Below are 126,488 nucleotides of genomic sequence, written 5' to 3'. Positions count from 1 at the left end.
TGGATTGCATATCTGGATTTTGCATCTCCCAGTCGCATGTTAACATGCAGCACATTGCATGCATATCTTTAGACTGGAGTTTGCATCTCCCAGTCACATGTTAACATGCAGCACATTGCATGCATATCTTTAGACTGGAGTTTGCATCTCCCAGTCGCATGTTAACATGCAGCACATTGCATGCATATCTTTAGACTGGAGTTTGCATCTCCCAGTCGCATGTTAACATGCAGCACATTGCATGCATATCTTTAGACTGGAGTTTGCATCTCCCAGTCGCATGTTAACATGCGGCACATTGCATGCATATCTTTGGACTGGAGTTTGCATCTCCCAGTCGCATGTTAACATGCGGCACATTGCATGCATATCTTTGGACTGGAGTTTGCATCTCCCAGTCGCATGTTAACATGCGGCACATTGCATGCATATATTTGGACTGGAGTTTGCATCTCCCAGTCGGATGTTAACATGCGGCACATTGCATGCATATCTTTGGACTGGAGTTTGCATCTCCCAGTCGCATGTTAACATGCGGCACATTGCATGCATATCTTTGGTCTGGAGTTTGCATCTCCCAGTCGCATGTTAACATGCGGCACATTGCATGCATATCTTTGGACTGGAGTTTGCATCTCCCAGTCGCATGTTAACATACGGCACATTCCATGAATATCTTTAGACTGGAGTTTGCGTCTTCAGATTTTGTCTTAAGGGTAATTACTTTACTGTAGATCACAGTTAATTAAATTGCTTTGCACTTGAATAATGGATCATTATTGGATGAAACACTTTAGCTATCATGCTGCTGGGTATCCGCGCTGTTAATCTAGTGCTTCAGCACATTGTGTCACCCTTCCTGTGGCTGTAGCTATGCCACCTCCACGGCCTCCCTTCCAGGACCATGCCAAGCACTCAGCCCCCGTGTCCGGGTCACTAGGCGGTTTTCCATCTCAGATGTTGCTCCTTCAGCCCCTCCCCAAGTCCTGGCACCGTCAGTCCCTCTCTAGAAGAAGTCAGCCAGGATACTGTCGTGGAGGACAATGTACCCAGCGCTAAATGGAATGTGAGTTAAACCAATCATATGGCAGCACCCAAATAAATCCCACCCACTCTTGGATTCAAAGCCTCTCTTCTTCCAGGAACAGCTGATTCATTTTGTTTGCTCACTATGTCTCCCACAACCCTTAACAGGATAAGCTTTTACAGAAACTGGATGGATGGAGGAATGGATGAACTATGATGTCTATCAGTTTTAATTTCACTTCCATTGTTTTCACTTCCTCCATCTCTGTAGATTTATCTCTTCATTACTTCCATTCATTTAGCTCCCTGTTTATCCCTGTCCCATAGCTAAAGCCCCCTGTCCTGCCTACTGTCCCCTCCCTGCTGTCCCCTGCCTGCGGCCTCCTGTCGTTTGTAAATTTCTTATGTTCTTATGAATCCTTGGGGGGTTTCCACTAAGCAAAATGTGCTGTATGTTTGACACTGTCCCATCTACACAATGGCATTGAAACAGAGCGGCCCTTAAATATCAATGTAAACTGTATATTGCATAAGCTGCAAGTCTTTTTAAATCACATGGCTTACGCTGCCATGCTGCTAAATGTTCTCGTTATCTCAAGATAATGTCATTAAAATAATTGCAAGCATGGCCATTCTCTGAGAGAGGGTACAGTTGTATTTCTGAAAAATACAGTATCATTGTGGTAGCCCATAATACAGTTAGTTTCATAACATTGAACATTAGGTAATCCATGTACAGCTGTACAATGCCGTCATACAATTATTACTCAGCAGTTACACAAATTAAGCTTTATGGTTTTGGGGGACATCTCCTATAAGCTACAACCAACGATTGCCGAAGCAGTCGATGTAAACACTGCGCGTCAGGATTTGCGACACCGGAAGCAGGAAGTGCGTGTAGTCGAAGCATGGCGGCGCGCGCCCTATAGCTCGCACGAGAGCTTTCCATGTTCACCTCTGAGCTTCGCACCTTCTGCTGAAGTCTATTTCTGCGTTTTAAAAGCATTTCACTTGCTCAGGTAATACTACTGTATTATACTTTAAAATGAACTCTTTAAAAATCGCCAGTACACTAAGTCGCGTTAAGTTAGTAGCTCCGTGCCTGTTACAGGAAAGGATTCCTTTTCGATGTATTATATGCTGAATAACTGCGTGTCATATCTTTTTTTCCTGACTAACCCACTGTAATATGTTCTTTTACTATATTTACAATAAGTATATTTGTGTTTGTACCAAAACAATTAATGGTATGTTCTGATAGGAAGCAAATATGTAGAATATTAGGACTTTGTCTAGTCATTTATGTAAAAGGTTGTTTTCGTGTGTAGTTCTGGGAATGTTTTTAAATTAAGTATCTTATCCAGTCCTCAAGGTAAGTATGCATATAATGCCATGCATTTCAGTACTTAGTATCGCAGTATCGCAGGTGCCAAAATCCGGGGATGGAGTATTTGTGAATGTCACTGTCTATTACGACGCATTAAACACTTTTTACTTTTGAACAATGTTTTACTTATTTAATAGCCAGGTGGGCTTGCTCCTAAAATTAAATATGTTGTTGGTTGCTGTTGGACAGCTAAATAGTTTGTGGAAAATATTGCAAATCACTCTGCTTAAAAAGCAGGAGAGAAAGTTGACTGTCAAATAAATGTAAATGTCGCTTGCAGTCTACAAAGCAGTTTTCCATGGATCTGCAACCATTTCATTGGTTTTGGTGCACCATCAGTGAATTGGCTGATTTGATACCTGCCGCCCAAATCTGTGAAATCTTTGAAAGTTGGAAGACAGCACATTTCTTTTGGAAAGGCAGTTTAATAGTTTAATACTGTTTGTCAACAGACACAAGCTCGAATGTTGCTGCTTTCAGTGGTCGTTGTCGGATGGAGGTTAGGGGTGTGGGGGTGTATGAATATGAGTCTTAGCACATGCGTCTGGAGGGTGGTGGCATGCGAAAGAGGGTCTGTTAGAGGCTGTTCAGCATAAATCACATCGTCATTCCTGTGACTCTGCTTTGACCTGCATGTCCCTGGTTGCGCAGCAGGGTGGGGGGACGGCAGCGGTGACCATGCCGGTGGTGTGCAGCTGCTGTGCACAGGCTCGCGCCATGCTGAAGCGGCCAAAGACGGGTCACTCGCTCTGCAGGGAGTGCTTCTTCTGGGCATTCGAGGAAGAGGTGCATGAGACCATCGTGTCGGCGAGCCTGTTCACACGCGGTGAGACGGTGGCCATCGGGGCCTCAGGCGGCAAAGACTCCACCGTGCTGGCGCATGTCCTGAAAGTGCTCAATGATCGCCACCACTATGGTCTGAAGCTGCTTCTGCTGTCAGTGGATGAGGGCATCACTGGCTATCGCGACGACTCCCTGGAGACGGTGCGGAGGAACCAGAGGCAGTATGAGCTGCCACTGAAGATCGTGTCCTATGAGGAACTGTATGGCTGGACCATGGATGCCATCGTCAAGCAGGTGGGCCTGAAGAACAACTGCACCTTCTGCGGGGTGTTTCGCCGCCAGGCCCTGGATCGTGGCGCCATGATGCTGAAGGTGGACAAGATCTGCACAGGTAAGCTTCTCTGCCCATCGGGTGGTTCTTGTTATAGGAGTATTGTGAGTAAAATGTTGGTCTAAAACCCTTCGGAAATTGTCTTTTAGTCAATAATATCTGGCATATTATTGAGCCAAAAGTCATACTAGACGACATTCGGCTAGAACCTGCTCAGTTGACCTTGCCCAATTCCACTCCCACTAGGTCATAATGCAGACGACATCGCTGAGACCGTGTTGATGAACGTTTTGCGCGGCGACATTGCAAGACTACGCCGTTGCACAGCAATCTGTACATCGGGTGAGGGTGAGGGTGCCGTGCCTCGCTGCAAGCCCCTCAAGTATGCCTACGAGAAGGAGATTGTGCTCTACGCCTATTTCAAGAGACTGGACTACTTCTCCACGGAGTGCATCTACTCCCCGAACGCGTACCGGGGCCACGCCCGCGCCTTTCTCAAGGACCTGGAGGCTGTGCGGCCTAGCGCCATAATGGATGTCATCCACTCAGGGGAGAACCTGTCTGTGCGCGAGGGTGTGCGCATGCCGGTGCAGGGGACCTGCAACCGCTGCGGCTACATTTCCAGCCAGGCGCTCTGCAAGTCCTGCATGCTGCTGGAGGGCCTGAACCGTGGCCTTCCGCGCCTGGGCATTGGAAAACACCACCGTCTTCACGGCAAGATCCTAGCCCAGCAGCCACTCACCCTGGATGAGGAGCGCAAGCTCAAGGCGGTGGATTTCTGATTGGTTGCTGCTGGTGTATCTAAAGAACTGCCCCCCCAGCATCTTTCTGACTGGCTGCAGTCATGTTACTTTTAGTTTAAGGGCTTTAATGTGTATACTGAGGTCTCTGGCTGGGATGGAAATAATACCTGAAAAATTACCTAAAATCATAAACAAAGGAATAATGTGGTTCACATTTGGACAGTGAAACATTAAATATTCAGCATTTTAACAAAAATTTTTACAAATTATTTTAAATAGCATGTCTCACAGACAGCGTGGTCCTTCTGTTATTAGGATTTTGACAGTTAATTTTGTTATTGCAAATAATTTTCAAAGTGCTTTGAATGTCCACTGAAGTTTTAATTGAGCATCTATGGTTGGGACAAATTTCTCTGACACAGCCTGATCCTGGTGTGCCTGCATGGGTAAAAGCTGTCGGTGCAGAATGTACCCACGTTAATAAAGTGTCGTTTGTTTTTAAAGGAAGGTGTAGTTATTTTTTTTTATATATTTTGTTCTTGTGGCAGGACAAGTATGGAAGCAGCTTCCACCTCATTATTAATAGCCTTTCATGTTGTTTGAATTTCCTTCATGACAAAGTGGCAAGCTCAATTTGTGTTCAGCACAGGGCTTTCAGGTAGCCAGCATCGCCTTGGGTGGGTCTGCAACATCTATCTTCCTGTGGTGGGGGTAGTCGTGCCATGAATATCCTGCCACCCACGCACTGCGGTTCCAGGGCTCTTGGTCCGAGGGGCCGCCCTGGGTCACTGCCTCCTGACACGCTTTTTTCACCAGCCCTGTTAGCAAAGGCTCGGCTTACAGCAGTTTGTAACTAAACCCAGGAGCCTCACTGTCTAACCACTGCTCATACCCCCCCCCCCCATATTCCTCATGCCATGACTGAACGGTACAGTTTTTGAGCAGTGGGTCTTTTTAAAAATATATAAGATGTCAGCAATCTGTCCAAACACATTTCCATGTTTCTTAACTGGCAAACCAGGACAATGGACCCACATTTAAGATGAATCGTTTTATTTGTCGGATCAAAAACGCTCCCGGTAGTCCCACTAGAGGTCATCATTCACCAACCCCGCGCTGGGAGTTCAGCCGGGGGCGCGCCGCGGGATCGCGCGCGCGCACACGGGACTTGTATGAAACTTCTACGTTGCCCTAGGCGAAGATCATAAGGGTTTGATAGCACTGGGTTTACGTGGAGGCAAAGGATAGAGAGGCAGCAGCGAGCAGCACCGCCGGCCCGGTTCCTTTTACCGAACTACAATGGATGATCTCGGTAAGACTGCATGCCGCGGGGGCTCTTCTTTTAAAATGTCCTTTGGATGGTTGGATAGCGGAAAATAAGAGGGGGTGTGGATCTGCGAATAATATGAGTTCAACTCCCAGTCACATTATTTTTATTCCGATAAATAAGCATAAGCAGGGATGCTTGTGCAGTATTAGTTTAGGAACGCGATGGAGATGCGGGTGAGCAGTTAACCCAGCCGGGCTGGTTGGACCGCGCTTCGCAAGTTTAGCAGGAATCCCACATTTCTGCACAACTGCTGACTGCGGGTTTCTGGCTGATCGGGGGCTACAGTCCGCCCTCCCCGATCCGACCCACCCGATCGTGTTCCCGCCGGTTCTGCCGGACCGGGGCACGGCCAGCGTCGTGGCCGGACGTGGGCGCGCTCCCTTCGGCACCGCTGCCTTGTTTTGTCGGACTGTGGCCGGTCCCAAAAATGCAGAATGTGCCACAGAGATGTGTGGGAAGGGGGGATGCACCGTACAGCTCACTAGCCTAACTTATACAAAGTAAGTTACCCGGACAGTCCACATCCCGTTTCTAATTATGTCCCCGAACCGGCGAGCCTCGGACGCTTCTTAGCGGCCGTAATGGGAGGCGGACCCATGCGGCGTTTCACCATAAAAACGGCGCCCCCTTAGCGCGATGCGCTGCCCCGAGCTCGTCCTCATGCTCTTCATCGCCGTGGGAATAAATGCCCTGTTGATTAAACATTTTTACGTTGCATGGCTGTTGATTAAACGTCTCAGGGGTTTCTTACCGCGTTAACCCCTAAACCACAGTATTTTAGGCTGGCGACGTCCCACACCCTAACTGCGACAACGCATTAGGATAATATATGAATATTGAAATACTAATTATTCAAAATATATGTTCACTGATGTTTCTGCAAGTATGAAATCGACTGGATTTGCTGGAACTAAAAATTAATAATACTCTTTTTTTGTCCAGAGGTTTTTTTCCTTTAAGATTAAGATCACTGAGATCACCGAAACGATTATAGGAGGTTTGTGTGTGCGAGTGTGTACGAGTATGTGTTCGTGCCTTATACATTTCTTTTCAAATACATTCAGGCAAAGACAAACTTAGTCTTTTTGTTGTATGTCTGTAATTTAAAAGGGGCATTAATTGCCCTGTTTTACTTGCTAGTTCTCTCTATCGTAAAAAGTGCATGATCCAGTTGTGTAAGTCTGTAGCACAGAGACACACGCGCACACACGCAGACACACACGCACACACTGCTTTGGGATCCTTCTCTCCTTTGCTGTATTAGTACTCGGAGCAGCATAATAGCTGCTTATCCTCAGTGTGCTCTTAGCCTTTCTGTTAGATGAGTTCCAGATCGATTGTGAAGCTGCTGGGCTTGGAGAGAGGAAGGTGTACATTTCATATGTGCACAGCGGCCCCTTTCAATGGTGACACCCACAGACCTTGCATTTGAACACATGTCATCTAGGATTAGTGTCTTAACCTGGCCTGTTTGTGGTCACTTTGACTGGTAAAAACCTCCAGAATTGTGCCCTTTTGGTGTAAATGCACCTCTAGTCTGTGTACCGGCTGCAGTCCTTCAGTTGATCTGCACGCTTGGCCTCTCTGAGTTGTCGTCTTAATGGTGATGTTACTGGTCTTCTTAAAGGAAGCCCTACTGGGTTTTTGCAGACTCCTCTGAGAACTAGCCTGTGATGAGCTCCTCCCTCTTGTCGTGCTGCTGGTTCTGCCACGAGCTCCGTCAGACCAGGATGGCCTGGGCGGAAACACTAATGCAGGTCCACTGAAGTGAGAGGCTGCATTCCTGGTTCTGGTGAGGTTAAAGCCCACACAGGTGACCGACCCACCTGGGAAACGTTGGTGGCGTTAAGCCGCACCTGCGGGCAGCAGCTGTCTGTCACGTCGTCCTGTGAAGCTCATGTGGGAGCAGATCCCTGCTGCTGGCCATATTGTCCCCCTCGCTCTGCACTGCTCCCATGCAGTGACCTGTCTAGCGCCCCCCACAGGTGAACGTCCTGCCCGAGGTGTTCATGCAAGGCCTCATAAGCATTCTGCCCTCCCAGTCATTTTAGTCGGAGAGTCTCCTTGGTACTGTGACCCCTGGAGCGGACTGACTCCAGCTGACCAGTCTGCCTCGGCCCTAGATGCTCGTTCCTCGTGCAGCAAGAGAAAAAAAAGTGCTGCTTTCTGTGAGACATCACGGGTCGCTTGTCATTAATGTAGCGGAGCTGCGCTGTGTCTGTGTCCAGACTGGGAAAATTTTTGCCGGTGTCTTTCCTAGACGGAGGACTTGGTGGTGTGACTGTAGGTTTGTAGTGGTCTGCTTAGGGCTGAATATTTAGTATCTTTACACCAGAGGAAGTGACTTTGATACAGAAGCAGTGAAGGATGGCGAGTCCCGAGCAGAGCAGGCTGCAGCCACAACCTTGTGGTTTAGGTACCTGGTGGAACAGAAGTGTTTATGAGTTATTGAATGACTCATGAATGAGTTATTTTGGGGGAAGAGCAGGGAACTAATAAAAAGTGGACCAGAATGGGTGGGAAGCTGGAAATTAATTTTAAAAACTCAGTTTCCAACTTGACACTTTCTGACTTGTTTACTACCTGGTTTACATATGCCCAGTAGCTGTTTTAAAAGGTAAGGCATCTTGGGTAAATACAATACTGCTCTTTAAATAACCGTTCTCCAGTGGTAAAAAACAAGCTCATGAAATTTCATATGCCCGCTATACTTAAAGCTATTTCTTACCTATAAAATTGTCAGTGTCTTTCCTCTAATTTATAAAATCCATTCTGGGAAGCTGGTATCAAGCTTCACTGGGTTATATTTAGGTTGAGCCTGAGGTTGGCTGGTCGCTAAAATGATTGCGAGGGCTCTGGTGTCTCAGCCACCCGACTCTCCCTGTCACTGACCAGAAGCCTGAGCCCCGTTTCCATTGAAAAAGAGACGATGTTTTCATTCATAACGATGGCCGTTCTGCTTTTCCTGGGGGAGCCGCATTCTGCTTTTAATTTGTCGTTGCATGAACGGTGGATCTGGCTATACCCCATGCTGCGCCTCCCATGCTGCGCCTCCCATGCGGCGCCTCCCATGCGGCGCCTCCCATGCGGCGCCTCCCATGAGGCGCCTCCCATGCGGCGCCCTTGTCCCGCACAGGCCCTCCGTATGCGGCTCCAGTCCAAAAGTGTGTAGATTGACCACATGCCCATTGTCTGCCCAGAATGCGAAGCATAAGAAAACCATTCAGCGCGTCTGGCCGACCGGGCGGTTTGAACCCGTTGCTGGTGACAAGCTTCTGAAATGTGAAGGTGTGGTTTTGCAGTGGAGGGGTAGATGAAGCTGAAGAGTTCTGCACCCTGACCAGCACCCCCTGGTTACTCGTTTCCAGAACACTGACAGGACCCATGATGTCCAGCAGGTGGCAGAGTGGTTAAGGGTCTGGCACTGCCTGCCTTCCCTCTCTTACCGTCCCCAGCAGCTCTTTGCTCTGCCCCTGCCTTGCTGCTTTTAAATGTTTAATTTGAAATTTTCATGCCGTGGATGCAAATTGTATTTTTTAGGGGCAGCACTGCTGCTTTACTTCGGGAATTTGTTCCCCTGAGTGCCTGTAAGTGTCCGCTAGTGTGGCTGCTGATGTGGGTAGTGGCTGCTTTCCTGTTCAGTGCAGAAGCTTGTGTCTTTATTCTTCATTTCCTGTTCTTCATGAGCAGCATAAAAAGCATTTCGCCTTGTTCATTAGGCAGCAGAAGGTGACCCTTGACCCCTAAGCTGCACAATTTCCTTGTAGTCTTGAGTAAAGTGAAATTTTCAGTGGACCTCATGATCCCCGGGTTAACCATGTTGTCATTGTACCAGAGAAAAGGTGTCCTAGTGAGTTCAGGTCTCTTCAAATGCTGATGTCCTGGGGGGGTATGAGGGGGCATGAGGGTAACAGAGATGGCGCGGGGGCGCGGAAACAGCCTTCAGTAAATGAGTCATCTTGGAATCCCCCTCCAGAAAAAACAGGAAAATGGCCCCTAGGGCTGTGAGAGGGCGTTTCTCAGCTCTGCGTCCTAGGAAAACGGTGGAGGAATCGGCCCTTGGAAATTCAGCAGTGAATGTATAGAACATCCACAGCATGCAATTTATAATCAATTTGTTTACACGTCTTCTAAGGCTATGTGCCGTTGTTAGGCGTTACGTTAGATGAAAAACAGGAAGTGTGTCATTAGCATGAGGCGACTGCTGCTAACTCTAACCCTTTCCACAGCCCCCCCCCACACGGCACGCCCCCTCTGTCATTGGCCGGGGTCCCTGGCTCTGGAACAGTGCTGATTGTGTCAGTGATAGCGGAGCAATACACTGCTTTCAAAGTCTCTGCCCACCCCCCCAAACACACACATTGTCCTGGGGGGGTACCCTATTCTTCACCGTAACCAGTCTAGGCTTCTGGCTCTGATGACTTAAGGAGCTGCCGCCCAGCAGAGACTTTGATACAGTGCAGCGATAGATAGCTTTAGAGCTGGAGCCACCTGTGATTATGTGTGTGTCTGTGCCTATGTGCGTGTGGAGGTCTGAGTGTCTGTGTGCGTGTGGAGGTCTGAGTGTCTGTGTGCGTGTGGAGGTCTGAGTGTCTGTGTGCGTGTGGAGGTCTGAGTGTCTGTGTGCGTGTGGAGGTCTGAGTGTCTGTGGGGGGGGTCTGTGTGTCTGTGCCTATGTGCGTGTGGAGGTCTGAGTGTCTGTGTGCGTGTGGAGGTCTGAGTGTCTGTGTGCGTGTGGAGGTCTGAGTGTCTGTGTGCGTGTGGAGGTCTGAGTGTCTGTGTGCGTGTGGAGGTCTGAGTGTCTGTGTGCGTGTGGAGGTCTGAGTGTCTGTGTGCGTGTGGAGGTCTGAGTGTCTGTGTGCGTGTGGAGGTCTGAGTGTCTGTGTGCGTGTGGAGGTCTAAGTGTCTGTGTGCGTGTGGAGGTCTGAGTGTCTGTGTGCGTGTGGAGGTCTGAGTGTCTGTGGGGGGGGTCTGTGTGTGTGTGACTATGTGGGGGTCTGTGTGTGTGACTGTGTGTGTGAAGGTCTGAGTGTCTGTGGGGGGGGTCTGTGTGTGTGTGACTATGTGGGGGTCTGTGTGTGTGACTGTGTGTGTGAAGGTCTGAGTGTCTGTATGGGGGTCTGTGTGTGACTGTGTGGGGGGTCTGTATGTGTGGGCTCTGTGTGGGGTCTCTCTGCGTGTGACTTTGTATGTGGGGGGTCTGTGTGTGTGTAGAGGTCTGAGTGTCTGTGGGATGGTCTGTGTGTGTGTGACTATGTGGGGGTCTGTGTGGGGTGTGTGTGTGGAGGTCTGAGTGTCTGTGGGGGGATCTGTGTGTGTGGAGGTCTGAGTGTGTGTGTGTGTGACTGTGTGGAGGTCTGAGTGTCTGTATGGGGGTCTGTGTGTGACTGTGTGGGGGGTCTGTATGTGTGTGACTGTGTGTGGGTGGAGTCTCTCTGTGTGTGACTTTGTATGTGGGGGGTCTATGTGCGTGTGGAGGTCTGAGTGTCTGTGTGTGGGGGGTCTGTGTGTGTGACTGCATATGTGGGGGGTCTGTGTGTGTGTGTGTCTGCGTGTGGAGGTATCTGAGTGTCTATGTGAGTATATCTGTGTATGTGTAGGTCTGAGTGTGTGTGGTGGAGGTCTGAGTGTGTGTGGAGGTCTGAATGAGGAGGTCTATGTGGGTTTATATGTCCAGGGTGTATTTCAGCCTTGTCCCTCAGACAGTGAGCGGGGTGCAAGGTGACTGCGTGCACAGCTGGTTTTGTGTGTCACCTGTGATCTATCCCGTCTTTCCACAAGTACACACAGCCAGTGTATGAGTATGAGCAGAATCGGAATCAGTCAGCGTTGATTGCGATGAGCACAGTGGATCATCTGCGTCTCTCATGCTCTGGTGACCGCGGGTCACTCTCAGGGACCTTTAACACTCAACCATGTGTATCGACATGGGAATTCAGGGGGGCTGTTAGCCTGCTCTGTGGCCTGTAGGGGGTGCTGCGGGATGCATGCTGCGTTTAGCTTCACTTTCTGACACTGAAATTGCAGAAACGGAGCAGGAGAGGCTCCTCAGATGGAAATCATTCCTGGGAACCTCACGTCTGCACAGACAGCTCGTATATATGCTATCTGAGCCGTTCGCTTCATTCCGAATCCCAGAGTGAACATGCCCTAATGGCAGTATGACCAGTGGCAGACTCAGCCTGTTTGGAGGGCAGTGGCAAAGAAATAAAAAGGGTGCCTATTGCATGATATCCCCCCCCCCCCCCAAACATGTGTAGTATGGTGTCCTATGTCTGGTGACGTAGTCCCTGATTAAGATTGTTCAACTAATGCTTTATGGACTACAGAGGCAACCTAGATATCGCATTTTTCTGTGCTTAGGAGGGTACATTATTCATCTACTGTACTTTTATTGCATGTACGGGAAACTGAATCTCATAGTGGGGCACCATATCTCATTTTCTTCACTGGAAGGTCACCCATCAGAGAGATTTTTCTCTCCATTACAAGGCACTTCATAACAGCAGCCTTTTCCATTAGATGGGTATCCATAGGAGCTGCTTAGACTGTTGCAAAGGCACTTTGTAGGGCACTGTGTCCCATCCTCTCCATGAGAAGGGCACTGTGTCCCATCCTCTCCATGAGAAGGGCACTGTGTCATATTGTCTTGCTCTATAGGGCACATCTCCGCACATGAAGGCTAAATCATGTGAAGGGCAGCCGATAGCAGCGATTTTGCTGCTTTAGGGGCACTGGGGGGCACTTGCTCCCCCCTCCTCCTGCCCTGAGTCCACCAGTGAACATGACTGAAAATTTGGGGGGAAAATGTGAATCCTGTTGATTTATTTATTTAGGAACGTCATTGGGTGCAGGTGCTGTCATTCCCGGCCAATGGCCTGTCATCCTGTGTGGCATAACAGTTTGTTTTTTCATTGTTCCTCGATCCTTTGAGTGGTATAAAAGGGACATTAAGGCAGCTGCCTGTCTGGCTCCTCCTCGTGCTCACGCCCCTCACCCACCATTAAATCTCTCCCTTCAGTTCTGAGTGCTTCCCTCTCTCTTTTTTAACTTGCTTCTTGGCTCTGCTCCTTTTCACAGCCTCCCATCTCTCTTTGCCCCCGACCATATAAATAAGCCCCCTGGCTGTGGACAGATCAGGTTTCCCCCTGTGGAGTGACAGTCAGCATTTCACCACTGCTCTGCCACCTGTAAAGTTGACTTTTTGAGACTTGTGTCACAGGAGGGGGGGCGTGGACGCCCTTCCTCTACTGTTGCCTAGATACCAGTAACTGCGGCGATACAGCTACACACTAACAGTAGAGTTTATTCATTCTCTTCTTCGTTGCGTTTCTTTAGTTTCTTGTGAATTTAAACCTGCTTCACTTGGTACTTGGTGTTCCTGGGGGGGGGTTTGTACCCCAGTGAACTTGGCAAGTCTTGCAGTCTTGTTTTTGGAGATGGCATTTCTGAAAAGCTGGGCCTGTCAGCTCGGGTGTGTGCTGGCAGCAGGACTGAGGCAGGCTGCCTCATAGTATTGGCATATGGGGTCACTTTCAGCCCGGGTCATGGCGGCGCTCCAGCGGTCCTAACTAAAACCAGATGACAAAAGCAGTGAAAAAATGGAAAAGGGTCATTTTGGACACCATCTTCTCAGTGAGACGCTTTGTGGCTGAACATGCTTGCATTCATTTGGAGCAACTGCATGATGACTCCTTGCAGAATGCGTCTGCATTCGTTTGGAGTAACTGCATGATGACTCCTTGCAGAATGCGTCTGCATTCGTTTGGAGTAGCTGCATGATGACTCCTTGCAGAATGCGTCTGCATTCGTTTGGAGTAACTGCATGATGACTCCTTGCAGAATGCGTCTGCATTCGTTTGGATCAGCCGCATGATGACTCCATGGCCAAAGACGCTTGTGTTTGTTTGGATCAGTTGAATGATGACTCCATTCTGAAGGTGCTTGTGTTTGTTTGGATCAGTTGAATGATGACTCCATTCTGAAGGTGCTTGTGTTTGTTTGGATCAGCCACATGATAACGCCGTGGCTGAAGGCACTTGTGTTTGGTCGGAGCAGTTGCATGATGACTCCCTGCAGAATGCTCTTGCTTTCGTTTGTAGCAGCTGCATGATGACTCCATGCTGAAGGTGCTTGCGTTCCTTTGGAGTAAGTCGCATGATGACTGCCTGAGGGTGCTTGGACAACATAACACGTGAAGGCTGTGCTCTCTAGCTGATATCTGAGTGCTGGGGGGGGGGGGGGGGGCAAGCCAGGGCCCTCCAGCGGGGGTGGTGGTGGCGATGACCCCCTATAAATAACCCGGCCAGAAGATGAAACATTTTCCTGTTGAAAAGCCATGACTCACAGTGTGACAGCTGGTCGCATGATGATGAGCATTAGAGACGGCCACCTGAGAGAAGAAACCCTTAAGCCCTGTTTTCCTGCATGCCCTGTAGACCCCCCCCCCCCCCCCCCGTGTCCCAGGTCCTGCCTCTGTTTCCATGGCTGTGGTGCCCATCTGTAGTTTTAAGGGGGAAATAATTAGGGTCACGGTGAAAGATGCCCAGGTTGGTGTTAGTTCATTAATGTGCATATATATGTGGCAGGTCAGAGCAGCTCTCCCCAGTGTTTCCTCAGCTGCTCTCCCATCCCCCGCAGAGGATGCTGGGACATCTCTGGGACCCGGTGTGGAGTGATGCATGCGGCTCCCTGATTTAACAGGAATCCAGATGCATTTGGCCTGTTTGCTGTTGGGAAAACTGTTCCATTTATGTCTATCTGGTCCGAAATGAGGCCATGGACAGTACTCCCCCCCCCTCCAAACACAGTGAAACCTTATTGGCTGAAACCCCATCACCCTATTGGCTTTCCTTTTTAGACAGATGCTGTTAAGAGTCTGTAGTATTATGTAGCAGCAGAATCCTGTCCCACAGCACTATAGTATACTCTGCTGAAAGTACATCACACAAAAATACTGGACTATCCTGCACAAAGTGCATGCGGTGGCATTTTATTCTTTCAGGAAACCCTTCAAAAGGAAGGCAATGGGCTTCATTCATTCACATCCTGCTACGTTGAAGGTCACTTTTTTGATGTGGATTTGGTCAGTCTCTGCAAAGGCCTGGTGACCTTCGGTTATTCTACCCTGGATCGTTGGCCAGGACCGTGTTCAAAATGTTAGTGTCCCTGCTCTTCTGCCAGGGCCTGTCGTCTCTCAGGTTTGATACAGTAGAAATAAAGTAGTGGGGTTATAATTGCACACTTTGCTGACTGGATATATCAGTGCTGTGCAAAGGGGTAGAGGTGCATGAGAGTAAATTTTGCAGACAAGGAGGGTAAATTTTGCCGGCTGGTGCATCAGTTTCTAAGGGGCATTTAGAAGCTCGAAAGGGGGGGCTCTTTCAATTGATCAGGCAAAAGAGGCAGGTGCTCAGACGCCCTCAGCTCCCTGCCCCCCCTGCATGTGCCTGGGATACAACCCCAAGGCCGCATCACGCACTGTGCGGTGCCGTGTCTCACGTGGCACAGGTGCAGACCCACTGGTACTGCACTGACACTGACACTGACACTGTATGTACTGCAGCAGTAGTGATGTAGTGCTTTGCCTCTCTGGATTGTAGCTGCTACTGTGAAGCGGCTTGGATTTGGCTGAACTCCTTGGCCTGTAGCCCTCACTGGCGTTCTGTGCACTAGGACACAGTCGCCCACAGCGGATTGCTTTTCACCAGGCAGAGACGCTCTTCATCTTGGTCATTCTCTCTGCTGCTGTCTTGCTCTTTCAGCTCCATCGGCATCCTTCGCTCCAGTGCTCCTGAATGCACTGGTACCAAGTGTGCTTTGAGTGTTTATTGAGTCGGAGCTTGTGATTTATGTACGTTCTCTTCCTCTTTTAGGCATTTGCACCTGCAGTATGGCATGTTAGTCAAGCGCCTTATGGCTGTATTGAGTGATAGTGCTTCCTGAAAGAGGACATGCTGTAGTTTATGCTGCAGGAAGGCGGGTTTGTCTGTAAAGTTTGCTCAGCTAATCTGCAATGTGTGTGAAAATGGATAGTGTTCATAGATTGCAGTAATGTGTTCAGAAAGTACAAATCCAGACCAAGAGTTTGTTACAGCCAACCAGTCGAGTATAAAGAGTCACAGTCACATAATACTCTATGACTGTGACTCTTTATATTCAGCTGGTTGGTTGAAACATAACCTGGGTCTGGAACTTTCCACTTGGATAATATAATTGCGTAATAATGCAAGTACACCCTTTCAAACAGCAATGAACTTTTAATTCTTAGGAATATCCAGACATTTGAATTGGAATGTCAAAAAATGTCTTAAATAAATAAAACATAAATGAAACCCCCATAACCAAATAACTAGATATATAGAGTCAGGCAATATACTGGCAACCCAGGTTTGCGGAGGCTCTACTGGGTGACACAAACCAGTAGCAGGAAGTCAGAACTTAGTTGGATCAAAGATTGTATATAAGCACCTTTTCGATCTTCTACAATCATACTGATAACATAAATGGCTAGCAGATGGTTGACTGATAAAGTCCGAAAATACTGCCTACAGGATTATAAAGACTCCCAGATAGCTCCAAACTGAAATTAAATACATTTGTAAAGCAACTTGTGTATGTTTTTGCATTCTTGTTTTAATTTTTTTAATTTAGTTTTTATATTATTTTTTTTCATTTGAAATATGGTTTAGTTGTAGGTGTAGTTTCATTAGTGTTTAATTTAAAGATGTAAATCTATGTAGTTGTTACATATTTTACTTTACGTTTTAGTAATTTAATTCGTAGGGATGGACTGAGAGTGATAGGAATTTGCTGACTGCTACAAAATGTCACAATGTTGTGCCATCAATTTTTTTTCTGGTTTAAGTGGATTGCACAAGAGGCCCAAAGATAAACAAATCATTACTTTAGCTAAGTAGTATTTAAAATGATAATTGGAAGTATTTGACAATTGTGTTAAATTTATTTCAGTTGGTTTCAGAAGCAATTTTCATAGTTATCATTTAGACTAAGTTTCCCTCGGAATTAATAAAGCTATCTATCTATCTGTTTATCTATCTGTCTGCCTGTCTGTCTGTTTTATTTTACTTTCACATCTTATTTCATGACCCTGCTTTGCACGCTTTAGTTTTAATAAAATTCATTGTTATTCTTATAACATCCATACCACCCTCCCACCTGGCTGAGCCCCAAAATGTTCTTGCAACCTTGGTGCTCTTCACAAATTGGCTGCCACCTTCAGCAGGCATGGAGCAGTGCAGGTTCCAGTAATGATCAGCACATGCTGGGGTTGTGAGTTTGAGGTAGCCTCAATGTCTTATAATCCTGCCTGGTTATAAGGGGAATTAATTCAGTTACAGGTTTATAGATTCCTTTTAACTGTAAATGAGGTGATGTTAGTAATGTATGTTTTTTTCAGATCATGTAGTTTCAAAGTGGCCCCAAAAATTACTCTCTTTTCCTGTAAATATCCCTGTGCTTGTGTGTGTGTCTATGTATGTGTGTGTGGGGGGGTGTGGGTGTTACTGATGAAGGCCACGGGAAATGAGGCAGGCTATACAAACAAGAAGAGCATTTTTTTTTGTAGGCAGGATGTCCTGTCTAGAGTAATGGGTGTTTTCTGCACTCCCCCCCCACCATGAGATAATTTGAGGAAGGCCCGGGTTTGTCCCCAGGGCCACTCTGTACGTTCCCCTCAGGTCGTCCAGCTGAATGGGAACACGGAGCTTAAGGGGACCGTTCAGGAGAGTTTTGGACCCTGTTGGTCCCACTGTTATTTAGAGAAGCCGCTGGCGTGATTGATGAGTTCCAGGGAAGATGTTTGTTGCATGAATAGTATCAAAGGTCTGTGTTGAGGAGGGCGCTCCAATTTTAGGTATGAAAACACTGGGCCTGATTCAGAGAATTGTAACCCCCCCCTTCACCCATGCTCTGAGTTCCAGTTGTGGACAGTCATTCAGTTGGAGGTCTATTCTTCAAACCCCACACCCCCCCATTGTTCCCTCCTCCTGATTAAAGGTCCTCCTGGTAATTGGGTTGGGACACTGACTCTGCAGGACATGCGGTGGCGCCAGCCATGATTCAGGGGCTTCTGGGATAAACGTGTCGTCATTGGATCATGACATTCTGTGGGTCGCTTCTGATGACAGAAGATCATGCGGGGGGGTGGGGGGTGGGTTTACATTCTGTGCAGGAGGTGCCAAAACACCACTACATCCATCCGTTGACCAGAGGTGGACATTTCAGGTCCAGAAAGTAAAAATCCAAACCAGCATTTTGTTTCAACCAACTAGTTGAGCATAAAGATAGATAGATAGATGCTTTATTGTCATTGTAAGTACAATGAGATTAGTTTGGAACACGCCAGCAGATGCACAGTATATTTACAATTAAATAGATTCGAGGCATAAATAGAATGGCAGAGTATGTACAGTCACTATATATATGCAAGATATATATACAATAAGGTGCTTGTATGTAACTTCGTAGAGGTAGAGTTTCAAGTGGACTAATGCACATACGTAAATAAGGAAATTGCACATGTGGGGTCTTGCTTCAAAATGTTCGAGATCAGTGCTGCGAGTTCACAAGTGTGATGGGTTCTGTACGCACAAGCTAACAAACCTCAGAAGGCCTTTTTCTTCAGGTTGACATCTTCCTTTACCTCTGGTGTCCACAACCAAGGGTTACCGCCATAACAGGCACCAACAACCTTACAGCCACAGCTCTACTCAGCCGCCTCAGTGATGGTGGCACAAATCATGAAGAGAATGGCTCGTTCGGGTTGTGCTTGGCTGGGCCTCATGGGTGCAGGCCCGATTGCCAGGTGCCTGTCCAGGAGTTCCCTTTCTGGCCAGGCTCCAGGGAAAGGCCCCAGTGTCCCTGTTCCAGGCAAATATCTGGATTCTTGATTTTGTCCATTATAAGGATCATTTGAATCATTTTAGTCTGGCCCCTCAAGTAGGACCTGTTTGCCATGGGAGATCCTACCAGGGGCAGAAGCCCCAACAACATGGCTCCTAAGATCATTGGGACGCATAAACCCCTCTACCATGATAAAGTGTTGATTCATGGAAGGGAAAACCGCTACAAATGACTATACATTACTATAAAACCCTGTCCTGTTTACTTAAATCTGCAGTTTTTTGAGGATTCGCCTTTTAAGGCAAAGCTCTGTTCTGGTGAAAACGGTCTGTGCTGCAAGAAACAGGAAGTCTCTCGGTTTCACAGTGAAGACCTCACTGTCGTGATGAAAGCAATATTTCCGAGGGTGCGGCAGCAATCTCAGCCTGAAGAGGATAGCGTCTGCTGGGGAGCTGGCCGAGGAACTCGCCGCAGTAGTGCTCTTGGGCAAGAGCCTGCGACAAGCAGAGTTTACATAATCGTGGTCCTGGAAGGAGGGGTGCCACATTCTGTGATGGATATCAGCTTCCTACTCCTCCCCTCCAGGGAGGCATTTGCTGAGCTGCCAGTGGGGGAGCTACACCTTGGGATGACCCCTCCCTGCTGATTGTGCAGGGTGGGGGGCTGCCCTTCAGGTCACAGTGAAGTGTCTGACATGTAACTGGCAAACTATGTTTGAACAGGAATGGGTGATAAAGTCTGCAGGTCATGGTGTCACATGGATTGACACCAGGGTGGTCTGAGACCAGAGATGGGTAGTTCAAGCCCAGAAAGTAAAAATCCAGACCAAGATTTTGTTTCAACCAACCAGTTGAGTACTCTCTGAATGTGACTGTTTATGTTCAACTGGTTGGTTGAGACACAGTCTTGGTCTTGACTTCCACTCTCCAGACCTGCACAACCCACCTCTGTCTGAGACCCTCCCCCACCCTGGAAACCCTGCCAATGGCAGAAGTAACTGTGTGGTGCTTTTCTGGGTCTGCTGCAGACATCCAGGCTTTCCCGAATCACCAGACGCAAGCTGTCATGTCACTATCTCATCCATAAGCTTCTAGCTTAGCCTCCCTACAGCTCCATCCCTAGTCTCCTCTGCTTCCTGCCACCACATCCACAGAATGGAATTAATGTTCCTCGAGTCACTCTGACCGGACTAATTAGTTGTATCTTGAGAAGAGACTTTTCCGTAGAGGAGAACACAGACATCTGTGTGTTCCTGGCCGGGACGGGAGTGCAGCAGCTGGTGAACGTGAGTTCCCTATTGTGTGTAATGCAGGAAATAACAGAAAATGTGAGTTTTGCAGTTGATTCAAGACTTTTTGAGCTGGGCAGTATTATAATATAATGACTCCCTGAGAGTGGGTGGTGTGGGCTGGGTGATCACATTTACATTTAGTTATATAGCAGACACTTTTGTCTGAAACAAGGTACAGTCGAGGTAGATAATAAATTATGAGCATGCAGCTTTCCAGGAGCACATAGCTTAGGCTGTACTTCCAATGAGGGACCAGTAACAAGTGCAGTTTAAAATGAACAGGAGCTGTTAGAAACACAGCAGGGAGCTAATGCGAGAGCTGTTCAAATTAAAAGACAAAGTGCAACATAAGGGCGTTTGGGGTATCAAAGAGAGCAGCTGAGGGATCTGCGAGCGTGAACGAGGCGTCGACCAGCACCTGTGGACCTTCAGGTGTTTCTTGTTCAGGGAAAAGATACCCCCAATAATTTGAAAATGGACCCCCGCAAACTGCACAAGCTCTTGGTCCCACCATGTGTAGGGTGCCCGCACAGCGCTGCTCCCGGGTGGGGGAGGACATGCTTAACTAGACTGCCCTGGTCAGGTGTGAGTTATTTTTAGATGGTGGTTGATAGTCCACCATGGGTGTCAGCGTGGCTCTGTGCGGTGTCTCGCCCGTAAATAGGCAGGGGGGATGGGGGGGGGGGCACATGCATGCGTCAGACGCAGGGAGCAAAGTCATCCGGCGCCATCGTGTGCTGAAGGTGGGGCTTTGGGTCTGCCTGTCGGATCTGCCCTTAGGAACATTGGTCTTTACATAGCAACCATTTGCCTTTTTCACTGGAGAACTGGGGGTTAACTGGCCCTCCTTTCCTTTCACTGGTCCTCACTGGAATTTTGAGCCATCCCTCTAGGTGCTGCCCAGCCCATCTTGGTTTTACTCAGCCCCTGTAATTTCATCTCTGGTGGAGCTGTGACCCGGTTGCTGGGAACTAGTTCCAGCCGTGACAGAAGCTCCATGCAGATGTGTGCAAGGTGGGCAGGCCATAAGGTGGGCAGGCCTTGGCAGGCCATAAGGTGAGCAGGTCTTGGTTGGTCTTTAGGTGGGTGGACCTTGGCAGGCCATAAGGTGAGCAGGTCTTGGTTGGTCTTTAGGTGGGCGGACCTTGGCAGGCCATAAGGTGAGCAGGTCTTGGTTGGTCTTTAGGTGGGCGGACCTTGGCAGGCCATTAGGGCCGTGAGGTGGGCAGACCTTGGGAGTCTGTGAGGTGGGTGGACCTCGGCTGGTCTTAAGGTGGGTGAAGTGGGTGGCTATGTCTTAGTGGGCCATGAGGTGAGTGTACCTTGGCTGGCCGTGAAGTGGGTCACGTGAGGTGGGCCTTGAGGTTGACTGGCCTTGGGAGGCCATGAAGTGGGCAGGAATTGGCTACCCATGAAGTTTGCGGGCCTTGGTGGGCCATGAGGTGGGTGGACCTTGGCTGACTTTGGAGTGGGCGGGCCGTGAGGTGGGCGAGCCTCAACGGGCCATGAGGTGGCCAGGTTGTGCATTGGGCAGACCTTGGCTGGCCATGAGGTGAGTGGTCCTTGGTTGTCTGTGAACTCGGTGGGCCTTAGTGGGCCATGACATGGACAGGCCTTGGCATCTCTTTTGCAGAGGCCGATTGGGTCTCTGTGGACCCAGCTCGCATTTCAGGTGCCTGGAGTGAGGGGTTATCGAAGGCCTCTTCAGAAGCAGCTGTTCTAGGATCCTTTAAGAGCAGGTGATCAGTATGGCAACCTCGGTGAGAGAGCCCCCCCTCGGGCCGGCAACTGTAAAGTGAGACACGGCCTAGGGAGAAAGGCGGGGGGGCGGGAGCAGATAAGCAGCCTTTCTGCCCCTCCCCCCATGCTTCCTGGGAAGCCGCCACTACCCTCTCCCAAAAACTCTCCCTGTCTCCCCGGTGCTGGACGCTCTGCTGACGGACGTGAGTACTGCCCCTGCTGGTCCCTTTGTGGAGGGTGGGGGGACAAGCTGCTCTGACCCGTTGATTTTATTCAGATGCTTTCCATTCCCTCGTGACGGGATTTTGGGTTATTCCTGAGGATGGGAGGGTATTTCCAAGCCTCATTTCAGGACATGGCAGTAAAATGTGCTTCCTGGCTTTTTTTTTTTTGGGACGGTTATAGTAGCGATAACCAGGCCGGTTAGTCCCTAGGAGCTGGCAAGTTCACGGCCCATCAGGAAGCTTCACCTGGACGCTCGGTTCTGTCCGGGCCCTGTGGTTCTGACCCAGAGTTCTTGTCGTGTGCTGCCCTTATCTGTGGGACTTTAATGGCTGCTGTTAAGAGGGGCTTTGTGGCCCTGGCAGTCTGTCACCCCCCCCCCCACCCCCACCCCTGACCTCGCCTTTGCAGTGACGCCTGCCACATGAGTCTCTCTGTCTGTGGGGGTTTACTTACCATGCAGGGACCACCCCTAAACCATCCGAAAAGGGGCATGTTATGTGGTAAGGGATAACCCCCCCACAGACACCCAAACACACACACACACACACACACACACATGCAAGCCAGCTGGAGGTCTCTGCAAACAGAACTGTTCATGTGTGTATGTGTGTGTGTGTGTGTGTGTGTGTGTGTGTGTGTGTGGGGCGTGACCCATGCAATGGTCACTGTAGTGATGGCACACTGGGCACCAGGGACGGTGAGGCTTTGTTTGGTGTGAGGGAGGAACAGCAGCTGCTTGGAGTGAGAGACACAGACACACACACAGATAGACACAGACACACATACAGACACACACAGACACACACACAGATAGACACAGACACACATACAGACACAGATAGACACAGATAGACACACACACAGATAGACACATGCCATATCTTTCCCTCTCACATACAGCACACAACTGGCCTTTTTTCTGTAAACCTGTCTTCATGTAGGGCCCATCCCAGAATAGGAGAGTCGGTGTCTGTAGCTTGTGCTGTTTCCTGCTCCAGGCAGCTGTGTTTACATGCCGTGCAACATGAGATATCTGGCTCTCTGCTCAAGTGTTCATGTTGTCAGCGCTCGGCTCTAGCGTTGGAGGGTTTTCTCCAAGTACTTGGGGTTCCCTGGCCGACCCAGAGTCACACTGTCTGGGTGTGTGAGTGTGTCTGAGTGAACTTTTGATCAAATTTACAGACCCCACCAAGAACAGCACGGCACACTGTTTGCGAATCGGGATGGACTACGTATCTCAGTGACCTCACTGGGGTCAGCTGATGCTGAAATCAGGTATCAAAGATGGGATTGGGCCACTGAGCTGTCAATCATTGTGCATTTGTCTCCCACCGCATAGATGCCCTGCTGGCGGACCTGGAGTCCACCACATCTCACATCTCCAAGCGGCCTACGCTGCTGACTGAGGAAACACCATACTCTTTTCTGCCAAGAGGCCAGCTGGAGCAGGAGGATCTCTCCCTGACCCCAGAGCCCCTGCTGCCCTCCGCCGCCTCCCTGAACGGCGACTCACTCGACCCTCCCAACTCACAACACTCCTCTCAGCAGGTGGGTCAAAAATGCCGCCCCCCCCCAACAGATAACTGATGAGTGATGTGTAAATGATGAAGGACCATACGAATATAAGTATGACAACATCAGTAACAGCCCTCAAGATGGTCATTAATATGCGACAATTCTGAAAATATTTCAATAGATCATGGTTAACAGAAGAGAATTGTTAACATGTCAATATTACTAGATGATAGCTAACCAGTTTAATATACAGTGGTTATTTATATAATGTAAATATATAGTACCTGCAAATTCCATAATGATTCTCGGAAATTTAGTGGATATGAATACAAGGTGGGTAATCCTTGAAAGGTGAATATGATGGCGTTAGCGCTTCGAGTGAATGAGATGAATACGATGACGTTAGCGCATTGTGTGAATGAGGTTAATATGATGACGTTAGCGCTTTGTGTGAATGAGGTTAATATGATGACGTTAGCGCTTTGTGTGAATGAGGTAAATTCGATAGCGTTAGCGCTTTTTGAATGAGATGAATATGATGACAGTGCTTTGTATAAATGAAGTGAATACGATGATGTTAGCACTTTGTGTGAATGAGGTAAATACGATGACGTTAGCGCTTTGTGTGAATGAGGTAAATACGATGACATTAGCGCTTTGTGTGAATGAGGTAAATACGATGACGTTAGCGTTTTGTCTGAATGAGGTAAATATGATGACGTTAGCGCTTTGTGTGAATGAGGTTAATACGATGACAGTGCATTATGTGAATGATGTGAATATGATGATGTTAGCATTTTGTGTGAATGGGGAAAGCGATTGATAGTATAATAGCATGGTAGAGTCTGTTGGTGATTGTGTTTCATAATGTGCTTCTCATGCTCTGGGTTAGTACCCTGCTTCAGCCCAGAAAAGGTCCCAGGACAGTAGCAGCTCGCCTCCCTGTCATACTGAAGAGGATCACGTCTACAGGTGTGTAGATTTACAGGCCGACCACATGTAATTGTGTCTTTGCACCGTTTGTGTGATTGTGTGGGGCTGTTGGTATGTGTCTGAATGTGTGTATGAGTATGCGTGTGTAGCTATGACTGTGTCTGGGCGTGTATATGTATTCAGGCATGTATATGTGAATGAGTCTGTGGTGTATATGTGTGACCCCTCTGCCCCTCTATATGTTTGTGTGACTGTCTGTCTGTCTCCTCGCTGTTCCCTCTATATGTTTGTGTGACTATCTGTCTGTCTCCTCGCTGTTCCCTCCATATGTTTGTGTGACTGTCTGTCTGTCTCCTCGCTGTTCCCTCTAAATGTTTGTGTGACTGTCTGTCTGTCTCCTCGCTGTTCCCTCCATATGTTTGTGTGACTCTCTGTCTGTCTCCTCGCTGTTCCCTCTAAATGTTTGTGTGACTGTCTGTCTGTCTCCTCGCTGTTCCCTCCATATGTTTGTGTGACTGTCTGTCTGTCTCCTCGCTGTTCCCTCTATATGTTTGTGTGACTGTCTGTCTGTCTGTCTGTCTGTCTACCTCCAGCTTTCCCAACAAGCAGAAGAGCCACGAGGCCCCATCAGCCATGAACTCCAACGCGGGCAGCAACCTGACGGAGCTCGACCGACTGCTGCTAGAGCTGAACGCTGTGCAGCAGAGCACGCCCTGCTTCCCCACCACAGGTATGGCTGCGGGTGCCAGGGGCCCAGAGAATCTTACTGGGATGCTGTGTTTCCATGTCATCATAGTAACATTGCCATTGCCTTTATTGTGATTGTTCATGATAGTATCAGAAAAATAGCATAGTAGTTTTGCCAGTAATCCCTGTTTTTCCATCACACTCAGCTGAATTTTTAGTGAAGAATAGCAATAACGGTAAAGATATATTTGCGAGAATGCATACATTTTTCAATGATTTTACAGCAGACAGAAGCCAGGTAATACTATGGGTTGGAAGGACCAGGACCGGCAGACTCTGTCGTATTTATCTTAATGTCTCTGTGGTCTCTGCCCTTAGAAGAGGCCCCACCCCCTTTGCCATCCATCAGCACCACCTACTACATTCAGGAGAACGGAGGCTCCACCCCTGTCAAGTCAGCTCCGCCCACCACAGAGAAACCCAGGCGCAACGGGGCCCGCAGCGTCGATGAAGTACGGCCCAGTGTGGAGAGCCTCCTGGATGAGCTGGAAAGCTCCGTGCCCAGTCCCACGTAAGCACTGTGACCTTTGACCCTTGCCCAGCATGCCCTGCACAGCAGGCCCACTGAGGATTGTTTGGCTATGACTCATCCAGCCTCTGAAGCCACACTCGTTTAAATATGGGATAAGTTTGGCACAGAATAGGAATTTTGGTAGTATGACCAATGGAACTGTTTTAGACAATGAGTCCGCAGGGACACCTGCCTGCCTGTCAGTACTGAAAAGCTGCAGTCTTCAGCTGGCTAGCCGTTGTCACCATAGGCTTGTGGGCTCCCTGCTCTGTCACTTGACCTGGGCAGTTAGCAGTCGGCTGAGCGGTTGCAGAGTTTCTGATGTCCTGGCTCTCTGGGCCATTCTGTAGGCCCGGAATCCTGGAGGTGCGGGGCGAGCCCCCAGACGACGGCCAGGAGACCCCTGCCCAGCAGCAAGCCCGGATCTCCGCCTCATCCGCCACGAGGGAGCTGGATGAGCTCATGGCCTGTCTTTCCGACTTCAAGGTGCCGAGCAGCGTGTGTGTGAATGGGGAGCCGGGGTGTGTGTGTGTGTGTGTGTGTGTGTGTGTGTGTGTGTGTCTGCGGTTTGGCCTACAGCCACGTTTGCCTGTTTCTTGTCTGCTTCTCTGGGATTCCAGAAGGTTTTCCCTTATCAACATTCAGCTCAGGGAATTTCCTGGAAATACCACCGGTACTGGCAATTTATTGGTGACTGAATGTAGGGGGTGTTGGTCAGAAGGCTCCAGAAAGTCCTGGGAACACAGCATCTGGCATTTCAGGGAAGGCCAAGGGCCGGTGCATGTTAGTGCTGCAGCTGGCTGTGGGATCGAAGGCACTTTTTTTTTTGCCTTCCTTGAGGAGCCTGACAGGAGGCGCCTGGTGATTGGTCAGGCCTTTGAGGTGACATCGTCTCCCCATCCAGCTTTGGGTTTGACCACCATCCTTATTAGGTTAATTTTTCAGATTTGTTCTGTGGTTTCCAGTAGGAGTAACTGAGCTATGTTTGAGGTATATTACATGTATTAAATAATACTCTATTTATCCTGCGTTTTCAACCAAGGTAGAAGTATCCACATGCTAATAATTCACAGTATTTGGATTAGGAGATGAGATAAGGTTTTGTAATTGAATGAGCCCCCTGTCTAACCCTAACCCTCCTCTCCATGACATACATGCAACACCTAACTGTACATAAATCATGTGAACAATTTAGGATTGGTGGACACATTATTTTTGGAATATAATTGCTTTCAGTTCCTCTTCAGTTGCTTTAGAGAAAAGTGCAGGTTTGATGCTCGTTGGACTGTGAGTCACCGTTGTTGTCCTTTTACCTGTGGAAGTGGTAGATCTTCCCCTAACAAAGCTGTCGGTCAGCCTGATTTCTAAAGTTAAATTGTCACATTCGATACATTTGGTGCAAGCAGGAGAAAATCCATTTTCTTTTCTTGTTTTATTTGCTCCTGTTTCTGTCCCCATGTTTCCTTTTTAATGTATTTTCTCCTCTTTTCCTTTCCCTTCATTTCTCCATTTCTTTTCTCCCTCTCCTTCCTGCTCATCCTTCAGCCCACTTCACTGGCGTCTCTTGGCATGGATTCCATGCCTGAACAGGCCTTTACCCCCCCTAGTGCCCTTTCTGCCCCCTCGTCTGCCAGCCTAGTCCGTCAGCCTGCCCGCGATTTGCCCCTCCGTCCCCACCCAGGGTCCCTGGAATTCTTGCACATTGAAGAGGAGGGGGTGGTGGATGTGGAGGGCCCAGCTCTGGCCCCCGCCTCGGCCGCCTCCCGGGGTTCACCACTCTCACGCTCCCCCATCCCTAGAAGCAAAGAGCCCGAGAGCGATGCCATTATTGACGTTTCGGCCTCCATGCTGCTCTCCCGCCTGGAGTCGTTGGTGGTTCTTTCAGACTCCGTGGCCCCTGCTCGCACTGTCGCAGGTCCCAGCAACCTGCCCGGTGACGCCGCTCTCTCTAAAAGCCCCGTTGACTCCACAGTTCCCCTTGTTACTAAAGCTTTTAGTGTTCCAGTCTATCCAGCTGCTATGAGCCCCATTTCCCAGCTTGAGTCCTCGCTTCCCGTCGCTTCTCTGAAGTCTCCAGTCCCGCCGGTCTCTTCGAGCGCCGCATCCCGCACTCCCCCCCCCGTCCCGACTTTTAAGTCTGAGCCCTCACCTGCCCCTGGTGTCTCTGACGCACCAGCAGTCGGCAAGCAGCCAGCGTGTGCAGTGGAGCCCAGGGTAACGCACCCTGCCGCCCAAGAACCCTGGTTGGATGAGGCCCTGGATAAGCTGCTGTCTGTGAGCTTTGCAGCCTCGGAGATGCCGGTGGAGCCGTTGCAGGAGATACATGAGGCACCCATGCTGGCTATGGACCGGAGGGACGTACTGCCTGATATGTACACTGGGACGGAGGGTTTAGAAGCAACCGCGGCGACAGAGTACGGGAGAGAGCTGCTGGACTGGGTGGAGCTGGAGCTAAGGGATGAGATGGATGCGATGGACACCAGCTGGATGGACACCTACCCTCCTTCCACGCCGGAAGACCAACTCGAGCTGCCCCTGCTGCAGCCGTCAGCCGTGGAGAGGGTGTCTGCTTCTGGCCACGTATGGTGCCGCCCGGATGCCCGTTTCGTGCCTGCAGTCTGACATGAACTCACAGCCGCTTGCGTGGTGAGGCTGCGTTTGCCATTATATAATAATAACACGCCGGGTCAGGTCCTCTCCAAAATTATCCCCGGTCACTTGGATCCACTTTCCTAAGTATGACACGTCTGTCCCAGCAGATGCCATGGTCTATATTTGCGTGTGGATTATATCCTGGCAGATAGGAAGCATGCCCTGCACTGTCACACAGCACTACCCCCCCTTGCCCCCCCGCAATCTCCCCCGACATGGGCATGTGTGCCTTTGTTGGTTTCCTTGAGCTGGGAAGGTCTTATTCTGTTTAGTTTGGGGTTTCTTATGCCTTTATGCACATTCACAGTGTATGGCATCTGCCCGGAACAGGATCCCCACTACTGCAAATGCTCAGAGATCTCGCCAGTCTTCCATGGTGACATCATCAACACATGGTGTCTGGAGCCACTAATAGGCTAATCCCCAGAGGCCACCTCTGTTGAGTTCATGGTGTCACACACACCGTGTTTGTCCTAGCACTGCTCATCTCCATTGATTCGAGGCAGAATCACGCCCGTTTTTTACATGGCTAATGTGGGCTCCGAATGGGTTTGAAATGGAGGAATTACCGCATGATTTTGGATGACCTGTGTTTTTTTTTTCCCGCCCCACTAACTTGTCAGGTTTGAATTTCCGTATATTTCAGCCACAACCCCCACCCACATTTCCCTGCGCTTTACTGTACTGGTTTGGAGGAGGCTGTCAGTATGATGGGGGGGGGGCTGAAGCTCCAGCACGTGAGCACTGCATGGCTGCCGTGTAGGACGCACCTTAAGCTGTGTTCCAGCTGTGTTTCCTAACTGTGTCGGTACGCTGCTACGACAAGTGCCACAGATCGATCTGGAAAGGAGTCTGTTTGACACAAGCACCTGATGGCACTCTGACAACCTAGATCAAGTCTGTGATCTGCCGTACCAAAGAGACGTCCAACGTGCACCCCATGTTCCGCGAGGGCCACCCTCGGCGCAAGATGGGTCCCATCATCTTCCACAAGAACAGCTCCCAGGACAAGCTGATCGAGGAGCTCCAGGGAAAGCTGGGAATTGGGCGCAAGGAGCGTCGACCGAGGCTGCAGGATGACTGGCTCACCGAAGGCGTTGTCGTCATGTCCAGACCTCACCGCACTCGCGAGGAAAGCTCAAGCATGGAGGTGGATAAGGTAGCAGCTGCTGTAGGATGATGGAAGCTCTAACTAGTGCAGGTTTGATCATGGTTAGCCTATGGTGCTAAGGATACAGTCAGCCACATTTCCGTAGCCATCAATGTTCTTAGTCGGTCTGCTATCTTCCCTCTTATTTCTGCTATCTTTGCTTTTCTTCATGTGATCTTTCTGTTGTTTCCCCCAGATTATTATCCCACCAGAATCTCCTGTTCCACAGAGGAAAGTCCTCCCCCCTCCACAATCCCCACCACCCCCTCTACACCAACCTCCTATCGCAGAGCCAAAAAGGCCTCCTCCTGTGAAACAGGCTCAGCTTCCTGTGCCTCCACCTCCACCTCCTCCCCCGTCATCGGTCCCTCAGCCTCTCCCCCCCAAGCCACCAGCACCGGCTTTGCCCCAGAACTCCCCCAATCCTTCTAGCCCACCCAGCCCCCCAAAACAGCCCCTGCCACCCCCTTATGTCCCCAGACCAGCAGAGCCCCCAGTCCCTGTCTCCACAGCCCAGCCTCCTCATCACCCATTGGTTCAACCTACTCCTGCTGCCCCCAGGGTCCTGGTGTCCACTGCGGTCCAGACTGAGGAGGACGCTCTGTTTCCTCCAATGCAGGCATGGGACTCTGCCTTCCTCTACCCTGTCCTGATGGGCTGCACGTTTGAGTGTCAGCGAAGCCAATAAGTGCTGACAAGCATGTGTAGACTTTTGATCACTGGCAGTACTTATTTTCTGTGTGGAGCCCTCTACTGGTTGGGGATATAATATGTATCTCATAAAAAAACATTTAGAAGTCTGTGTGAGAAACCACTTTTTGCTGTGAAGGCAAGACGAAATGCAGCAGATCAGCAGCTGAACTGAAAAACCCCCTGATATTTAAGCTGCACATGGAATGTGATTCAAAGTGACCATGTGACTCTGTGCTGTCACTAGGAAGGAGCGTGGAAGTGAGACAAAGCTGGTGGGGTATTTTTAGGGGAATGGAACCCAGTGTGGGCGCATGAGTCAGGCCGGGGGGCTAGGGCCGGGGGGCTAGGGCCGGGGGGCTAGGGCCGGAGGTGTCCGTGAGGTGGCAGAGCATCTACCCAGGCAGCTCCCCACTTCGTGTTCGGCTCTATGATATCTATCGATTCTCTTCTTCCTCTTATTATTTTTATTACTACTACTGTTATTAAATAGCATTTCATTTCACTGCCAAGTCAACTTAAATTCACCACCATCAAACAAGCGGATTGTAGCTACACTGCTCCCTGCAATCGGTGGGCGGGGGGGCTTTGTAATGCTGACCCAGACCCCCGAGCGCCAAAGGAAACTCATACGTACAAAGTAGCTCGGCATTCCTGCTGAAACGGCATGTCCTGCTATTCCTGCAGTAAAGATGCATATTCTGGTAAATCAGACATCCGCTGTGTGTCCATTCATTATTTATCAGGCGGTTTGACTTCTCTGTGTGTGGTTTATGAATGTAGTGTGTCTGAACTTGTCTACAGTGACTATTTATAGGATTTCACATCTGAAACAAATGCCATTACTGTAGGTGGCACATTCCCGATGGAGCAAGCACAGTATCTGTGGTGAAGGTCTGATCCGTTTATGCGTTCGGAGTCCTGCTGAGTGTGTTCAGCCTGCGGGGCGTGAGCCGTGTGTGAGAAGCACACCTCTGTTGTGTAACTCACCAGGCAACTCACCCCAACCCTCCCGCCCACAGATCATGGCCCAGGGGAAAAGTGCAGGATCCCCAACCGGCAGCAGCGGCGCCCCCCCCAAAGAGGTCAACAAGCTGGACAACATGCTGGGTAGCCTGCAATCAGACCTGAACCGGCTGGGAGTGCGGACTCTAGCCAAGGGCGTGTGTGGGGCCTGCAGCAAACCCATCGCCGGCCAGGTGAGGGCGCCGCTTTGAGCCTACACAGACTGACAGACATACAGACAGACGGAGAGACAGACACGCAGACAGACACGCAGACACACAGACAGACACGCAGACACACAGACAGACACGCAGACACACAGACTGACAGACATACAGACAGACGGAGAGACAGACACGCAGGCAGACACACAGACAGACACGCAGACAGACAGACAGAAACACGCAGACACACAGACAGACAGAAACACGCAGACACACAGACAGACACGCAGACACACATACAGACAGAAACACGCAGACACACAGACGGACACGCAGACACACAGACGGACACACAGACAGACACGCAGACACACAGACAGACAGAAACACGCAGACACACAGACAGACAGAAACACGCAGACACACAGACAGACACGCAGACAGACACGCAGACACACACACAGAACACACATACAGACAGACACGCAGACAGACACGCAGACACACACACAGAACACACATACAGACAGACACGCAGACAGACACGCAGACACACACACAGAACACACATACAGACAGACACGCAGACACACATACAGACAGAAACACGCAGACACACAGACAGACACGCAGACACACACACAGAACACACATACAGACAGACACGCAGACACACACACAGAACACACATACAGACAGACACGCAGACAGACAGACAGAAACACGCAGACACACAGACAGACAGAAACACGCAGACACACACACACACGCAGACACACATACAGACAGAAACACGCAGACACACAGACAGACACGCAGACACACATACAGACAGAAACACGCAGACACACAGACAGACACGCAGACACACAGACAGACACACAGACAGACACGCAGACAGACACGCAGACACACAGACAGACACACAGACAGACACGCAGACACACAGACAGACAGAAACACGCAGACACACAGACAGACACACAGACAGACACGCAGACACACAGACAGACAGAAACACGCAGACACACACGCAGACACACAGACAGACAGAAACACGCAGACAGACACGCAGACACACACACAGAACACACATACAGACAGACACGCAGACAGACACGCAGACACACACACAGAACACACATACAGACAGACACGCAGACAGACACGCAGACAGACAGAAACACGCAGACACACAGACAGACATGCAGACACACATACAGACAGAAACACGCAGACACACACGCAGACACACAGACACACACGCAGACACACAGACAGACACGCAGACACACAGACAGACACGCAGACACACAGACAGACAAAAACACGCAGACACACAGACACACACGCAGACACACAGACAGACAGAAACACGCAGACAGACACGCAGACACACACACAGAACACACATACAGACAGACACGCAGACAGACACGCAGACACACACACAGAACACACATACAGACAGACACGCAGACAGACACGCAGACACACACACAGAACATACAGACAGACACGCAGACAGACACGCAGACACACAGACAGACAGAAACACGCAGACACACAGACAGACACGCAGACACACATACAGACAGAAACACGCAGACACAGACAGACACGCAGACACACAGACACACACACAGAACACACATACAGACAGACACGCAGACAGACACGCAGACAGACAGAAACACGCAGACACACAGACAGACATGCAGACACACATACAGACAGAAACACGCAGACACACAGACAGACACACAGACAGACACGCAGACACACAGACAGACACACAGACAGACACGCAGACACACATACAGACACGCAGACACACATACAGACAGAAACACGCAGACACACAGACAGACACACAGACAGACACGCAGACACACAGACAGACACACAGACAGACACGCAGACACACATACAGACAGAAACACGCAGACAGACAGAAACACGCAGACACACAGACAGACACACAGACAGACACGCAGACACACAGACAGACACACAGCGCATCCTCTGCCTCCACCAGAGACACATGGTACTTATAGTCCCTCCATTCAGCTGTATGCATGAGACACTCTGACACCCACAGCCTTCTCACCCCAGAGCTGTTGTCCTTTTCCCTCTTTTCCTCTCCCTCCTTTGTCCTGCCTGACCTCCTCCCCACCCTCGCAGGTTGTCACGGCGATGGGCAGGACATGGCACCCAGAGCACTTTGTGTGCACGCACTGCCAGGAAGAGATTGGCTCTCGCAATTTCTTTGAGCGTGAGGGGCAGCCATACTGCGAGAGGGACTACCACTCCCTGTTCTCGCCCCGCTGCTACTACTGCAACGGCCCCATCCTGGATGTAAGTCTGCCCCGTGCATTAAGTAGCACTGTGTATCAGTCAGGATTAATCTGCCCGTGTTCCTTCCCCGAGAGCGCAGCCCTGCGACTGGCTGGCTGTGATGGTGTGCAGCTAGGGGTTCCTGCAGACAAGATCCCCACTCCAGCCCGGTGCAGTTTTATCAGCATGTGTCATTGAGTAAATATATCCAGATTGCAGAGCCCCCAGTGCTGTTTAGGTCCCCAGACAGCCATTGCGATTGTGATTCATGCATTCATGGGCAGTGATGACATATGCATGCACACGCACATACACACAGACCTGTACTCATATCTTTTGTGAGCACTGTTCATTCATTTCTATGGGCAAAACCCTAATCCCATCAATGACAACTTTAACCCCTAACCTTGACCATAAGTAACCAAACAATATAGAAGACTTTTGGCATTTTTAGTTTTTTTTTTTTTTTTCCTTCTTTTAATAAAATTGAATTTCCCCTTGTGGGAATTGGAAAAAATGTCCCCACAGTGTAAACAGAACAGGTTTTTATCATATTGTGGGGACATTTGACCACACACACAGACGTGTACAACACAGCGCTTCCTGCTGCACTCTCGCACACACTTGCAGGACAACACACAGGTCTGGGTGCCGCGGACTTAATGGCGTCCCGGCTGTAGCAGCTTGATAATTCAAGGCCGGTCCGTCCTGGAGGGTTATTGTGCCGAGTCTGACTTCGCCACTGCTCACCCGCTCCCTTGACTGTGTCCCCATCAAGGCCGTAGTGTAACAGCTCTGGAATTCTGTCAAGTGTGGAAAACATGAGCTAACCTCTGCATTCCAAGCCTCCTCCCATGCGGCTCCCGCGTGGCCACGCTGCCCTCTGCTGGTAGCTCGTTCTGTGCGGCTTGCATGTCGGTGGCTAGGCTGTGCTGTTGTAGCGCCATGCGATGACCTTTGCGCATCGGTACACCTGCCTACAGAAAGTGGTAACGGCTCTGGAGAAGACCTGGCACCCTGAGCACTTCTTCTGTGCCCAGTGTGGAGCCTTCTTTGGCCCGGAGGGTAAGTCTGTCATTCTCTACCTCACCCACACAGTCCCCCCAATTAACTAAATTAGGTCACATTCTAAATGGGGAAAAGCCTTGGGCCAGGTTTTCCCCCGCAGTATGTCACACGGCATTAGACAGCTTTAGCCTTTCTGCTGTTTAAATGCATTATTTTAATTGGTTAGTCATCTTGTTGTCAATCAATATGCCTGCTCCATCCATCCCTCCTTCCAACTGGCTCATAAAAACAGCAACTGTGACAGTGCATGTCTGTAACTCTGATCAGCCACTTGTTGACATGTGCATCCACAGCATAATGTATAATCTGTGTTCTGGTCTGTCGGTCACGCCCCCAGGCTTCCATGAGAAGGACGGCAAGGCGTACTGCAGGAAGGATTACTTTGACATGTTTGCCCCCAAGTGTGGGGGCTGTGCTCGAGCCATCCTGGAGAACTACATCTCTGCCCTGAATGCACTCTGGCACCCGGAGTGCTTTGTGTGCAGGGTGAGGGAGGCACACGTGTGTGTGTGTGTGTGTGTGTGAGTGTGTGAGCAGGGTTAGTGAGGGAGGCAAGTGTGTGTGCTAGGTTAGTGAGGGAGTTTGTGCAAGCATGCGCACATGGAACCCTCAAGAGGTACTGTTTACCGGATAAGATTTTGGTTCCTGGGCTGTTCACGGTAGCATCAGTACATGCTTGTTCACCATACCCGTCTCCCACATGTCTGTCTTGCAGGAGTGCTTCACGCCTTTTGTGAATGGCAGCTTCTTCGAGCACGAGGGCCAGCCGTACTGTGAGTCGCACTACCACGAGCGGCGCGGCTCGCTGTGCTCCGGCTGCCAGAAGCCAATCACGGGCCGCTGCATCACCGCCATGGGTCGGAAGTTCCACCCCGAGCACTTCGTCTGTGCCTTCTGCCTCAAGCAGCTCAACAAAGGCACCTTCAAGGAGCAGAACGACAAGCCCTACTGTCAGACCTGCTTCGTCAAGCTCTTCAGCTAGAGGGCAGGGAAGCGGGTGGATGCGTGTACGTGTGCGTGTGTGTGTACCGGCGTGACCCTCTGCAGTGGGCGAGCTGGGGTTACTGTTCAGCATGGGGGAGCAGGTTTTGTGTCGTCTTGAAATGTGAGCGCCCTCTACTGGGGAGGGGGGACTGCTCAGATCCAGTGGGTCAGGAGATGTTCCAAAGATCAGGAATCGAGGAATTACCAAAATGACTTAGTTTGCTTTGGAATGTGATGGAGGTGGGACAGGTCAGGTGTAGCAGACAGATGTGGAAATGCATCGCGGGCCAGGTGGTCTCTGCTCACTGGTTCAGTGTGTGTGTTGGACACTGGCAGAGGTGTTTTAAATATTTTGCTCAGTTCAGTTGGACAAATTAGGTTTTAACTCTGTAGCCCTGTGATGTCCTGCGATGTGATTTAACACTCTCAGCTGAGCCAGTGGAAGCCCTTTAGAAAGCTTCTCGTTGCATTGTTGGCTTTTGAGAAGAGAGAAAACAAATGTAGCTAAAATGAGATTTGATGGTCTTGGGGCAGCGGGACACTGATCGCGTGTATTTCTGTACCAAGTTCACACACAAACTGGGTGGAAGCTGCCCACCTTATAGATGATGTTGCAACTTCCAGAAGCTCTTCTGAAACCCTTGTTAGTTCTGTCTTTCCAACTGGCCACATGGTTTGGTCAATATGTAAAGGTGATTCTTTTCTACAATTTTACTACAGAATTTATAAGAAAGAGAATTAAATGTATGCAGATATCTAGAATAAGTGTAAAAGTATTCAGATCCAGATTCTCAGACACAGGCAGGACTACTTGTGTTTTTTCCAGGTGCCATGCCAAAGCAATGACCGCAACATAAACAAAACCAAAACCGACTGGTTTTAGGGTTTTTATTTTACAACAAATAATAAATATAAACACCAACGCAAATGTCCAGGAACCACGAGAGAACAACAAAACAAAAGATCAACTCAACAAAAAACTCAGCAGCAGGAACACTCAGCGTGGCATCGAATATCCTACAAATCTCTCTCCGGTCCAGGTAGACCCAGGGCCCAGGGCTTTAGTAGGGAAAACTCCACCCATCCAACAGGTCTCACCTGTAAACAATTAGAGATTGAAACCACCGCCTGCAATCTAAGAAAACCTATAATGCAGCCCTAAACAAAATAAACAAAAACCCAAAGAGGGGCGTAACACCATGCTTTTAATTCTTTTGGACGTAGAGCACAAGGTCCATGTTACTTCTTCACCGAAATCATAGCAATAAAAAAGGCTGCTTTCCGACGCTTACTGTCAGCACACCGTCCTCAACAGGGCTGTCTAATCTCCCCGAAAGCGAGGTGACCCCCTTCTACTTTGTGCTTCCTTTAACAAACTCGTTTGAGCCCTGAGGTCTCGTACCAGTCAGAAATGTGAATTTTTAATAGGGTGGGGTGGGTGCTGTGTCCATGATTCGGGAAACAACTCATCAAAACACAATAAGTCAGCTTCCTATGACTACAGTAAGTTCAGCATAGAGACCGATCAGATATAACATTATATTTTCTGTTAATACACATTTTGGAGAACTTTATAAAATGCTGTTTTTATATATTCTTGATGTTCTATACAGAATGCAGAACCGAAATATATTAGCTACAGGTGTAATTTATGTTTAATGGAGAACCACTCTTGTGAATTGGAACCTCGATTTTACCTTCTGTAGAAACTAATTGCTGTGGAGATGGCAGTTATGTCACTGTACATGTCTCTCCCATGATTCTCTGTTTTCTTGTGGGTAAATAGAATATTTTGTTTTCTATCTTGCTCTCCTACTGGTAACACAAGGCCATCCCTGAGCAATACTGCTGTTTCTTTTTAATTACACTTTTCTTGTTTTGTGTTGTAAACAATCTCTGTATGCTTCATTTGCCGAGAATTTTATGAAGTCTTAAACATTCATTCAGGCATTTAAGTTCCTTTTAAAACATAATAATGATTGGAGTATAATTTAGTCATATTCATTACAGTAAAACTTAAGGGTATGAAAAAAATGAAGTAAGGTATGTATCCTAAACCTTTCTTGAAGCCCATCTGAAGGTCACAGAAATATCCTGCAGACAGTGTGTAATATTCAGGTAAAAGCATTATGGAAGCGAACTTGAATCTCTGTTTATACTTTACTTGTGACCAGTTTAAATGTTTTTCTATATTCGAAGCTTACAATTGATACATCTGAAATTGCAATTTCATATTAGAAAAATGGAAACACTCCCCCTTTGAAGTGACTGGCTGACTTGGAGAATTTTAATGTGTTTTTTATACTAAAACCAGGCTGGAAATATAAATCACCGACAGATTTAGTGCTGTGAAGAAAAGCCATTACCTATTTGTAAGTAGCTAAATAAGCAGTTGTGCCAAAGTTTCAATGCAATGTCTATTACACTGTGTGCAGCTGGCGAGCTGAGCTGCCAGATTCCTGCTACAAGCGGATTGGTCAGGCCATCACGATGTCATCAGCAGAAGAGGCCAGTAATTGGCAGCTTTCCATTTGGGTCTGTTAATCCACTGGAAGGCGTGGAGCGGAAGTAGCTTTAAAAGGATGGGCTGCCTCTTTAAGGCCCTCACGGTGGGCACTCAGCAGCCGCTTTCACTGTATCAATGCAGACGGGCATACTGGCACATCCGGCCTGCCTCAGAGTGAATCCGCTATGTCCGACATTCATCGCCATGCCGGAAAGGACCTGTGGAGGGCCTCAGGCCACACCTGCATTTTTTCTGAGTGGCTAAGGGAAGATGCAGTGTGCCAGGGAGCATCTGCCTGGGTACAAAGACGGCACTCTTTTATACTGGCCAGCTAGTGAAGGTTTCCAGGTTAATGTTCCTGCACTGGACAAATTCCTAAAAAGGTTCTCTAGCTTTATTTTATTAAACCAGTTACTTTAGGACTGATTTATTTTTTTTGCTTTTAAACTTCCTATGATTTCTGGAATCTATTTAAAACCTCACCTTTAAACTTATATGAATTACACAGATTATCTTGATTTTTTTTTTCCCTTTATCTTGCTTATCAGGCCAAAAGTAAGAGCCTTTTTTAAATGACATTCAGTCTGTCAATTGCGATCACTGATTCATTTAATTTTCTGTGATTAACTCAATAAAAACAAGCTTTTTGGTACCAGTTTTTCAGATGGTGTTTATTCTCAGACCGCAACCAATTAAATATGCTAAGCATTAAAAGCTAAATTTAAAAGAAAGTGGCATATTTGAGTAAACACTGACTGGGTTAACAGTTAGATCAGCTTGAATTCGTGTGCATTTTGTCTAATGGCGTAAGAACAAAGATTAAGTGAAAGCGGTAACACTTTATAATACTGTTCAGTAGTTAACAGGTAAATATGCAGGAAGTAAGCAGCAACAAAGGAGTAGTGCTTCATTAACACCTAAATTGGTACTATTAACTACTAAGGAGTTATGCTTAATTACTCAATAGGTAATAGAGAACTAATTATTATAGTAGTTCGCTATTACTTCATTAGGAACTATTGGGAATTATGTACTAACTATGGATTATTTCTAATAACTACTAGTTCATTACTCATCAAATGAACAGTGCTTTTTTTTGGACTAACAGGAACTTACAGGCTACTGTTCTCAATGGTTTTTGCCATTTTTTTTTTCCTTTTGGAATAACAGGCTTGTTTCTTCCTACTTGTTTGTATGACATACTACTTATTCTACAAAATGTTACTGCCTAAAATATGTATACAGTACCTACATTTTAATTATTTACCTCACTTCAGTCCGTGTGCCAGTGTTCTTCAAACTGTGCTTTGAAGTCCAACTGAAGGGATGGTCAATCAGAGACTCGTGTTTTGCCACATGATGTGCTCGACCACATATTGTTGATCTTTTCTAAACATTAAAGAATTAATGTATGCATTTTAAATAAGGAATGAAGTCTTACTAATGACCTAAATAAAACTAATTGTAGCTCATTAGTAATGAATGTGGCATTACTGACTTCTTCCATAGTAGTTACTAAAGAACAAGAACAGTATTATAAAGTAAAACACTAACTCATTAGTAATGAATGTGGTGTTACTGAGTAAGCTTCTATTTCTTTCACTTAAACATTTACTGAGTTCTTTTTAAGGGGTTAATAAGAACAATGAATGTTAACATAGCTTATTTGTTTCACTTAAACATTCATGTAACACTTCATCAAGTTCATGACAACAGCATAAGTTCATTTTAAATATTTAATTTGAAGCACGTTATATTAACATCACAACTTAATTTTTTAAATCAAATTACTTTACATTGATTACACATCCATCCCATTAAAAACTATTTACACAGGGTATTGCTTTCTGCATGTAACAAACGTCCAAGTGGTCCATCCTTGTGTTTTTGGTCCAGCCAGCAGGTCCACTCAATCGGTCTTTGTCCGCTGACGTCACACTCGCTATAACACGCGCCATGTCGTAATTACGATTTTCCAAGTCCCTAGTAGGAATTTACGAGTAGGACTTGAAGGTAGCATTAGAGTAAATTGGCTTTAGCAATAATAAGTGGCCGTAAACACAAAGTTCAAAGCTCATGAAAAAGAGGAAAACGCCATTGTCATTCATTTTAAATAATTTGCAACTCCCCCTACCGATGTAATTTACATGAGTAAAAGACCAGACCATTTACATGCCATAAGCCATAACATGTTAAGTGAAATCCGGAACAATATTCCACACCGATGGCTGGAAGAGTTGCAAATCTAGGGCGATCAGATAATCCATATCAGGGAGGACACTTTAAAATAGGACAGGATTTGTAAACTACCATTTCAAATAAAATGACCCGCTGGATTTCATTTCAGCACTGAGTTCTCGCTGTGTGCTGACTGGTCAGTCTCCTATAATCATCAATATGTCACTAATGTTAATATGAAACAGTTGGATCAGTCTTTCTATCAAGTAAGCAAACCAGCCTAAGCAAAAAAACTTAACTATTCAGCCCAGCATATGAACCTTTCAGTTTAAAAGTAATTTGTAAAACCCGAAGTAGCTCAGTGTCCTCCCTCCCATGGATTATCTAGTCAACGTATTGGCAAAGGGGACACAAACACGACGACTACTTCATATATATTATATATATCCTTCTGAGACCCGACTTATTCATGTCCATTGTAGTGGACATTGTATTTTTGCATTTAGTTTTTCACTGATGTTAGGAAACATATTTATTCCTTTTGTGCATTAAAGAGGACATGCTGCGAAATAAAAAATAAATTTAAAAAAATAATAATATATATATATATATATATAAAGTCACATACGTACAAAAATAAGACAACCTAGCAAAGAGAAAGGAGCGCCACAGCCTAGCCAGCCCCGTGCGTTTATATACGTCAGCCAGTACCACGTGCCGATGGCGTAATCACCCGGAAGTGATCCCACGAGCTCTTCCTAGATCGACACCGGCAAGATGGCGGCGGACACGCAGGTATGAGTGTGGCTTAATTTAGAAATCTGGTTGAATCTTCCCTCATCGAGTGTAGCCAACACACTGATAATTATAGCCAATTTAATCACTAAAAAGGAAGTGTGTCGAACTTTTCCCACTGTTTGTGAATGAAGTAAAAAATCTATATGTGTCTATTTGGCAATGTGAGTGGAAAACGGGGGGGTTGTGCTGTGTAAAAGCTGTGCACAAGTGCAAACATTTCAAGATGGTGTCTTACAGACCTCCGAGTCGTTAAATAGTCTGAATAAAAACGTATCGAAAGTTATACAAGAATGGGTTGTCACAGAACTTATTTTATTGTAGTCATCTTAGTAGGGAGAACGAAATCACGTTTTATTGACCGCTGAATCGTCAAGTTACTATCTATATTTTACTATCGCTAGTGAACTTTTTACTCGTGACCTCCTGTCGCATATGATGATGTGCAGTATTTGCATTTGGCATATAGCTTTCCTTCACAACGTAACTCCAACAGTAATTTAGCAACTGTATGCGCCCCTCCTCTTAGCTGCCCAAACTTAAGTAGTCTAAATTACTTCATATAAACGCTGATGGTCATTTTAAGTGGCTTATCATGCACTAGAGTGATGGCACATCAAATGAGATCTTTGTAGAGATTTATCCAAAAAGTTACCTATTTTGGTTAAGTTGCAGATAAGTGTCGGTGTTGTGCATCAAAAATTGTGTGAAGTGCTTTGTGATTGTATAAATGTGTAGTAGGTTGCTGCATCTACATTTGTGGAGCAGCTGGGATAACTGTATGGCTCTGTTTGCCTCCTTTAGGTTTCAGAGACTCTGAAGAGATTTGCCCAGAAAGTGACCACAGCCAGTGTGAGAGAGCGCAGGCATGTGCTTGAGGAGCTGAAGCAGTGTGTCTCTGGCCGAGGTGAGAGTTCAGAAGCCACCTCTATGAACCTCAGTCACTACGAGGTGGTGTCCTGGAGATGCAGGCATCTCAGACTTGAGTCACAGCTGTCGCTTGATTAAAAGTATCTGCTATTCTTGTGCCACGTGTTTTTTTTTTTTTCTTTGTGAACATGAGTTGTGATGTAGTAACACTGTGGTGTTCCATTGCAGATTTGCCTGAGCCTGCGGTCAAGGGGCTCTGCAAACTATTCTGCCTGGCGCTGCACAGATACAGGTCAGTGGTGCCATCTTGATCTTATTACTGTTCTTTTAGCTCTGCAAATGAGCAGTGTCTGGGGTCTCCTCCAGGCTCTACCCTGTGCAGGCATATCACTAATGCAGAGAAATTCCATATTGTAGTCAAGCAGTTTACTTGAAGCACAGGGGCACACACTTGGTGCAGTGAAGGTGGCACAGGCTCCACAGAGCTACCTTCAATGTGGTGCGTGACTGTGCGTGCACGAGGTCGTCACCTTTCCTGTCTGTGCTGCCTCAGGGATGCTGCCTCTCGCAGAGCCTTGCATTCTGTCATCAGCACCTTGGCTGCTACCCAGCCTGCTGTCACAGCGACCAGCCTCCTCCACTGCCTGCTCAACAGTGGCATCATTAGCAAGACCGGGTTGCCCAGGTAAGGAGGCACAAGGGGTGAGGAGGCGCAGATGGAGTGAAGGAGGTCTTTGTGACTTCTGTGCTTGTTCTGTTGTCTAGCAGTGAAGGGTGGTGAGCAAATAGCCAGCAGATACTTAAATGTAGCTAAAATCATGGCACCATGTCTTGCGCCTTCAGGAGTGTGTGGGATTATACCCTTTAGGTTCCACCCATTTCTAGTTGGTCACTTTTCTTGTTTCTTGCTGTTGTCTCGTGGCCGACTCCCAGTTCCTAATGATTTTCTGATGTCCTTAGTACTGAGATGGGAGAAGTAAATGAAATGTTGAGTGACTTGAATGCACTGGGCACTGTGCCTGCCTCTCCCCCCCCCCCCCCTGCAGTAAAGGCACTGCTCCTGCCGCTTCCATGGGCCTGTCCTGGACCTGTCTGCTGGTGCGAGCTGTGTGTCCCACCCCGGAGACCAGAGAGGGCCCCACCTGGAAGAAGCTGGTGTGTAACTGGGAGAAGCCACTCCCGCTGCCTTTCATCTTGGTCCCTGATTAGTTATTAAAACATCATTGAAAGTAAATGGCGTAGTATTTTCTGCAGGAGAATGCTGGTTGATTGGTTAGGTGGGTGAATGGCCCGTGTCTCGTGTTGGCATTGCTGCCTTTTATGATGGAGTGCCGTTGATTTTGATGGTCCAACTATGACTGCAACATGACAGGAAGACTGAAGCCACCTGAGATTCATGTGCCATGCAGGTTCACAGAAACGACTTGGTGCTGCAGTGTTTTCAGGATCAGTGAATCCCTCGCTGCTTCTGTTTGAGCTCTGTCTGCAATCCACGGCGTGGCCTGTGTTCTTATAGGGGGCGGTGAAGTGGACTGTGGCCAGCCACCTGAGCCCATCCTCTCTCTCTGCCCTGCAGGTAGAAGTGCAGAGCCTGATGCTCGCTGAGGTGGTGGGTGGGGCCCAGCGTAATACCCTCAAATCTGCCCTCAAGAGCCTCAACCGGCTATGGAAAGAGGTGAGTGGCTGCCAGGATGCGGCCTGACGACAGCTGAGTGGTCAGAGAGCCCTATCGCATGGTTCCTTGTTTTCCAGAACCCCGGCCTGGCTGAGCAGTACCTGAGCACCCTGCTGAGTCTAGACCAGAACCAAAGTTCGCTGGTTCTACTCGGCGTGTGTGTGGATTTCTGCACCGCCCAGAAGGACAAGGGCAGCATCGAGAAGCACAAGGTTGGAGTGAGATACTGCCCCCCTCTGCCTGTAGGGGGTGCATTCAATCAACCTTATGTGATATAACACCCCAACACAACCAAACCCCCAATTCTCTATCCCCAGGGTGCCCTGTTGGATCTCTACCTGAAGACTGTCCTGATGAGTAAGAGCCGGCCGGCCCAGCACATCCTGGTGAGTCGTGTGTGTGTGTGTGTGTGTGTGTGTGTGTGTGTGTGTGTGTGTGTGAGAGAGAGAGAGAGACCCCTCCTCTTCCGGGTGACAACGTGGGCTCTGCTCGCAGGAGTGGAGCGGCTCCATACTGCGGCACATCACCCATGGCGACTTCCGGGAGCAGCTGCTGCCTGCCCTGCAGAAAGCCATGTTGCGCAGCCCGGAGAACGCCATGCAGAGTGAGTGCCCCACATGTGGACCTGCATGCGTACATTCATAAATGCTGATGCACACATTCAGTGTAAATATGCACAGAATCGTATACGGGAACACGCACTGTCGTACAAAGAGCTCCTCTCAGTACGCGCTGTCTCTCTGTCCCGCCAGCCATTTCCTGTCTGCTGACCTCCGTGACCCTTGACCTTAGCCAGTATGCCCTGGATATTGGGAAAGGCCTTGCGAGTAAGTCCACGCGCCCTTTTGCTCTCACATGTTTCTGTGTGGTGGAGTGACCATGTGTCCCCCCGCTATGATGTTTTGCAGGCCACCTGAAGGCCAACAACACTCAGCTGACGGAGGAGGCCGTGGTGGCCTTGCAGCACCTGGCCGAGCAGTGCAGTGATCCCGGTGCTGTCCAGGAAGTTGTCACACACCTCTTCAACATCCTGGGAGGTCAGTGGTCACGCCGTAGCAAGAACAATTCCACTCGGCCTTGGATCATGTGGAGGTGTCTGTGTGTGACTGTGGGGACCGCAGGCCTTACTCTCTCCTCTGATTACAGGTTCTGAGGGGAAGCTCACGGTGGTGGCCCAGAAGATGAGCGTGCTCTCAGGTAAGCCCACACTCCTTTGTGTGTCGTCATGCCCAACTCCCCTCCCGGTGTGACAGTGACGTTGTGCTTCCCCCTCCTAGGAATCGGCAGTTGCAGCCACCATGCTCTCTCCGGCACCTCTGGCCAGACCCTCAGCTCTGCTGTCACCCTGCTCTTCATCCCCTACCTGCAGCAGGAAGGTAACCACACTCCCAAGCCTCCCTCTCCCCCCAATGCACCTGGGCCTACCTCCCCCCAGCCTCCTGCGCCCCGGCACCCCCAAGCATACGGGCCTCCCACTCCCCTGGCCTGCTCCCCCCATGCCCACAGGCCTACCTCCCCCGAATACAGGGGAGGTACTACTGCAGCACAGAGCCCTCTATTGTAGTAACAGGAGAGCCTAAAATCCTTTGGAGACCTTTTCTTGTGAGAACTGGAAAACAACAACAACGGCAAAAAACTATTACTTACAAAACTAGACTGAAAAGCATTGATTTTGTATATACAAAATATACATCTTCTAATATAATTATCAGTGAGTCCCTGGCAAGTTGCAGCTGTGCAGCCCTCAAAACCACAGGCATGTGTACTAAATCCTTGCTGATACCCCCCCCCCCCTGAATCTCAGCTGAAAAAGGGGCTCCTTTAGAGCTGAGACTGCTCAGATCTGAGAGGATGGCTTGGGCCGTGGGGACGCACTGGCAGTGCCTGAGCACTAGGGGGCTCTCTGCTGCTGCCTCAGCAGTCATTGAACTGTGTTTTCAGGCCAATGTGGCTAGTTATCTGAATTCCCCTGGTCTATCAAACCAGAGAAATGTTTGTTAAAGAAACTCAGGAAATCAAAATTAGGTAAATGATTGGGCTGTGGCCCGAATATCCGGACGGAGGAAGATCTCTGTGGGCTCTGCCATAAAAGCAGCTGCTGTGAAGCATCGTGTGCTGTAAACCATTCCCCCGAGCATCCACTCCTGATACCGGGCCACGCGATTAGTGGTTCCTGCGCGCCTGTGCTGATTTGTGTACGTACATATTCTTAACTATAAATTATTCTTGAGGATGATGCAGATGTTGTAACATAGGGTAGTATCAAGCATAAACATTCACTATTTGGATTGTGGGCGGGGCCTTTGGAAGCATAATTATGCATTCCCACTTTCCATGATGTCTGTCTTTTTGGCTCCCGCTGAGACCCTCACACAAGGTCCTACCTCATCCCATTTCTTCCTTCCCTACCCACCCTGCAGTTCATGAGGGCACGCTCGTGCATGCGGTGGGCGTGCTGTCGCAGTGGAGCGGGAAGTTGACCGTGGAAGTCCCACGCCCCCTAGTGGAATGGCTGAAGAAAGCATTCACCCTGAAAGTCACCACATCCTCAGTGCGACACGCTTACCTGCAGGCCATGCTGGGGGCCTTCAGAGGTCAGTGCCCTATGCCGCACCTTGTTACCTGCTCTATGGTCACCCTGACCTCTGAATTCTTTTACTGCTGCTCTACCTAAACATCTGAAAATTTCCATCAGCTGTCAGTAATAATGCTTGATCCTAGTCCATGGTTATGGTGAAGCCTCAGAGTCAGGGCCTTTGTAATTCCTTGTACTGACTAAGGCGAACTCCTTTGCTTCTGTCTAGGTGACACTCTGTCCCAGGCCTCGGAGCTGGTGCCCCTGCTTGTGCAGACGGTGGAGAAGGCCGGCGCTCAGAACTCCCAGCAATCCTTGCTCTCAGAAGGCGTGGCCGCCTCTGTGCTGCTGTGCCGCCTGTCCCTGCAGGATGTGCTGTCAGGTTAGTACTCTGGCCTGGGTTGCCGGGGGTGGGGGGTTTGCCAAAAGTTGGGTGGGTCTTTGGGAACCCAAGTGCATGTCTTCACAGATTCAAAGATGGCTGCTTTTTGGACTCTAATCCTGGATGAGAAAAAGCCGCTATTCACCACAGAGAAGTTCCTCTCTCAGGCCAGTGAGGAAGGTGGGGCTCTCTCGCCAGCTGTGCTGTTAGGACACACTGACACATGTGTATGTCTGCGGACTGCATTCTGATTGGCTCATTTCCCGGTCCAGCCTTGTGCACCGTGCTGCAGCTCTGTGAGAGGCTCTTCTTGGACCATGCCCACCGGCTCACCAACAGCAAATCACAGTGAGTCTCCATCCACCTGGCCCTGCACATCTGTTTCTTTACCATTTACTCTCTAACTGGGCTTTTAGAAATGTCTTTGTTTTGGAGGGAATTTTGGGCAGGTCATGTGACCGCTAGGGGTATAACGTTCCTCGCACTGCTCACCCCAGGATGTACCACCATGCGGTGGTGGCAGCACTGCTCTCGCGGAGCTGGCGGGTGCGCAAGAGGGCGCAGCAGACCGTCAGGAAGTTGCTGTCATCGCTGGGCAGCTCTGGCCTGGCCCATGGCCTCCTGGGAGAGCTGCAGGCTGCGGTCAACGCACACAAGGTTAGGGGGGCGCTGTGACCTCGGTGACCACAGGGTTCCTGCCCCTCTGCTGCCGGCGAGGGGACTGTAGTGAGATGGGGGTGTCCGATCAGGCCCGCAGAGCCTCCCCATAACCCAGCACCCTGGACTTCTTTTGGGTTCCGTCTGGTAGGTTATGATCTAGCCTCTGAATCTTAATGCTGTGCCTCTGTACCCAGGTGCTGCCCCCAGACGCTTTGCTGTCGGACACCGGCGAGCTTTCGGAGCTGGGCCGCACCTACACCCCTCCTCGCGTCCTGTCAGAGGCGCTGTGCACCATCTGCTCAGCCGCCACCCTGCAGGGCGACCCCACAGAGGCTGAGCACCTCGCCGAAGAGATCCTGGTCGTCTCGCACCATCCCTCCATAGGTGTGCCCGGCCCCGCCCGCCCGCCCCAACCACACGAGGCATCTGCAGGTCCTGCGGGTTTCTGTCTAGTCCCAGAATCTGCTAGATCTAAAAAATCCTGATCTGGACTGGAAACGTCACAATTAAGGATCAGCACATGACAGAACTGACCAGATCAGTGCAGTACTCACACCTGCAGAGGTTAGATATTTTTCCTCCAAACAAGGAGCACAGTGAATGGCCTGGGTTCTGGGATTGGACAGATTCTTAGGCCTGGTGGTCTTCCTGGGCTTCTGATTGGACAGTTCAGTGCCATGTGACACGTGTGGGCCCAACCCCTGAACGCCGTCCCTCTCCTGTGCCCTGTAGAGGTGGCTCGTCCGGGGCTGTGGCCAGTGCTGCTATCGCACATGAAGGTCGACGCTGCCAACTTCATTGACAAACACCTGGAGAAAATCCTTCCTCGTCTGCTTGAGAGCGATGCCGACGACCTGGTATGAGGCCGCCACAGGAAATAGATGTTTTATTGGCATGGGAGCCAATAGGCCTCAGGCTGAGAATCTTTCTAAAGCTGCTGTTCCCATGGTGTCCTGCAGGCGACAAAGAACGCAGTGGGCTCCTTGTGCACACTGTCCCCTGACAAGCTACTGCCGCGGGTGGTGGGGCGGGTCACAGAGCGGCTGTCCAACCCCCTGCTGGGGCAGGTCACCCGGGAGGAATACTCCATCATGCTGACCCACGAGGGGGAGCTCTATGACAAGAGCATCATCCAGAGGTAACGGTGGCATTGGCATGGAGTATTCGGGGTGGAGGGGCTTGTTAAAGAACTACAGTTAAAACCCAAATGTTGTGAAATCGAAGCAAATTACTGAATCATCCAATTATTATTACTTCTGCTAATAATAATGTGTTTCTTTCGTGTACAGAAGTAGGTGAAAAGTTAATATTAAAAAATGCTTTATACGTAAAAAGTTATCATTATTATGTAAATGAAATAGCTGGCAGACTATCCATGCAGCTGGGATTCCAGGTCAGCTGTCTGTGGCTCATCATCCTCCTCCTCCTCCTCTCCTCAGTGCCCAGCAGGAGAGCACCAAGAAGGGTAACCTGAAAAGGGAGAACAAGGCATACTCCTTCAAGGAGCAGATTATCGAGCTGGAGCTGCAGGAGGTCAGTCCTAGCCTGCGCCATGTTCATTCCCGTTCTCCTCATTGTGGCTTGGATTCCTCCCCCGATTCCACATGTGTGCGGTCTGCACATGTCCCCCCACGGTGTCCTTTGGGGTACACGCCGTCAGGCGGCTGTCACAGCAAAGCGTATGCCCTGTCCTGCTCTCGCTGCTGCTGTGGCTGACATGTTAGGAGCTAAACCGAGAGCCTCGCCATCCATTTCAGGAGATCAAGAAGAAGAAAGGCATCAAGGAGGAGGTGCAGCTGACCAGCAAGCAGAAGGAGATGGTGCAGAGCCAGCTGGAGAAGGAGGCTGCCATTCGCAGGAGACTACAGGAGGTATGGGCAGCAGTGCTCATGTGAGATTTTTCAATTTGGGGTTTTTTCAGGGCTGATAGCAATTATTAGTAATCAAATATAACCTATATTTAGAGCCAGTATACATTTGCAGTAAAAATGAAGATTTTTTTTTTTTAATAACAAAAACTCCAACACAACGTAGTTGAAATGCCTTTAAGCATATGTTTAATTAGAGAAGTTATCAACATTATCTTTAAAAGTGCAGGGAGCTCCCAGGAGATTTTCTTGTAAAGGTTTCTGAAATGTTTGACTGAGAGAGACAGACTGAGAGAGACAGACTGAGAGAGACAGACTGAGAGAGACAGACTGAGAGAGACAGACTGAGAGAGACAGACTGAGAGAGACAGACTGAGAGAGACAGACTGAGAGAGACAGACTGAGAGAGACAGACTGAGAGAGACAGACTGAAAATGGCTCCCTGAAGTTTTATAAAAGGTTCTTGCACAGCAGAGTTCTGGAACCTGCTCCCCACTTACTAGTTCCTGAGCCATGTCAGCCTGGAACCTTTGTAGCTCCTGGCCCCTTTTGTGTGGTGCTGTTTGATCCTCCTTTTCAGTCATACGGAGGACACACTTATTCTCTCCCTGTCATTTGTTTTTGTCTTCAGCTGGAGGCAGAACTGAAGGCCAATGTGCGTCTTCTGGGGGCGCTGCTGAGCCGGCGGCCGGCCCACCTCTCCTGGCACCTCCCTGGGGTCCTGCAGGTGCTTATGCCCCTGCTCCACTCGCCCCTGGCAGCGCCCATCGTCCGCCAGCCCTTCCTGGACATAGGAATCTTCCTGATGCCCAAGGAGCTGCACCATCTTGGTAATATTCCCGTCGGTCCTCCTTCAGTGATGGCAGCCTGATTAGACGACACCCAGGTAATTGACCCGATTTTAAAAAAGGGCTATTTTGTGAAGAATGTTACCCACAAAGACACTTGTGGGCAGATTTGGAGCTTCCCTGTACACAAACTATTTCAGGACAGTGACCATTAGCCACTTGGATTTGAAGGTGTGGCGAAGCCCTGCCTTGGGTGTGTCGCCGTGACGATGGGCGCCTACCTACCTTTACCGCCTGTGATTCTGTCCATGTCCCAGCCATGCTGGTGGGCCAGGTAACCTTGCGAGTCCTGAAGCCGGAGTGCCCCTTAGAGGAGGCGTGGTGCCAGGAAGGCCTGGCCACAGCCACCCAGCGCACGGTGCTGCTGCTGCACGGCCATACCGTGCCACGCCGCGACGCCAAGACTGGTGAGTGTGGGCGTGTCGGTCATTTTTATAATCTGAGGTCACATGATGGATGATAATCCATAGGACTCCTCGACCTTCCCCCCACAGACGCCAGGCCCCTGTCTGCTCCATCCTTCTCCTTCTGCTTCCCGCTGCTGCACGCCATGTTGGGCCAGACAGCCAGCGACCAGGAGGAGGCCATGCTGGTCCAGGCACTGCAGATCATCAGCGAGCACGCCCAGCTCCGTGCCCGCGACTCCCCCGACCTGCTTGTTGACGAGGTACCTTCCTGCTTCTCGCTGCCCCCTGTTTTGTTCTTGTCTGTTTTCCAACTTCAAGGAACGTTCAAGAAATGCCTCTAAAATGCATGTCGTTTTGCTCATTTATCATTTTTTTTTGTGGTGTTCAGTATGGTCCAGAAATGCTGCCCCGTGTCAACATGCTGCTGCTGCTCACCAAGGTTATTTCCACTGGTGCCCCCCGGCTTCAGGTATGGGTACTGCAGTTTATTTTCAAAAGAAGTTAAAAGAACTTGTCCATTGTATGTGAAGCAGTTTGGGTGTTTTGCCATTCTGAGGACTGGTATGTGTGTGTGTGTGTCTCAGGTCCTGGCCTCCAGCTGCCTGACCTCCTTGTGTGCCAGTGCTGGGGGGGGGCAGGGCTGTGCCCTGGCAGAGCAGGCCGAGGTCGATGTGTTGCTGCAGGCCCTGCTGTCACCCTGCTTCTCCGTGCGAGATGCTGCCCTCAGGGTGAGTGTGAGGCTGATGGCCTGTTACCTGAGCCAGGAAGCGGGCGACTAGGGGGGCACTGAGCTCTCTGACTGACTCTGCCCAACCCAAGGGGCTGTTGGAGATGGAGATGGCCCTGCCCACCGACGCGGAGGCTGAAGTGGGCCTCGGGGTGCTGCGCAGGCTCTGGGTTGCCCGCTTCGACCAGGAGGAGGAGGGCCGCGCTCTGGCTGATAAGTGAGTGGGGGCTGGGGGGGCTTTCCGGAGCAGAGGACAATTAACGTTTAGTGTTAAAGGTACGTCACACACCTTGCCACTCCATTTTAAACCACTTTTGATACTTAAGAGAAAAGGGCCAGGCTAACAGAATCCAGTGGACTGTAGGCTAGCACGTATTTTATTGTTAATAGGAACTACAATACCCAGCAATCCCTGATGGTCTTGTAACCTTTCTTAAAGTGGAGTAGTGAATCCCCAGTGCTTTTTCAAAGCAGCTGTGCTTAGCTGTGTCCCCGCTTCCCCTCCATGCCGGGCGCAGGCTCTGGCAGTCCCTGTACCTGGAGCTGGTGCCGGAGCTATGCAGTCTGCTGATCGCCGACGTGACACATCACGAGGAGGCCGTCCGCTCTGCCGCAGCCGATGCCCTCTCCAGTGCCGTCAGCAGCTACCAGGGACAGGCCCCTGCTGTGCTGGCTCGCCTCATCGAGCTCTACCAGCAGAGGCTCTACGTGAGTTTCCCCTCCACCAGGGGGCAGTATGTCACACAGCCTGCCCAGGCCAGTGATAATGTACATACGGCTGCATTTATCTGTATATGCTTTAGTTACAGCAGAATCTGAACATGTGATGTGGTTGTATAATAAAACGTCCCCTGTCCGGTGTGGTTTGTGGTGTTGGCTGGGAGGAGGGAGTCTGTGTTCCCACAACGTAGTTGGTCGCGCTGTGAGCCGTATAGATGAGCTCTGCTTGCTCCCTCACATGTCAGTGTCTGGCTTCACAGAGGCCCCCTCCTGTCCTGGATGCCCTCGGCCGAGTCATCTCCGAAGCCCCGCCAGACCAGTGGGAGGCAAGGTAAAAAAAATAAAATAAATAAATAAAAACAGTAAAAAGGAAACTTCGTCTCAGTGGCGTGAGGTCTGTGCCTTCCTGAAAATGGTAGCTGTAACAGTCCCTCATACAGATGAAGCCAGTTTGATTCTGCAACATCATTGACTGAATTTTCTTCAGTAAAAAATTAGAGAAGCATTTTGTTCAGAGGAATCGGGGTTGAGGGGGCGGGGGGCTGTCATTAGAGGCAGCATTATATTTGAGCGTTAAGTCCCTACATGACAGCGGGTGGAGAAAGCGGTGGTGGGTGGAGAAAGCGGTGGTGGGTGGAGAAAGCGGTGGTGGGTGGGGTTTACTTTGCACCGTCATTAACTGCCCAACAAGGTCATATTGCAGGGGGTGTTATCCCTGCCCACTATAGGCTTCACGGCCTTCCTTCTTCCTCCATCACCTCATGTCTGTGTGTGTGTGTCTCGGTGTCGGTGCCCCCCTGCAGGTGTGGCATCGCTCTGGCCCTGAATAAGCTGGCCCAGTACCTGGATGAGTCACAGGTGACGCCCCTCTTCCTGTTCTTCGTACCCGATGCCCTGAATGACCGACACCCGGAAGTCCGCCGCTGCATGCTGGACGCCGCACTGTCTGCCCTTAATGCGCATGGAAAGGTAAGCCGCCCCCCCCCCCCCCCCGTGAAATGCGGCTACCTCCTGGCCCCTTTTAATTTCACTTTTTCATGCTGTGGGAACCATTTAGTTTACTGATTACCCCTGATACCTTTGTGTCTCAGTATTAGATTATTGATGTAAACTGTACTTTGCTATCTATATGGTGTGTTGTGTGTATCTGGTCCATATGTCTTTAAGAGATTCACTGCCAAACATCTGAGTCGAGCCTCACAGGATACGTGACTCTCATACTCAGGATGGGAGGCACAGAATCACACTGTTTCTCACTGTGTTGCATATCAGGTGGAAATATTAAATGCATTTAATCAGGCCTGGGAGCATTTAACTGCTACCTCAAGTCTGACTTGTGTCCCCCCTGCTCCATGGCATTAAAGCTTTCTCACCTTGCTACATATACCGTGGTCTGCTTGAGTCACCGGTTAATGCATCAACACACATATGTCCCCTGCAGGACAATGTCAGCTCCCTGCTGCCAGTCTTTGAGGAGTTTCTGAAGAACGCCCCCCAGGATGCCAGCTATGACTCTGTCCGCCAGAGTGTTGTCATCCTCATGGGCTCTCTGGCCAAGCACCTGGACAAGAGTGACCCCAAAGTGAAGCCTATCGTGGCCAAGCTCATTACGGCCCTGTCCACACCCTCCCAGCAGGTACGCCCCACCTCCCTCAGTGGAGGCCTCTAGTCTCGGGCTGGGGGGTTGTTATCTGTATGTACGGTGCCTTGGTGACCTGTGCCCCCTCCCCCAGGTCCAGGAGTCGGTGGCCAGCTGCCTGCCCCCGCTGGTGCCGGCCATCCGCGAGGATGCAGGCGGGATGGTGCGCAAGCTGCTACAGCTGCTACTGGAAAGCGACAAGTATGCAGAGCGCAAGGGCGCCGCCTATGGGCTGGCCGGCCTCGTCAAAGGCCTGGGCATCCTGGCACTCAAACAGCAGGACATCATGACCACGCTTACAGATGCCATCCAGGACAAGAAGAACTTCCGACGGAGAGAGGGTCAGCATGGGAGGGGGGTCGCGCCTCTCGGTCCATCAGACAAACCCACATTCAATCTTTCCCTCCCAGAAATAATTTCAGAATTTTTCTTCCTTGCCCGAAGAGTCAAAGTTCTCTTCCCCCTCTTCCCTGTGTGTGTGTGATTCTGTGTGTGTCTGTGCAACTCTGTGAGTATTTGTGTGACTGTGTCACCCTGTGTTTCAGGGGTGCTCTTTGCCTTTGAAATTCTTTGTGATCCTGAGTGACTGTGTTTCAGTGGTGCTCTTTGCCTTCGAGATGCTCTGTGATCCTGTGTGACTCTCTATGTGACTCTGTGTGACTCTCTGTGTGACTATATTTCAGGGGCGCTCTTTGCCTTCGAGATGCTCTGTAACATGCTCGGGAAGCTCTTTGAGCCATACGTGGTGCACGTTCTGCCCCACCTGCTTCTCTGCTTCGGAGACGGAAACCAGTATGTCAGAGAGGTAAATGGACGACCCTCCCCCATTCCCTCTTTGCTGCTCTTATACTCGTCCTCATGCTTCTGCCGCTCCCCCTGCAGGCCGCGGACGACTGTGCCAAGGCTGTGATGAGGAATCTGAGCGCCCACGGGGTAAAGCTGGTGCTGCCCTCCTTGCTGGTGGCCCTGGAGGAGGAGTCCTGGCGTACCAAAGCAGGTGGCCCATCCGCCCGCGCCTTCCCACAATGCATTAGGAAGCCGCTGCGAATGAGCCGGCTGCCGTCCTCTTCTGCTGTCCCTGCAGCATTGTCTGTGGACACAGGGAGGATCTTTCTGTAATACAATTGCCAGTTTAGGTTAGGTTCCAATCCCCTCTTCATTTGTAATGATCGCTTTTTCCCCCTTGTGTCTCTTGGTAAATACACACATTGTTTGGCTCTTTGAACCGTGGAATTTTAATATACCAGCGTGATACACTGTGAGGTGAATGTCGTTAAATGTGTGCATGGATGCATGAACCCCAGACGGTCCACGTTTTTGCTTCCTCTCAGCTCCCAGCGCACCTGTAGCAGGCATTCGGTGATCCTGATTGGCTGGGAGCTGGGAGGGAGCAAAAACGTGGACCGTCTGGGGTTCGCCGAGGACTGGGTTAAGAAACACTGTCCTAAAGTGATGAGAGGGCTGTTCATCCCTGAAATGCCCCCCCCCCCCACCCCCAGGCTCCGTTGACCTTCTGGGTGCCATGGCCTACTGCGCCCCCAAACAGCTCTCGTCCTGCCTGCCCAGCATAGTGCCCAAGCTGACGGAGGTGCTGACCGACTCGCACGTCAAGGTGCAGAAGGCGGGCCAGCAGGCGCTGAGGCTCATCGGCTCTGTCATCCGCAACCCTGAGATCCTGGGTGAGTGCCGCATGCCGCGCTCGCCGATGGGGCCCTGCAGGCCCCTCTGTCTGTGCACACGTCTGTCTGTGCTTTGAAATGCCCTCCACCCTAACGTGGTGCCGCCCTGACGTCCGTCAGCCATCACCCCCATCCTGCTGGACGCGCTGACGGACCCCTCCCACAAGACGCAGCACTGCCTGCAGACGCTGCTGGACACCAAGTTTGTGCACTTCATTGACGCGCCCTCCCTGGCCCTCATCATGCCCATCGTGCAGCGCGCCTTCCAGGACCGCTCCACTGACACCCGCAAGATGGCCGCCCAGATCATCGGCAACATGTACTCCCTCACGGACCAGAAGGTGCATGCGCAGCGCCTGCCGTATGATAAACGACCCCATAGCATGCTAATAAACTGTCAGGTTATTACTGTCGATAAAATACTCTGTATTCTGCAGCCACTGCTGGTCTTGGCTTCGTGGTTATAACGTCTGTTTTGGCATTTTCACAGCCCAGCTGTGTCTGATATGAGCTTAGTCACAAAGCTTTGTTAGGCAGCATTTCTTTAAAATGTCTGTTGTAGCGACACTTACAGGTAGACCACCACCTTGAGATAATAACTGCTTTTGCTCGCATGTGGCTCTGCTACAGGACCTGTCGCCTTACCTGCCCAGTGTTATCCCAGGACTCAAGGCCTCCCTGTTGGATCCCGTGCCAGAAGTGAGCTCCACAGTCCTTAAAATATGTTTGATTTCATGAAAATTAGCAGATTTTTCTTGCAGACCCTAATAAGATATACTACAATCTATCAAGTCCACTTCTGTTGCTTTGAAAGTGCTCAATGAAGATGGTCTGTGTTGCCTCGGTGAAGCTTGCAGTCGCCTGTTAACTGTGCGATGTGACACGCAGGTGCGCACGGTCTCCGCCAAGGCCCTGGGCGCCATGGTGAAGGGCATGGGCGAGTCCAGCTTCGACGACCTGCTGCCCTGGCTCATGGAGACTCTGGCCTCTGAGCAGAGCTCTGTGGACCGCTCTGGTGCTGCCCAAGGTGAGCCAGCCCACTGGGGTAGGGCGCCAGGGACCACGTTTCAGTTGGCCGGCCTCCGGCCGTGCTCCCCCGTACCTGAAATTTGAGCCCCTCCCCAGGTTTGGCAGAGGTCATGGCGGGTCTCGGCGTGGAGAAACTGGATAAGCTGATGCCAGACGTGGTTCAGACGGCCAGCAAGGTGGACATTGCCTCACATGTGCGGGACGGATACATCATGATGTTCATCTACCTGCCACTCACCTTCGGGGACAAGTTCACGCCCTACGTGGGGCCCATCATCCCCTGCATCCTCAAGGTACCTCCATTGCTCTGTACCCACTGTTGGCCAAGGTCCGCGGGCCTGGAGCCAATCCCAGGCAGGTCTGGGGGAGACCCTGGACGGGATACCAGTCCATCTCGGGGCACAGGGCTGGGGAACACCCTGGACGGGATACCACTGGCTGCTGACGTAACACCTACATGTCAGACTGTCCGGCTGCTTCTGCCATCTGTCTTTCTGCCTGACAATAGAGCTTAATGACAGGTGGTGCCATTTTTTTTTGCATATCCTTGTGTTCCCATTCAAACAGCAGCTCTTCTATCATTTTAAGACCTTCTGAAATGAGTGTTAGAATGTCTGCCTTTTGGAAAGAGGCACTGCGCCCCATCCAGACCTCCCGGCCTTGTGTCCTCAGGCTGCTCAGCATCACCCCCTTTCCATAATTCCACTCCCAGGCACTGGCAGATGAGAACGAGTATGTGCGGGACACGGCGCTGCGGGCCGGCCAGCGCATCATCAGCATGTACGCCGAGACGGCCATCGCGCTGCTGCTGCCTGAGCTCGAGCAGGGGCTCTTTGACGACCTGTGGAGGATCCGGTACGCGGCACACGTACACAGCACACGCGTGTCACAAGGCCCACGCCTGAGGTACACTGCCTGACCCACCACACCCCCTGGTCTTGTTCCAGGTTCAGTTCCGTACAGCTACTGGGAGACCTACTCTTCCACATCTCCGGGGTGACGGGGAAGATGACCACAGAGACGGCATCTGAGGACGACAACTTTGGCACGGCGCAGTCCAACAAGGTGCGTATGTGTGTTGGCATGGGGGCGTGCCCTCTCTGCACGGGTGTCACGGTGCCACGTCACGTCGTTCCCTAACTGGCCCCGATGCCGCAGGCCATCATCGGAGCCCTGGGAGCGGAACGCAGGAACCGCGTGCTGTCGGGGCTCTACATGGGCCGCTCAGACACACAGCTGGTGGTTAGACAGGCCTCTCTGCACGTCTGGAAGATCGTGGTGTCCAACACACCCCGCACTCTCCGTGAGATCCTGCCCACGCTCTTCTCCCTGCTGCTGGGCTTCTTGGCCTCCACCTGCCCTGACAAACGCACGGTATGATGCCCCGCAATCCGCAACACCCCAACCCCCCTCTGCCCATGGCAACAGAGAAATGATGTGACCCAGACTGACTTCTCTGCTCCTCTATGCCAGTTTAAATGGAATAGTCAGGCTCAGTCAGTCTGGACCCAAAGTAGCCAATAGCTGCTGCCTGAGCCAATCAAGAGGCCTCATTCTCTACACAGAGGCACATGCCATGTCTGTCTATCGTCTCACGTCATGTCACTTGCCCTTTGACCCCTGTCCCCCCTGTGGGATGCAGATCGCTGCACGCACACTGGGCGACCTGGTGCGCAAGCTGGGTGAGAAGATCCTTCCGGAGATCATCCCCATCCTGGAGGACGGGCTGCGCTCCGACAAGAGCGACGAGCGGCAGGGCGTATGCATCGGCCTCAGCGAGATCATGAAGTCAACCAGCAAGGACGCGGTCAGTGTCCGGGCCGGGGGGGGCACTCTCGCTCACACTGAACAGTCAGACGGTCGGCACCCTGAGCCCGCCACCCAGCTGAGCCGTGCCTCTGGCGCCCCCTGCAGGTGTTGGTCTTCTCCGAGTCTCTGGTGCCCACGGTGCGCAGGGCGCTGTGTGACCCACTGGAAGAGGTGCGGCAGGCCGCCGCCAGGACCTTCGAGCAGCTGCACTCCACCATCGGGCACCAGGCGCTGGACGACATCCTGCCCACACTGCTGCGGCAGCTGGTGAGATGCGTGTGCATGCATACACATGCAGACGGCCCCCGGGGGGCGCTGCTCTCATGTTGCTGTCTCTCCAGGAGGACCCGGAGACGTCGGAGTTCGCGCTGGATGGCCTGAAGCAGGTGATGGCTGTGAAGAGCCGCTCCGTGCTGCCATACCTGGTGCCTAAGGTGAGCCCCCCCCCCCAAACACCTGTGACCCTCCCCTCCCTGACCACGTGTGTGATCTCGCCTCTCACCTCACCTCGCTCTCCCTCTCCGCCCTCCCCGCAGCTGACAGCGCCCCCTGTGAACACGCGGGTCCTGGCCTTCCTGTCCGCCGTGGCGGGAGACGCGCTGACGAGGCACCTGGGTGTCATCCTGCCTGCTCTCATGTCCTCCCTTAAGGACAAGCTGGGGACCGAGGAGGGCCAGCAGGTGGGGGCCCCTCGCAGCCTCCCTGTTCCTGATAGAAACAGGACCTTCTCCTGGCTTGCAGGAAATTGACTGCCATGCAGTGCCCCGCCCGGTACAAACCTGTAATGCAGCATGCATGTACCTGCGCCCCCTCCACGCAGGAGCTGTGCTGCTGCCAGACGGTGATCCTGTCCGTGGAGGATGAGGCGGGACAGCGCATCATCATGGAGGACCTGCTGGAGGCAGCACGGGGCCCCGACGCCGGCATGCGTCTGGCCTCAGTCACCATCCTCAACGCTTACTTTGCCCGCACGCGCACGGACCACAGCGCCCACACGCGCGCCCTGCTGTCGGGCCTCATCCGCCTGCTGAATGATGCCAACCCTGAGGTCCTCAACCAGAGCTGGGACACCATCAACTCCATCACCAAGGTGGGTGTGCCTAGGGCGTGTTAAATTCAGCCATGTATCTGTGAGGGCAACATACGCAGGACTGAACTTAAAGTTGGACACACAAAGCTGGCAGATTGTGACCTGACCGTCTGTCCCCGTGTCCCCACGCACAGAAGCTGGATGCGGGCAGCCAGCTGGCCTTGATCGACGACCTGCACAGGGACATCCGCTCAGCCGGCGCTGATGCCAAGGGCCAGCACCTGCCGGGCTTCTGCCTGCCCAAGAAGGTGAGAACATGCGCCCAGTGCCGCCCCTCTCCGGCTGTTCTGGGTCGTCTACCTCCACACACCGTTCCAATCCCGGGCAATACGGTCTGATGATGTGATGCCTGTGCTTACCCGTCAGGGCGTGACGTGCATCCTGCCCGTGCTCCGAGAGGGCGTGCTGACAGGCAGCCCGGAGCAGAAGGAGGAGGCCGCCAAGGCGTTGGGTTGCGTCATCCGGCTGACCTCGCCCGAAGCCCTGAAGCCTTCCGTGGTGAACATCACTGGCCCGCTCATCCGTATCCTGGGAGATCGCTTCTCTTGGTCCGTCAAGACGGCCTTGCTGGAGACCCTCACCCTGCTCCTGGCAAAGGTGATGCATCCTTCACCGGCGCCCCGTGCTCGCTCTCTGGGCCCGAGGCCTGATGCCCCCTCTGCACTCCCTCCGCACAGGTGGGCATTGCCCTGAAGCCCTTCCTGCCCCAGCTGCAGACCACCTTCCTGAAGGCCCTGCAGGACTCGAGCCGCGCAGTGCGCCTGCGGGCCGCCGAGGCCCTCGGACAGCTCGTTTCCATACACAGCAAAGTGGACCCCCTGTTCACCGAGCAGCTTTCCGCCATCCGCAACGCCGAGGACTCGGGTGTCCGGTGGGTCACACCTCCCCGAGGGGGCCGTCTTCTGCTTTCACGGAAACCGAACTAGCAGCCTATGTGTAGTAGCAGCAGCACCCATTTACACCCCGTAAGTCCCAGAGCCTGTTTAAGTTGGTACCTCATTAGCACCGTATCAGCAGGTGAAGAAGCTTTTAATTCAAGTAGTTACAAAGCTGGTAGTTTCAGCGCTGGGCTTACGGGGGAAGTGGAACAGCAAGCTGAGCCCAAGGCCCAGTTCAGCGGGAGGACAATACTAACAGGGGCACGAATTCCCATGCTGCTGTTATGCATTATAGCAGAGAGACACAGACACACGCAGTCAGTGCTTCACGTGTTAAATTGCTGTTTTTACCCTGGTGTAAACCATCTCTACTGACTGGCAGTGTAAGGCTTTGTACTGCTGATGTGTTAAAGCACCAGTATGGAGTTGGTGCTGATATGTTTCCCCTACACTCCCCAAACAGGGAAACCATGCTGCAGGCTCTGAGGTTTGTAATTCAAGGCGCAGGGTCAAAGGTCGATCCGGCCATCCGCAAGAACATCAGCACCATGCTGCTCGGCATGCTGGGACATGACGAGGTACGACTGCTGCCAACAGCCTGCAGTGTGTGGCGACATGCCAAAACTTTATTTGATTGTTTCCTCACTCCCTCGACGACTCGCTGTTTAGTTCAAAAGTTCATGAAGCTGACAAGGGAAGAAGTGCGTGAGTGAGGAAGGTAGCACGAACAAAAAGTGATATCGGGACACACTTGCATCCTCGATGACTTTCCATGCTCTCCCTGTATATGTGGAGTCATCACTGAGGTAGAGCTTTTATGCCATGTCATGTGAGTGTGTCACCAAAGGTGAATTTCCCTTCCGTGAAGGGTGCTCTTCACTAGACTTCCACATATCCCCGGCAAAGGGGTGATTTGAGTGAAAATCATTGTTCCCTGAAGTATTGGGACAGCACTCTGAAATTCTGAAAACTTTCCTTCATCCCTGTAGTGAGGGAGGGTGCCGCAAATAAGGGTTTGGGATTTTGTGTGTGTGTGTGGGGTGGGGGGGTGGGGTTTAAGGTCCTGATCATGTAACCTGTCTTCACTGTCCCCGGTAGCTGTTCAGTCTTTGTCAGTCTGCTGAAAACTTGGCCTGGGGTGTCTGCAGGAATTCCACGGTGACGGCCTCTCTGCAGGATGTGGCCAACCTCGGGGGGGGGGGGGGGGGGGCGGTGTGAGAGTGTGGGAGGTGGGCAGGGTCTGACTGCTCATTCACTGAGTGTCACCATCTGTCCCTGCAGGACGCCACACGCATGTCAGCAGCTGGTTGTGTTGGAGAGCTCTGTGCCTTCCTGCCGGAGGAGGAGCTGAGGGTCATCCTGTCGCAGCACGTCCTGGGTGAGTGTGCATGTGTGTGCGTACACACACAGACACACACTTACTGACATGCAGACACACAGTAGTGAGAATTGACTACACGCAAGTGTGTATATGCATGCACTTTGGATGTGAACATGAACACGTGAGCCTGTCCCTCCCCCCCAGCGGATGTGTCTGGCGTGGACTGGATGGTGCGACACGGCCGCAGTCTGGCCCTGGCCATCATCATCAAGGCAGCCCCCCAGCGGCTCTCGGCTGAGGAGTACGGCCCCACTGTGCTGGCCGCCGTCTTGGCCAGTGCCACGGCAGACAGGGTGAGTGGGCACTTCAATGGCTGTTTGGGGGGGGGGTGTAAATATGTGCTTGTCTCCACTAGTGCACCTGGATCCTATTTTTAGTTTTCTCATCAGACATTTTGACATTTTCACCCTTCCATCCATTCCCCCCTCCCGGTCAGATCCCCATCGCCACCAGCGGCATTAGGGCCATGGGCTACCTGATGAGGCACCAGATGGTGAATGAGGGAGGGGGCAGCGTCTCGCCTCGAATCATCTCGCAGTTTGGGAAGGTGAGCACCCGGGGAGGCAATAGGTTGATGCTTAAGAGGCTGCTGGAGCAGGGATGCCGGGCTTTGGTCCTGCAGTCGCCGCCAGGTCTTAATGGCTCCTGTGCACCACCCAGTGTTTGCAGAACCAGTCGAGCGACGTGCGGCTGGTGGCGGAGCGCGTGCTGTGGTGGGTGTGCCGTGAGCCCACCACACCGGCCCTGGAACTGGGCCTGCTCAAGCCTCTGCTCAAGAGCCTGCTGGATAACACCAAGGACAAGAACACGAGCGTGCGTGCCCAGAGCGAGCACACCATCGTCAGCCTGCTGCGGCTGAGGCATGGGGAGGAGCTGCTGCAGGTCAGGGGGGCCCCTGTTTGCACGCATGGATGCACGCATGCTCACACACACTAACCCCTACCCAGCCCAAACCTTAACCATAAGCAACCAAACAAAATACAAGATTTTTGGCATGTTTAACTTTTTTTGGTTATAGTCAGAATTTCATGAAATAGAGGATAAGATTGTGGGGACTTCAAGAATGTCCCCACAAGCTAAAAAGTAACAGGTTTTACCAGGTTGTGGGGATAGTTAGTTCCCACAATGTGGTAAATACAAACACACACACACCTGTTGATGGCCTGAAGATGCCACTTCCCTGTTCCTGCAGAGTGTCAGTGCCACCCTGGATTCTGCCAGCAACGAGCTGCTGTCTGAGTGCAGCCGGCGTTCCCTGAAAAAGATCGCTAGCTTGCCGGACTCCAACGAGGAGATCGACGACACCATCCTCACGTGACGTGTTGGTTGGAACCGGACTGGACAGGACCGGACTGCTGCCACAGCTGCATGTGACGCGTTCACACCTGTGACCTGTGAGCCCACACACACACACACACACACACACATACATATACTTATGTAACGACACACACGTGTCTTGCGAGCCACACACTAATGCCTCATGAACTGTGGCCACGCTCTGCACACAGGAAGAGGTGAGGAGGGAGGCACCGGCTTCCTTTATCATCTTGATTCTATTTTTTTTCTGAAGTAATAGCCTTTCTGTTCTCCTTAATGTAGTACCGGCTTTGTAGGATACATTACCCCCAGACTGCACAACTCATTGACATTAAAAACTGAAAATAGTGAGGCATCCAGATGTCGAGTTAAAGATTTGAGATTTAAATACAATTCAAAAATTCCCTTTTTAAATTCTGAGAAACAGTGGAGAACAATGTTCAGGGTATTCCCCAGCTTATAGCCAACGCTGTCTCCAGGCCCTGTGACTGGCTCTACAATAAGCAGCTGCAGGATGGATCGATGTTAAGAACATTACTCTGTACATCAGGATCTTTACAGAAGATTGAAAACTGCTCCCCCCCCCCCCCCCCCAGTTTTTATGCTCTTTGTGTATCTGCGTGTACCTGTGCCACAGTTAGCTCTGGCTGAGAGAAATCTTCGGGCTAATGTTAATACTATAATCTGTTATTGACCCACCCCCAAAGATGCTGTACAAATGGAAAACAGCCAAAATGACATGATTTAATAAATGGTTTCAAGTGTTAACTGAAATAGTATATTTGGTGGGGTTGGGGCAGGAGTCCGTACCGAGTGGGTATAAGATCTGCAAAAAGTTCACAACCTGTAATTTTTTGTAAGATTCGAAGTGCTGGATAAATGTCATGAATGTATGTTTGAATGTCCTTTTCATTGTGAGATTCCTGATCAGCTAAGCTTAAGCTGGGGGAGGGGAGTTCACTCCTGGCCCTCCCCAGGCAGACTGAAGGTGCCCTCCTCCCATACCTATGCCGCGTATGGCAGCCTGCTTGTGGAGGTTGCCCAAAGCTTCACCAGCCGTCTGTCTTTCACATTTGCTCCTAACAACCCGACTGACGTAATGAAGTGTTCCTGGTTAAAACATTGCCCAACAACCTTGTAGGTCTGCAGAGGCTATGGTTTTTCCTCGCAGCCTATTAGCTGGGCCCCCAGCGTGGGAACAGCTCAGCAGCAGCCAGAGGGGGTCCTGGACCCTGTTTAGGGGGGGTTTCAATTTAGCAAATTGTCACATACCTTTCATACCCCCAGCTTGGCAAACTATAATGAGGGCCCCTCCTCCTCATTGCAGATTTAATCATGGGGGGGGGATGGGGTGATGCCCTGTATTTCATCAGGGGGTTGGGTCAGATCCTAGAAGCACCCCTGCCAGCATGCTCTCACATCATGCCTGAGGGCTGGTGCCAGCCCCCAACCACTATGATACAACCAAAGCAGAGGCTTTTACCCAAAGTGACATACTAGGGTCAGCCAGTCCCTGGAGCAATTAGGGGCTAAGGGCCTCACTCAGGGGCCTGATGGTGACATCACTCTGCCAACTCTAGGATTTGAACTGGTGACGACCAGATAACAGGAAGAGTGCTAACCTGCCACACCTCCCTCTCCCTCTTGCACCAGCATTCTCACTTCAGGTAAGAACATAAATTTACAAATGAGAGGAGGCCATTCGGTCCATCAAGCTCATTTGGGGAGAACTCTGCTAATAGCGGAGTTGTCAAAATCTTATCTAGCTGTGATTTAAAGGAACCCAGGGTTTTAGCTTGCGCTACACTAACAGGAAGACCATTCCATACTCAACTACATGCTGTGTAAAGAAGTGCTTTCTCAAATCCAGTGTAAAATGTTCTCCCATTAATTTCCACCTATGGCCACAAGTTCTTGTATTTGAACTAATATTGACGTAACTATTTGGTTGAACAGCATCCAGAGCTGTTAGAATCTTGTATACCTGGATCATGTCCCCCCTTAATCTCCTTTGCTCAAAGTTGAACAGATTCAGCTCAGCTAACCTCTCCTCATAAGGCATTCCTCTAAGACCAGGAATCATTCTTGTAGCACTACGTTGAACCCTTTCTAAGGCAGCAATGTCCTTTTTAAAGTAAGGTGGCCAAATCTGCACACAATATTTTATTTGAAAAAACTCAATGTCACCCTAACCCTCCAATGCAATCTTCCTTTCGACATATATTAACTATTTGTGGAACAAAGCCCTTTTCCTCCTGACTTTATTCTTAATTTCAGTAGTAAACCACCTTGGTTGCTGTTTCCTAGATTTAGTTTTGCTGGACACGGGTATGAAGTCCTCTTGCCCTTGCAATAATGTGCTTTTAAAAAATTTCCATGCCTCTTACAGTTTTGTGTTTTAACTTAATAGAGTTTGCAGTAACTTTAAAACCACTCCAGGAACATGGCAGATACAAACTCTCTAGATAGGTGTCGTAACCTCATCCGTCGATGCGGTCACTCTCACTTCGATGAGCCGGGGCACCAGTGCGCCTGCGCCCTGGAGCTGACTGGCAGAGGGAGGGACCGGGCGCACCGCCGAAGAAGGAAGCGAGCTTCCGGCTGACTTCTACGGAGGGAGCGGGCAGCTGACGCCGCGAAACCCCGGAAAAAGATCCACCGGCTTGGGAGCATTATAACGGAAACAGAGGGAAATACGGATTTAAAATCTGCATTCTGGGATTAGGACCGGTGAATTTGTGGCGACGAGGAGAAACGTGGGGCCGTGAGAGCGACGGGCGTGGGGGTGACCCACCGACTATCGGCATGGCAAGAGACTACGATTACCTCTTCAAGCTGCTCATCATCGGTGACAGCGGTAAGGAAAGCGGGGGGATGTGCGACGGGAAGTAGGCCGCACGGGGCAGTCTTCCTCCCGAAACCAGCAGGGTTTCGGCTTCTCCTTAGAGTCAGTAATACTGGGGGGGTGTGCGCTTTTAATGTCGTTCGGGGAATCGCTTGGTCCATTCGCTCTTCGACCCGAAACCGACAGGAGGTGACCGGTTCCGCCCCCGGGGAGGTGGGTTGGTACCGCAGGGCCGGGCATGTCACCCCGGTGGACCGGATACGGCTCGCGGCGTGAATGATTGTGTTTATGGCCGTTTACCAGGCGAAGCGCCGCTGCTTCCCGTCGCCGTGTGTGAGAACTTAGCGGCCGCCGTATGAGTGTCCCGGGGTAACCAGCACCGGCAGGCTGTTAGTCTAAACATAACCCCTGTTTGTTTCAGTCAGAAAACTTTTACTATCCCGAAGGAAATTGTTTGAGACTTCATGTTGCACAGCCACACAAGAAGAAAAAACTAGGAACACACAGTACCACAGTCTGCTTATAAAAAAATTAAGACATATCGAGACGCAAGTCTAATGATAATCCCTTTAGTCTCGGCGTGGCCCGTCTGTCAGTCTAACCGTAACCCTGCTTACGGTCCGCTCAGCTTCTCGCTCGCTTTCGTTTGATTCCCGACTGCCGGCACCCGGAATTGTCACTTCTCTCCCCCGTCGAAGTCTCAGACGCCTTTAAAAGGTAGACAGGCTCCCCAAGCCGTCACCTTGTCAGAAATTGACTATATTCACCATTTTAGTGCCTCATTTCGCGGACCGGCAGCCCAGCTCTCCCGGTCCTCCGACCACACTTGGGCCCCTTAAGCCGCGATAACGCCTGTTTGCCGGGCTGCTTTTCCAGTTGTATGATGAGGACAGTGCTCCTGTGCAGTGGTACATGGGCGGCTGGGGGTTTGTATCCAGCGCGTTCTCACCTACTTTATGTCCTTCAGATTGGCACAGTTTTGCATCGTAAATAGTCTTTAGATTTCAGTTCTTGGCATTGGCATAACCTATGAATTTATTCTGTTTACCAACAAATATTAAATTGTTTTACCTGTTTAATGATTTGTAGCCCCATTACACATACAGCAGAGAGACAGCACGATTGATAGTTTTAATGTAAGCTTGGTTAGCAGCCTCAGTAAAACCTAAGAGTGTGTATGCATTGACGTCACTTTCCCGCCGGAACACGCCCCCCTCATGCAGACTGAGGGGCACAGTGAAACAAGCAATTGTCTACTTAAGTGGAAGACAGTTGGACTCAACAGGGATCCGTCCAGATTACAAAAGGACCAGTGGACCATGGACACTGATATATTAGACCTACTGTCTAAATTGCTTTGTGAAGTAGCCCCTTATAAGGAAAACTGGGCTTATCTTGCCTAAGTAACACTTGCCATCTAACCACCCCCACTTTGTTCTTAGAACGCAAGGCTCATCATCATGGATGTTTAAAAAAAAATGCTGAGGAAAAACTTTACAGATACATGGAAAATAATAAATGGATGATTCTAAATATTTAATCTCACAATTATCTCATTATCAAATATTAACATCTCACAAATTTCACAAATATGCACAATTTTACCTCCTGCTAAATTTGCTCATGCTTACTTTGTACATCTGACATTTTTGCACATGTTTTTGTCTTGTCCTGTTCTGTTTTGTCTTCACAATATCCTGGAAACTATAATGCACAGTCACTTTTGAAACGTCTTATGTCCTCCTGCTGTCCCTGTTTAATGTACAGAGATTTTTTATAGTTTTTATAGGTATTTAAGCATGTACAGAAATTTTTATAGCTCATAGGTATTTAAGTGTGTAATCTCTGTTTATATTTTATATTCTAGGCACCATGGGGAGGGCTGGGTGAAATGGCATTTCGATACACTGTATACTATGTATATTACTGTATTGACAATAAATCCCTCTTGAATCTTGAATTTATGAGTAGTCAGCACAGTATATAACTTAATGTATGATTTTATCCAAAAATCCAATAAACCCACGTTTTTGAGTCTGAGTTGTTGCTGTGGATTGCAGCAATCCATTTGCTTCTCTTTAGTTTTCAACAGTCAGTACAAAAAAAAGCTAAACTAATGCTGCCATTCAGTGTTTTTGCCACTCAATAGGTATAACCGCGGTAACTTCCGCGTACTGAGACGTGTGCATACACTCTATAGCACCTTGAGGTTGATTTTCGTGTCACTTTCATGTTGCCTTAGTGGAAGCCCATTTCTGTGCGAGCCTATATGCCGTTTCTGGCTTACGTCAGCCTGCTTCGTTTTCCAGCTACGATTCTGTGGTTTTGAGGGTGACTCTCTGTGTCTCGCTCGCCTGTGCAGTCAGCTGACTGGTCACTCTCTGTGGGGAGCTGGTGTCCTGTTAACAGGCTGCAGAGGACGTCTCTGCAGGGTGCTGAGGACGTCTCGGCTTGGCAGCCAGGAGCTCTGGGAAGCGGTGCAGGAGCATCTACAAAACTGACCTCCACGTCCTACATTAGCTAGCGGTGGTGCCTGTGGCAGCAGGGATGTAATGATACTGCTGAACTCACAGATGGGTGACTGTTCACCATGCAGGCAGATGCTCATGTGCTCCTGTGATGGCGGTGATGGATTGAGGCTTGACAGGCCCGGTCTTCTCTCTGCCTTGTATTCCTGCATTGCTCTGGCCCTCTTACACCACGGCTGACTCACAGATTGGAATATTCTGCCCACTTGGTTCTGATTCGTTTTCTGTATGCAGTTCAGTTAGTGATTTGGATTTTCATTGTGGTGATTATGTTCCTGAAGCACTTCTGTGTTGGAGGCATCAAACTGTCAGAAGCACTGTACAGTCTAATTTGCCACCAGCCTCATGGGGTTTAGGGTTGGTCTGGGTCACAGTTGAAAAAAGTGATATATGGTGTCACAACCGTGTGGAAACTAGAGGGCGTTAAAACACAATGTGAGAAATATAAACCACTAAGCTTTAATTTGCGTGTGTACATTTTAATATTTCATGTGAACACGAAAAGAAGAATTGCATATGTCATAATATCGTGCTCAAACTGTCCTTTTTCTTTTTTAAATGTTTATTTCCTTGATTTGTTGGATATCCTCCTGCACCAATTGCATTACCTTTGGCTGCTCTGCGCTCAAGTGAAATTTTGAGATTTGACATGGGGTCTGGCGGGCTCAAGGCAATTTCTGTTGAATGCTATTGGCTGATAGCTCCTTGTTTTGTTATTAACTGCATGCTCCTATAATAAGTTAAAACTTTGCCTTTAAATTATTATAAGATAAACCGTTCAGCCCTAGTTTATTTATCGATTTCAAATCGAAATCGCAATTTGAAGCAATGCCATTAGCAAATCGTAAAGGCTGCAGTTTAGGCTGTGATGCATTATACAGCATGTCTGACCCAAGGTTTAAAACTTGCTGTCAGAATAGTTTTACAAATTCATGCCATGCTCCTTGTGTGACAGTCATGCTCACCAATTAGAAGTGGCCCAAGGCGACTGCAGATATGCCCACAAGCAGCAAACGTGAAACCCGAGGAAAAGGTTACATATGCAGTGTGAAAACATATTGCTGCTGCTGCTGAGCTATAAGTGAATTACCTACTTATTTCATAGTCAGAGTTTAGCTGCAACCTCTTTTAACCACCAGCAGCACGTACTTCAGCGTATCACACATTTTGCTTTTGTTAATGGGCTGTCGCATCAGCATACTGCTCACCAATCAGGAAGACAATGGGATAGTCGGTAATCATCACAGCAGCTCACTGTCACCCCAAAAAGACGTGAACCCCATTATACAGTCATAGTTATGTCATATTTTAGTGCTCATTGATTTAAGTATTGGTTTTGATAGATTAATCTTGTGAAATTAAGCTTAATTCAACATTGGTAATATAATAAAATCCTCGTTTTAACATAAATACCAAAAGAACTGATCACTTTAATCGCTGTTACACTAGGGTATGGGTGGTCTTTTTATTTAGGAGGGACATAAAAAGTGACACGTTTTCTCAGATTTTTTTATTTGTCGGATTAACAATACAAACGGAATGACAAGCCGCTTCAGTCGAAAACAGCGCATTTTACTTAGTCACTTCAAAATAAAACGCACAATGAAGTTTCATGAATGATTTGCTGGTGGTGCCCTCTGTGCAAAAAAAAGGGCACAAAGCATGCCATACAGCAAATGGTTCATGAGGCATCATTTTGTCCATCAGCAATGTACTTTTATGCAATGCTAGTGTTTGTAGTGAAACTGTAATTTGCAACATTTAGTACACGTGTAATAGTGTTTGGTGTTTTTCCATTAATGTTTTTATACCAAACATAATGTAAAATAATGGTATTCTGGAAATAAGGTTTATTATAATTACATGGCAAAATTAGCTTGAATTATAAAAGCCAGAGGTGATCCTAAATGAAGAGCCGTTTGGGAGCTGAAAGAGCCAGCTATTTTTGCTGATCCAAATGAATGATCTGGATCACTAAAAAGAGCTGGAATCCCCATCACTATCGTCCTCGATCTTTGTCTCCTGAAGAAGCTTTTCGAAGCATCTAGTCACTCACTAAGCCAGGACTTTCAGCCAATAGCATTCACTGACAAATGGCCATGAGCCCTCACCCCCAAACTGTCAAAACACAAGCGCAAAAATTTCACTTGAGCACCGAGAGCAGCCGAAGGTACTCAAATCAGTGTGTGAAGATATCTGTCAAATTGAGAAGGAAATAAACATTTGAGAAGGAAAAAAAAGTATTTTGAGTGTGATATTATGACATGCACAGACAATGCTTCTCTCTGTGCTCTCGAGTGGGATATTCATGCACGCAAAATGTTAAAACTTACAGGTTTATATTTTCACATTGTGTTTTATTGCACTGGGGTCATGGATGTGACACCATAGTGATATTTTAATTAAACATCAACATAAATGATATGGAGTTGTTCAATACACACAAGCGCACACATGCACGCAACCTGCAGTTAAATTTTTTTGCCCAAAACTGTGAAAGCATGAGAAAATATTCTATGGATAGTCTGTTAAACAACAGGTGTTTACACTCCCTCTGCCGACAGAGGGAGCTGCTGATTAGCACTGCTGATTATTGTTTTTAGTCTCTGTGGAAGCTGATGGATCGGTAGGCAGGATTTAATTATGATTTAAAAACACGTCAGGGACCATCTTAAACAGTTATTCACAAACTTATGGTAAGCCCTGGCTGAGTACCCTCACAAATATAACTGATGTTTACATACACTGAAACATTCTTGTACGGTGAGAGAAGTTAGAAAAGTGTCTGTGTTTCTGTTTTTAACTGCATTGGAAAAAGGCTAGAATGCTGAACTGAAAGCCAAATCATAAATCTTTATTTTGCTTTGTGTGTGGCCTAAAGGCTGGTTCACATTTCTCCGCACACGTACTAGCGGATGTGTCTGCTGGAATGTTTATGATGCATTTGGCATTATTGTGCGCCTCTGCAGACGAACACCTGCTGCGCTCCGAAGTTGTGTCTGCACAGTGATGTATGTGCAGCTCTGGACACACTGTGCATCCACTTTAAACATTGGGGTAGTTTGCAAACCTTGCGTACTATTTACAAGGTAATAAAACTGCTACATGCATGTAAACGCGTGTGTATGTGAATGCAGATTTGTCTCAAATTGAAAATCTCACTCTAACCAGGTAGCGACCCTGTGAGCTGGCTCTCTGAATTTGTAAAACATAGAGAAACAGGCACAAACCTCACTGCTGTGTTACGTCTGCAGGGAATATCAGAATAATAATTTATATTATCATTATTAATAAAAATATAAATACATGTTGTGCACATGTGCAAAGTATGCGGCTTGACCAGAGAATTATGAACGTTTCCGTGTACGCATACGCAGAATGGACTCGTGAGTGCTGTGCTTATGCTGAGAAGTATGAACCAGCCTTAAGCCTCCTTCCCTGACAAAGGTCATAATTGCTGTTTAGTCACAGTCTGATATCGACACCGGCTGACTTGTCTGACAGTCGATTACAGATAATATCGTCATATTGCTCAGCTCTGTTAAAGTGTTAAACTGGATCTCTCGGGTGTCCATGGTATCGGTTGCCTGTTGGGGATTGGAGATGGAGCAGGATGGGATATGCAGGCCCTGTTACTGTGAACCACAGAAAAGTACCTGTGTTCGTAGGGTATGGGGAGTGGTGCTGATATCGTCAGAGTGTAACAGAGTTTGTTTGTGAGCATCCTGTATCCATCAATAATAATAATAATAATAATAATAATAAGTTATTATTATTATTATTATTTGCCGTTTGCAGAAGTATGAGTTCAATTACACTGGAATTCTTCTAGAGCTAAAAATAAAATCTCCGATTTTTTTCGCAATAAATCCGATTTTCAATTTTAAACGATTTTCCCCTCCCCTACTCAAAATCAAACTACAGATGACAAATAAATGGTTCAAAACAAGTTTTAACTTTATTTTGTTTTTTATTTTTACTTTAGGGTTAAAGTGCAATCTGACAAGCCAAAAAAGATGCTTGTAAGTGAGATGGCAGACCACGCCATTGTAAACACTTTTAGAAACTTGTAAAAACTTTTAGCATGTTAATGAATCCCGGCCTTTCCACAGTATGTATGGGCACCATGTCTTTTGCAATATATATCGAGACAGCGTTTATCGCCTTCCACTGTGCCTCATTCTTATCACATGGCACACAGTTCGAAAACATGTCAGGGACGGTTGCTTGCTTAACTTGGGATGTTGTGCTGGTGCTGCGGCTATTTTCATTTCGCTGGGAGCTGCACTTCTCCCACTCAGCTGCGTACCTCTGCTTTAGGTGCTGGAATAAATTTGTCGTGCTGCTTCCTTTGGTTGCAACAGTTTTTAAACAGACTTTTACATCGGTCTGTGTCCGATGGTGCAAAACCGAACCAATTCCATATTAAAGATGTAGCAACACCTTTCTTGGGCACAAGCTCTAGCTTTTCCCCTGTCGTTGCCATGTTGTTTGTGAATCTGCTACAGTGTTTGGGTGCGCCACGCTAATTTACCCTTGAACGGTGCGTCACATTAGTTCCGCTTTTGGCGCTTGCGTGTAAAATAAGTAATAAAAACACATCGTCCTGAACTGTAAATTCAAATGAATCTATTTTATCGATTAATCGCCCACCTCTAAATTCTTCTCTTTGCCTACCTTCTCTTGCTCTCCGTAGCTTGGGGGTCACAGCGTAGGGTCAGCCAACATATGGTGCCCCTGGAGCTGGAGGTTACAGGTCTTGCTCAAGGGCCCACAGATATTTGACTATTTTGCCGAGGCTGGGACTTGAACCAGCGATCTTCTGATCACACAGAGACTTAGTCTGATGACCCCCTCACCACCCCCATAAAAAATTAAAAAGAGGTATTGCGCTGATGAGGTATTCCACTGTACAGCAAAGGACCGCCTCCCTTCTAGTCCTTCCTGTCCATGACTCCCAGTGGGCGGCTGAAGAGCAGTGATGTCACGTGGCTTCTGTCATTGTCAGGGTGGGTCGACGTTCCCCTGCAGTCTTGACCTGGTGCACAGTGACAGTGCTCTGACACATCCCTAAACCAGACTGCCGCCCTTATACTGCTGTCCTCTGGGAAGCACTGGATCAGAGGACATGAGGCAGTGTGCAGCACCTCTAGGCCACCAGTGATCTGACTTCTGCTGGCTGCAGGGTTTAAACCCATGGCCATTTGGATACGGTTTCAGGTCTCTAAGCTGTTGAGCTGGGTTCTCTCTGCCCACACAGATTTTCACTGGTTTCTCCAAACATTAAATCAAAACATTACATCTAATGTTTGTTGTGGAGCCTACTCTCTTAATTATTGTCTGTGGCTGCAGTAAATTAGCTGTTTTCCCACCTGCGTTTGGAACTGATTCCATGTTTCCCTGGGACTCCATACGGCACTGAGCCGCTGATACCATGCTTAACACTGCGCTGTCTCCCTGGGACTCCATACGGTACTGAGCCGCTGATACCATGCTTAACACTGTGCTGTCTACCTGGGACTCCATATAGCACTGAGCCGCTGATACCATGCTTAACACTGCGCTGTCTCCCTGGGACTCCATATGGCACTGAGCCGCTGATACCATGCTTAACACTGCGCTGTCTCCCTGGGACTCCATATGGCACTGAGCCGCTGATACCATGCTTAACACTGCGCTGTCTCCCTGGGACTCCATATGGCACTGAGCCGCTGATACCATGCTTAACACTGCGCTGTCTCCCTGGGACTCCATATGGCACTGAGCCGCTGATACCATGCTTAACACTGCGCTGTCTCCCTGGGACTCCATATGGCACTGAGCCGCTGATACCATGCTTAACACTGCGCTGTCTCCCTGGGACTCCATATGGCACTGAGCTGCTGATACCATGCTTAACACTGTGCTGTCTCCTTGGGACTCCATGTGGCACTGAGCCGCTGATACCATGCACAGACCAGGCTAGCACACTGTCTAATATAATATCTAATATCTTACTGTCACATCAGAGATTATTCGGTCCCCAACAGACAGACTTTAGAGACTGCATGGTTTGTGAGCTTGAAGATTGTAAGATCAACATTATCCAAACATGCAACTACAGTCAACACTAACTAAACATACTACTTCTGATTGGGTCCATTTCAAATTTGTTTCTGACATTTTCATTTCACTTTTATTGACAAAAGTGTCATTGCATTGCATCATAATTTTTGGCATCAAAATTTTTTTATTTGATTTTTTTTTTTGTCCATTAATCTTCGTTGTCAAAGTTTTTGTCAATGAACACTGCTGTGCAAATGTCAGTTTCGATGTGGTCTGCTCTGCTCTCACCTGCTGCTTTCTCCTCTGTAGGGGTGGGCAAGAGCAGTCTCCTGCTGCGCTTTGCAGACAACACCTTCTCAGGTAGGAGGTCCTGTGGCACCACCGAGCTGCTCGCCCACACGCAGACACACGGAGCTGCATGCGCACACCCAGACACGCAGACACACGGAGCTGCATGCGCACACCCAGACACGCAGACACACGGAGCTGCATGCGCACACCCAGACACGCAGACACACGGAGCTGCATGCGCACACCCAGACACGCAGACACACGGAGCTGCATGCGCACACCCAGACACGCAGGCACACGGAGCTGCATGCGCGCACGCAGGCACACGGAGCTGTACGCGTGCAGATACACATCCACAGCCGCACGCACACACATGCATGCAGACGCGCGCGCGCACATGCATGCAGGCGCGCGCGCACATGCATGCATGTACACACGCAGATACACAGAGCCTCAGACACACGGGGGTGGAATTGCGGGGGTGTATGCTGCCATGCTTCTCTGTTCCCATTACTAGCATCTGGGAGGGTCACCTGACTGCAGTTACACAGCTGAGTACACTTTGGAACCCGAGCGAGGGCGGTCAGCCCAGTTCTGGGTTTCTGATTAAACGCATGGGCCGCTCACACAGCTGGGAGACATTTATAGAGGCCATCGCATGCGTGTCACATGGACGAGGCACATGAGCGGCCACGCATTTGGCTGAACTACCATCTCGCTGGCTGCTGGTCCTGTTTCCCCAACCAGGTGCACTCCTGAACTCTGTCGTCTGCCCCCACAGGTAGCTACATCACCACTATTGGCGTCGACTTCAAGATCCGGACGGTGGAGATTAACGGTGAGAAGGTCAAGCTACAGATCTGGGATACGGCGGGCCAGGAGCGCTTCCGCACCATTACCTCCACGTGAGTCCTGCAGGGGGCGACCTCTCGCCCGGCCGGCATGTGTGACCTGAATAGCGGCCCATCTGGGAGAGTAATGGCGAAGGTCTCTGTGTATTTATACTCGTTTCTCTGGCATAAAATGCCAGGCGACTCACTGATGTGCTAAGAATGAAATCTGGGATGGGATTGGCAGGAGACAGGCTGGGAGCGGGTACAGCGGGTTTAGGCCCAATCCCAATTCTATTTTAAACCCCTTTGCCTACCCCTCACCCCTTCCCCTTGCCCCTTGAAATGAAGTGGAAAGCAGTAGGGTTAAAAAATTTCCCCTAAGAAATGGGACACCACTACTACACTGTTATACGTCATCATCCATTGTCACTACCTCCTAACGTTACGTCAGAGGACATGCTCCGATGTTTATCACAAATTCCAAGATGTCGCCGTCAGCATCGTAGCATGTAAAGATTACTCACTCCCAAAGTTTTTTTGCGCCGTATTTGGACTTTAAAAACAGATGTTCGTTTTCACCTCGAAAACGTATGAGCCTTCGGGTTTCCTCAGCTGTCCCTATACAGAATATAATTTACAAAAATGTTGTCATGTTGCAATAAGTACGAATAGTGTAAGCACCGTTCATTTACATGTACACATATGGCCGTAAGCAAAACAAAACAACGCGTTACCACATGCAGTCAGTTACCGGGTAACGTTATATGACATAAAAATATATTTCCTAATATTGTGCAATCAGTGCTATCCGCAAGCAAACTTTAGCGATTTTTTTCAAACGTTTCTTTACAGAACATCATCGTAAACACAAACACAAGATTGATGGTAATATACATGTAATGAAAAAATGTCATAAAAATCCTTATTAATGGCAAAAATTACTTAACATTTATGGGTCTGCTTGCTCGAGTGGGCAGCCATGTTGTAAATTTCTCTTAGCCCTTCGTTTCAAGTGAGGTCCCGAAAAATCTTCGTTTTGAGGGCTATCTAGCCCTTCCCCTTACCCCTACCCCTCCAATCAAAAGAGAATTGAGACACTCCTACCCCTACACGTGAACGCGCCAAACGGAGGGGTAGGGGTAAGGGGTAGAATTGGGATTGGGCCTTATAATGATCTCTGTTGTCCCTTCACTCCCTCGATCCTGCCCACTGGCCCACCTGTCTTAGGAGCTGCACCGTCCTTTACACCTTTAAGCCAGATGTGCAGGTGACTGTTGCCTTCAGCAGATTGTCTTGAGACTCCTGAAGGATGCGGTTTGCTGTTCCAGCGTCCAGGTCGCAGTGCCACACTGTTTAGTACGTCTTTGCTGACTCTGACCTGGACTACAGGGTCTCTCAGTGCTGGTTTCTTTTTGGGGCCACGTTATGGGCCCATGCTGAGGGAATGAATTTTGGGCAGGCAGTCACATGGACAGCTTTGCTCAGGGGACCCGGAGGCCCCACCAGTGAATGGGCAGATGCCCCTTTTGACTTTGCTGTCTTTCTAAGTACCAATTTCTGGGGTGAAAATCCTTGTTCTTAAAGAACTGATATAGTCGCATTGGGTTAAGGATGAGTAATTGCACTGATGGTGAATATGAAGTGAAGCGAATGTGATCTCTCTTCATTCTGTGCTGTCTTATCTGGCGTTTAGTCACGTCCAGACCAAAGCAGCCGATGCAGCTGACTATTTGACACGTGATGTAACAGACGGCTAACAGGCCTATTGCCTACTGGGATTCCCGTCGGGTCGTTCAAAGGGCTTTTTGTGCCATGGTGCCTGGGGTCAGACACTTCGTCTATGGGCTCGATCTGGGACCAGTGCCGACTCGTACAGCATATGGGGGCTGGGGGTGTGTGCGATGTCACACTTCTATTACTGGGTATTATTTTATTTCTCCTCATTCATGTCTCTCTTAGTTTAATAACCAGCATTTAATACTTAATTTTATTAAATGAATGGAAACCTGTGTATATTTAGTGAGGACCCGCACCAGAGCTCTGCTCCTCTCAGCAGTGCTGCGCTGCTTTTATCTTGATGCTTGGCTGACTCTGGCTGGACTCTGTGCTCTGTGCTGACTATGCTGTCTCCCATGTCTGTCAGTTCCACCTCCTCCAACTAAAGACGTTACCATAGTTACCGTTCGTGCAGTGTTGCTATGCCCCTCGGCTGCGTGTCGCCCCCACCCCCCGCAGCGCTTGTTTAGCTGGACATACCACGTTGGGCGGCTTCCCCGTGGCCGCTCCGTGCCAGTGGGGTTTGCCCTCCCTCAGGAGGCTGGCCGGTGTCCAACATGTCTGCCATCGTGCAACATTTCATCCAGCGGCCTCAGGACCTGCCGTGACTTGCTCTCTGGCGGCTCGGCAGCTGCAGGCTCTCACTTCCTGTGTGAGACCTGTGGCGGCGGTGCAGGAACTAGGGGGAAGTGCTCAGTGTTTGACACAAAATGAGTGCCAGGCGTGGGGGACATAGCTGCTCGTGCTGCTTTTATTTACTGATCTATGACAGATCCTGCCCATGCATGGGGGGGGGGGGGGGCTCACTGACGCTGCTCTGTGATTTTGTCAGCCTCTTAAATTATCCAGTAGTAGATGTAGGTCTGGTGAAATATTGTTCAGAAAAAGCAGCTTCCATTCAATGCAGACCGTAGGTCTGTAATGATGTGAGTGCATGGTGTGGCTCTGTATTCCAAGAGCTCCCTCAAGTGGACTCTGTACGTATAACAATATGAAAACTAAAATGTGTAAAGATATGGAAATAAAGGGTGAACCATTAGATATTTATCTCTTTTTATCTAAAAAAAATTAACACTGACATTGATGCTGATTGCTTTGAGTTAAGAACAGTTTTGGGGGAAGCAAAGTGGAAAACTGGACCCTTCTGATACTTACTGCACAGTGACGCCATAATAGCGCACGGTGTCTCCTGTACAGCCATGCTGTGGGATGTTGGCCTGTGAGCTTCTCGACTTTTTTTGGTAGGAACCTGTAACCCCCTCAGTGTGTCTGCAGGCATCAGTACTGAATACCCAGGCCAGGGGCAGTAAGATCCAAACCCAGACTGTGGCTCTGATTGTCTGGTCAATCAGTAAATATATCATCCTGTCAGCAGCCATGTGAAGGTCAGGAATGTTCATGGTGTCCCCAAGCCCTGTGAAGGCCAGGAATGTTCATGGTGTCCCCTAGCCCTGTGAAGGCCAGGAATGTTCATGGTGTCCCCAAGCCCTGTGAAGGCCAGGAATGTTCATGGTGTCCCCTAGCCCTGTGAGGGCCAGGAATGTTCATGGTGTCCCCAAGCCCTGTGAAGGCCAGGAATGTTCATGGTGTCCCCTAGCCCTGTGAAGGCAGGTAATCTTGCTCTTTGACCTTCAGGTACTACCGAGGGACCCACGGGGTGATTGTGGTCTATGATGTCACCAGCGCAGAATCCTTCGTTAACGTCAAACGGTGGCTGCATGAGATCAACCAGAACTGTGACGATGTCTGTCGGATCCTGGGTGAGTTTCGGCCGTGACGCACTTTGGCTTTTTAACCCTGCCCACTTCAACATTCTGCGCTGCTGTCGTCTTCTGTCTCTCATTCGGTTGGACAAATTGAAGATGTTGGATAATGGTTGAGTCCCTCTTAATCGTATACCTCTATAATGCTAAATGTCACCCCCCCCCCTCCTTCCTGTGCAAGTGGGGAACAAGAATGACGACCCAAACTCCAAGGTGGTGGAGACAAGCGATGCACAGAAGTTTGCAGAGCAGATGGGAATCCGGCTCTTCGAGACGAGTGCCAAAGAGAACCTCAATGTGGAGGAGGTGAGTGGGGGGAGGGGACTGCCGGACCCCTCCCTGAGCCCCATAACAACGGCTGAATCACATGTGTAGCATTTAACGTTGCAATTGCTTTACATCCTGTGACGTTAACTGCTGTGCCTGTGTTACCTGCTCTACCCTGCAGATGTTCAACTGCATCACAGAACTTGTGCTGAGAGCTAAGAAGGAGGTGGTTGCCAAGCAACAGCAACAGCAACAGAATGACGTGGTCAGGCTGACCAAGAACAGTAAACGGAAGAAGAGGTGCTGCTAATGAGATGGTAGCACCCAGGAGAGGATGGAGGGATAAAGAACATGGGCGGATGACGGCAACTACTAAGTGCTGAATGGGACTCAGAAAAACTAAATTAATTTCTTTATTAAATCTATAAAAACAAAGCGGAGGGAAAGGTCCCTTTTGGACAAATGAATCAAAGACTTTACAGATTTTATTAGGAGAGTCAGGGGATTTTTATTTCGAAGTTAGATGATGCTATTTAATGAATGATTCCTCCAGGTTAGGGAGGGGTCACGGTGCATCCACAGTACTCCGATTCATGCGAACTGATATATTCTTTGCTGTCCATCAGTATATCACATCCTCCTCTTTATCCTTCACGATGCGGGACTTTAGGAATCAGACTCTGCCAGGAGGCCAGGCGTTCTCTTGTGTTTTATTTTTTATTTTATTTTTTATTTTTTTGGGATGTGAAGAGGTCAAAGGGGAACTGGGGGCTGTGTCTTATAGGTTATCAACTTCTTATAATCAGTGAAGGAAAAATAAGGATGATGATCAAATCTGAGCGTCCATCTGACCTAACCCCCCCCCCTCCCCCCATTCTCTGGTTTGTCAGGCGTCTGTTTCCAGCACCTTTTCTAGTAGAAGTGAGAAGAAATCCTCCATCTAGCGTGGCACCAACTTCCTGTGCTGCAGGGGAGCAGGACTGTTGACGTGAATCACAAACATGCCCTTTGCCCATTTGCCGCCGCTGTCCTCACATTTTTACAACCTATTTTTTATATTCCATGGTGCAGCCATCATTTACCTGAAGTGAGAAGGAATTGTTCTTGGCAAAGTCATCATGATTGGAGGCTCCCTACCATCTTGTCGATGTACCCCTTGCATTTGGGGGGGATGACGGGCTTCTCGATTGTTTTGTTCCTCTTCTGTGTCTCCTGGAGGAAACTCGCAGTATAGCCCCCCCCCACCCCCCACCCCACAATTCCCATGCTCCGCATGGCTCAACATTCTCTCATTCTGCCACGCTTGCAGGGTGCTTTCTGTCCATGAACACGCCACGGTCCGTCTTGTTTTCCTCTGTCGTGTTTGGTTGTGTCATTTTCAGGTGAAACGTGTGCCATCTGGATGCTTTATTCTTCCCACTTAAGCAGACCAAGACACATTGCCATCAGATAGTATCGATTCTCTGGTTCTGAGCTGTGACCATTCAGCCAAACATGTTGGCATTGCCAATGTTACAGGACTTGTTGCCAAATTGGTAATCTGACCGTGGGGAGCTTGTTAAGGCCAAGGCTCCAACCGCTCACCAGTTCTCCGGGGTTTGCAGAGATCTGGGTGCAAGGGGAATGAGGTGAGGTACATGGTGCACAGTCTGCTGCTGGACCTTAAAGAACCAAGCGGAGATGAACAATGCCATCACAGATATGCTTGTTTCATATGTCTGTGTATATTTAAATATATTTCTGTAATATGTACAGTATATAAATGCATATTTAGGCACACATACATGTATTTATATAGATGTATATAGGTACATGCTTGTGTGTTCTAGTCAAAATGATTCTGTTTCACCTGTGGTTCTGATGTACACTGGAGAACTAAGATGTATCATTCATTTTTTCTCATCATGAATTTAATCTATAATAAACATTTTAAAATAATGAACCTTTGACAGCAAATCACTGAGGTCCCTTTTCCCAGTAGGTTGTGATTTTGCTGTGTTGCTGCCTCATTTTTTATGTGGCTGGTTTCATTTTTGGGTGAAAACTGCAATAAGAGTGTTCTTGAGCATGAAGTTTGGGGTCAGAGCCGGTGAGGGCTGCAGGCACACGTCTGATCCTGTGCTGCTCTGCTGTTGGCTGTTAACACAAAACCTGTAAAATGTGAACATTTTTATGACCTCATATAGCTTAAATGACTGAGGTGAGAGTCTGATAAGGTAATTACTGCTTAACTTGGTACAGCTGTAACTTGGTTGGTGACCTTGCTGATTATATGCTGGTTTATGTCTTTGGATGCGATCCACATACAAGGTGGGGGCTGGTAAATCCATAAACCAAGGGAGGCTTAACATTTGGCAATTTTTATTCTCTTCCAGTGGCCCCCGGCATAAAGAAGCATGTCAATGGGTTCTTTTTTATTTTGGAAATGTCTGTGTAAAACATTTTTTCCCTTGTACAGTGTTTAGATGATTATTACTAAAAAAAATAAGCATTTTCCTTTTGTACATATTGTATAAAACCATAAACATGGTTTTCTCTTTATTTCCTTTTATATACAAATGGGAAATCATTATGAAAGTGCCCCTTAATCATAAAAAACTAGAATGTTATATGTACAGTACAATTCATATTTTTCACTTGTGCATAAGTCTTTAGTATGTTTAATGCACATCCTACATACAAACATACAAAATGTGTACAAAATTATAACTCCTTGCCGCCTGTCACTTAATGCGACCGGGAACCTCAGAATGGCATGAAAGCCAGACTTGGGCTGGCAGGCCTGCCCTGAGGAACCTCTGTGGGGCGCCGTTGAGCTTGTCTGCCGAGGCCTGAGGGACTCCTGGAGGCCTTAAGTCCCATCTCAGCCGTTTCATATTGTGTGTATCCTTTGCTTTCATGCAGATACAAACACAGGATAGAGTTTATCCAGGATGCGAATCGGCAGCTGACGACGTAGCCGTCAGTTCTACGGCTCTCACAGCAGCATGAATGTCATCTGAGGAGGTTAACAGCCTTAACCATCTTAGCTTTGTACCCTTCAGATTTGAGACTACTGCAAAACACCTTTAGATTCAGTCATGACCTAACTGATTTCTTCATGAAATGTGTAGAGTTAAGAACGATTTTCTGTTGAACTATTAAAGAAGTAAGGATGAATCTCGGCTTACATGTGGCCTGCTCCTGGATTTTTTTGTCTTGCAGTGCTCAACCTTTTTTCAGCAACAAGGTACATGCAGAGCAGTGCACTGCCTGTTGGCCCTCAACTTGGCTACAGTGGGGTGCTGGGACCCTGCCCCTCTGGTTCGCCTGATTCTTGCTGCCAGGCAGGACCTGCCGTAACCACTGTTTGTCTGCATGCAGGCTTTTCTCTCTGGAAGCTGAGTGGATGTAAAATACATTGGTCACAATGGGGAAAATCCTACACGAGGTTTAAACGAATGATTACCGAAGCTCACTAACACCTGAGCTGAGCTTGTGTAGGACTACACAAAAAAGACACAATGTCTCCTCAATGAAGGGAAAGGGAGGCAGACTGACCTATGGAACGTGACCAATAAAGACACAAATCTGTAAACCGTAAAACAGGCTGTCATTCTACAGTGTAAACAGGTACAGTTGAGGTTTTTTTCTTCATGGGGTTAAATACTGCTGATCTTCCCCTGTTCTGGCCTACAGCTTTCCTGGAGGGAGTCTGAAGCCGAGTTGGTGGGCTCCAACCTCAACATCTCAGACCCACTGTAGCCATCAAGCAGGCCAGCTCTGTGAGTGTCCTCTCTGCCTTTTCATAGGTCATTTAAAGCCAGGAAGTTAGCGACATGAAGCAAGGCATGACACCTACACTCAGTGGGCACTTTATTTAACCCTACGTATTATAAAGTAGGACCCCCTACACTCCTGCACAGTCCTGTTGTAATGTGTGGTTATTTTTGCACTTGTAGCCTTCCTGTTCAGTTTCTCTGATTAACAAGGTCCTTTCAGCCTTAGAAGTTGCATGTACAGAATGCTTTTGTTCACGACTCTGGACTTTGTAAACCGTAGACACCGTAGTGTGCAAAAATGTCAGAGCAAGCCATAGCTGTTCAAATGCTTGGCTAACTGGAGCTCCTGACCCTGTGTGTCTGCTGTATGTGTTCAGCTGCAGCCACAGGATCGATCGTTTGAGTGACTGAGCAGATATACCTAATGAAGTGGCCACTGAGTGTATGTACCTCTGATCAGCCACTGGGGGGCACTCTGTCCATTTAAACTTGGCTGGAATAATGCTACTACTACATTCTGCTGCTATGGGGACTTCTGTTCACTATGACCCCTACATCAGCAGGAGGTGCTCTTGTGCTGTTCCACCCAGATAATGCCAATACAGCAAATGGGCTGCACAAGAATCATCACAAAGTAACAGCAGTCCGGTCAGATAATGGCAGCCGAATCCTATATGCAGCTTCATTTAACCGCCATTCGTACAGCTGAAGCTTGGGAAAGCTTCAGTGAATGGAACAATGGGGCAGCTCATCCTTGATCTATATGTGCCTCTGAATGGCGTCTCCGTTTGGGCAGGGTCACCTTGCAGTCGTATGCTGGAATCCAGAGCCCTGCATGTCTAAATTCAGAAGCACCCTCCCCACTCAGCCAGATGCCCCCCCCAGGAATTGTACGTCCTGTAAACAGTTACTTGTAAAAACAAAAAGACAGCAACAAACAAATATGTACATCTTTCTAAAAAAATTAACTTTTCATTCAAAAGTTATAGATATATAAATATACTTCTCCCCAAACAGTTTTTTTGTTTAAAAAAAAAAATAAAAATCATTCTTTGGGTTCATCCTCACCAACACCTGCCTCGTTTGTGCATAGCTGTGTTCAGGTATAACCAGAGCCTCCCATCAGCAGCCTGCTGAACATCTCACACTAAAGCATGACAGGCCTCCCATTTGGCAGGTAACTCTTAAACGGAAGCAAACAGCGAAGGCATTGAGTGCCCCCTAACCCCCAATCAGCGTATAACTGCCATGTCCACAGGTTTAGAAGCGAGTCAATGAGAAGCTATGAGAAAACATGTTTCGTGAGCCCAAAAACACAGCATGCAAGCGACGCCAACAGGAAAACTCCTGGCTACATGTTAACCTGATGCAGCCGCTGCTATCAAAAGATGAGCCACAAATCATTTAGCACTTTATCATAAATACCCGAGCGTGCTTATATGTGTATATAAACACACAAGCATTTCCTTAACATTCAGTATCTGTAAAAAATGTCCTGCCCTGAGTGACTAATGAGCTTCTCTCATTATTTTTTACTCCTGTGTAAAATAACGATAGAGGCTCAGCCAGCTAACTCCCGTGTAACGTAACGGTAGCAGTACAGCCAGCTAACTCCCGTGTAACGTAACGGTAGCAGTACAGCCAGCTAACTCCCGTGTAACGTAACAGTAGCAGTTTAGCCAGTTCAAATTAAGACTGTCTATATTTCCCTTGTTAGCTGCAAGCTACTCTCATACTGGCAGGAATTCATGGTTGACCCCCCCAACACGTGGCCCCTGTCTCCCCTGCTGCCAGTTTCAACCACACTTCGTGTTCCTCCCAAACATGAGGTTACCTGTATGCCTCATTACCAGGGGAAAGCTGTACACATATCTATATGGAATATAAATATGCTATCTGATAATCCTTACATGCTGTATCTGAACCTGATTTCTAATCAAAGATATACTTTTATAGAAACAAAAAATGCAATTGCACTTGCTCTAATTTAAACCAAACCTGTTTTAAGAGGATTGCCAGTCTCATTTTGCTGTGCTCTGTCCCTGACTGTGTCTGCAGTCCATGTTTTTCAGGGACACACGTGACAAGATACTCCTGGAAATTGTCCCAGTCCGAGCATTTTCACAGTCTCCCTGGACCATTTAGGGGCCGGGCCGGGCTTAGCCCAGCTGGTCATTGCAGTTCTCTTTCCTGTCCAAACACTGAAGCCGGGACCTGTCAGAAATTTTGTGATGCACTTCCTGTCATGTGACGGGCTCCCTGGGAGGTTCTTGGAGACAGCACACATCAGCTTTTCAGTGCTGGTCCTCAGCTAACAGTATCACAGAGGCTGTGCTCCCCCCCCTAATATTTAAATGATCCTGAGAAGGTGGTTGAACCTGGCAGCAACCCTTGTGGAAATAAAAGGAAAATTTGCCATCCTCTGCCCTCCTGGCTGGAGGTGCAGGCAGAAGTTTAAATAGAGAGATAGTTCTGGAGAAATTAGTCACTGCTGGCTGAGGAGCACAGGTCTGGCCATTAGAGGGCCTTGTCGTGCTGGGGCACCAATCGCAACCCCACCCCCCCAGTGCATGATGGGGAGAAAGATAAAGTGCTAAATGATGGTGACAGCCTGTCAGCCTGTCCACTTCTCACTTCTCACTCTCAGATTGCTGTCTGCCTCCTGGCTTTGTTCTACACATCGCCTGGTCCAGGGGTGGCCAGCTCTTCTCACCAGCTGAAGGGTGCTCAGCCCCCCCCTTTCAGTTTATTTATGTAATGATATGGATAGCAGGTCACCTGACCTTGTGTTTCAGGTGAATTAAGTGCTTATTAAAATGTATTTAAAGGCCGCTGGGCTGCCGCTCTTGGCCACCCCTGGCCTGCCTCCCTGACTTCCTCTCTTATGAAGCCCATGTCACTTTGGTTGATTTCTTTCCCCACCCCCGCCTGTCAATTCTTCTTGAAGAAGGAGAACAACTTCCTGTCCCCATTGGCTAGGCGCGGAGGCCTCCTGCAGGGGGCGTCCCGCCTGGCCGGTGAATCGGATAGGGAGTGTGACGACGCCCTGCCCTCCTGCCGGTGCTGGTCCATCAACTGCTGGTCGATCACCCGGTGCATGTCATCCTGGGGGGGTGACACAAAGGTGTGAGGGGAGAGGCAGGAAATAATGGGTAGAGAGGTGGGTAGAGAGGTGGGGAGAGGAAGAGGACCAATGGCTGAAGAGGTGGGGGGGGGGGGGGCTGAGAGATTACTTCCAAATTATCTTGGAATGGCTGGGTATGACTGGGGGGGACATGGAGGAAAAGGATGTAGAGCTGGATGCAGGGGGAGATGGTGCAGAGGGAGGCTCACCTCAAACGGAAGCAAGAGGGAGGTACCACAAGGGTGGGGGGGTGGTACGGAAGCGGAGTCAAGGCCACTAGATCAGAAACCACAATAGCCACACAGTAAAGAGCCCTGAGGAGGCAAACTGCAGCCAGAGGAAGGAGAAGACAAAGAAGAGGAGGAGGAGGGAGGAGGAGAGAGAGAGAGGACAGAGCTGCCTGTTAAGGAGGACGGATGAGCAGGTAGGGAGATCACAGGCGCACTGGCCAACGGCAACACACACACAGTCCAAGTCATGATTCTCCGGTCCGGAAAGCTGCCATCCCATGCAAGAGAGACTTAACTCTATAATGTTTGTGTTATAAAATTTCATATAACTTCACAAATGCAGATTTCTGCGGATAGCCTAGTCATGCCCCCATGGCACTTCCACAAGCTCTCATGAACTAAGTGTGTTTGTTTGTTTGTTTATTGTTTATTTCAAACATATTCACATTCACCATATTTACATAACATATTTCCAGTCTTTTATGTTTGAAAATAAGCTGAAGTATAACCTTATGTAGCCCCACCCCCATACAATTATTCACACTTTAAACAAAGACAACACAACAAAACAACACTATTACTTTCATATAAAGAATGAACACACCAAATGACACATTTCTTTCAAAAGGTAAGTTTTGGGATTACCATTACCATTACCATTAAGCATTACCATTACCATTACCATCCGGAGGTAAGCTGCTCTTCTTCATCCTCATATTTATTTAGAATTTGTACTTTATATTTTCTTTTAAACTGACATATTTTTACTTTGTTTTAATTCTTCTGTTAAACTGTTCCATAATTTTACCCCTGTTATTGAAACACACAATGGATTTTTAAATTCCCTCTTAAATTATATCCTCCCTCTCTCTCTGAAAACAATTTCGTTATTTTATTTGGAGGCAAGTTATTTCTCACTTTCAATATTATCTGTGCTGTTTAAAACTGGATCAAATCTGAAAATTTTATACCTCCCATTTTTATAAAGAGTCCATTTGTATGATCTTTGTCTCCTACTTTATTTATTAATCTAATGGCCCTCTTCTGCATTATATTTATTTTTTGCAGGTTACTTTTATATGTTTCCCCACACTTCTACACAATAGCTCAAATATGGTAAAAGTAATGTACATTATAAGGTATACAGTAATTTCAGATTTAAGATATGCCTTGTTTTCCCCAGGACGGCCAGGCTCCGTGCCAGCTTCCCCCGAACATATTTAATGTGTGGTTTCCAGCAGATTTTGTGGTCTAACATCACACCAAGGAATTAAATTTCCTTTCCATGTTTACATTATCAATACATATTTTACTTCCATATTTCTCTTATATTTTCCAAATAACATAAATTTAGTTTTATCTAAAATTAATGACAATTTATTTATATCAAACCATTTTTTAATGTTATTAATTTCCTTTGTGATTACCTCCAAAACCTGCTGCACTTCCACCCCAGAACAAAAAATGTTTGTGTCATCTGCAAATAAAACAATTTTTAATATATTCGATACTCCACAAATATCATTTATATACATTATAAACAATTTTGGACCTAAAACTGATCCTTGAGGTACCCCACATGCTATATTCTTAAATCTAGATTTATGTTGATTTATTTGTACAAATTGTTGCCTGTTATATAGCTCTTTAACCAGTCCAATACAATACCTCTGAAACCATACTTCTCAATCTTTCTAATCAATATATCATGGTTGACTGTGTCAAATGCTTTCTTTAAGTCTAAAAACACTCCAAGTGCATACCTCTTATTATCAATACATTCTGTTATTTCTTCTACCAAGTCCATCAATGCCAAGGCTGTCGATCTATTATTCCTAAATCCATACTGGCTATCTGTAAACAAATCATGTTTCTCAACAAAACTATCAAAGTGTTTAATAAATAGTTTTTCTAATATTTTAGAGAACTGAGAAAGTACTGATTTCGGCCTATAATTCGTAAAGTGGTGCTTTTCTCCTGCTTTGTAAATGGGAACAATTTTTTATATTTTCATTTTGTTTGGAAAAACCCCAGTTTGGGCATAAGATTTCAACAATACAGCACAGTGCCATGTGACCTGTGCTCCTGTGAACTCTGACCTACCTGCCAGGCCTCAAGTTGCTGTGACAGGTTGAGCTTCTGCTGGATGGCATCCAGCAGCTGGCTGTTCAGGGACATGATGTCAATCTTGCACTTGGCTAGTTCCATCTCCACCGCCTTCTTCCTGTGTGTGAGCGGAGAGAGAGAGAGAGGGCTGGGATGGTGCAGGGCGGACACACTTACAGTGGTAGCTGGGGGTTTACAGTACAGACAGGAGAGGGATCATTGCTGCTTCTCCAGTTTCATGCTTGCATGTCTCAGGCAGGCAGTTGAAATGAGTATGAGCCTATTCACTCTGTCATGGCTTGTGTGCGACAGCAATGAACTCAGCTCGAAGCGGTCATGTGCTGTGTCATCCACTATTGATCCGTTAGTGACAGAGAAGGTCACCAACATCACATCAATAATCTGCAGTGTGGAGAGCCGTCAGCCAAGTCCTGCATGGAATGACTTTCACTCACACTCTGCTTTTTAGGGTTGTGTTGCATTGGTCCAGGTCAGGTGGAGAAATATGGGATCCTGTGAGATCCTGGTCCAGTGTCTTAGCCTGCACCCAATGCTCACTCTGTGTTGTGCCTTCTGTATCAGTTATGTATGGAACATGCACTGGAGCTACTCGCAGTGACTGCTCTTCGCCACATGGTGGTGCTACATACGTTATAAATGTTACATTCAGTATCCAATCATTTGCCATGTGCCTGTTTGATAATTGAGATAAGTGCCTGATTTATAAAATAGGGGTCATTCTACTGCCCATTTTGGCTTCTGGGCAATAACCATACTTGGCAATTGCTTCATCGCGGTCCCGGATGGCGCTCTGCAGCTGCTCGCTGGGCTCCCGCACCTCCGCCACTGTTCTCAAGTGCTCGGTTTCCTCGCGCACGGTGCATAGCTCCAGCGACAGCAGCGCCACCTGCAAGAGGGGAGGAATAAACACAGCAGTCAGGCATTGGTGAGTGTCCTCCTGTCTTAGTCATATAGGTGACTCACTGACCTGGTTGTGGAGATGCAGCGCCTCCTCCTGGCTAACTCGGACCTTCTCCTGCTCGCCCTCACACTGTTCCCTGAGAGTCCGCAGCTCCTCGCTCAGCTTCCGTATTTGATCCTCGAGCGCCTCTTCGTCACTGCGCCGCGAGCCCTGCATAGGCACAGGTATTTATATACACACAGACATGCACACCAGTCTTCCTGGGGTCTTCCCATTTACTCAAACACTAAAAAGTAGTCCTTATGGGTAAATGAATATCTGCATAGTGTTTGTGATATAGATGTATAGATTATACCAGTGATTATACCTCCCAGCCAATAAAGAACACAGAATAGCTGGTATAAGTGTGCTGGGAAGGAGCAAAAATGACTGGGGGTCCCCAAGGACTGGGCTGAAAAGCACTGGTTTATACCATGCATGGAGTAGGTATAGGTCTGTTTTTGTACCATTTGTATGCTCAGTGTAACCTGGCTCCTTTCTGAACGCTTTGGGTCACCAGCACAGGTGTTGGCTCTAAGTCTGCATACACTTCCGTGTGTCTCGCAGCGCTCATTACCGTGGACTCGTTGCCATCCAGCAGGTTCTGCGTGAGCCTGCGCAGCTCCAGCAGGCTAGCGTGCAGGCTGCCCGTTGGCACATCCTTGGCGGAGGATGTTTCAGACGACTCGTCCATGGAGGAGTCGGTGGAAAGTGCAGAGTCGGTGACGTCGTTGCCTCGCAGGTGAGAGCAGAGGGACCGTACCTGGCAGTAGGCCTCCCACATCTGCAGCCGCAGCTGGGCGTGGCAGAACAGAAATCAGACACAGCGAATGGCACGCTGATCGCCGGCAGTATGGGGCAAAGAGCAGTTAAGTCTCCGTGAGACGGGTTTTCCTGCAGAAGGCCTTGGAGGATCCACCTACTGGGCTAGCCTGTTAGCGCGCACAGCCAGTCATACCTATAGAACCACCAGGCCTACATACAAGAAAATGTTAGGATATCCATGTGATTCTGGGAACTACTAAAATGACAGTTGTGTCGCATATGTGTGTTTAGTAAAATGGTGTCCCATTTGCATGCTTGTGAGAGCGCACAAAGTGTTTACACGTGTGCAAGAGCAAGTGTTCATATGCACGTGAGCATACACGCGTTTGTGTGAAAGATGACACACAAACGCATGAGTGTCCCCGGGACGTCACCTGCTCCCTCTCCTGCTCCAGCTCCTCCTGCTCCATGCTCTGCTCGATCTCGCACAGCAGGCTGGGGGTGTGCACACTCAGGCCCTGTAGGCTGCGCTCCTCACTGATCTCCTCCAGGCGCTCGCTCAGCTGCCGGTGCGACAGCCTCACCTCCTGCAGCTCCTCCTGGCTCTGCCTCAGCTGCCAGGCACAGTGGGGGTCAGGGTGGCACAGCCAGTCTGGGGGGGGGGCTCTCAATGTTGCAGCCAGTGTGTGTGATAATTGGAAGGACAGCAAGTTAACAGTAACTGGCCAAGGAGCTTGTGTTTTTGTTTCATTATAAAATTGACGATGTCATAAGTGACAAATTGGGGCAGTGAATTACCTCAGTGAATTACCAGCAGGGAAATTGCATTTACAGGTTTTTTTGTATAATGCAACTTATCATACTGCTTCTGGGACGTACAGTATGTGTAATACCACTGAGTATCCTTTTCTTTAATTACAATGAATAGCAATACAGAGAGAACAAGAGGTATGGCAGTTAGGGAGCAGCACCAAGACTCTGGCAGTTACACTGGCCTCCCTACTTTTGAAGAGATTAAATACAGCTGCCTGCTCAGTCTCATGGTGTTAATCTGTAAGGCCGAAATGAACCAATAAGAATAATAATTATGAATAACCCCTAGATGAGAAATATTCTGCTGTAGTGCAATATAAATAGCATATGTATCTATAATTAGTCATAAAAGCATGAGCCTCTGTGCCTGAGGTCACCAGTTTGAGCCTTGGCCTCAGCGGAACGGTCACATGTCCATGGGCCCTTGAAGAAGACCGTTATCCCCCTGCTCCCTGGGCGCCGCACACTGGCTGACTCTGCGCTGTTACTCCAAAGTGTGCTCTCACCTGTATGTGTGTTTGTGTATCTCATGGAGAGCAAGATGGGGCAAAGTGAAGAGAGGATTTCTACATGGGGATTAATAAATTATCACTGCAGATACATGTCTACTAGTCCTGGTGTAGTAGGAGGTAGCATGGTGATTAACAATGCAGTGTTGAAACATGCTATAGCAGGGTTTTTCAAATCTGGACCTCGATTCCAAATCCAGGCCTTGTTTTCAGTTCTCCCAGGTAGTTAGTTTAATAATTACTGACTCTGATTGGTCAGATGCTTCACACCTGGCTCACAGGTAAAGGAAGGCTGGAAAACCAGCAGTGCTCGGACCTCGAGGACCGTGATATGAATAATAGGGTGCCATAGTATATTTGAACACTTAGCAAAACAGCCCCAAGGAAACACTGAGCTGAAAAGCCATTTGAAATGGTAGTTTGCTTTGGTAGCAAAGGAATACATGGTCATTACAGCCCTGTCAAAAAATATCTGCTGCACATTTTCATGTATTTTATTACTATGTTACTTAGCTGACATTTTCACCCAAAGACACTTTCAGTGTACATTTCAGACATTTATAAATGTGAGAATTTGCTAGGGCAGCTCATGTTAAGAGTCTCAGCAGTACAGATCTATCCAAGGTTACATCCAACCTATGTTGATGTAGCCTATGTGCTTAACCAGACTCATACCTTCTCACTTGGATAAACAGAAAAACTACTTGCTTACCTAGAGCATTTTTAACGAGCACAGGTCATATCTACCACAAATAAGCAGGAGAGCCCAAAAAATGGGTGGCCTAATAGTTAGGAAAGGACACTTGTAATTGAAAGATTGCTGGTTCAAATCCACGACCAGCAAAGTACCACTGAGGTACCCGGAGCAAGGTACTGCCCCCCAAGCACTGCTCCCTGGGCGCTGAATTGTCTGCCCCCTGCTATGTTACATAGTGACATAAGGGTTAACCCTCAAAATGACAATAATCTTGCAGAGCACCCTGATATATTAAACATTTTAGGAGGTTGACAAATACACAAAATCATCTATGTACATGAACAGAATTCTTCTGTTAATGAGACTTCAGAAGCAACCCCTCAATTAAAGCCAGACAGTAATGTTTATGAGGGACGGAAACCATTTGCCCTCCTTCAAAACCTGCGCTTACGGCAGGCTGCTCCATCTTAAACGTGAGCACTTCTGTGGGGGGTACACTGTGGGGGGTACACTTTGCCAAATGAACAAGGAAAACTTGCCAACTAGCTAATACTCTAGTTGAGTAGAAACTAGTAGTTCAATTTGCTATATTATGTCTTGTTCCAAATGAGAAACAGAAGTGGGGATTTATGGCAGTTAAGAGATTTTTAAGACAGACTACAAAATTTTAGGAACAGGGCTGGGTCAGCATTCTTTGATTTTACGTAAAGGGAAAGTAATTACTTGTCATTGTTGACACCCATAGTACACAACAAATTGTGTCCTTTACATTTAAGACTTATGGCTGTGTTCAGAAGATATGCAGTGGTGAGGTCTGCACATGCACAGTGATTAGTAAGGATACCATATGACAAGAAAACAGACAAAGACAATGCCTTCATACTACCAGTCAAACAATAATCAGCAACTTATTGTGCTTTATTATAAACTGATGACAACCTATGTAATTAGAACAGCCTTAATTTTAGACTCCTCAGAACTGCCACCTTTTACAGTGATTACATCAAACCCTAGACACTACATTAAATAAGGACTGGAGCTACTTTTCTGAAAGTGCTCACTAATGAACTGCATAGCTGGCCCTGTAGCCCTGACCTTTCTATCCAGTCATCCCAGACCTCCACGAGGCTCATGCCATGGGTCCAGCTCCTACTTTTAAATTCCATCCCCCATGTTCAAGTAGTTCTGACATTTACAATGAACACTTTGTTTGACGTTTACCCAAAACTTAAATGTACAAACAAACTTGACTGGCACTGTGTATCATATTTACACTATCAATTCACCACAGCGAACCCCACACCGCCCCCTCGCTGCGCCATACACTCCCTTACCTAACAGGTCGATCCGACATACAAAATACGCAAAACGCCATTCGCTAAACCACCCCAGAGCAACATTTGTTATTTAAACATCCTCTCATCATTGAGCTGAATGTATAATATCCTAAAACGAAGAAGGCGACACAGGACGACCGTTACCTGTAGGTCCTTCTCGCGACACTGACTCTCCAGCTCGAGGGTGTGCTCGCGCAGCTTGTCTATCGTGGAGTGTAGCAGCACGTTCTCCTCGAGAGCTGTTTCCACGTGCCGCTCCAACTCGCGCTTGCGCTCTGACAGCATCTTTATCTGCCCGAAGGAAAAACCAACAACCAGAGTGCTTCACTTTGACTGCTCAGAAATTCCTCATATTCCGTTTTAATCCTATTTCTTCCCCCCCCCCTCCCACCTCTTGACCCATGACTCAGGCGCTGAGGTGAACTAAGTAGATGTTTAAGGAGATTAAAATGCTCCCCCTGTTCGGAGGAATGCTCGTTGCCTAGGACCTTCGTGCGCGTGGTTGGTGGGCGAAACCCTCTTGTTAATTAAAGAATTTCCCAACAACGCCATAGACAGGGCACGGACACACTTTTAATTAGATTTAGCTTAGTTTAGAGCCGTAGTTTAAAGCCTGATTGTGCAGATTCATGTTTACTGTCTTGCGGCGGTTATCTTTCTCATTCTCGAAAATTGCATTTACTTAATTTGGAAGAAAATACTGGAAATCTTTAACATCTGATTGATTTATGCTTGCCCAGTATCCTTTTGAAAACCCTGGTACCAATTCAATACATACGCAGGGCATCAGGAAGTGCTTAAAAAATACAGAATATATATAGTCACTTTATTACTAAAAATGTACGCGTTTCTGGTTGTTTCTGTCCCGACTTTCCTATAGTATCAATCTTTGCTTGGAGTACAGGATGCCCTTTACATCATTGTGAGAGGAATTTTGCTGACTTGACCTAAACTATCAGCGTGAGTACATCCAGTTAAAAAAAAAAAACAGCCTGCTCTAGTTAGGAGACCAGTGTTTGGTATCCCTCATCCTGCTATGACCTATATCTGTTAACCTACTTCAGGATAAAATGCTGGAATGGTGCTCTGCACACCTCTGCACCAAAACGCACATTCACTTTACCGTAGATATAGTTCTCCCATGGAAGTTACCCTGAAATGGGCATCACCTTCTGTGTTTCGAGGTTTATTTTTTAATGGTTTTAAGCAGAGTGTTGGAAAAAGGAGCCTCATCCGAGCCAACTGACTTCCCAACGGAGATGTGGGATGATTATTGGGAAAATGGTGCGGTAAGAGTGAGCGCCGTGGCAGCCTGCGTGCTCATGCAGTCTGCACCCCCGCTCTGTACAGCATGTGGGTTCCCTCCAGTAGTGCTGATTGGCACCCCCAGTCCAAGGACGTGTGGTTTAGGGGGCTGGTGTCCCTGAATTGCCATATTGTGTGTATATGCAAGCACCAGGCTCCCTGCAACTCGGCACTAGATAAGCGGTTATGGAAAATGGATGGGTGGAGAAAGCAAACAGAGAAGGGTGTTTCTGAGAAGGTCTGTATATGTCCATAGGAGCATATACAAATGATACATTCCTGGTGCTGAGGTAGGAAGCTCATATATTCTGTCACTCTGGCTAAAGATAGTGCTCCTCCTGTGCTAATTACTGCTGGGGTCTGCAGTGTAAAGTTATGTCCTCTAATCAGACTACAGGCTGATTCGTACTTCTCCGCACGTGTGCATGTAGACAGTGCACACGTAGCTCTGGACACACTGCGCATGTGCCAGCTCATCCTCCTCAATATCCATATTGGAATGACGGAGCAAGTATGCAAGGTGTGCATGCGCACAGTGTGTTTCCTCTATGACACGCAAAGTATGCGGCTTAACCGAAGAACTATGAGCGTTTCTGTGTCTGCATAGGCAGTTCGGATGCACGAGTGCTGAACACGTGCAAAGGAGTATGAAGCAACACCAAGCTTTCACAGGAAATGTAGGAATTATGTAGATAAAAGATGCAGTCTTGTAGTCAGGCCTAATCACCCAGAGCCTTTAATAATTCGTTTTTTGATTATTGCAAGCTTGATAAAGTCATTATTAAACTTTACACACAGTAGACGTGCTACATGAATTTCATATTTTTCATTTATGAATATATGAACTTTGTCTTTGGTCAGTATTTAACTTTTTTTTCCCCTTCCAAGTGTAATGTGAGTTTAACACTGGTATTTAATTATGAGAGCCACAGAATCCTATGCAGTCAAACATAAACACCATCCTCATACGCTGTTTCAACCTCTGGAAAAACAGGGAGAGGGGAAAAAAGTGTTTTTTAAAGCCATGCTTAGGGTGTTGTTCTCTTTTTGGAAAAGTGAAAATGCGTTTACTGTCCATTAAACAGCTGTACACCCCGAACCCGGTCCTGCATGTCTTACTCAGACCTTCAGAGCTGGCACACCTTTCCAGCAAAGCTGCAGTAAGCTGTATATTACGGGGACCTTTCTTTCTGTGACCCCATAGAGCACTGACGTATATATATTAATATGGATTGATCACAGCAGTCTGTGCTGAACTCACAGAACTACCACCTTAATGTATAATCAGCTGATTTCATATTGTTTAGATTGGATTGACTATGACCTTGAACTCAATATGTTGATTTTGGGATCATGACTTGAGTCAAGGAATAGGACGAATGTCTTGGGAGATTCAATAGCCATGAATGAATGGAGAGACCGCTGTTCCAGTGCTAGAATGAATTATGCTCCATCACAACATCATAGAGTCTCCTGGAAGTGATCATTTGGTGAGAGGTCCTCCAGGTCTGCAGACAATGGAGTGGTCTGTCTTGCTGCTACGGGTGAGACTGTGAAAATTGGCGCACCCCATCTCACTGTTATGGGTGATTTTGCAGAAAATGAGCGGCCCTTCTCTGCATTATGGCTGAGTTTGCGGAATTGGAGCGGCCCGTCTTGGTGTTTATAGAAGATTTTATCCGGACATCAACATTTTGACTAGTGTTGCCCAAGCACCCAGCTTCCGAAACCGTGGGCACCAAAAAGATGGACAAAAAGACAGCTTCACCTCAGGTTTGTACAGTGGAAATCCGCTTCCAGGCCATATGGCCAGTCAGTACCAGCCCTTCAGTCATTTCCTCGAATCGTGATTCTTATATATTGTGTCTTACTGACTGGCTGCTAAATTGTCAATAGTGCAGTCTTAATTGTCCAAACTTGAGGTCCATGTTTGTTTCAGACTAATGGATAGCAGGCATGCAGATGAGCTAATACGAATATTTATCTACTTACTTCTAGTCCTTGCTGCTCCAATCAGGAAAAGGGACACAAACAAAGGGAGTGTAATTGAGAATAATAGCAATATGTGGATTTATGGGAGGCTTTCTTAGCCTTGAGAGTGGTCGCATATAGAAAACAAATCGTGTTTACTTTTTAAAACATCTATCTGTGAATTTCTACACCTTATCGTGGAGTATCCAGGAACATTTTGACAATCGTGAATAGATCCATATTGTCACATGAACTGCATACATCTAACTAGAGGAACCTGCATGAACTTGGCATTATCTGTGTTTGTCTTTGTGGATTCCCATTGCATCATGTAGGTGTGACGTGAGGGTGCCGGTGGCCTCAGCAGAGCTGTACACGAGGCTCCGTGTGGCCTAGGCCTCTCTCACCTCGGCCTGCAGGCTCTCCAGGCGTGACGCATGCTGGCTGCTAGCGGCGTTCTTCTCCCGGAAGTCATCGCGGAGTGAGTGGACCTGAGTGGACAGCTGCCTCTCCACTTCCGCAGCCTGCGGAGGTACAGAGGAACGCACGTGTGAAACGACTAAGCGAGATGAGGTCGAAGTCCCACAGGCCGCAATTCTTCCCCTCCCTCTTGCCTCACAGCAGCATCCATCAGCTTGGCCATTACAGAACCAACGTGAAGCAGGCGAAGGCGAGTTTCTAGCCTTTGATGCGCTCACAGAGCCGATCGAGTTTCATCAGCGCCACATCGCGCCGCGCCATCCAGCCATGTCAGGTCGCTCGCGTCGCCAAAATGGGAACGTATCCCGTCAGGGCTGCATACTGTGAGGTATTTTCTAGCTAGCAGCCTGTAGCTTTGCCTTCTCTGTGTGGGAGTCTGTCCGGCTCCAGGACCTGCTGCCAGAAGCTGACAGCTCAACAGATCTTCTGGCTTGAGTCATCCCAGTGTGGTGTGACAGGGATATATATACTCACACATAATCAAGTATAAGGCAATACCTCACCAGTCCGTCATTCTCGCTCTCATCCTCTCTCAAACACCCACATGAGAAAATTAATTGTCCTCTATATATTTACTCAATGCAGTTTTAAAACCCTCTACTGGAAACACTGCAGATTTCCTGTTTCACCATCAATCGTTCAGACACGCACCGCTTGAGTTAAGAACATCAGCTGTTATGGCACAGAGGCTCTCCCTGATTGTGTTCTGAGTGAGGCTGGACCTTTCCCCTCGGCAGAGTGACACACAGTGTGCTTTTAGTCACAATGAGCTTGACTCTGTGTCCCCACCCCCGGACTCCCTCCAATAAATATACCTTCTGTGTAATGCTACATGCCAGGATAGCATGCAGTTCCTAACCTCTGGGAAAAGGGCTACTATATATTTTCTGTTTTCAACTGATATAGTCCAAGTGGGTTAGACACGGCTGGTGAAATGAAGTGCTGAATATGGCATATTATCCAAACTCCTATACTGCTTCGTAAAACTGAGCTTAGTCAGTATACTATCCAAACTCCTACAACTGCTTTGTAAAACTGAGCTTAGTCGGTATACTATCCAAACTCCTACAACTGCTTCATAAAACTGAGCTTAGTCGGTATACTATCCAAACTCCTACAACTGCTTCGTAAAACTGAGCTTAGTCAGTATACTATCCAAACTACTATACCGCTTCGTAAAACTGAGCTTAGTCAGTATACTATCCAAACTCCTACAACTGCTTTGTAAAACTGAGCCTAGTCAGTATACTATCCAAACTCCTACAACTGCTTTGTAAAACTGAGCTTAGTCAGTATACTATCCAAACTCCTATACTGCTTCGTAAAACTGAGCTTAGTCAGTATACTATCCAAACTTCTATACTGCTTCGTAAAACTGAGCTTAGTCAGTATACTATCCAAACTACTATACCGCTTCGTAAAACTGAGCTTACTCGGTATACTATCCAAACTTCCATACTGCTTCGTAAAACTGAGCTTAGTTAGTATACTATCCAAACTCCTATACTGCTTCGTAAAACTGAGCTTAGTCAGTATACTATCCAAACTCCTTTACTGCTTCGTAAAACTGAGCTTAGTCAGTATACTATCCAAACTTCCATACTGCTTCATAAAACTGAGCTTAGTCAATGTACTATCCAAACTCCTATACTGCTTCGTAAAACTGAGCTTAGTCAGTATACTATCCAAACTATTATACCGCTTCGTAAAACTGAGCTTACTCGGTATACTATCCAAACTTCCATACTGCTTCGTAAAACTGAGCTTAATCAATATACTATCCAAACTCCTACACTCAAACACAGTTAATTTATAAACCTCATTTCCAAAAAGTTGGGATATTTTCTAAAGTGCAATAAAATCAAAAATCTGTGTTTATGTTAATTCATATGAACTTTTAACTGACAAAAGTACAAAGAAAAGATTTTCAACAGTTGTACCGACCAAAGTTATAACTTGATGGCTTCAACACACTCAACAAAAGTTGTGACAGAGTTAAAATAAGTTTGAAAAGTGCACAGAATATTCCAGTAACACTGGTTCGGAAAACTCTACATTAAGCAGGGTGTTTGGTAGCAGGTGAGGTATTAAGTATCATGATTGGGTATAAAAGCAGTATAAAAATAGCATCCATCAAAGGCTCAGTCTTTGCAAGCAAGGATGGGTCGTGGCTCACCCCTCTGTACCAAAATTTGTGAGAATTGTTAGTTCAAATGGAACATTCCTCAATGCAAGATTGCAGAGTATTTAGGTCTTGCAACATTTACGGTACGTAATATTGTGAAATGATTGAGAGAATGCAGAGACATCTCAGTGCGTAAAGGGCAACTTCGGAAACCACTGTTGATGTGCATGAATTTTGAGCCCTGAGGCGGCACTGCCTAAGAAACTGTCATGCTACTGTGACAAATGTAGCTTTATTCTATAGTTTTTCTTGACAGATTCATAAATAACAATTGTTGCAGATCAGAAATGTAATCAGTAAGTGGTTTTGTTATAAACTCAAAACTTTCCAAAAACAAAACATGTTTCAGACCGTGTAAAAGGCGTGTTGATTTCTGGCTGAGATATTCATGGAAACACCATTAGTAGAGGGTAAGGAAGACAAACTGAGGTACCACCATGCAGAGGCTACAGGGCCACCGTCGCGCAGCTGGAGAGGGTTAGGAATCCCCAAAGTAATATCCTCCATTTTTGTTTCTTTACCATAAGAAAACTACACAGAGAAGAAGGCCCAGTTTTCTCAATATCTTCCTATATTAAAAACCCCTGGGAGAACAAAGCAGTCTGCGCTTCTTCAAAATGATCCAGCTAAAGCAACTAGCTATACAAGGCTGATGTGTGAGGCGTGTCCCTAGTATTTTACATGAAAACAATGCAGCTGTTGGGTGAAGATGATTTCTGTTATTATACTGGTCATTGAAGTGCACAACAGTGTTAAAAAGCATATTAGGTTTGTGGTAGAATGCCATGTGACACAGAGCTGTGTGCTTTTCATTACGGATTCTGTTCTCAGATTCCCTAATGTTCCTCTGTCAATCCATGGGTCACGTGAGTCGATCAGTTGATCGGCAGTGTTGGCTTTAGTGCATTTTCGGTGTATTTTCCCTTGACTCCCTTCAGGTAGGACAGTAACACAGGCACTAACTGAAGACAGAATGCAGGTTAGCAGGCAGGACACAGCATCCCACACCAAAGCTTATGGTGTTATACTGTACCTGGCTGTAATTTAGTGTTTGCAAGACAGTACAGTTTGGCATCTCTCCACCAGCAGTGGTGGTTGAAGCCCATGTAGCATTTAGGCAAGCTTCATTGCCGGCATCGCCCCCGCCACCACCATAAACTTCCCAGACTAACTTCATGTTACCCCGACGGGGAGGGAAAGGGGTGGTGATGGTAAAAGGGGAGCAGGTGGGTACGCCCCCTCAGAAGATGTCGCCCTGGGCAAATACCCATCTTGCTCTTGCCAGGATCCGCCACTACCTGCAAGAGCTAACATAGCATACTGTAGACCTGAGTATCCAAAAAAGGGAACCTGTGAGAGCTCCTAGCATGGCATTTTCCAGACCTGAATATCTAGGCAAGGGATCCTGCGAGAGCTCCTAGTGTGGCATTCTCCGGACCTGAGTATCCAGAAAAGGGAACCTGCATGGCATACTCTAGACCTGACATGAGTATCCAGGAAAGGGAGCCTGTGAGAGCTCCTAGCATGGCATACTATAGATCTGAGAATCCAGAAAAGGGGACATGCGAGAGCTCATAGGGTTGCATACTATAGATCTGAGAATCCAGAAAAGGGGACATGCGAGAGCTCATAGCGTTGCATACTATAGATCTGAGAATCCAGAAAAGGGGACATGCGAGAGCTCATAGCGTTGCATACTATAGATCTGAGAATCCAGAGAAGGGGACATGCGAGAGCCCATAGCGTTGCATACTATAGACCTGAGTATCCAGAAAAGGGAACCTGTGAGAGCTCCTAGCATGGCATACTATAGATCTGAGAATCCAGAAAAGGGGACATGCGAGAGCTCATAGTGTTGCATACTATAGATCTGAGAATCCAGAGAAGGGGACATGCGAGAGCTCATAGCGTTGCATACTATAGACCTGAGTATCCAGAAAAGGGAACCTGTGAGAGCTCCTAGCATGGCATACTATAGATCTGAGAATCCAGAAAAGGGGACATGCGAGAGCTCATAGTGTTGCATACTATAGATCTGAGAATCCAGAGAAGGGGACATGCGAGATAGGGCTGAATGATTTATCAGTTTCAAATCGAAATGTGTGACAGTCATTTTCACCAGTCAGAAGTGCCATGCTCATCACGTGTCATTCATGCTCACCAAACAGAAGTGGCCCAAGGTGACTGCGGATCCACCCACAAACAACAAACATGTGAAACCCAAGGAAATTGCTACATTTTACAGTGCAAAAAATATTGATTCCACTGCTGAGCTATAAGTGAATTGCTTACCAATTTCATGGTCAGAGATTATTTACAGAAATGTCTTAATATTAGGGGTTGAAGCATCGTGAGGCATTACTTTGTAAAACTATTCTCACAACAGTTTTAAACACTGGGTCAGATGTGCTACAGGATCCCTATTGTTTTTTTTCCTTACTGGAAATGTTTTATTTTTATTATTTTATTTAAACTAACACAGTCATAGCTTTTGTGATATTTGTTTTACATTCGATTGTTCTCTGCTAATTTAAAAATAAGTAATAAATACATCTTGGAAGAAATTCATATCTTTAAGTTCTTATCCTTGCATTAGAATATGGACCAGTAAATATTTTGATGGTATCTCATGTGGTAATGCTTCGTCATATGCTTTAAATCTATTACACACTGAATATAGAACTGAAGCTTGAATTTTAAACAATTATATAGCAAATCAAATTGCACTCGCAATATCTGTCAGAAAAATTGTGATTAGATATTTTCTCCAAATCGTTCAGCCCTACTGCGAGAGCTACTAGGGTGGCATACCCTAGACTTAAGTATACTGTACAGGAAAAGAAAACTGCCACCTCAAATTCAGCGTCAACGGTGAGAATTGAGTTTTGCTGGGACAGAGGAAGGTAGTGTTTGGAGCATGAAGAACATCATGGAGGAATTTGGGAGGAACCAAGAACACCACAGTCTCCTGATCCAAAGTCTGCCTGTGTGGCCAACAGACAAGTATGGAAGCATGAGAAAATATATTAAGTGAAGAAAGGACAGAAATATAGTCTATGCATCGGGAGCTGAAATTGCAGCCTGATCCTCAGCAGAGCAGCATGCGGTCTCACGCTGCTTATTCTGGTTCCCTCAGTTTAGTCAAATGCTGGACTTGTCTTGCAGGATTAATATAAGGCAGGTTTTAAGTTTCCAAAAGTTTGTCTTCTTTAATTGAATAACTTTTATTTTGACATCTGTGAGTTTATCCTACATTTATAGCAATCTGTAAAAAAAATAAAAATAAATAATAAGTCATGTAAAAGCCCAAATATATGTGAGTTATATTTGGTCTCTCTTTCATTAGGGTCTGAAACGGTGGCACTGCCTGCTGCAGAGCCGGCCTGGGTGATTAAGCTGGATCTGACTCTCGGACCTGCCACAGCTCCCCCTGACAGATCATCCCGGAGCAGAGGGAGGAGGTGACGCCTCTGTTTGATGTTTTCCTCACACAGAGGCATGCTGGGATCTGGGCTGGAACCAGCACCCCAGCCTGTTTAGCTGTCAGACAGCTGTGGTACAGCTTCTATAGACGGTGCTGGCGGCAGAGCCTCTGCTGTCTGGGGGCACAGTCTGCCCTCCGGCACCCCTGGCCTCCTCTAGCTCCAAGCCCCCAGCCCACCAGTCCCACATCTCTGCCGTCCGCTCTGCAGACCTTGGAGGCTACATGTCGTCAGGGCCGCTTGTGGGCTGAGCCTCGGATTCAGCAATTTCCCTTTACAGATTGCTCTCTTTTCTCAAGGAGTAAGAGGTCCAACTCACTGGGTCCCTAATGAGCTGAGAGCCTGAGAGTTTTTGATGTGAACTCCATAACTGCACACCCTCACTGAGCCTTACCTAAGGGTAATGAAGCAGTATAGGTGTTTGGATAGTATACTGACTAAGCTCAGTTTTATGAAGCAGTATAGGAGTTTGGATAGTATACTGACTAAGCTCAGTTTTACGAAGCAGTATAGGAGTTTGGATAGTATACTAAGCTCAGTTTTATGAAGCAGTTATAGGAGTTTGGATTGTACAATGACTAAGCTCAGTATTACGAAGCAGAATAGGCACAGAGATGCTGCATTTAAATAATCCACTGAACATGAGCAGAATCTCAGCTGAGCACATATGAATACACAGAAATCAAAGGCTCCAGATAAACATCTCAAATTATCATAATTACTCCAGCTTCAGTTGCTTCATTTATATCCTCTTCCATTCTGCTAAATATTTCAGGGCCTTGTTACATCACTGAAGTAGGACTCTGTCTTCCTCAGTGCATCCTCCCTCCACTTTGCAGTGCAGACAAACTGTCGAACTATCGTGCATGCTGATTGGTTAGTGCTGAATCATGCCATCTCTGCATATCTCCTAGTGCATGTGACGGCAATACCCTTTCATTACAATATACAAGACAGGAAGCTGTGCGTCACATGAACAGTAATTGCCATAGCAACGCTGGAATCCTGATTGACTCGATCCATTCAATATAGATCACTGAGGCAAAACAGTGTGTTGATGACTAGGGAAATGACACATTTCCGGGTCAGTGTGACGGTAAAAAGTTAATTGCTTCACATTCCATTGATTGTAGGCATAATTATAAATTCTCTGTATTTAAATCATTTAAAAACTGTAAAGGGAAAATCAATAACTAAATATAAAAATGTTGGCCTGTATTAGAGAAGGACCAATTATTCATGTGGGGCTGCACTTAGGGAATGTGACTCACGATGTTCATGTTACTGTGTCCTGCTACATACTACGCTGCAGGGTGCCACACGCTGCAGGGTACCACACGCTGCAGGGTACCACACCGGACCCTAACCACTCAGAAGGTATGAACATCCCAAATGCAGAAGGGGCTGCAGCATGGGCCACTCTTTTGTGCTATGGATTAAGTGACTTAAGGGTAGGTTTGCCATTTCTGGGCCCCCCTTAAAACAGATACTTTGTAGTGACTATCTGTGGCCAGCAGGGGGCCCCCAAACCTCAGAGGCCCCACACAAAATGTGTGGTTTCAGTGGTGTTAAATGCCACTGCTGGATACAATGGGACAGAGCCACAGGGCAAGGGTCAAGCCTCAGTGCTGTACCTTTAAACAAGTTACAGGGCATTATGAATGGATATGAAATATATTCAAAACCTGTAATTCGAGTCACTGTGTATACATTTCAATGTGATGGGAATTTTTTTTTGTTTTCCCAGTTCCCAGTTTCCAGGTCATGATCCCCGGTCACATTGGATGGACACAGGGGCCGGGCAGGATTTGACTGTGGCATATGTGTGCTGCTCATGTCTACATGCACACACTCAGGTAAAAGGTGATTCTCTGTCCTCATTACCCTTAGCATCAAGCCCCTATCCGTAATGTACGGTGTTATTACCTGCCCTTAGCGTCAGGCCCCTAGCCGTAATGTACGGTGTCATTACCTGCCCTTAGCGTAAGGCCCCTAGCCGTAATGTACGGTGTCATTACCTGCCCTTAGCGTCAGGCCCCTAGCCGTAATGTACGGTGTCATTACCTGCCCTTAGAGTCAGGCCCCTAGCCGTAATGTACGGTGTCATTACCTGCCCTTAGCGTCAGGCCCCTAGCCGTAATGTACGGTGTCATTACCTGCTCTTAGCGTCAGGCCCCTAGCCGTAATGTACGGTGTCATTACCTGCCCTTAGCGTCAGGCCCCTAGCCGTAATGTACGGTGTTATTACCTGCCCTTAGCGTCAGGCCCCTAGCCGTAATGTACGGTGTCATTACCTGCCCTTAGCGTCAGGCCCCTATCCGTAATGTACGGTGTCATTACCTGCCCTTAGCGTCAGGCCCCTAGCCGTAATGTACGGTGTCATTACCTGCCCTTAGCGTCAGGCCCCTAGCCGTAATGTACGGTGTCATTACCTGCCCTTAGCGTCAGGCCCCTAGCCGTAATGTACGGTGTCATTACCTGCCCTTAGCGTCAGGCCCCTAGCCGTAATGTACGGTGTCATTACCTGCCCTTAGCGTCAGGCCCCTAGCCGTAATGTACGGTGTCATTACCTGCCCTTAGCGTCAGGCCCCTAGCCGTAATGTACGGTGTTATTACCTGCCCTTAGCGTCAGGCCCCTAGCCGTAATGTACGGTGTTATTACCTGCCCTTAGGGTCAGGCCCCTAGCCGTAATGTACGGTGTTATTACCTGCCCTTAGCGTCAGGCCCCTAGCCGTAATGTACGGTGTTATTACCTGCCCTTAGCGTCAGGCCCCTAGCCGTAATGTACGGTGTTATTACCTGCCCTTAGCGTCAGGCCCCTAGCCGTAATGTACGGTGTTATTACCTGCCCTTAGCGTCAGGCCCCTAGCCGTAATGTACGGTGTTATTACCTGCCCTTAGCGTCAGGCCCCTAGCCGTAATGTACGGTGTTATTACCTGCCCTTAGCGTCAGGCCCCTAGCCGTAATGTACGGTGTTATTACCTGCCCTTAGCGTCAGGCCCCTAGCCGTAATGTACGGTGTTATTACCTGCCCTTAGCGTCAGGCCCCTAGCCGTAATGTACGGTGTTATTACCTGCCCTTAGGGTCAGGCCCCTAGCCGTAATGTACGGTGTTATTACCTGCCCTTAGCGTCAGGCCCCTAGCCGTAATGTACGGTGTTATTACCTGCCCTTAGGGTCAGGCCCCTAGCCGTAATGTACGGTGTTATTACCTGCCCTTAGCGTCAGGCCCCTAGCCGTAATGTACGGTGTTATTACCTGCCCTTAGCGTCAGGCCCCTAGCCGTAATGTACGGTGTTATTACCTGCCCTTAGCGTCAGGCCCCTAGCCGTAATGTACGGTGTTATTACCTGCCCTTAGCGTCAGGCCCCTAGCCGTAATGTACGGTGTTATTACCTGCCCTTAGCGTCAGGCCCCTAGCCGTAATGTACGGTGTTATTACCTGCCCTTAGCGTCAGGCCCCTAGCCGTAATGTACGGTGTTATTACCTGCCCTTAGAGTCAGGCCCCTAGCCGTAATGTACGGTGTTATTACCTGCCCTTAGCGTCAGGCCCCTAGCCGTAATGTACGGTGTTATTACCTGCCCTTAGCGTCAGGCCCCTAGCCGTAATGTACGGTGTTATTACCTGCCCTTAGCGTCAGGCCCCTAGCCGTAATGTACGGTGTTATTACCTGCCCTTAGCCTCAGGCCCCTAGCCGTAATGTACGGTGTTATTACCTGCCCTTAGCGTCAGGCCCCTAGCCGTAATGTACGGTGTTATTACCTGCCCTTAGCGTCAGGCCCCTAGCCGTAATGTACGGTGTTATTACCTGCCCTTAGCGTCAGGCCCCTAGCCGTAATGTACGGTGTTATTACCTACCCTTAGGGTCAGGCCCCTAGCCGTAATGTACGGTGTTATTACCTGCCCTTAGCGTCAGGCCCCTAGCCGTAATGTACGGTGTTATTACCTGCCCTTAGCGTCAGGCCCCTAGCCGTAATGTACGGTGTTATTACCTGCCCTTAGCGTCAGGCCCCTAGCCGTAATGTACGGTGTTATTACCTGCCCTTAGCGTCAGGCCCCTAGCCGTAATGTACGGTGTTATTACCTGCCCTTAGCGTCAGGCCCCTAGCCGTAATGTACGGTGTTATTACCTGCCCTTAGCGTCAGGCCCCTAGCCGTAATGTACGGTGTTATTACCTGCCCTTAGCGTCAGGCCCCTAGCCGTAATGTACGGTGTTATTACCTGCCCTTAGGGTCAGGCCCCTAGCCGTAATGTACGGTGTTATTACCTGCCCTTAGGGTCAGGCCCCTAGCCGTAATGTACGGTGTTATTACCTGCCCTTAGCGTCAGGCCCCTAGCCGTAATGTACGGTGTTATTACCTGCCCTTAGCGTCAGGCCCCTAGCCGTAATGTACGGTGTTATTACCTGCCCTTAGCGTCAGGCCCCTAGCCGTAATGTACGGTGTTATTACCTGCCCTTAGCGTCAGGCCCCTAGCCGTAATGTACGGTGTTATTACCTGCCCTTAGCGTCAGGCCCCTAGCCGTAATGTACGGTGTTATTACCTGCCCTTAGCGTCAGACCTATAGTTGTATCTAGGGTGCCCACCTAATCCACGTCAGGGGGGACACTATGAGCTACTTCAGGTTTTACAAACTGATTTTAAACTGAAAGGCTCATATACTTAGTTGCATATTTCAATTATTATTGTGCTTTTACTGGTTTGTTTCCTTGATAGAAAGACTCATCCAGCTGTTTCACATTAACACTAGTGACACATGCATGATTATAGGAGACTGACCAATCAGCACACAGCAAGAACTCAGTGCTAAAGTGACATCCAGGTCCTGTTGATTGAAATGGTAGCTTACAAACCCTGTCCTAGCTCAGTGTACCCCTGACATGGATTAGGTGGTCACCCTAGTTGTAACATAGAGCCTGGTCAGTGTGCTTGTTGGCAGGTACCCTCCTTTTCTGTGTCACACCAGCGTACCATTGTTATAGTGATCTTAATGAGCTAGTGATGACAAAGTCAAGGTGAGCCCTTGCTAAACACATACATACACATGCACAAAATGTACCACTCGCTGACTGTGGACAACAATCAAAAAGGGATTATGGGCCAGGCACCAAGGAGCTCTGCTCTCAGACTGAGGCGCTGCTAGGTAATTTGGACTGGAACTTTTAAGCAGCCATATTGTTAGTTGTTTTACCTGGGGCGGGGGGGTGGACCCCATACCCCATTCTCTGTGAGAAAATGAATGGATTCATATATATATATATATATATATATGAAACATCTATATAGCTAAAGTTACCTACTTATGTATCCATTTAATATGTAATTATTTACTGAAGCCAATTTCAAGTAAGAACCAAGCTTAAATTTAGGCTGGGAGGATATCTCCTTAGGCCAGCTGTTGTTATTTGCATATGTGTGGCTGAATTTCAAAAGAAACTTATCTACAAATAATCCTGAAGATCCACAAACAAATGGTATACAGTAAGTGGGTGGATGGCTTACTTATTCGGCACGGCTGTGTTTGGTGCATCGCGTAGGGGTTGAGTCTGCATTTATACGGGCATATTCTTGTCACTGAGTCTGCCTAACGTGCCGCAAATTGTCTGACAGGAAGCCGAGAGCCGAGGGAGGTGCAGCGGATGAGGCACTGGTCTCTGCGGCGGAGCAACAGAGTGGGCGGACGGGTGGGATCACAAGTAAGCCTGGATTAATCTAATTACGCTAATGTGAGGTCAGGAGCTCGCTGCCAGAAAGGAATAACCAGGCAGGCCTGAGCTCAGCCTGTCACTCCAGCCCTGCTAATGACACAGCACCCCCTACAGACCAAACACCTACCAGCTAGGGTAACAAATAAAACATGTCATTACTCTAATCTACCCCCTTTGGCCAACCCAGTGATGTCCCCTTGGTTAGCTTATTTACTGCTGTTGTATTAAAGCAGGTTATGTTAGACGGTGTTCAGTAATCCCACCTGAAATCATCAGTAACTTATCAATCAGCAAGCAGCCTGCCAGGTATTTCAAAAAAAGTCCATGATTTCAGATTCAGCTACATTATTTACTACTAACCAACCCTTTGACACATGTGTAGATGTCATCAACATCCACAGCTGCACAAGACAAATGGCATAATTTGATGTGTCACCATAAATATTCTGTGACCCTGACTACTCAGAGGAAAGTTGCGGTCTCAAACATGCCATGGGGCCAGACCAGCGTTCATTTTGGACCCGTGTATCTCTGGCTACTCTTTGTGGGCCGGGTACTTCCAAAGCGTGGGGGGATCCAATGCCGTTAGCATTTTCCTGCTCCCATTTACCTGGGAGGATTTCCCCTGTGACGACTGCTCTGCAAAAAAAAATATCTGATTTTATCTGACTGAGGGACTGTTTATAATAAGTGCTACATATATCCATAACACCTGCAGATATCACAGTCATCATTTTTTTCTTTGTGTTCAAAAGAATAGTAGCTTCATATGATGTAGGCAAAAAGCCAACACTTCAGAGAATCAGTTTGCAATGAGGCTCAGGGATCGGGCCACTGATTCCTGAGTCCAGCAAGTTATAATACCAGCGCTGCCCTGAGTAGAAGTCCCTGCAGAGCAGAAATAGAAGGAACAGGACAGACAGGAAGCAGCCCAGGGGAAGACCAGCAACAGCTTCTCAAGTGGCCAATCGGTCTCCTGTGAAGGAATGGTCCCCTCGGAAGTCGGAAGCTGGGAATGATGTCACATATGAGTTAACCACGTTCCAGTACAGCAGGTTGAAAAGCCATTTAGCAATCCCAGGGATCTGTTTAAAAAAAAAAAAAGCAGGATTTCTTGCTTAGCTGGATAACTTGTTGGATTTAAGGTACCCCAGTTTAAATGGCCTTCATCTTTATTCACTTACATTTAGTCCAGACTACCTTAAGTCCAGACTAAAAAGAAGGTTCTGCAGCTACCTCCAAGAAACTACAATTGGGCCGAGTTCCTGCAGTGGGAACGTAACAGGTTCCTAGTTCCTGAAAAAGTTCTGATTCCTGAAAAATGTTCCTGCGGTGGGAATGAGCCTTATGAAAGGTGTTACATAAGAAACACTCTTGTATTGATAAGAACCTTTTTGTTTTCAGTGGCATCAGATATGTGCGGTGCTGTTTTCCCTAGTTTTTAACATCATCCTTTCACTTGTAAATGAGAAGCCACTCACTGGGCCATCTGGAGTATCTGTGCGACCAATAGCTGCACCAGGACGGAAGCTTGTGGTGAGCTTATTGCTTATGGGGCCCTTTCTGACTATGCTTGTGTTTCCAGCAAGAATACTCCTGCAGACGATGGAGGTACATCCTGCCCGGCCATGTGCATTTGCCTGTAGTTATGTGTGTGTAGACAGCCTGTACAGTGCCGTGCAGCAGGAGGATACGTTCCTATGGTTACTCGTTTGAATTAATTCTCACAAGGGTTGTCATGGTAACTGAAGAGAATGGGGACTGTGCTCTTGCAGGCTTTTTGCTGTCGCCCTCTCCCTGTTGAACCTCAGTCAGTCTGTGAACTACTGTCATCCTGAAATATGGCGAAATATGAGAAAACATATGAGAGTAATAAGCAGCGTAAAGAAGCAGAGTGTGCTGTGAAGCGGGCAGGCCGCCCCGGGCAGCTGAATCCAGCAGTTATGTCTTTCATTAGCTCACCGCCTTCCACCCCACTGCTCTGTGAGGAAGCTGCTGCAACCACAATCCCAGTCGGAGCTGCTTCAGTGACCTGGCCATAATGAGTGTGTTTTTAATGACACCCAAACACCCCAGCTGTTTCACTCCTCCCCCTGCTTTTGTTATCTTCCTCAAACGATGTTCCTGTTCCTGCCTCACTGACGGCCTGTGTGTGATCACCGACCTGCTTGGAGGAAAACCTAACACACACAGCTAAACAGGCACACACTCCGACACGCAGCCACACAGTCAGTGGACAGTTGGGGGCATAGTGTCTGACCCCACCCTGAGTACACTTACGCAGCTAATCCCCCCGGCTAATTTGATATGGTTAACATCTTCACGTCCTGCATCCCACGGATCAGACCAAATGGACTGGCGTCCCGTCGAGGGTCTCCGATCCGGGATTAGAAAGCTGTTGCAACAGGGTGGTGCTTGGCTCAGTGAGTTAGGATGCTGTGCCTGTGATCAGTAGGTCCCCGGTTCAAATTCCAGGGTCAGCAGAGTGATTTCATTGTCGGGCTGTTTAGCAAGACTGTTACCCCTCAGTTGCTCCAGGGACTGGCTTGACCCTGCTGTCTCAGAAATGTATGATGCTTTGGGAAAACGTGGCTGCTAAATGAATAAATGGAATTTAAAAAGTACAGTGGAACCTTGGAACTCAAATGTCTCTTAACTGGACCACCTCGGATGTTGAATGGGTCTGCTGAATTTTTCCCGCTTGTTCCTCGACCGAAATCTGGGAACTCGACCATTCCTGCTAAAACTTGTATGGGTCGAGACGCATTCAACTTTACCAATTCGGACAATGTGTTGGCTGAGAAAAATCTAACCGCAGCTCAACTGAAAACTCGAAACCGGATAAAACAAAACAGACCTGCTAAAACTTGTATGGATGGAGACGCGTCTCTGATGGGCCGACACAGAGGCAAACAGACCTACTGGGATGCTGATGCCTGTGAATCGCTCTCAGTCTCGTGGTGCCTCTCGACTGAGTTCGATGTGTGAAAGCTGTGTTCCTGTGTTTGGTTTAAATTTTTTTGTGCTTTATGTACAGTACAATTAGTGATAGTAATAGTGGCCCCTAAGAAAGTGAGCAGTGGTAGCAGCAAACCAAAGACGAAAGTAGTAACTGTAGAACTTAAAAAGGAAATTACAGTGAGACTTGTGTCTGCTCTGACTTTGGAATATGGGATTGTCATTTATTTCACGTTTATTGCTTTTGTATATGTGCTTTTTTATATGTGCATTAGTTTTATATTGATTGTTAATGCTTTTTATCATTAGTCAGGTAGGTAGATAAGTTTAAATAAGCAGTCATTTGGGAGTTTGAAACAGATAAAATTAATTTACATTATTTCTTATGGGGAAATTTGATCAAAAGTCGACCAGCCTTCGGGAACAAATTAAGTTCGTGTTCCAAGGTACAGCTGTATTCTCCAAAATCAGCAGGGCTGTGGGTTTGGGACTCAGGCCTGGGCGCCCTAGATACAGGAATTTAAAAAAGAGTTTGCTGTAATGAGAGTCTGGGCTGAGTAGCAGGACACAATCTGCAGAGCTCTTCTTAAACATCAGTGTCAAACCCCACAACCTTGCGGCGCACAATGCAGCTCCTGCCCAGAAGCTTTCAGAGGTAAGCCGGGGCAGTCTGTAATGCAGGGGCCAGATCTTTGATTTCATTGGATCTTTCCAAACATCACCACCCCCTTTGTGGGTGAGGCGGGGCCAGTAATGCAATTAGAGCAGAGGCCAAGCTCGAGATGCCCCGGGCCCCCAGCTTCATGAACGTTTTGTGCTGTCCCCCCCCCCCCCAAGATCTTTCCTGGCCTGCCATCATCCTCATGAGTCTGTCCTCATGCATCAGTGGATCTCGCCAACAGGGAGGTTGATGTTTACATTGCGGGTGTGCCCCGGTGCCTTTCATATCCCCCCACCCAGCTCCACAGTGAGGTCAGAGGAATCACCCTGTCAGCTGGAGCCTGCAAGCTCGGCTTTGGGTTTTTTCGCTTCCTGTTTCTGTGCCACAGTCTCTCATGCACCTGGAATGCTCCATGAGCGTCTGGCCTTTCTTAGCTCCTCTGCACTTCACCTTAATCCAGCATTACAGGCTCCAGTCCAGCACAGACATGGCCGTCCATCTGCGGGGGCCCCAAAGACGGGCCTGCACCCCCCACCCCCCCCACCCCAGCTCCAGTGCACATCACCATAATGCAGCATTACAAACTCCAGTCCAGCACAGACATGGCCGTCCATCTGCGGGGGCCCCCAAAGACGGGCCTGCACCCCCCACCCCCCCACCACAGCTCCAGTGCACATCACCATAATGCAGCATTACAAACTCCAGTCCAGCACAGACATGGCCGTCCATCTGCGGGGGCCCCAAAGACGGGCCTGCACCCCCCACCCCCCCCCCACCACAGCTCCAGTGCACATCACCATAATGCAGCATTACAAACTCCAGTCCAGCACAGACATGGCCGTCCATCTGCGGGGGCCACCAAAGACGGGCCTGCACCCCCCCAACACACAGTTGCTTGCCTCTGAACTGCATTGTCACCGTTACTTTAATGTTCAAAGCGTGAACACAGCAGTTTTGGAAAATAGGGTTTACTTTGAAGACAGGGACAATGGCTGGAATGACAGAGGTGTCACTGTGTGGATCAAAGCCACTGCAGTGTCACGCTTCCGGGCCTTGTTTGGCTCTGCTCCTGAGCTCTCCTTGCTGTGCATGTGCCCACAGCTTGGGCGTGTACGGCTGTTTGGGGTGGGGGAGCAGTGGTTATATAAACCGTAAATAAGTGGGAGGAGGCTGTAGTAGCAGTCTCCCGGGGGGGGGGGGGGGGGCGGTGTGTCCTGCAGGCCGTGTGTTTTGTGCTGCCCTTTCAGATGTAAACAGTTTTGTAGATAACAATATGAGCTGTCCCTGTCCTTCATTTTGTATATTTAATTCTCTCTGATTCTACAGCACGATGGACTCATTCTGTTCTCTCAGAGCTGCATGTGCCCCTTCCTCTTTTGGAAACAGCAGCACTTTGTTCATCCACAATGGGAAACCGGGAAGCTTTTGCGTACCACAACTTCGGGACAGAGACATACAGGGTTTTAGCCAGCACCCAGCACTGGATTAAGGATGTTGCTCGAGGGCTCAACACAGATATAATCACAGGATTTGATCCTATTACCTTCTGCACACGGACACAGAGCCCTAACCTGCTGTGCTACACGCTATCCCTGTTGATCCCATTGTCATACTCAGCAGTCCCTCTCCATTGACCCGCCCCTCATACAACTGCGTGGCCCAATCATATGGATTTCTGTTGTCCGGTTTATTCTGATTTGTTGAACTTCACCTGCCCACCAGCCTGAAAATATACACACAAGCCTCAGGGCTCTGGGTCGGACATATGACCCAGCTTCATCTGGGACACTATGTGAATGAAGCCCCTGATAACCTTCCACAAGAAAAGAGCAAAGGTGCACACAGATTTTTTTTGGCTTCTATAAGGCCATTACTCCCACAGGAGAGTGAGAGCAATGATGCTAACGGATAGCTCCCAGTTCGCCTTCTGATAGCATTTGCTGACTTGCATTTCTTGAGAAGAGGATACAGTTTGATCAGTGTCCAGCAGAAGCACTGCCCATCCATCTCAAAGCCTTTCTTGGCACGGTTCCCCTGTTGGTTTATCAAATACTGCAGTGGTGCATAGCGGGGCCCTGGGCCAACCCCAGGCCACCACAGATAAGACCATCCCCAGCATGGAGGTCTCACTGCAGACACACGTCCCGAAACGCCTTTTCGACACAATATATTCATCCGTAACATGTCTGTTCTAAATCCGGAGTCTTGCTTCTTCCTAAATAACATACTGGTCATAAACACTTAGAGTTTCACACCTCGATTTGGACTGAAGCTGAGCTAAGCAGCAAAACATCTCACAACATCTGCATGTGTGAAAGCTGCCTTCCCGTCAGACTCTGCCTTCACAGTTTCTGCCACAGGAATGATTTAGTTTCGAGAAAAGAAGCTGACAAGGGATTGTAGCCATCAGCTTTGCCCGAAGCAGGACAGCACCTGGGCAGTGAGGCCAGCCTCAGCATCAGGGAAGCCCATGCCGGAAGGATCCTCTCCTTTCCCTGAAGGCCTGAGCAGTTCTTGTATCACAGTATCTCCTGTTCTTTGGGTTTCTGCCGGGTTTACATTCAGTGAGCGGCAGCAGCAGCCAGCAGCCGACACAGCACAGACCAAAGACCACTCCCGCCGGAATGTGCCAAACCGGCAACAGCTCCATCCACGGCTGGGAGGACTTAACTCCGCTTGGCTGTGGCACAGGGACAAAACTGAAGACACTTTATATTATTCATACTTCCAGGTGAGTAAATGCACTTGTCACCTGACTGTTCCCTGCCTCAGAACGCCCATGTCAACAAGCATCTCCTCATGGCCATGTTACTGCCTCATGGCAGGAAGCCGGAACTGGAGCTCTGCTGCTCCCCAGGGCTGCAGCATCCCTCGGCTACTAGCTGAGCCATAGATGGAGCTCTGCTGCTCCCCAGGGCTGCAGCATCCTTCAGCCACTAACTGAGCCATAGATGGAGCTCTGCTGCTCCCCAGGGCTGCAGCATCCTTCAGCCACTAACTGAGCCATAGATGGAGCTCTGCTGCTCCCCAGGGCTGCAGCATCCTTCAGCCACTAACTGAGCCATAGATGGAGCTCTGCTGCTCCCCGGGGCTGCAGCTTTCCTCGGCCACTAACTGGCAGTCAGCCTCACTGCTCTGAATTCACAGTGTTCACTTGTGTCATAGTCTTTAATATGAAACCATAAAAAATACAAGAATATAAGGCTGTGTGATGCCCATCACAAAACGAAACACTGTGCTGGGCAAAGCTGACCATTAAAAGTGATGATCAAGGTCCACACAAATAATTAAATATGCAAATGAAATTAAGCATTATTTTGCAGTCAAAAATCAACGCAGTTTATTTACTATAAACTTATAGACTCAGTAACCTGATGAAAATATACTTACAATAATGTATGCTGCCACTGACATTGTTAAGGTTGATTTACACTTAAATCTTCATGATTTACACTGGTTTGCCCCTATTGCGATGCAGTGCGATTCAACACGATTCGATCCAACACAGTGTGATTCAATGAGATATGATGCGATGCAATTCAGTATGGTACTGATAGTTTGATTTTATTTGGTTGTCAGCAGACAGCGACAGCACATAATAAACTAAAAAGTGCCATTTTTACTTTGCACATTTGTGCCTGTAGTACTGCAACTCAGTAAGCATCTTGCGTATATATTATACAATTATAATTATTTAAAAATAAATCATATTTTACCAAAGCAAAGATGTTAGAAACGATGATTCTCAAGTTCGTCCCAAATTGTATCCGGCACACGCTTTTTAAATCGGGGTAATCACATAAAACTTTCACACTGAAGCACCAATGCAAATCCAAGCGGCTCCATCACAGTTCCTGCGGTCTGAGTCGCTGCAAGGCCAAGTCACATTTCTGAGGAGGTGTTCGTCAGGCTACGACCTAGACTGTGGCTACGGTATCGATTCGACGCGGAAGCATAAATCAGCCTGTAAGACTGTAACGCCGTAAGTCAGCTGAACTGCAGAGGTACACTGTGCTGCTCAGCTGCTGCTTCATTGAAAAATCAAAGGTTTCCGTGGCTCTCAGTATAATCTCACCCAACAGGTACCTGTGTATAACACCGTCTATTCCCCTCCTCATCGCCATCCTCTTACCCCGCTGTCGTCAGTCTGTGCCCTGCTGTTATCGGTTCCTACCCCTGTGTTTCCAATCCCCGTCCCTGTTCCACTTGCTCCCAGCAAATATCCACCATCATTATGCTGATGGAAACCTCCAGCAAGATCAACTGCTTCTCTATGGTACCACGCCTGCCATCTTCAAATGCGTTTATGTTCCATTTGATCTGATCTGTCCCACTTTTCCTTCTCCTTTCTCTTTTGACAGCAGTAAAGCTCATTGAATCAATCTTTCTCTTTCCTCTTACAATATGACCTCTTTTATGAAAGCACGTCTGCATAAAAGAGCAGCTGTTCTGCTGAGGCTGCCCTGCTCTTGTTTCCCAGAGTGCTTTGCTCTGTAAGATCTCCCTCTGTCTCCTCTGTCTTAATTCTCCTCAACCCTAAAAACGACTGACACTTCACTTTCTATTACGAAAGCAGAAGGACCCAGAGGAGACCCTTCCAGACTGCCCGTTACCTCAATTTCACCCTCTTCTTTCTTTAATTACAAAAGTTCTCTCATCTTCATCTTTGGCCAAAATGTTGTTTTATAGTGTGAGAAGCCAAATGTTCAGCAGTCCTACGGTATGACGCATCCCCATGGTGTGACCTTCTGCTGGAATTTTCCTCTCCTGCAAATCCCTTAGTTCCATAGCATATAGCTTCTCCATTAGAGGCCACTGCCAATACAACGGCCTCCTCTTGGGCCTTGGTTTGTCGATTGGAGATCTTGGCCAGGCAGTCCCACTCTTACTTAATCCTCAGGTTCATTTACAGTCCACCCCGTCACACTACTACAGTACCTGGAGTGCATCTCACCCCAGGTGGCAGAGAGCTTCACTTTGCAATGTCTCTGCAAGACCTCTGTGCTGACCTTTGACCCCGAATATGCCAGCATTTAGCCCGCCTTTTCCGGGACACAGTGCATCCAGCTTCTGCAGTGTGCGAAGCTCTGCAATCTACCCATCACCCTGGACGCAGCCATGGGATGCCAGCCGAGTGATGACTCCCCAGAGCACTGGTGCACACTGCACACCAGCATTTGTGCACTAGAGGTGGGCTTGTTTTGTTTCTTTCCAAGACAAACTGAGTGGACGAGAGTATTAGATGCAAAATCAGAATTAGTGGGAAAATCAGCCATTAGTGGGAAATTATGGCACTCAAGGTGTTCATAGTTCAATCAAACAAATGACTCAAACAGTCAGAACCTTATTGCTTCAATTTAACTGTAATTATACAGCAGATTGATGCATTTGATTATGTTAGAATATTTGTGTTTATACATGACTGAGTAATCCAATTATAATTGTATTATGACATTTGAGTGTAATTGTTATATGTGCATGTGTGATAATATATGTGATGTATGTAATATTTATTTAATGCATGTGTATGTGTACATATGTGTGCACATACACATGTGTGTCTGTATGTATACATGGGTGTGTGTGTATACACGTGTGTGTCTGTATGTATACATGGGTGTGTGTATGTATATACTTGTGTGTCTGTATGTATACACGTGTGCATGTGAGCCCAAACATCAGGCACCCATGCCTCCAGCATGGATGACTCAGACCTTTTATGTGATGATCTGCAGTGACCAGCCTGCCTCTGTCGCTATGGGTTGCCACACACACACTCGTGCTCGCAAACCTCTTCCTGGTTCCAAAGCCAACTCCCCCACCACTGCCTCCATCCTATCATTACAGCACAGCTCGGCTCATCCTCCCCGGCATCAGCCAATGGGGAGCCAGCACATCCCCTCTCCCGACACACTTATGGAGATGCTTGGGTCTCGCTCTCTCTCTCTCTCTGTAACCTCATCAGGAAGAGAGGATATTATAGCCAGCAGGCAGTAGACAGGCACGCGCTTCCAGGCCAGCAGTAGGAGGTTCTGAGCTCTGCGGTAACGGAGACCGCACACCACCACACACAACTGCACACACCCCCATACCGCAGCCCGCTGCTTCACCGCGACTCCCTCCTGCCACAGTTCGGCTCTATCTTCTGAGCAGCTCACTGCGGCGCTTAGAGGTGGGGTCCACGTGACACAGTGATTCAGCCCCTCAGCATAGCTGAAGTGTCATTACTGCATGTCTGCTGTCTGACTCGCCCAAGGGTCACAGAAATGTCCACATATGCGTTTATTAGCTAAACAAACTAGCACAGAAGCCATTCAGCTCAGTCCATTCTCAGTTCATGCACTCCAACTGGCAGCGTCTCTGTGCACTGAAAAATCCAGAGGTAATGACCTAACCAGCAGCTGCAAATACAGGCCACCCCCTGGTACTGACCCGGCTGAGCTGCTCCAGCAGTCGGTGGTTCTGTTCGGACAGCTCGGACATGGCGCGGGTCTTCTCCCGGTCGGCCTCCCGCAGCTGGGCTTGCTGCCTCTCCAGTGCCCCCTGCAGCAGTCGCACATCCGCCTCCAGCTCGGCCACGCGGCCCTCCCACTCACCCTCGCGGCTCTGCAGCCGACGCCGCAGCTCGTGTTTTTCCTGCTCCAGATGCTGGGGGGTAGCATCAGGAGGAGGGGGTTAGACCTCAGGACGTGAGGGCGTGCGTGTCACGTCATTAGGGAGGTGGGGCAACAGGAGGGGGGAGGTTACACCTCAGGACGTGAGGAGAGTTACTGAAGGACACAGAGACACGGTGGCACCTGCATCATGGCCTGAAATAAGCAGTAAATATGTCTTAAACAGTACAACAGGAGTATAAGCAAACCGTAGGTGCCAAGATAGAGAGATATGCGATTAAACAAGGGTGGGGTAATATTTTTCATCAGATTTTATCAAGATTGCCCTAATCATTACAGCCAGATAAAAGAATCAATCTGTTCAGTGTCAAAATGAATTAATCATACAGACTGTTTGTAAGTGTGTGCAGAGCAGGACAGTGGGATCTGTGCAGAGCCTAAGAAGCCCCCCGAGGAGTCTGGTGCGGCCTTCATTGAGATGTCAAGACTGAATCACATGAGGAAATATGTCCAGCTCCATAAAACACTGGGGTATGTACAGGCTGCTTTGGACAAAACTGTCTGCTTGGAAATTGAAGCATCAGCATGCTGGGCTTCCAAGTGACCTCACAGGCAGACAGAGACAGGGAGAGTCAAGGAAGAGGTAGGGAGAGAAAGGGAGAGGCAGGAAGAGATGAAGAGATGAGAAGAGGCTGGCAGGAGCAAGGAGAGATGGGGAGAGGCAGGGACAGGAAAGGAGAGGCAGGGAGAGACAGGGAGAGTCAAGGAAGAGGTAGGGAGAGAAAGGGAGAGGCAGGAAGAGATGAAGAGATGAGAAGAGGCTGGCAGGAGCAAGGAGAGATGGGGAGAGGCAGGGACAGGAAAGGAGAGGCAGGGAGAGACAGGGAGAGTCAAGGAAGAGGTAGGGAGAAAAGGGAGAGGCAGGAAGAGGCAAGGAGAGATAGGGAGAAAAGGGAGAGGCAGGGAGAGACAAGGGAAGATGGAGAGGCAGAGAGATACAGGGAGGAGCAGGAAGGGGCAAGGAGAGATACAGAGAAGTAAGGAGAGACAGGTAGAGACAAGGAGAAGGAAGAAGAGGCAGAGAGGGGCAGGAAGAAACAGGGAGACATAGGAAGAGGCAGAGAGAGGCAGGGAGACATAGGAAGAGGCAGAGAGAGGCGGAAGAGACAGTAAAAGACAAGAGGCATGTAGAATTAGAGAAAGACAGGGAGCAATGAAGGCCACTACCTGTGAGAGCTCTGGGAAGGAGTAGGTTTTATACATGGAGTGAAGGGACAGCTATACAATGCGGAGAGGAGACCTCCGCCGTCAGCGTCATTGAGGAGCTTACTGACTATGCCATGAGTCACCACAGCTGTGTGCGTCTGTCTGTGTGCGGGTAAGGGGGAGACAGGGGCAATCAGAATATAGAAAAGGTAGAGGATTATTCTTCAAACTATAACTGTAACTTTAAAGCAGTTTTAAACTTCATTTCTGCGTGTAATCAAAGCAGTGAGCAGAGCAGGGATGCAGACAGGACTGGCACCCTAATGTGTGTGGGATTCACAAGAAATATTTCATCATATTTAGCAGATATGGTTTAAACTGACATTTTTTTCTATGATATGTTTCCTCTTCTAGATACATGCACAAATCCCTTTTTACAGATTACCGGTAGGGAAACGGGTTTGATTGTACTCTGTAAGTAATTTTTAACTATTAATGTCAAATAGTGATAATTACTTCTCAAGCCATTTGATTGACAGCTTTTTCTGGTACTTTCTTGCATCACTTGTCAACTAGATTGTGTTTGGGTGCAACAAATATATCACCTGTTATCTGACTGGTAGACTGTATTGTTTATTAACTTAGTATCTCATATCTATAGATTTGCCTTTTTGAGGAAAAACTTACAATATTTATCCCCTGAAGCATTTTATTTAACTTAGATGGCACTTATTAGTTTAACAGAGTACAACAGCATATGTTTAGTGTCATTGTACATGTAAAACGAAACTCATAATGAATGCATGCAAGTTATTATTATTATTATTATTATTATTATTATGCCTTTTTCATCGTGAAGTCTCAAAAAAACGATTTTCGTCTGGTCCAATGTAACGAGTAGGTTATCATAGAGTGGAAACGAACTTATCTTTTAAGGAAGCGCTCCCCAGGCAGGAACCTAGACAATTTCAAACAGGTATTCGGCCAATATGAGCGTCCTCATTAACAGGGAGCCTCTCGGACTGTTTTATAGTCAGACCAGTCACATTGCACGTCATGCATGGGCAAGATGAACCGATGGTCTGCAGATGATCCGCTTACCTCCAGCTTCTCATTGAGCTCTTTGTTCATTTTCTCATATTGCTTCCTCAGCTCCTGGTTCCGCTCCAGCAGCGCTTTCCCCAGCTTCGCGGCCAGCACCAGATCCTTCTCCTTTTGCCGGAAGAGCGACAGTAAGTCGGGATCCTGCCCGTTAGCGGGCTCGGCGGCGTCCTCCAGGCTCTCCCCGGCCAGCGCGGCCAGCTCCTCCTCCAGCGCCATCCCCAGGCCGCCGGGCTCCAGCTCTGGGGGGTACTGCTCCATACAGTCGCTGTCCAGCTCCGGCGGTGCTGAAATCGCGGCCGGGGGGCAGTGCAAGTCGAGGCGGAAAGCTGACATGGCCGGCCGGCGTACGGGATGCGGGTTCCCAGTTCGCTGTGTCACAGGTTCCCGGCGAACCGCTGATTCCGGCGCCAGCGGTATTTCCATATAGAGTTCCCCATAATAATGAAATACTCAGTGCTTTTCTGGTTGCTGCCTCCCTGAGCCCCGCCTCACCCTCCCGAAGCACCGATTTCCCAGCCCAAACCCGGGCAGAATAACGATAGATCCGCCAGAGAATCTCCGGGGGCTGCTTCCCTTTAAATACGGCCGAGCTGACACGTTCGAATCCGCGCCTGAACCGCCTCGATGGACGCACTCGGTGTGTCCTTGCACATACGCCGGGGACCCGCTTTCCCCATTATGGTCGCCTCTTACAGGAGCGGCATCCTGCGTGGCCTGAAAATGATTTTCAGAAATAGCTCGCCGCCAACGCGCGCTCCCGACGCCGGCGCCTCCTCTGCTTCCCTGTGCGCGCTCCCGTGCGTCTGACGTAGCTAAAAAAATCCCGCACAAACGGATTCTTATTGGCTGGCCACGGTAACGCCATTCACCAGAGCATCACTTGTGATGTGGCCTAGCAATATTATTAATCTTGTATTAAATCATTGTGTTCCATCAGGTTAGATCTGCTTTGTTGTTTTTGGTCTTTTGACCATGATAATTTCACAAACTTAAAGATATATGAAAAATAATAGCTGACGTGTTTTTTATGGGGGAAAGCCCTCAACCTTGTTGAGAGAAGTTTATATATTATATTAACTTATTGTTGTTGCTCTTCTGGCACAGTGTGTGTGTGTGAGAGTTTGCATAGATCACATTTGGGGACCAAAATATCGCCAAAGTGTGGTATTACCTGACACTTATTTTTAGGGACATTTTTCAGGACCCCATTTGGATAACCTCAATTTTATAAAAATCTGTGACTGCAATCAAAAAGGTTCGACCTGGGGTTATTGGTGTAGTGATTGGGATTAGGGTTTTTCCCATAGAAATAAATGGATAAGTATGCTGACGTGTGTGTGCGTGTGTTTCTGTTTGTGCGTGTCTGCGTGTTTGTGTATGTGTGTGCGTGTGTGTGTTTCTGTGTGTTTCTGTGTGTGTGTGTCTACGTGTTTGTGTGTGCGTGTGTGTGTTTCTGTGTGTGCATGTGTGTGTGTGTCTACGTGTTTGTGTGTGCGTGTGTGTGTTTCTGTGTGTGCATGTGTGTGTCTGTGCATATGTGTCTCTGTGTGTATCTGCGTGTGTGTCTGTGTGTGTGTGTGTGTGTGTACCTTGGGAGGATCCTTTTTTCAAACAATCTAGAGCTTTCTCTGGTAAACAGCCTGATTAAGCCTGATCGGCGTCCTCCATCTCCAGCAATGTCTGTCTTCAGATCCAGGCCTAGTGAAGCTGCTGACATTTGTGGAGATACATCAGCTGAACTGCTTGTTCCGCAAGTAACAGGCGTGCATGAGATTACAGGAGCAGCCTAATCTCTGCTGCTCTGAAGAGATGTTTGTGCCGACAGGAGGGAGGAACCGACGGTAAACCACAGGCATGGCTGTGCATGAGACTTAAAGCAGCTTAATTCAGGACTAACGTCTTATCTCCTGTTCTTTACCACCTTATGTTCAGTTCAATAACAATACATTATGCACCATTTTACAGCATGTGTAGCCTGTTTTAAAAGTTATTTATTGTCATGCTGACAGTATTTTGGTTCTTAATTGCACAAATAAACATACACTTTGTTTCCTCTTCTTCTTTGACAGTCCACAGCATGCCATAGTATGACATGCACTGGTTTATGAATGACAGCACCGATATAAACATTTCTTTGTGAATGTGATGTTTGTGTCATACAGAAAGGAGCGGCAGGAAGCATGTGATACTTATTGCATTTTCATGTGAGCAGACAAGATAATTAGATAGATGCAGTGTTCACCAGTGTGCTTGTGCGGGACAGGCCGAGGCAGGCGGGGGATGACCACAACAAATAGTCCTTCAGATATAGTGGCCTTTGGTGACTCTGTACACTAAATTCACCAGAGCATATTAACCTGGACTCAGTGTTATTGGCCTATTTGTATCTTTATATTATCATTCATTGTGACTCAGCTCTGCTGTTGCCTTATATAATGCAGGCGTTAATGAGCCTAATTGGGAGTATTATGGGTCCCTGATGGCTCATATGCTTCAGTCGTCCCTGTTGTCTTACAACTTATTAGCTGCTTTAAGGAAATAAACTGTAGTCTTTCCAGAAAACAGCCGAGCTGACTGACCTTTTCCTCACCTCTTACAGCAGGAAAAGGGTGTGGACAAAGCTTTACTTAATAAACAAGCATATGAAGCAGGAGGCGACAGCAGAAGTGGAAATCCATAATCCAGCTTTGAGCTTAATCCTCAGAGGATGAACAAAAGCTATTCTGAGGGAAACACAAGAACAAACAACTCCCCTTTTTATTACACGTTCCTTTATTAAAGCTTTTGGCTGTATTGAAAGAGGCAGTGACCCTGTTCTGTATCACCATGTCCTAAGCTTCAAAAATGGCATCTTTATCTTAGAAGCCATCATTTAATAATGTCCTAAATGACGGATCAGAAAGACACATTTGGGTCACTCTCAGAATTCTTAATGGCTGTGTTGTACAGGGCAAATCTGTCTTAACTGAATGTTATTTTGTGTTTGATTCCTTAGTCCAAAAGCATGATCTTTTTCACTGCTCTAAAAATGTAAGTTTTGGTGCAGTTAAAATATCGCAGTGGTTATTAGTGTTCTCACCTAACTAGCAACAGAGGTACATGAGAAAATTAGCATTAGGTCTTCGTTTACTGAATGCGATTCAATGAATATTCAGTGATAATTCTGTACTGACCACTGGGCCTGGGCTTTCACAGAAATATAAATTAAAAATAAAATGTCACAAACAAAAGGAGGCCAGTAAGCCCATTTTTTCAGGTTTTAATATTTAATGTACAGGCACTGGTAGTTTTATCTGGTGTTAGAGTAAGACTAACAAAAATGAGGATCTTGTTTGAAACCCTTTATCTTCTATGTGTACAAATGGTTTCATTATCTAGTCTAAGCATGTGACCTTGTGTTATCAGGTTTGACCTTGCAGATTAAAGCAGTGTAAATAGATTGTGATCAAAACTGACTAGCAAGGGGGTCCTTGCTGTATCTCGTCTGCTGTGCATTCCATGTCTGGTGGAAAATCTAATTTGATTTTCTTTCAAAATTCAAATCTGTGAGAACCATAATTAAAATGCAATTGAAATGAATTTGAAATGCATTTTAGCTTGATAACTTTATTTGTGAAAATCACAGACTAAGTAATTTATAGTCGTTTATTGGCAGTAATGGTCACATTCTTTTTTTCTGGATTGAACAATATTTATTGCCATATGAATTTGGACAATTCAATCAAGTTATTGTGGTACAGTGTCTCAGGTAGTGTAATATAGTGTGGGAAAAGAGGGATGTAATAATTTCAACAAGACAGTACAGGCGCTCCTCTACCTACAAACTTTCAGACATACGAACGAAGAGTTGTGTTCCTTGGGCTCCCGTTTCCTGTCCGCAACATCAATTTTTTTTTCTGCACACCAATTCCACCTAGTACGACTTCTGGCCGCTACTCCCGCCGCGCAGCAGCGTAGCGTGCGTACTCCCAGCATCCTAGATCTTTGTACTTGCATATACCCTTAAAATGATGTTGAATAACGACTTACGAACATTTCAAGTTACAAACAACGGTTCGGAACGTATCCCGTTCGTAAGTAGAGGAGCGTCTGTACTCCTAGATCGCCACACGCAAGTGAAATTGGGGGCCACCTGTGTCGTCTATAGGACCAGTCCAACAGTCCCAGCCATTTCAGCAGGTGGAGTTAATGTGTTGGAGGTGTGGCAGGTCAGAGCCAGTGACCTTCCTGACTGGTCTTTGCAGCAGTTTGAGAATCTCTGCCATCCGGTTACCAAACCACACTGTTCTGTCAGAATGCCCTCAGTGGTGCCAGCATTTTGTTAGAATGGCACCCTGAAGCCGTTCAGCTTTCTCGAGAAGAGCAGCCTCTTTTGTGTCTTCTTTTAATCCAGCAAATGGCCTTTGTATCATCATTTTTGATTGTGATGAAAGCTGACATGTGAATTAGATCAACACACACCTTGCAGAGCTTAGATGTTCTTTGTTTATATTTTAAAAATTCCCCTTTGAGAAATAGTGCCTTTTCTGCTCCACAGGTAGCAAAACAATGATAATTCGCAGTAATTTCTTATAAGCTTTACCTTTCTTACCATTACAGCTACATGGCCCTGCCGTCGCTTTTTGGAAAACTCAAACAGATTACTGTTACATGGCAACTTATACAAAAGTCTAAAGTTATTTTACGGGGTCAAATTTCATCTCACAAGCTGCATTACAGCTGGTCCCTGTCCTGTTGTAGGACGAAATAGGCTCTAATTAAGCGCTGTGCATAGGGTATGGCATGGCATTGCAGAATGGAGTGATAGCCTTCCTTCTTCAAGATCCCTTTCACCCTGTACAAATCTCCCACTTTACCATCACCAAAGTACCCCCACACCATCACATTGCCTACACCATGCTTCACAGATGTCATCAAGCACTCCTCCAGCATCTTTTAATTTCATCTGTGTCTCACAAACGTTCTTCTATATGATCCAAACACCTCAGACTTAGAGCGCTTTTCCACCGCACCAGGTACCGTACAGTACTTTCGGTACTTCGATAAAGTACCAAAAGTATGGTACTTCTTTTGTGTCGGTTTTCCACTGGCGTAAGAACTGGTACCGGCACCAAATGACATCATCATTGACTGCCCCTGACTGACATCATCACAAAGCGCAGCGCGGTATTTCTTTCGCTGAATTCAAACATGTTATTATGATCCTTCACTTTCCTGTAGTCCTGCTTAAGTTTTTTGATTTTCAAGCGGCATTGTTCGGTGTTTTGCGTGTGCCCCATTTCTTCCAAGTGGCTTCCTATTATGGCAAATACTTCTTTATTTCGAGTCGTGTCATCCAAGTCCCGCTGGATCTGTTCATCTGACCATATGGCGATTAAAGTCTGTGTTTCCTCGTTTGTCCATCCTTCCATTTTACTTTTTTATATTTTTGTTTCTACTGCTTTTTATTTTGTTTCTCGCTGTGATCGCTCTGTTCGCTGTGTGTTTCAAAAGATGCCGGTTGTATTTTGTGTTTCAGCGGCAGGCTATTTGCATAACCAATTGACAGCAAATACGTTTGCAAGTCCCACCCCAAAGTACCGAAGTACACCAGCTGGTTTGGCACTTTTGATACTGGTACTCGACCGGAAGTCAATGGAAAAGCGA

The 126,488-nt window shown here is 48.2% G+C and overlaps 5 protein-coding genes and 1 long non-coding RNA gene across 13 annotated transcripts; 5 read left to right on the top strand and 1 right to left on the bottom strand.

Moving 5' to 3' along the window:
- The first annotated feature begins 1,892 nt into the window (after window positions 1–1,892).
- Window positions 1,893–4,773, top strand: ctu1 (cytosolic thiouridylase subunit 1 homolog (S. pombe)). 2 transcript variants are annotated; one of them, XM_023840626.2, is made up of 3 exons: window positions 1,893–2,045; window positions 3,068–3,587; window positions 3,774–4,773. In XM_023840626.2, the coding sequence occupies exons 2-3, from the start codon at window positions 3,092–3,094 to the stop codon at window positions 4,307–4,309; spliced, it is 1,032 nt and encodes a 343-aa protein (XP_023696394.1). In that variant the 5' UTR covers window positions 1,893–2,045; window positions 3,068–3,091; the 3' UTR covers window positions 4,310–4,773. The 2 variants fall into 2 exon arrangements, with proteins under 2 accessions (XP_023696394.1, XP_023696393.1); XM_023840625.2 differs by having other exon boundaries at window positions 3,065–3,587.
- Window positions 4,774–5,418: 645 nt separating this feature from the next.
- On the top strand, window positions 5,419–38,634 carry LOC111858721 (paxillin-like). Of its 2 annotated transcripts, XM_072707836.1 has the most exons (14): window positions 5,419–5,582; window positions 23,060–23,268; window positions 24,128–24,207; window positions 24,762–24,898; window positions 25,234–25,426; window positions 25,777–25,912; window positions 26,972–28,006; window positions 28,971–29,237; window positions 29,425–29,847; window positions 30,941–31,117; window positions 33,272–33,445; window positions 34,408–34,489; window positions 34,830–34,978; window positions 35,208–38,634. In XM_072707836.1, the coding sequence occupies exons 1-14, from the start codon at window positions 5,570–5,572 to the stop codon at window positions 35,472–35,474; spliced, it is 3,342 nt and encodes a 1,113-aa protein (XP_072563937.1). In that variant the 5' UTR covers window positions 5,419–5,569; the 3' UTR covers window positions 35,475–38,634. The 2 variants fall into 2 exon arrangements, with proteins under 2 accessions (XP_072563937.1, XP_072563938.1); XM_072707837.1 differs by lacking the exons at window positions 26,972–28,006; window positions 28,971–29,237; window positions 29,425–29,847 and having other exon boundaries at window positions 5,424–5,582.
- Window positions 38,635–40,892: 2,258 nt separating this feature from the next.
- On the top strand, window positions 40,893–63,405 carry gcn1 (GCN1 activator of EIF2AK4). Its single transcript, XM_023840768.2, has 58 exons — window positions 40,893–40,955; window positions 41,760–41,862; window positions 42,054–42,117; window positions 42,379–42,510; window positions 42,872–42,980; window positions 43,402–43,500; window positions 43,578–43,712; window positions 43,818–43,886; window positions 43,996–44,104; window positions 44,253–44,327; window positions 44,409–44,537; window positions 44,647–44,697; window positions 44,778–44,876; window positions 45,921–46,094; window positions 46,305–46,457; window positions 46,545–46,637; window positions 46,730–46,805; window positions 46,955–47,114; window positions 47,312–47,501; window positions 47,850–47,974; window positions 48,077–48,255; window positions 48,557–48,650; window positions 48,875–48,988; window positions 49,617–49,815; window positions 50,091–50,240; window positions 50,328–50,500; window positions 50,629–50,709; window positions 50,825–50,968; window positions 51,060–51,184; window positions 51,486–51,675; window positions 51,948–52,018; window positions 52,491–52,656; window positions 53,129–53,323; window positions 53,421–53,667; window positions 54,010–54,131; window positions 54,209–54,323; window positions 54,826–55,005; window positions 55,126–55,346; window positions 55,636–55,704; window positions 55,894–56,032; window positions 56,131–56,327; window positions 56,747–56,889; window positions 56,982–57,099; window positions 57,193–57,408; window positions 57,677–57,841; window positions 57,949–58,110; window positions 58,185–58,277; window positions 58,380–58,523; window positions 58,664–58,933; window positions 59,068–59,181; window positions 59,300–59,530; window positions 59,611–59,804; window positions 60,275–60,389; window positions 61,093–61,189; window positions 61,337–61,485; window positions 61,629–61,739; window positions 61,853–62,074; window positions 62,385–63,405. Exons 1-58 carry the CDS (start codon window positions 40,938–40,940, stop codon window positions 62,508–62,510), a joined length of 8,004 nt encoding a protein of 2,667 aa, XP_023696536.2. The 5' UTR covers window positions 40,893–40,937; the 3' UTR covers window positions 62,511–63,405.
- Window positions 63,406–65,058: 1,653 nt separating this feature from the next.
- On the top strand, window positions 65,059–80,802 carry rab35b (RAB35, member RAS oncogene family b). The gene is made up of 6 exons (XM_023840770.2): window positions 65,059–65,369; window positions 74,240–74,290; window positions 75,003–75,126; window positions 78,466–78,590; window positions 78,775–78,899; window positions 79,042–80,802. Exons 1-6 carry the CDS (start codon window positions 65,318–65,320, stop codon window positions 79,168–79,170), a joined length of 606 nt encoding a protein of 201 aa, XP_023696538.1. The 5' UTR covers window positions 65,059–65,317; the 3' UTR covers window positions 79,171–80,802.
- A 428-nt stretch (window positions 80,803–81,230) lies between these two features.
- Window positions 81,231–121,620, bottom strand: bicdl1 (BICD family like cargo adaptor 1). 6 transcript variants are annotated; one of them, XR_011985977.1, is made up of 11 exons: window positions 120,840–121,620; window positions 118,351–118,566; window positions 96,847–96,963; window positions 93,308–93,454; window positions 90,242–90,421; window positions 89,620–89,838; window positions 89,070–89,213; window positions 88,858–88,988; window positions 88,079–88,199; window positions 84,620–85,726; window positions 81,231–82,240 (listed from the first exon to the last, which is right to left on the bottom strand). XR_011985977.1 is itself a non-coding variant. In XM_072707835.1 (10 exons), exons 1-10 carry the CDS (start codon window positions 121,263–121,265, stop codon window positions 85,553–85,555), a joined length of 1,875 nt encoding a protein of 624 aa, XP_072563936.1. In that variant the 5' UTR covers window positions 121,266–121,620; the 3' UTR covers window positions 81,234–85,552. The 6 variants fall into 6 exon arrangements, 1 of the variants encoding a protein (XP_072563936.1); XR_011985975.1 differs by having other exon boundaries at window positions 81,232–82,240; window positions 83,690–85,726; XR_011985974.1 differs by having other exon boundaries at window positions 81,234–81,858; window positions 82,031–85,726.
- Window positions 119,050–123,570, top strand: LOC140583715 (uncharacterized). The gene is made up of 3 exons (XR_011985979.1): window positions 119,050–119,063; window positions 120,891–120,970; window positions 123,442–123,570. It is a non-coding gene; the product is annotated as an uncharacterized lncRNA (long non-coding RNA).
- The last annotated feature ends 2,918 nt before the right edge of the window (window positions 123,571–126,488 follow it).

Source organism: Paramormyrops kingsleyae, chromosome 2, assembly GCF_048594095.1.
Source record: "Paramormyrops kingsleyae isolate MSU_618 chromosome 2, PKINGS_0.4, whole genome shotgun sequence".
NCBI classification, from domain to species: domain Eukaryota; kingdom Metazoa; phylum Chordata; class Actinopteri; order Osteoglossiformes; family Mormyridae; genus Paramormyrops; species Paramormyrops kingsleyae.
This window is presented reverse-complemented; position numbering and strand designations above follow the sequence as displayed.

Bases quoted from the DNA above. Each gene is read 5' to 3' on its own strand.
- bicdl1 (XM_072707835.1), bottom strand. From the start codon at position 121,265: ATGGAAATACCGCTGGCGCCGGAATCAGCGGTTCGCCGGGAACCTGTG. The intron at 96,964-118,350 runs GTCAGTACCAGG...GTACCTCCGCAG, and splicing joins TGCTGGAGCAGCTCAGCCGG to GCTGCGGAAGTGGAGAGGCA. The intron at 88,989-89,069 runs GTCAGTGAGTCA...CCCCTCTTGCAG, and splicing joins CGCTGCATCTCCACAACCAG to GTGGCGCTGCTGTCGCTGGA.
- LOC111858721 (XM_072707836.1), top strand. The intron at 24,208-24,761 runs GTGTGTAGATTT...GTCTACCTCCAG, and splicing joins GAAGAGGATCACGTCTACAG to CTTTCCCAACAAGCAGAAGA. The intron at 25,913-26,971 runs GTGCCGAGCAGC...CTCATCCTTCAG, and splicing joins CCTGTCTTTCCGACTTCAAG to CCCACTTCACTGGCGTCTCT.
- rab35b (XM_023840770.2), top strand. From the start codon at position 65,318: ATGGCAAGAGACTACGATTACCTCTTCAAGCTGCTCATCATCGGTGAC. The intron at 74,291-75,002 runs GTAGGAGGTCCT...CTGCCCCCACAG, and splicing joins TGCAGACAACACCTTCTCAG to GTAGCTACATCACCACTATT. The intron at 75,127-78,465 runs GTGAGTCCTGCA...TTTGACCTTCAG, and splicing joins TTCCGCACCATTACCTCCAC to GTACTACCGAGGGACCCACG.
- gcn1 (XM_023840768.2), top strand. The intron at 58,278-58,379 runs GTGAGCCCCCCC...CCCTCCCCGCAG, and splicing joins TGCCATACCTGGTGCCTAAG to CTGACAGCGCCCCCTGTGAA. The intron at 61,190-61,336 runs GTGAGTGTGCAT...CCTCCCCCCCAG, and splicing joins CCTGTCGCAGCACGTCCTGG to CGGATGTGTCTGGCGTGGAC.
- ctu1 (XM_023840626.2), top strand. From the start codon at position 3,092: ATGCCGGTGGTGTGCAGCTGCTGTGCACAGGCTCGCGCCATGCTGAAG. The intron at 3,588-3,773 runs GTAAGCTTCTCT...CACTCCCACTAG, and splicing joins GGTGGACAAGATCTGCACAG to GTCATAATGCAGACGACATC.